Source organism: Nomascus leucogenys, chromosome 8, assembly GCF_006542625.1.
Source record: "Nomascus leucogenys isolate Asia chromosome 8, Asia_NLE_v1, whole genome shotgun sequence".
Classification (NCBI taxonomy): domain Eukaryota; kingdom Metazoa; phylum Chordata; class Mammalia; order Primates; family Hylobatidae; genus Nomascus; species Nomascus leucogenys.
In genome coordinates this window covers 52437646-52581824 of record NC_044388.1, presented here as the reverse complement: position 1 = coordinate 52581824, position 144179 = coordinate 52437646, and the positions used below count along the sequence as shown (strand labels likewise).

The window sequence follows — 144179 nt, the reverse complement described above, 5'->3', positions numbered from 1 at the left end:
TTCCCATAATCCCCACGTCATGGGAGGGACTCAGTGGGAGGTAATTTAATCATGGGACAGTTTCCCACATGTTATTCTGATAATAGCGAGTAAGCTCTCATGTGATCTAATGGTTTTATAAGGGGCTTCCTCCTTCACTCAGCTCTCATTCTTCTCCTTCCTGCCAGGACGTGTTTGCTTTCTTTTCCACTATGATGGTAAATTTCCTGAGGCCTCCCCAGCCATGCTGAATTGTAAGTCAATTAAACCTCTTTTTTTTTTTTTTTTTTTTTTCATAAATTACCTAGTCTCAGGTACATCTTTATTAGCACTATGAGAAAAGACTAATACAAGGATGTTACATGTCATGGTGATGTTTTATCAGGCAGCACCTTTCCTATTTTTATCACCAGAAAACACAAAATAAGCACATTATTTCTATATGGGAACAAGTTATGCCTTGCCAGAAAATAGAAGTTATTTTTGTTCTGCCAAGTGCTTGATTTTTGCACAGAAATTCAGAAGAAAAAGCAGAGGTATAAAGATGATGCACAGAGAAGACAGTCACAGAGACACTGAGACAGAGAAAGTGGGCTTAGGGACATGTGATGTGTTGTAACAGACACTGAAAACCAGATTCTATTTCCATGACCCTTGGCACAGACATCACACCACTGACACTGGCACCAAGTCAGAATTGTAGCTGGCTGAAGGAAATATGTCAAAGGTCAGAGACGCATTATTGCAATCACATTAGAGGCACGTTAGAGCACAATTAGAGGCACATTAGAGTTATGGAAACTTATTTGAAGTCTTCCCACAATCCATTACAGTGGTACACCTCCAGGCCATATCACCCCCTCAATGGCATATAAACATAATTATCTGCTTATTGAATCTGAGTATACTGAAAGCTCTGTCCCACTGTTTATATTTAATCAATTTTCTGCAAAGATAATTATAAGAGTAGGAAGTGTGTGTGTGTGTGTGTTTTGCAGCAGCTGGAGGAGGAAGGTGCTAGGAATGGGATCTTCCAATGGTTCTAAAACGTGGCTGCACACTAGAATCATTTGGGAAAATTTTAAGAATCCCAATGTCCATGCTTTCTGGACTCAAACCAAGCTAGTCCGAATCTCCAAGATAGGGAGGGAGCAGTAGTGTTTAAAACTCCCTTGGAGATTTGCACGCATAGCCAAGGTTGTAAACAATTGTTTCCTCTCTGTCCCACTCATCTAACTTCTGGATCATCTCCAAAACTATAAAAGCATGCCTTACTATCTCCCATATTTTAAAATCTTCCTTTGATTGGGGTTGAGACTCGGGACTACAGATTGAGTTTCCTTAAATTCACCATGGTATAGATTATGTTCTTCTAACTGCTTATTTTATTTATTAATTCAGTTTTTTTAGAGATGAAGTCTCACTTTGTCACCCAAGCCTGAGTGTAATGGTGTAATCACAGCTCACTGCAGTCTCGAACTCCCACCTCAGCCTCCTGAGTAGCTAGAATCACAGGTGCGTTCCATCACGCACAGCTAATTTTTTAAAACAAATTTTTAGAGATGGGGTTTCACATCTTGTCCAGGCTGCTCTCAAACTCCTGGCCTCAAGCGATCCTCCCATCTCAGCCTCCCAAAATGCTGGGTTACAGACATGAGCCACCACACCCAGCCTATTTGTTTTAATATAATAGAGCAGTCAAATTAAAAAAAAAAAAAAAAGAAAAAAAAAAAAAAAGATTGGTTTCTAAAGGTAAGATGATTGGCCTAAAGCGGGAGTCATGGCTGAATCCTCTCCAGTTGTGTGGGTCCCATTCATTCTTTGCTTTGATGTACTATTGTCCAGTGTGCCCATCTCACCTCTCCAAAGAGGCTGCAAACTCCCTGAGGTGAGGTCACATCTGCCACCTGGGTCCTTCCCTCCACTTTGCATCATGTCTCATACACAGTGGGCACTCTATGGCCTTCTGATTTCTCTAGGATGTGTCACTCCCATTGAATAGCAACATTTAGAAACACTTTCAAAGTTTAATGTGCTTTCCTACTGCCTCAGTATATTTTTGTTCACATTTCTAACATAATCCTGACATAATTGCCTTCTCCACACAACCCTCTTGTGGTTTTCACCACACCTTACACCACAAACTCTACCTCTCCAGAATGTTCCCCCTTGGATTGGTTTCCATGGAAACCTGTCTCTGGGGGAGAAAAGTGTGTGTTTGCTGAAGGAAAACCATAAAGGCAGGTTGCCTCCTGGTGTAAAGAAGTCACCAAGGAAGATGGAGAGAGAGTTGAGGCAGAATTGCACCAACTCCAGTGGGAAGCTAATGCACTTCATGCCAGTTCAATCCTGTAGACACAGGGAGAGATTTGAAATCCCAACTCAAGGCAGAGGCAAATTAACAGGGTTGCCTTGTCACACTGAATTAAGCCTTCCAATTTAGAATACTCCTATTCCAGGTCACTCAGTCTTCAGTGGGTCAGGTGGGGGGCCGGGGGCGGTAGGAGGAGATTATACCGAGACTTGTCAGTGGAGAGTGAGCCAAGGTGGCCCCAAGCAAGGCATGGGGCCTACTACTTAGAACAATCAGAGGTTGGGATGCAGTCCCCAAACATGCCCACAAGGGGTCACAGTGATTCAAAATAAGGCTATTCCTCACCGCCTTCATGAGAAAAAACAAGAAACTGCCTTAGAGCTAGCAGTCTTCAAAGATACAAGGAGACTCTCAGAGAATCTCCTTGGTACATTAGAAAGCAAGCTATGAGAGGGGGTGCAGAGGCCGTGTGAGTAGGAGCCACAATTTAAGATGGAATGCCACAGATGTGTTACAGGTTTACTACACAGGAACAGGGATTGGTGGCAAACTTTTCAATAAGCCACTCCAGTTACATGAAGTTACTCTCCCTGTTTCCTCTGATCAATCATTTAATAAACACTCGCGAAGCTTCCACCTAACCATACACGTGCAATGTGCAAGATGCTGAGAAATAAAAGAAAATAAAGAATATTGGAGACCTCCCCTCCAGGAGCTCAAAATCTAAATGTGGAGATCGTCTTATAACCAAAGATAGTGATGGTTGTGGGATCACTCAGCTATCGAGGTGACCTATTTATCTGCACGAGTCCTCCTGAAGGGAACAATGACTTAGAGCACTAGTATGTACTGTCAAACAAGGGTCCACAAGAGATGTTCCTAATTTGGGGAAGTATCCTAGAAAAAAAACCACACGCTTGCCTTTAAGTGACGTCAAGGTTCATAAGCTTCACTGTGACACAATGTCTTGCGTTGGTCTCCCAAAGTTGTTATTTTTCTCCCAGCAATATTCCAATGGTCCACCAAGCAAGCTGGGACTTTGGACACCAAATCAGTTAAGCCTCATTTTTTACACCCTTTGTACCATGTAAGGCCTGAGCACTTTAGCAAGTTAGGAGGCTTAAGTTTAGAAATCAAAATTCAATTTAGTATGCATAAAATAGTCAACTGGAGTGGACCTCAAATAGGTTCTAAATCTGTAACACTCAAATTCCAAGTCCTGATTTTTATATATTTTATGTATTTATTATATTAAATTATATATTATATTAAAATTAACTGGATTTTAATATAATTGACTCTGCCTCTCTTTGACCCCTTGTTTTGCTTCCTCCTTCAACTGCCTTTTCTCCTCTCCCATTCCCACAGTAACTATGACCATTTGGTTTACTATATACAATATTTTTATTTATTTCATTTATTTATTTCCATTTATTATTGTACTGTTGATGTTACCAAAACTCCAGGGGTTTGGTCTAGGCCCTGCCTCTCGCTGCACAGAAAGCCAATCACTGAGATGCCAAGTATTGCCAAGGAAGAAGTCTTCAACCAGGTGCTGCAGCCAGGGAGATGGGAGCTCAGTCTCAAATCCGTCTCCTTGACTTACCAAAACTAGGGGTTTATAGAGCACGGAGGAAATTTAACAATGTGTAAGAAAACAGGAACTAGGGTGGGGCAAGTAGGTGTTTGGTGCAGTGATCTGCTGAGTTTCAGTTCTTTGATACTTCCCATAGGTCCTTTCCTGAGGAAGGAACTCATAAAACAGATACAAGTTTCAAGCTTTAACAGCAGAAGGGTGTTTCCATGTTTATCCCAAAACGACTGTCTATGGGACCATTGAGCCCATTTCATTGAGGAGATATTGCCATGGTGATACTGAAACACGTTTGTACCAAGATTTGGCTACAATAAACTTATAGGTTCTTAGCATGCCTTCTAGGGCCATTTCATCCATTTCTGAGATTCAGTAAATCCAAAGTGTGGTTGGGTATCCTTCTGTCTCCTGCATCTGTGTGTTCTACAGGTGAAGCAAAGCCAAATCTACTAGATTTGAGGACTTAGCAATACATAGTTTAGGGGAAGAACCTTTTGAAGATTTTTGTTGTTGCCATGAACCTGCTTGCCCAACATATTCCTGAAGGCTTCCCATCTAGCCATGAGATTGGCATGGAGGGATAGTTCTGGAAGTGACGTTAGGTGGTGTTATCCAAATTTCCTTCAATTTAACTGTTGAGAAATTCCATCTCATAGGAATCAGCTATAAGCAGGGGCTGCACAAATGAAAGAATATATTGACTAGTGTAGGAACTCTAAGTTCTTGCCACCTGAGTCTTAGAAGAGTTGCACTTATTAATTTCGAAGGAAAGTCTGGCCCTCACCAAATCACCCCATTGGTAATAACTGGAGGAAAAAAGAGCAAGAAAGTAATGATAAAGATAACAGCAGAACTCTCATTTGGCCAGTCATACTTATTGAAGGCCTGCTCTATGCCAGGCACTGGGTAGGTACTGGAGGCCACAGAATTGTCACTTTGGGCTGATAAGAAAGCAGAAAGTCAAGAACTGTACAGCAAGAACATTTTTAAGACTGCAGAGGCAAGGCAAAATGAGAACCCAGAATAAATGGAAGATAAAAAAGGGCTTAGAGAAGCTGGATCTCCCTGGAGAGTGGTGCCACGGGTAACTCTGAGTATGTCCAGATGGCCTGAGGAAATGGGAGACAAGTGGATAATTCTAACTCAGTGTGGCCAGTGCTATTTATAGAGGCAGGAACAGGGTGGTGTGTGAGCACAAAGAAGAGAAGTTATTCCCTCATCCTCAGGGAGAAGATAGCAAGAAAGTCATGAGTTTTGCATTTAACAGTGATGGCCCCTGATGGCCATGTGGAACCCCAGGAGGCAGATGAGACTTGCTCAGAAAGTTGCACAGATACTGCTTGTGGCACCATGGGTTCTGTCAATGGCCTACAGAGGTTCTCAGGTGAAGGCAAACCTACCGTTTCAAACTCTTATAAAAATTGCTGTTGGACGTCCAGGAAAATAGTGTTCACAGGCAAGAAGCACAGGTTTAAAGAGGAAAATCCACATGCAAACATGGCCTAAAAAGTATTTAACTCCTGGGTCTCTGCCACCACCTTTCAATTATCTGAAAAGGAATCCTTTGCTCTTTAATTACAGTGCTTTGGAGTCCACAGGGCTTTCCAAAATAGTTACTTCATGTGGTTGGAATCAGGGCCCTTCCTTGGAATAAAAGTGTAATTTAAAACACTAGGAACAGGAAAGGGAGCTAGGAGAGCCACGGGGCCCCCAGTTCTGCACCCTTAAGCACTCGCTTCTGTGCTTGCTACAGAAGAGTTCAAGTAGGGGATCCATGACCTCTCTACAGAGGAAACTCGAAGGGGCAATGCTGGCCAGTTTGCTGTTTAGATTTAAATAACACATAACATTGTAACCAAGAGCCTTCCCAGGAAAAAGTAAATGAAAATCATTTTTTTAAAAGTCTGAAAATGGCCAGGCACAGTGGCTCACAACTGTGAGGCAGAGGCGGGAGGATCCCTTGAGCACAGGAGTTCAAGACCAGCCTAGGCAGTATAGTGAGACCTCATCTCTACAAAAAAAATTTAAAAATTAGCCAGGTGTGGTGGTATGTGCCTGTAGTCTTGGCTACTTGGAACGCTGAGGTAGGAGGATCGCTTGAGCTTAGGAGGTTGAGGCTGTAGTGAGCTGAGACAGTACCACTGCACTTGAGCCTGGGTGACAGAGAGAGAAAGAGAGAGACGCCGTCTCAAAAAAAAAAAAAAGTCCGAAAGCAACTATGGGAAAGCAAGGTACATGAACAGATTCTCCAGCAAAATGTGCAAAAGAGAAAAAAATAAGCAGAATGGGAGAGAGAGGGAGGGAGGGAGGGAGGGAAGGAAGGAAGGAAGGAAGGAAGGAAGGAAGGAAAGAAGGGAGGGAGGGAGGGAGGGAGGGAGGGAGGGGCGAGGGAAGGAGGGAGGAGGGGGGGAGGGAGGGAAGGAGGGAGGGTGAAACTGAAGTTAACTTTGCACACATATATAAAATAAGTAAAACCCATATGTCTATGTCAAGAATAATGTTTATTGCAGATTAACAACAACATAGCCACCTATAAAAAACAGTTAACAGAAAAGCTTAAGACTGATTCTGTCAAAGATTTACCACACAGTTTGGAGTCACAGCTCATTCTATACTCTCTGTAGCCTAACTAAGCTACACTCAGGGCAGAGAAAGATCACATGGTAGAGCTCAGAAACAACTGAAAGCAAAAATCAGACAGAATCAGAGTTCTTAATGGATAAGCTATTTCCAATATGCTCAAAACTTGACCAAATGATGTATTAGATGGTTCTTCTTGACCTTTAATTTTTCTGGCCTTCACTGTATCAGGCCCCCTCCCTGATATTAATACCACCTTCTGTAATTGTATGGTCACTTCTTTTTTTACATTTTTCACCTCTATTGTAGTAATGTGCAGTTCTCTCACAGACAGAAATACGAAGTACTAAGATAAGAAACCTATGTGAAGGCTATTTTCCTGGTTTTGCTTGCTTGGGACTTTAGCATTTTTAACTATAATTGTTGAGGTAGTGTCTGTAGGATCCAGACATTACATATAATGATTATCATAGCAATTAAAAAAAAAACTCAAGACTTTAAGTAGACTATAAAAGTATTAGTTGACAATGATTACACTTACAACTATCGTAAGAATTATATTCATTCAATATGATTATAAGAAATATACAGGGAGCTCTGAAATGAATTTTTAATCCCTCCAAAGGAACTAGAGATAATTATCTGAGCGACTTCCGAGGGTTTATCTCCCACATTGTTCCCCCATGCTCTGATCTGAAGAATGACTGATCAGAAAGTTCTAGGCCACATTGCTTCAGTGAGGTATAGCAGTGGAAGGTGAAGGGAACATATAACCTTTCAGACTGATAGAAAAGTAGAAAAATACACGAAATTAACTAATTATGAAATCAACTAAGTAGATTGTGAAATCAACACATAGTTCCTCAGTTTGCTACAGTAGAAGCACAACTTTTTCTGCAAGGTGCAATAAAACCCAAGAAGGACCCTAAGGGGCACCATGTAAATAACAACCGATTATCTGCACTCTTTTCCTTCTCCAGTTTTGTTTCATTTTTTTCATGATGGACCTGTTTGTGTGATAGTTAAGCAAGGAGCTAAAGACCACAGCGTGAAGGAAAATCCACATTATCTCAAGTGAAGCCTGTCTAAAGTCACAGGAGGAAAATGATGCTGTGCTGAGTGTGAGGGTAAGGGACGAGGTGACATGAATCTAGGGGCAGGAGCCAGGAGAATCAAAACAAGGGCAGAATGCTAAGGCTAAGATGTGACAGCACACAGCAGGAGACAAAGTTCAGGATCACTGGAGGATTTTGGAGGTCTGTTCTTATGTCAACCTGCTATGTGACACTTTAAAAAGCTGAATGACTTCAATGACTTTAAAAAGCTGAATGCCTCAGGCCAGGCTTGGTGGCTCATGCATGTAATCCCAGCACTTTGAGAGACTGAGGTGGGAAGATTATTTAACATCAGGAGTTTGAGACCAGCCTGGGCAACAGAATGAGACCCCATCTCTACAAAAAATTTCAAAATTAGCCGGGCATGGTAGCATGTGCCAGTAGTCTCAGCTATTTGGGAAGCTGAGACAGGAGGATTGCTTGAGCTTGGGAGTTTGAGGTGGCAGTGAGCTATGACTACATCACTACATTCCAGCCTGGGGACATTAAAAAAAAATGCTGAGTGCCTCAAAGGCAGACAAATAGAACAATGGAACAGAATAGAGATTATTTGGGAGGTGTAGGGAAGTGAGACAGGGAGGGAGTAGCCTGTAAAGGGTGAAATAGCTGAGCCAGCTACAACAATGGGCTATGGAACTATTTCCCATGGGAAAACTGGGAAAAGGTCTAAATCTTGTCTTAGAATTACCCCACCTGAGGAGGCGGGAGCTGTGATTTCATGAGCCAACCCTTTTTTGGCTTTTGTTATGAGCTGTTCCCACGGGATACTGAATCCCAGCACTTTTAGCCTCTGTGGTTCTATAAAAGTCCTCGGGCACAGAGCTAAAATAATGGCAGTTGGAAGTCATCAGGAACACAATGATAAGGTAGACTACATGTATGTTACATTTGGTATATGAAAGTGGTAACCCTACAAACAAGTAAGAAAAACAATGGACTCTTCAATAAATGATGTTGAGACAAATGACCACCCATACGGCAAAAGATAAAATTAGTTCCCTATCTCACACCATATGCAAAAATGAAGTCCAGGTGGATTAAAGAGCTAGATGAAAAAAAAAGAAAGAAAATATGTAAAAAAAATTATGGGCAAATATCTTTGTGACCTCCAGATATGGAAGGGTTTCTTAAAGGATGAAGATCACAAACAATAAAGAAAAACTACATATTGGGACTTTGGAAGATGGCCAAATAGGAACAGCTCCAGTCTACAGCTCCCAGCATGAGCGACGCAGAAGACAGGTTATTTCTGCATTTCCAACTGAGGTACTGGGTTCATCTCACTGGGGATTGCCAGACAGTAGTTGCAGGACAGTGGGTGCAGCATACGGTGCGTGAGCCGAAGCAGGGCGAGGCATTGGCTCACCCAGGAAGTGCAAAGGGGTCAGGGAATTCCCTTTCCTAGTCAAAGAAAGGGGGGACAGACAGCACCTGGAAAATTGAGTCACTCCCACTCTAATACTGCGCTTTTCCAACAGGCTTAACAAATGGCACACCAGGAGATTATATCCTGCACCTGGCTCAGAGGGTCCTATGACCATGGAGCCTCTCTCATTGCTAGCACAGCAGTCTGAGATCAAACTGCAAGGCGGCAGCCAGGCTGTGGGAGGGGCACCCGCCACTGCCGAGGCTTGAGTAGGTAAACAAAACAGCCGGGAAGCTCAAACTGGGTGGAGCCCACCACAGCTCAAGGAGGCCTGCCTGCCTCTGTAGGCTCCACCTCTGGGGGCAGGGCACAGACAAACAAAAGGCAGCAGTAACCTCTGTAGACTTAAATGTCCCTGTCTGACAGCTTTGAAGAGAGTAGTCGTTCTCCTGGCACGCAGCTTGAGATCTGAGAATGGGCAGACTGCCTCCTCAAGTAGGTCCCTGAACCCCGCATAGCCTAACTGGGAGGCATCCCCCAGTAGGGGCGGACTGACACCTCACACTGGCGGGTACTCCTCTGAGATAAAACTTCCAGAGGAATGATCAGGCAGCAGCATTTGCGGTTCACCAACATCCGCTGTTCTGCAGCCACCACTGCTGATACCCAGGCAAACAGGGTCTGCAGTGGACCTCCAGCAAACTCCAACAGACCTGCAGCTGAGGGTCCTGAATGTTAGAAGGAAAACTAACAAACAGAAAGGACATCCACACCAAAAACCCATCTGTACATCACCATCATCAAAGACCAAAGGTAGATAAAACCACAAAGATGGGGAAAAAACAGAGCAGAAAAACTGGAAACTCTAAAAATCAGAGCACCTCTACTCCTCCAAAGGAACGCAGCTCCTCACCAGCAAAGGAACAAATGACTTTGACGACTTGAGAGAAGAAGGCTTCAGAAGATCAAACTACTCCAAGCTAAAGGAGGAAGTTCGAACCAATGGCAAAGAAGTTAAAAACCTTGAAAAAAAAATTAAACGAATGACTAACTAGAACAACCAATGCAGAGACGTCCTTAAAGAACCTGATGGAGCTGAAAACCACGGCATGAGAACTACGTGACAAATGCAGAAGACTCAGTAGACGCTGCGATCAACTGGAAGAAAGGGTATCAGTGATGGAAGATGAAATGAATGAAATGAAGCGAAAAGAGAAGTTTAGAGAAAAAAGAATAAAAAGAAACGAACAAATCCTCCAAGAAATATAGGACTATGTGAAAAGACCAAATCTACGTCTGATTGGTGTACCTGAAAGTGACAGGGAGAATGGAACCAAGTTGGAAAACACTCTTCACGATATTATCCAGGAGAACTATCCCAATCTAGCAAGGCAGGCCAACATTCAAATTCAGGAAATAGAGAGAACGCCACAAAGATACTCCTTGAGAAGAGCAACTCCAAGACACATAATTGTCAGATTCACCAAAGTTGAAATGAAGGGAAAAATGTTAAGGGCAGCCAGGGAGAAAGGTCAGGTTACCCACAAAGGGCCATCAAACTAACAGCTGATCTCTCAGCAGAAACTCTACAAGCCAGAAGAGAGTGGGGGCCAATATTCAACATTCTTAAAGAAAAGAATTTTCAACTCAGAATTTCATATCCAGCCAAACTAAGCTTCATAAGTGAAGGAGAAATAAAATACTTTACAGACAAGCAAATGGTGAGAGATTTTGTCACCACCAGACCTGCCTAAAAGAGCTCCTGAAGGAAGCACTAAACATGGAAAGAACAACCGGTACCAGCCACTGCAAAACATGCCAAATTGTAAGGAACATCAAGACTAGGAAGAAACTGCATCAACTAACGAGCAAAATAACCAGCTAACATCATAATGACAGGATCAAATTCACACATAACAATATTAACCTTAAATGTAAATGGGCTAAATGCTCCAATTAAAAGACACAGACTGGCAAATTGGATAAAGAGTCAAGACCCATCAGTGTGCTGTATTCAGGAAACCCATCTCACATGCAGAGACACATATAGGCTCAAAATAAAGAGATGGAGGAAGATCAACCAAGCAAATGGAAAACAAAAAAAAGGCACGGGTTGCAATCCTAGTCTCAGATAAAACAGAATTTAAACCAACAAAGATCAAAAGAGACAAAGAGGGCCATTACATAATGGTAAAGAGATCAATTCAACAAGAAGAGCTAATTATCCTAAATATATATGCACCCAATACAGGAGCACCCAGATGCATAAAGCAAGTCCTTAGTGACCTACAAAGAGACTTGGACTCCCACATAATAAAAATGGGAGACTTTAACACCCCACTGTAAACATTAGACAGATCAACAAGACAGAAAGTTAACAAGGATATCCAGGAATTGAACTCAGCTCTGCACCAAGCAGACCTAATAGACATCTACAGAACTCTCCACCCCAAATCAACAGAATATACATTCTTTTCAGCACCACACCACACCTATTCCAAAACTGACCACATAGTTGGAAGTAAAGCACTACTCAGCAAATGTAAAAGAACAGAAATTATAACAAACTGTCTCTCAGATCACAGTGCAATCAAACTAGAACTCAGGATTAAGAAACTCACTCAAAACCACTCAACTACATGGAAACTGAACAACCTGCTCCTGAATGACTACTGGATACATGACGAAATGAAGGCAGAAATAAAGATGTTCTTTGAAACCAACGAGAACGAAGACACAACATACCAGAATCTCTGGGACACATTCAAAGCAGTGTGTAGAGGGAAATTTATAGCACTAAATGCCCACAAGAGAAAGCAGGAAAGATCTAAAATTGACACCCTAACATCACAATTAAAAGAACTAGAGAAGCAAGAGCAAACACACTCAAAAGCCAGCAGAAGGCAAGAAATAACTAAGATCAGAGCAGAACTGAAGGAAATAGAGACACAAAAACCCTTCAAAAAATCAATGAATCCAGGAGCTGGTTTGTTGAAAAGATCAACAAAACAGATAGAATGCTAGCAAGACTAATAAAGAAGAAAAGAGAGAAGAATCAAATAGATGCCATAAAAAATGACAAAGGGGATATCACCACCAATCCCACAGAAATACAAACTACCATCAGAGAATACTATAAACGCCTCTACACAAATAAACTAGAAAATCTAGAAGAAATGGATAAATTCCTCGACACATACACCCTCTCAAGACTAAACCAGGAAGAAGTCGAATCTCTGAATAGACCAATAACAGGCTCTGAAATTGAGGCAATAATTAATAGCTTACCAACCAAAAAAAGTCCAGGACCAGACGGATTCACAGCCGAATTCTACCAGAGGTACAAGGAGGAACTGGTACCATTCCTTCTGAAACTATTCCAATCAATAGAAAAAGAGGGAATCCTCCCTAACTCATTCTATGAGGCCAGCATCATCCTGATACCAAAGCCTGGCAGAGACACAACAAAAAAAGAGAATTTCAGGCCAATATCCTTGATGAACATTGATGCAAAAATCCTCAATAAAATACTGGCAAACCAAACCCAGCAGCACATCAAAAAGCTTATCCACCATGATCAAGTGGGCTTCATCCCTGGGATGCAAGGCTGGTTCAACATATGAAAATCAATAAACGTAATCCAGCATATAAACAGAACCAAAGACAAAAACCACATGATTATCTCAATAGATGCAGAAAAGGCCTTTGACAAAATTCAACAATGCTTCATGCTAAAAACTCTCAATAAATTAGGTATTGATGGGACATATGTCAAAATAATAAGGGCTATCTATGACAAACCCACAGCCAATATCATACTGAATGGACAAAAAGTGGAAGCATTCCCTTTGAAAACTGGCACAAGACAGGGATGCCCTCTCTCACCACTCCTATTCAACACAGTGTTGGAAGTTCTGGCCAGGGCAATCAGGCAGGAGAAGGAAATAAAAGGCATTCAGTTAGGAAAAGAGGAAGTCAAATTGTCCCTGTTTGCAGATGACATGATTGTATATCTAGAAAACCCCATCGTCTCAGCCCAAAATCTCCTTAAGCTGATAAGCAACTTTAGCAAAGTCTCAGGATACAAAATCAATGTACAAAAATCACAAGCATTCTTATACACCAATAACAGACAAACAGAGAGCCAAATCATGAGTGAACTCCTATTCACAATTGCTTCAAAGAGAATAAAATACCTAGGAATCTAACTTACAAGGGATGTGAAGGACCACTTTAAGGAGAACTAGAAACCACTGCTCAATGAAATAAAAGAGGATACAAACAAATGGAAGAACATTCCGTGCTCATGGGTAGGAAGAATCAATATCGTGAAAATGGCCATACTGCCCAAGGTAATTTTTAGATTCAATGCCATCCCCATCAAGCTACCAATGATTTTCTTCACAGAATTGGAAAAAACTACTTTAAAGTTCACATGGAACCAAAAAAGAGCCTGCATTGCCAAGTCAATCCTAAGCCAAAAGAACAAAGCTGGAGGCATCACACTACCTGACTTCAAACTATACTACAAGGCTACAGTAACCAAAACAGCATGGTACTGGTACCAAAACAGAGATATAGACCAATGGAACAGAACAGAGCCCTCAGAAATAATGCCACATATCTATAACTATCTCATCTTTGACAAACCTGACAAAAACAAGCAATGGGGGAAAGGATTCCCTATTTAATAAATGGTGGTGGGAAAACTGGCTAGCCATATGTAGAAAGCTGAAACTGGATCCCTTCCTTACACCTTATACAAAAATTAATTCAAGATGGATTAAAGACTTACATGTTAGACCTGAAACCATAAAAACCCTAGAAGAAAACATAGGCAATACCATTCAGGACATAGGCATGGGCGAGGACTTCATGTCTAAAACACCAAAAGCAATGGCAACAAAAGCCAAAATTGACAAATGGGATCTAAGTAAACTAAGGAGCTTCTGCACAGCAAAAGAAACTACCATCAGAGTGAACAGGCAACCTGCAGAATGGGAGAAAAATTTTGCAATCTACTCATCTGACAAAGGGCTAATATCCAGAATCTACAATGAACTCAAACAAATTTACAAGAAAAAACAAACAACCCCATCAAAAAGTGGGCAAAGGATATGAACAGACACTTCTGAAAAGAAGACATTTATGCAGCCAAAAAACACATGAAAAAATGCTCATCATCACTGGCCATCAGAGAAATGCAAATCAAAACCACAATGAGATACCATCTCACACCAGTTAGAATGGCCATCATTAAAAAGTCAGGAAACAACAGGTGCTGGAGAGGATGTGGAGAAATAGGAACACTTTTACACTGTTGGTGGGACTGTAAACTAGTTCAACCACTATGGAAGTCAGTGTGGCGATTCCTCAGGGATCTAGAACTAGAAATACCATTTGACCCAGCCATCCCATTATTGGGTATACCCAAAGGATTATAAATCATGCTGCTATAAAGACACATGCACACGTATGTTTATTGCGGCACTATTCACAATAGCAGACTTGGAACCAACCCAAATGTCCAACAACGACAGACTGGATTAAGAAAATGTGGCACATATACACCATGGAATACTATGCAGCCATAAAAAATGATGAGTTCATGTCCTTTGTAGGGACATGGATGAAGCTGGAAACCATCATTCTCAGCAAACTATTGCAAGGACAAAAAACCAAACACCGCATGTTCTCACTGATAGCTGGGAGTTGAACAATGAGAACACATGGACACAGGAAGGGGAACATCACACACTGGGGACTGTTGTGGGGTAGGGGGAGGGGGGAGGGATAGCATTAGGAGATATACCTAATGCTAAATGACGAGTTAACGGGTGCAGCACACCAACATGGCACATGTATACATATGTAACAAACCTGCATGTTGTGCACATGTACCCTAAAACTTAAAGTATAATAAAAAAAATGGTTAAATGGGCATGAAAAAATAGTTTGACAGAATGAATAATACCTAGTATTTGATAGCACAGCAGTGTGATTATAGTCAAAATAATTTAACTGTACATTTAAACATAAATAGAAGAGTATAAATGGATGGTTTGTAACACAAAGGATAAATGCTTGATGTGATGGATACTCCATTTTCCATGATGTGATTATTACGCGTTGCATGCCTGTATCAAAACATCTCATGTACCCCAGAAATATAAATACCTACTATGTACCCACAAATATTAAAAATTTTTAAATTAAGATGATAAATTTAATGTTATGTGTTTTTACCACAATAAATACATATAATAAAGGAATCATAAGCAGCCTGAAAAAAATCAACCTACAGGTTTAATGAAGTTATTGGCAGCCAACAAATATGATAAAAGACTAATATCTAGAATATACAGTTATCCTTTTAGTTGATAAGAAGAAGGCAATGAGCCAGGTGGTAAATGTGCAAAGGATATAAACAAGATTCATGGAGAAAATCAGTGTCTAATAATTACATTTTTTAAATGTTCCACTTCAGTAAAACTCAGGGAAATGAAAATTAAAATGACAATAAAATAACATGGCACACCTATCCGATGGGCAGAAATTAATGTCTGATAACATAAAGCATTAGCAAGAATGTGGAGAAGTGAACATTTCCATATATGGCTGGTGGGAGAGTGAATGGAAACAACTACTCTGGAAAGTAGTTTCGCAGTAGCCAGTGAGGTGAAGATCAACAGTGAAGTCAAGAGGCTCTGTAACTGAGCAATTCCACTTCTAAAGAAACATCCTAGGGAAACTCTTAAACACGTAATAAAGGAGACATCCAAGAGGACGTCCATTGCTGTGCATAACAGAAAAGGAAGGAGAAAAAGAGGTAGAAAGTAGGGGGGAAGAAAGGATCTAAATGTCTATGAGTAGGAGGAATACATACATAAACCAAAACATAATTTATCTATTCATACTCATGGAGGAATAGATAAATAAACCACATTGAATTATATGAGAAATACTGTTCAGCAATTAAAATGACTGAGGTAGTTATATGTATATGAACATGATTAAGTCTCAAATGCGTATTGAGTGAAAAATTGTAATTTGCAAAGTATATTTAGATTATATATCATTATATCATTTATTTAAATTTTTTTAAACAAATCAAACAAATGGTGTAATTGTTTATGGATACAAAAGAGCCAAAACAATGTTTAGAAATGTTTTAATGCTTCTTAAAAGGATCTAAAAATGTGGCAAAAAATATACTTTTAACATCAGTGGTGGGTATATGAGGGGACTTCAGAAAGTTCACGGAAAAAATGAAATTAAAAGATTAAAAACTTAAAAAATACCACTTATTTTCAGTATAAGCTCCATCAAGGTCAAGACACTTTTGTAAGTGATGGTATCAGCCATTTAGTTCCTCCCTAAAGAACCGAGGGTCCTGGGAATGTAGCCATGTCAATGCAGTCTTTCTTACATTATTAACTGAAGAAAAATAGGTGCCTTTTAAAACTTTTAAGATTAGGAAACAAAAAGAAGTCAGAAGGACCGAAATAAAGACTGCAGGGTGGACGCCTAATGACTTCCTATTAAAACTCTCACAAAATTGCCCTTGTTTGATGAAAGGAATGAGCAGGAGCGTTGTCATGTTGGAGAAGGACTCTCTGGTAAAGCTTTCCTGGGCATTTTTCTGCTAAAGCTTTGGCTTTTTCAAAACACTCTCAAAATAAGTAGATGTTATCATTTTTTGCCCTCCAGAAAATAAATAAACAAAATTCCTTGTGCATCCAAAAACACTTTTGCCACAGCCTTTGCTCTGACTGGTCTGCTTTTACTTTGGCTGGAGCACTTCCTCCTCCTGGCAGCCATTGCTTTGACTGTGCCTTGTCCTCAGGATTGACATGAAACCTATGTTTCATTTCCTGTTCTAATTCTTTGAAGGAATGCTTCAGGATCTTGATCCCACTAATTTAAAATTTCTATTGAAAGCTCTTCTCTTGTTTGCAACTGATCTAAGTGCAATGGTTTTGGCATCCATCAAGTGGAAAGTTTGCTCACCCTTTAATTTTTCAGTCTTAATTGTGTAAGCTGAACTAATTGAGATGTCTATGGCATTGGCTATTGTTTCTGCCATTAAATTCCCTTCATAACTTGATGTAGATGGTCTGCTGCTGTGACCTTCATCTTCAACATTCTCATCCCTTCTTGAAATGGGTTGTCTGTTTGTAAACTGCTGACTTCTTTGGGGCATTATCTTCATTATGATTGTCTTAAATCATCAGTGATTTCACTATTCTTCCACTCAAGCTTCACCATAAATTTGATGTTTGGTCTTGCATCAATTTTAGCAGAATTCATATTGCTCTGATAGGTGCTATTTTCAAACTGATGTCTTATTCTTTTTAGTGCCTCAAACTAGATCCTGTTCAGACATGTTACAATAAGTTAGTGTCAGTTTATTTTGGTGCAAAACAATTTTGAAATCCATGCATAGTTTTTTCATAATACTCATTTTCCATGAACCTTCTGTAGACCCTTCATATAAGTGTCTATTATTTTTGTGTTTTTGGAGGTGTCTGAAATATTTCATAGTTTAAAATGCAAAAGATAAAGTATTGGTAAGTTATAAGCAGCAGCTATGAAGTCTAGAGCAGTCTATCATAGTGGTCTACGGTGTTAATTACCCACAAAAATGTCACCATTATTGTCAGTTATGAAGGTCCCTGGTACGCATGTCTAAAACCTTGCCAAAGATCATTCTTTATCCCCAAAAGCAGATCAGTGTAAATCAGGTTTATTTGCCAAGCTTGGAAAAAGCTAATCTTGTGATTTATAAAATTATTAATAAGTAGCCAAATGATAACAGCTAAGATGACTCCTCTTAGCAATTATTATACATATAATTATATATTACATTCGTTCCTCAGTATCCATGGGTTATTGGTTCTAGGACTCCTGCGGATACTAAAATACATGAATGCTCAGGTTCCTGATAGAAAATGGTATCATATTTGCATAAAACCTTTGCATACAACCTATGCAATCCTCCTACATACTTTAAATCATCTCCTATATTAGTTTTAAGATCTAATAGAATCTAAATGCTTTGTAAATAGTTGTTATACTGTATTCTTTAGGAGATAAGAAAAAAAGGGACAATAAAAAAAGTCTGTACATGTTCAGTAGAGACTCAACCACCCTTTTTTGTTTTTGTTTTTGTTTTCTTTTTTAAAATGGAGTCTCACTCTGTCACCCAGGCTGGAATGCAGTGGTGCAATCTCGGCTCACTGCCTACCTCCCGGGCTCAAGTGGTTCTCCCATCTTAGCCTCCTGAGTAGCTGGAACTACAGATGTGCACCACCGTGCCTGGCTAATTTTTGTATTTTTAGTACAGACGGGGTTTTGTCATGTTGCCCAGGCTGGTCTCAAACTCCTGGACTCAAGCAATCCACCTGCCTTGGCCTCCCAAAGTGCTAAGATGATAGGTGCGAGCCACCGTGCCTGGCCTTCTACTTAAAAAAATAACACTTTCAATCCACATTAGTTTAATTTTTTTTAACAAAGTGTCTTTTTTTGACAGACAAATACAACTAATACAAAACGAGATCACTTTTTCCCTTTGATTCCAGTGATAACAAGCTGCTAAAGAAAAAATATATATATTTTTGGAGAGGGTGAGATTTTAGCAGAGGGTGAGATGTGAGCAGATACTGAGGTCAGAGAGACCAACAGATCTCCAGGACAGCAACTTCATGAAGGCTAGAACCTTTACGATCCTCCCCAAAGCAGAGTTCAGGGATGTCCAAGGGGAAGTGTTGGGATTTTTCCTTGATAAGGATTTGTTTTATCTTCCCTGGAAGAGGAACAAGGCCTAGAGATCAGGATGAGTATTAGTTCTGAGGCTGCAACCTCTTTATCTTACTGAAGAAGAGGAAAGCCTTCTCTCCCTGCTCCAGCCTGTTGCCACAGGGTGACCTCAGAAAGAAAAGCAGCTGTTTTGGCCACAGAGAGGCATTCCTGCTGCAGCCTTAACTATGGCCTGGCTGGGTCATGGCAGTGGCACTAGTGCCTCCCTGAGGCAGTAAGGGGCAAGGCTGGAGAGTGAGGGCAGGGGGACTGCTGCTGTCTGAGGGCTCTCTGAAGAGAGGGTGGTGGTGGGAAGGGATGCCCTTACCCTCAGAGAGCTATCAGCACCAAGAGATGAGTGGAAAAGGCGTCTCTCATCTCTTGGTGCTGACAGCTCTGGGGGAAGATGAGGGGCCCCCTGATGTTATTCTCCCCTGGAGACTAAGAACAGAGGTATCTGGGGTACAAGCAAGAAGCAGAGGAGAATGAATGGTGGGAACTGGCAGAGAGAAACAAGTAGAACCTCTGGTTTTCTTCTATGAATAAAAACCTCAAGTTACTGCCATGAGACCAAGAGGTTAAGCTTAGAATGCAGCAACATCCAACAGCCTACACAAGCAGTCATCCCCATGGTGGGTCCCATATAACAACTCATTACCGGTCCTTTTGAGAGGTGACAGCGTGCTGGCAGCCCTCGCTGGCTCTCAGTGCCTCCTCGGCCCCGGCGCTCATTCTGGCCGCACTTGAGGAGCCCTTCAGCCCACCACTGCACGTGGGAGCCCTGCTCTGGGCTGGCCGAGGCTGGAGCCTACTCCCTTGGCTTGCAGGAACGTGTGGAGGGAGAGGCACGGGCAGGAACCGGGGCCGCGCATGGCGCTTGCGGGCCAGCTAGAGTTCAGGGTGGGCGTGGGCTTGGCGGGCCCCGCACTTGGAGCGGCCAGCCTGCCCCGGGCAGTGAGGGGCTTAGCACCTGGGCCAGCAGCTGCGGAGAGTGCGCTGGGTCCCCCAGCAGTGCCGGCCCACCAGCGCTGTGCTCGATTTCTCGCCTGGCCTTAGTTGCCTCCCCACGGGGCAGAGCTTGGGACCTGCAGCCTGCCATGCCTGAGCCTCCCCGCCCTCCTGCGGTGGGCTCCTGCACGACCCGAGCCTCCCCAACAAGCACTGCTCCCTGCTCCACGACACCCAGTCCCATCGACCGCCCAAAGGCTGAAGAGTGCGAGCACATGGCACAGGACTGGCAGGCAGCCCCACCTGCAGCCCTGGTGCGAGATCCACTGGGTGAAGCCAGCTGTGCTCCTGAGTCTAGCGGAGACTTGGAGAACCTTTATGTCTAGCTAAGGGATTGTGAATGCACCAATCAGCACTCTGTATCTAGCTCAAGATTTGTAAATGCACCAATCAGCACTCTGTGTCTAGCTCAGGGTTTGTAAATATACCAATCGACACTGTATCTAACTAATCTAGTGGGGAAGTGGAGAACTTTTGTGTCTAGCTCAGGGATTGTAAATGCACTAATCAGTGCCCTGTCAAAATGGACCAATCAGCAAGATGTGGGTGGGGCCACATAAGAAAACAAAAGCAGGCTGCCCAAGCCAGCAGTGGCAACCCGCTTGAATCCCCTATCCATGCTGTGGAAGCTTTGTTCTTTCATTCTTTGCAATAAATCTTGCTACTGCTCACTCTTTGGGGCCACACTGCCTTTAAGAGCTGAAACACTCACCACAAAGGTCTGCAGTTTCACTCCTGAGCCAGCAAGACCACAAACCCACTGGGGGGAACGAACAACTCCAGACACACTGCCTTAAGAGCTGTAACACTCACCGTGAAGGTCTGCAGCTTCACTCCTGAGCCAGTGAGACCACAAACTCACCAGAAGGAAGAAACTCCGAACACATCTGAACATCAAAGGAACAAACCCCGGACACGCCACCTTTAAGAACTGTGACACTCACCGCGAGGGTCCGTGGCTTCATTCTTGAAGTCAGTGAGACCAAGAACCCACCAATTCTGGACACATTTTCAGCTTCTCTCGTACTGACAGCGATGAAGAGAGCCAGCCTTCCTCCCCGGGGCTGCTGATGCCAAGCTCAGTCCACTCCATGGATTCATTAAAAACAGCAGGAAAGAGCTTTCCTCACTTCCCTGCATCTTGGCACAAAATATCTTCCCACAGTCTCCATCAGAGCATTCCACCTGCGAAAGCCTTAATCTCTCTGAAGCCTCTCTCTATACCCAGATCTTACACCCAGTGCATTCCTCTTTGGGGTTCCAAACCACAGACCCAGGACTCCAACACTTTCATAAAGGTGAACGTAAACATTCCATTTTCCCAAGTGTGTATGTGTGGGGGAGGGGAGTATCTAGGAGCTGCAGCGAAGTGGTAGAACCTCCACCCCAGGGCCCAGGAGCCTCACTGTGAGGATGAGCTTCATGGTCAGCCCTCCACTCACTCTTCCCTCTTCTCTTCATTCTCTCCTGGCACACTGGTCTTCCAGAAGAGGGGAGGCAGGGTTCCTTGTTCTCGGGGTGCAGCCCAACAGGTGCAGGGCTGAGGAGGCCACAGCTCTGTGGGCACCTGGCAAACGGTGAGACCAAGGGAGACGACAGGCCTTAGAAGAGAGCACACTGATTTGCAAGTGGCTCTGGGAGGTCAGTGGCAGCAGCCACCACAGTGCCCACCTGCATGGGCATGCTGGCTGTCCCCAAACTTGGTCCTCCAGCTCAGGATCTTATAGGAGCAGTCCTCCCCACAACAACCAGACATGCTAGGGGAAGAGTCATCAATTTCAAACTGCAGGCTTCTCTGAAGAATTGGTAGGCGCCACGATTGTGCCTGAACACCATTAACATAACCTCCATCATCTGTGTCCTGTTAGCCATGAGCAGCAGTCTCTGTAGGAAATTCCCCCAGGCCTTTCCACTGCACCTTGCTTCCCACATAGGACTTCATCTCCTGCACTCCACATCAAACTGGAAGTGAGAAAACGCAATAGGAGGGAAATGCATTCTCCAGCGACCAGGTACCAGGCTGGGTGATTACCGTTTCTCCCGTTTCTCTCTGTCCTTCCAGCCCCACTTCCTCTGCTCATACATGGTCCGCCCATCAGTTTTGGTCAGGTGGAAGGCCCAATCCATGATGGCTGGCTCCAGTCCAGACCCTGGCCTACACTCAGTACAGACATTCAACCCGGTTTTGATCAGATTTCCTGAACAGCAGGAAAGCCTCCAGAGGGTCTCCAGGCCTGCTGATGGCGTCCCCTTTGGCAAAAACGGCATCCATGACTGCTGGCTCCTCCAACCACTTCTGTTTCTTCTCCTTGGCTTTGCTCGACTTTCTCCCCACAGCCGCGACGGCGACGCTCAGCTCCTCCCTCAATCATTTGCTGGCAGGCACTCGCGACCTGCGGCTGTGGCTGCGGCGAAGACAAAATGGCGGGGTCCTGCACTGCGCATGTGCCTCCCGGGCTCGGCGGCCCCCTTCCCACTGCGCCCTGGCACCCACTCGCGCCCCCTCGCGGGCCACGTTGGTTAAATTAATGAATGCAGGATACAGAGGGCCTGTGGATATAGAGGGCCGACTGGATGTACACGTTTATTATATAATTTTGTTTGTAAATTATATTATGATTTAATTCTATTTATAACCTTATAATTTTTTGTTTTACAAGCCTATAGAATTATATATAATTACTGTAGTTTATCTTTATCTCTATTTCACGGAGAGGTAAATGATGACCAGGGAGTTACAAAGCTTCGTAAGTTTCTCGTGAGTACCAGGGAGCAGAGCCGGGATCTAAACCAGTCTGCCTTTTTTCTGAAGCCAGAGTCCTCTTCTTTACACCAAGCTACTCTATAGAAAGAGCATTCTCAGGCCAGGCGCAGTGGTTCACACCTGTAATCCCAGCACTTTGGGAGGCCAAGACGGGTGGGTCACCTGAGGCCAGGAGTTGGAGACCAGCCTGACCAACGTGGTGAAACTCCGTCTTTACTAAAAATACAAAAATTAGCCGGGAGTGGTGGCCTGCGCCTGCAATCCCAGCTATTCAGGAGGTAGAAGTAGGAGAATCGCTTGAACCCAGGAGGTGGAGGTTGCAGTGAACTAGGATCGCACCACTGCACTCCAGCCTGAGCGACAGACTCCGTCTTACCAAAAAAAAAAAGCAAAATAAAAATGTAGGAAGAGCATTCTTAGAGCAGCTCAGTTCCAACTTTCAACCTCAATTTTTTATCACGTTATGTTTTTTATTTAGGGAATGTGTATTGAAGAAAAAATAACAGAGTCTAGCTAAAGAGATGAAGAGCTCATGAGGGCGTGTCTCAATTTAAACAAGAGTAGCATTGGCAATTGTTGTCCTTATCAGCGGCCAACAAGGCACAATTGGAACGGTGCTGCTCCTGACTACCTCTACTCCACCCTAGGCTTAGGGGCTGGAGTCACCCAAGCCCTCAGGGTAAGAAAAGTCCGATTTAGAACCTAGGACCTGACAACAGGGAACATTTAAACCCTCAGTTCCTACCTTAATCTTATCCCTTCTTCTCCCTCATGACACCATTTTTGTTCCCTAACAACTCAGGGCTTTTCCAAACTCTGAGGCCATTCCTACCCCAAGCAGAATTTGGAAGCTTTTTTCCAACACCATGGTATTCAACAACAAGCCCACTTTGCTGCCACCACAGCCCAGCACATGTTCCCAAAGCCTGAAAGCTGTCTTGTTTGTGATTGAGACCCTGCCAGGCACCCTGGGGCCTGACGGCTTTTATCTGGGGTACCTCATCTGCTCATAGGTCCTACTGGGTGCTGCTCATGAGCCAGATTTGGACAAGAACATTTTAGGTTTTATTCTGGGTTTTTATTCCTACTTACAAGGTGTCAAAGAACAAACTTTCAACAAATTGAGATTAAAAGATCTAACAGACAATTATTAGTGATGCACGAACCAGGCAGCATTCAGCCCACAAAATGGAAGGGAGCTCCACTGAGCTGAGCAGAGAGGGCAGGCTTCATAGGCAGAAAAGGCTGGAGAAAGCCGAAACAAGGAACATAAGGTGGACTTGCCATTTCAAAGTTACTTTCCTTACAGAGAGTCTTGTTGGCTTAGTGAGATTTGGCTATCATCTCTCTCCTGATTTCTGAAAAGATCAGACTTTACAAGTAAACAGCTTAGCATTTGGTTTGGTGATGTGGAATCATAGTATGAGTAACTCTATTTTGGGTAGGTCTGCTGGGACCTAGAGCAGGAATTCAGTCCAAAGCAATGGCCTCCCATAAACTTTATTTAACAGAGCTCTGTGATGTTGAGCAAGTTACTTCTCTGGACCACAGCTTCCTCATTTGGGAATGCAGACTGTAATGCTAGCTACCTCCTAGGCTTATTGTGAGGAGTAAATACATAGGGATGGAAAGTGCATATCAACACAATGCCTGTCACTGAAGGACTCATCAGGTGTTAGCTGTTGTTAGACTATAGCTATTGTGAATATCAGGCTTCCCCTCTGTGTTGTCTGGGCTTCTGAATATCACCTTCTCCTGAGTTTCCCATTGTCCTGTTTGTCCCCCTGCAAGGCCCTTTACCATACTGGGTGAGAACCCCCAGGATACCTCTTCTCTGTCTCCATGCTCTTCAATTGCTGTTTTATTTCTACAGCTGGATTTTTTTTCCCCAGGACCTCAGCTGCTGAAGTCCTCTCAGTACCTGCAGTATCCCAGAGGGCAAAGACAGGGCCAAATACTGCATTCTGGATTCTCTTCATCGTTGTCCCCCTGCAAGTGGAGAGGTATCCAGGCTGGGCCTTGTCCTAAGATATGATGAAACTGAATTCTTCCAGCAAGCATGTGAGCTTAGAAGAGAACACCATGAGCCACACAAGAATGCATACTGGCCAACACCCTGTGCAAAGATCCAGAGAAGCTGTGCTCAGACTCCTGACTCATGAAAATAGTGAATTTATAAATGTATATTGTTTTAAGATGCTAAATTTGTGGTGATTTGTTACATGGCAATAGAAAACTAATAGAGATAAAACTTGATATTTGAAGTGCATCACATAATGAAATTAGTAGATGAGAATCTCTCTAGAAACAAGTAAAATTTTGAGTTAAAATGAGAGATTGGACATATAATTCCTCCTCCTTCCAAAATCCCAGGAAATGAATAGTTAAAGAAAATTTAATCTTACAAGATAAGAACAACAAGCAGAGATGCCTTGAAATAGGGGCTGATTCTTCCTCACTCCCTTTGTTATATAACTGAACTTCCTCACACTTGAGGAGCAGTACATTTCCCTGCTCCTTGACTTTCAGCTCAGCCATGTGGTTTGCTTTAGCCAATGAGTTATAGGTAGATGTGATGTGACCAGAGGCTAAAAACTCATAACTGATCTTGACACCACCTTTGCAAAATTATGACTGAGACAACGAAAGAGATCTAACTTTACCAACTCCATCTTCTTCTAACCTGCAAGTTGTGCTTGTTCATTCTGGGTGTAGGCTGAACTAACTTTGGGAGAAACTTAGTTTGTATTTTAAAACAAAGATGATAACAGCCCTTTCCCAAAACAGACCTTCTTCTTGCCTGGGGACTCGATTGCCTTTGTAGGACTGACAGTAGCCACAAGATTAGAAATTATGATTTAGGAATCATGCAGCTGGAGGCTACAAGATTCTGACCCTCCCTAAATTGCTCCTAAGATCAATGCTTGAGATATTTTGCAGACCCTGCACTTGATGGCACCACCCAGATCAATAAACTGGCTCATCTGATCTTGTGGCCCCTTACCCAGGAACTGACTCATCACAAGAAGACAGCTTCAACTCCCTATGATTTCATCTCTGACCAATCAGCACTCCTGGCTCACCAGCTTCCCACACACCCACCAAGTTGTCCTTAAAAACTCTGCTCCCCGAATGCTCAGGGAGACAAATTTGAGTAATAACAAAACTCCATTCTCCCACACAGCCGGCTCTGTGTGAATAACTCTTTCTCTATTGCAATTCCCCTGTCTTGATAAATTGGCTCAGTCTAGGCAGCAGGCAAGGTGAGCCCACTGGGCAGTTACAATCTTGCCTTTTATGTTTCTACCATCACTATGTGAAGAGCTGCACTGGCTAGCATTCTGGTCCAAGTGGAATGGGAAAGACATTGAGTAGGTCTGGGCACCCTGCTGCTTAGAATACATCCCAGCTAAGCTCAACATGGATTAAATGACCCCAAGTTAATGTGCAAACATCTGAGAGAAAATAAATGATTGTTTTCTTAAGCCACCAAAATTTGCAGTTGTTATTCAGTAACACTGTGAAAAAGGTGACTAATAGAAGAGAAGAAACAACAGTAAAAAAAAATTCAGACATGTAAAAGCAGATGGTAACGTCCACTTTCATTTCTGACAGTATAGCATATCAAAACTAATGCCGGTTCTAGAACTGAAACATAAAACATCTAAAATTAAAAATGTAATAGGTGGTTTTGAAAGCAGAGACAAGGATTATTGAATTGGAAGATAGGTTAACAGAAAATATCCAAATTGAAGCAGATAAAGAAAAAAACAAAAATATAGGTAAAAGTATATGTGAAACACAAGCAGTCTAAAATTAGTGTAAAGGGAGTTCCAAAAAAAGAGGAAAAAGTGGATGAGCAGAAATAAGATTTGAAAATAAATTTTCAAAACCGACAAAAAAAATCAAAACTCAGATTTAAGAAGTTCAGGAACCCCAAGCAGGATAAAGTCAAAGAAAATTGCACATAAATACATCAAGATAAAACAGCTAACAACCAAAGATAAAGAGAAAAATCTAAACAACTGCTGAGGATGGAGGTAGAGGGTGCTGGGAAACACATTACCTTCAAAACCCCAACAATAAGACTGAAAGCTTACTTCTCAACAGAAATGCAGGAAGCAGGGAAAGATATTTGGAATAGTTTTTCCAAAATATTTGGAATAGTTTCTCTAAAATATTCCAAAGGAATATTTTTGAAGTATTTTAAAAGAAAATATTTGCCAAGCTACAATTCCAAACTCAACAAAAAATATCCTTTAAAAATAAAGCAAAATAAACAATCACCTGCTGGCCTGTACTAAAAAAAACACTGAAGGGAATTCTTCAGAAAAATGGTATCAGACAGAAATGAAAAAATGCAGGTAGGAATGAAGAGCACCAAATAATGTATATGTATTTAAAATACAAATGAATATTGACCCTACAAAACAAGAGTAATTATGTCTTTGAAGTTGCAAATACAGGTTGAGTATTTCTTTTTCAATATGCTTGGGACCAGAAGTGTTTTGGTCCATATTTGGGATTTGTTTTTTTGGGTTTTGGAATATTTGTGTATACATAATGAGATATCTTTTATTTTCCCACAGTTCTGGAGGCTGGAAGTCCAAGATTAAGGGGTCAGTGGGGTTGGTTTCTTCTGAGCCCTCTCTACCTGGCTTGCAGAGGACTGTCTTCTCATTGAGCTCTCACATGTTCTTTACTCTGCACATGCACATCCCTGGTTCCTCTTGCTCTTCTTATAAGGACACCAGTTCTGTTGGATTAGGGCTCCGCCATCATGACCTTACTTAACCTTAATAACCTTTTTAAAGGCCCTGTCTCAAAATACAGCCACATTGTGGGTCAAGGCTTCAAATATGAATTTTGAGGGGATGCAATTTAGTCTATAACATTTATCTAGAATTAAAAATTCAAGGCAAGAAAAGTCATTAGAGAGGAAAAAAATAAGTGGAGTTAAGATATACCAAAGTTCCAGCATTATCAGAGAAGTTGAAAATATACTCAACTGTAGTTAGTCATGAATGTTTACTGTAACTTCTAGCATAACTTCTAAAAGAAGATGTATAACTAACAGAAAATAGTATTTAAAAAATCAATTCACTTAAAGCAAGAAAAAAACAAAACAGCTGAGTCAAATACAAAGAAAATATTAGATGGCAGAAATAAATCTGAATATATCTGTATTGAGTTAAATATTTCAGTTAAAAGATTAAAATAATCAGACTAGATTAAAAGTTAAAAGAACTACATACTGTTTTCAAGAGTGCCTTATAGTTATGTTATAATCAAAGTCCACTTTAAAGCAAGAAATACCACAAGAAATGAGTAGGATCATAATATAATGAAGAAGTGCTCAGATCACCATGAAGATATCACGTCTACCAATTCTAAATCATATGCATCCAATAACATAGCTTCAAAATACATAAAGAAGAAATTGGTGAAACCAAAAAAAAAATACACAAATGCAAATTCATGAAACTAAAAATGAAATAAATAAAACTAATCAAAAAAGTAGGATATTTTGATATAGTCTCTGAAACTAGTAGAACATGCAGACAAAAATAAAATCAGTAAAAATGTAGATGCTCTAAACAACACAATTAACATGACCAGATTGGCACATACAGAATACTATGTCCAACAATGGCAGAATACAATGAAATGAAAACTCCAGAAAATTCATCAGTGAAGTCTTCCAGACTAATTAGGAAGAAGTAATGCCAAGCAAATACAAACTCTTTAATATTGCATATATTTATGGAAAAAGATTAACCTGGGCCACTACCTCACACCATACACAAAATCAGGCCCAGGGAGAATTTTTTAAAATCTGAGTAAATCTAAATCTGAGAGGTAACACAAATACAGCTTCTTAAAAATAAGGAGATATCTTCATGATCCTTGAGTAGACAAAGACTTATTAAATAAGACATTTTTAAAAATCATCCCTAAAGGAAAAGATTAATGAATTGGAAAAGTGAAGAATTTGTGTACATTGTGAAAAAGCATGTCATCAAAAGGCAGAAAAATATTTACAATGATGTATCTGATTAAAAAATTTTTACCTAGAAAAAATAATTATTAGTAAGAAAATGACAGATAAGCCAATAGAAAAATGGACAGAAACTTAAATAGGCACTTTCTGAATAAGATATACAAATGACCAGAAACATTTATTATCATAAGTCATCAAGAGATGCAAATTAAAATCACAATGAAATACCAGTATGCACCCAATTAGAATGGCTCATATTTTAAAACCAACAATATCAAGTACTGGTGAGGATGTGGGGCCAATGTAACTGCCAGTAGGAGCATAAATTGGTGCAGTTACTTTGGAAAACTGGCAGTATCAACTAAAACTGGAAAAACCCATCCCCTAAGACCCAGAAATCCCCTTTCTATATATCCACCCAACAGAAATGCACACACATACACCAAAAGACATAAACATTAATGTTCACAACAGCATTACCTGTACAACAAGAAAGAAAGGCATGAGATCCAGAAAAACAGAAATACAGCACAGGACAAAGATAAGGGAATTCCAAGAATTAAAGCAAACAGAAATCCCAGGATAAGAGCGGCCCAGGGATCCCAGGAAGCAGGCAGCACAGGGAGGAGAATGGAAGCTTCCAAGGGAGTGCCTTCGGGGAAAAAAAATGTGATTGATGGATTCCCTGATGCAAGTCAGCTCCAGGAAACTTACACTGTGGGCTGTGAGATGTGTGCAAAGAACGAGCAATGAGCACAAAGAAAACTAACTAAAGACATGGGCCATTGTTACTTTCAGGAAAAGAAAAAGAAGGAAATGTCACACTCCAACCTGCAGCTGTGAAGATTATTTGTATATGTATATTAATATTCTGAATATTGCCTCCAACAATTTGGAATGACTACGTTGGGAGGATAGGGAAAGGGATTCAGAGATGGAGACATTGTAAGAAAGCTAAATCTTCATTTGCTACAATAAGAAGTCAGTAGATAATGTCTACATTTTGGAAATAATTAGATGTGTAAGGGCCAGAGAGACAGATAAAAGAATTGAAAGTGCTTGTCCTTAGAGTGGAAATGTGGAGGGGGTGGGGAAGGCAGAGATGGAACCATTGCATTTTACAAAAGCCTGTTAGAACTATTTGAGTTTTTACAATTCTGTGCTCATATTACTTTGATAAAATAAAAATCAAGTAACTAAACAATGAGTGAAATGAGAAAAATGTCTAAAAGAACATAAACCAAAATAGTAACAGTGTCTCTAAGTAATGTGATTATGAGTCATTAGTTTTCTTTCTTTTTTCTCCTCTGATTTTTCTACAATGAACATTTTTAACAGTTAAAAGATCCAGTTTATTATTAAGCAGAATATTTTATTTATCTGAGGTCATAATTGTTTTCTGTGAACTCCCGAGGGAACTGTTACAGGTTGCTCAGCAATGAAATCAGAGCTCAGGAAGCTCCAAGCTGGGGCCTGGCAGAAGTGACACTGCTAGGCCAGAACAGGGCAACGAGTGATCCAAGCAGTGTCCATAAGGGCAGGCCAGGCGCTCATTTCCCAAGTGGTCAGTGTACAAGTCTGATGGGGAGGCATGGGCACAGAGTGCGGGTGGGCACATGTGGCAGCTGGGCAGAGTCTGGGCACCTAGAAGCCCAGCAGCAGACAATCACATTTCACATACACAAGAGGCTCTGCCTTTCAGGCTGTAGACGCCCATGCAGGATCTGGTTTCAGGGAGCATCACTTAAGCTGGAAAACCTGCATGTCTGCTTAGGGGCTTACATAGCTGCCTGTTCATGTTTGTGCTGCCTGAGCCAACCAATAGACTGTGACCTATGTCAACCGATCAGAACTCAGCAAGTGTTGACCAATCATAACTCACCAAACATCAACCGGTCAGAACTAAGCAAGTTTGAATCCTTTATTTGATTAAATGGACCTGAGTGGAACCTGGATGGTATCTTTCACTATAAAAGAAAAACCTTCCCTTTGCTCTCTTACCAGGAGAAACTAGATGGTTAGGCAAGCAACCTGTCTGCCCTGAATGAGTTCAGAAAAAGCCAACATGGGAAACTGGGGGATCTCTCTAAGGTCCAAACTCTGGGATTCCTGGCAGTGAGAGACTTGGGGGTGACTCAGGGAGCCCAGGCATTGCAACCAAGCCCCTGGGAACTATGGCCAGAGTCGTCAATTCATTATACCCTGTGTTAGTTCCTACAGCTGCTGTAACAAAGTACCACAAACGGAGCATATAAACAACAGCAATTTACTGTCTCACCGTTCTGGAGGCTAGAAGTTCAAGATCAAGGTGTCAGAAGAGCCATGCTCCCTCTGAAGGTGCTACAGATGGAAATGTTGCAGGCACCTCTCCTAGCTTCTGGTAGTTCCTTGGCTTGTCGCAGCATAACTGCAATCTTCACGTGATTGCTCGCTCGCTCACTCTCTGTCTCTCTCCGTCTCTCTCTTTCTCTCTGTCTCTCTGTCTCTCTTTCTCTCTTTCTCCCTCTGTGTGTGTGTGTGTGTGTGTGTGTGTGTGTGTGTGTGTGTGTTTCTGTCTGTCTGTCTTCAAGTCCAAATTTCACTTTCTCATAAGAACACCTGTCATATTTGGATAATGGCCCACCCTATTTCACTATGACCTTATTTTAACTTTATTAATCACATTAATGAAGTAACCCTATATTTACAGTAACCCTATATTCAGACAAGGTCACATTCTGAGGTCATGGGGGTTAGGACTTCAATATATAAATTTGGGGAGGTGGGACACAATGCAACCCATAATACAGTCCCAGAGGGATACAGGTATTAGAGTTTGGATTCAGCCTCAACCGGAAAGTGGGGCATACCAGTGGATCCAATTTCAAGGAGCTGAGGAAAACCGTGGCAGAATAAAAGAGCAAAGCCATATACCACCCTTCGGTGCATATATGAGAATGAATGAATGTATAGTATTACCCATTTGACTTCAGGTGTGACATGGAAGTATGAAACAGTAGGATGACACAAAGGAGTTGTCATTAGCATCACTGCTGTGCTCATCATCAAAATCACAGCCAACAATTGCCAAGCACTTACCTAAATGAACTATTTTACATGACTCGACACAGCTAATCCTCAACTTGGACCAATGGACAGGTATGACTTTTATCCTGTGAACAAAAGTTCTCGAGAGAGAATTTAGAGGAAAGAGACTTTATTCCAGTAACAGTTGGCAAACTGAAGAGACACAGCCTTCAGTGTAAAATGAAGGTACGTTCCAGAGAGCAAAGGGAAGGTTTTTCTTTTACAGTGAAAGATCCCATCCAGGTTCCACTCAGGTCCACTTAGTCAAATAAAGGATTCAAACTTGCTTAGTTCTGATTGGTCAACACTTGCTGAGTTCTGATTGGTTGACATAGGTCACAGTCTATTGGTTGGCTCAGGTAGCACAAACATGAACAGGCAGCTATGAAAGCCCCTAAGTTAAGCAGATATGCAGGTTTTCCAGGAACTCCAAGTATGTGTGTGACCTCTAATAAGCAAATGACCACTTGGCTCTTTTGAAATTAGGCTATTAGCCACTCAGGATTCATCTGAGGGATTGGCTCTTTCAAGGTTCACACGCCCCCCCCGCCCTTCCCGTTTATCAAAACCTGTCAGCAGACAGCACTGATGATTGATTAGGTTGGTTGCATCCCATCATCGTGCTAGAGTGGCTGGCAACCTGTTCCAGATTCTTCTAGTCCCGTGCAGAGATCCTTTGACAAGGCAATGACCAACTGAGCAACTAGAGCCATTTACTTATGAGAGGCACTCAGGCACCTGTTAAATATGGATTAACATCTCTTGGCTTAAGCTGGCTTCCGTTTCCAGCTGGAATGAGTCTAAAGTCTCAAGGTCTTGGGTCAGCACGATCCTGGTGAGGGTCTCATGCAGGCATCTGTTAAAGCAGGCTAGAATGATTTTAAAGAGGAGCCAAATGCTTAGCCCAAGGAGATTCATTACGATTTGTAGGGCAGAACACAGAAGGAATCCTATATGAGAAGAAGCCGGCTGAAAATATCTGGAAATTGGAATTCTAATCCAGCAAGCCCAGCCAGGAGGCTTTCTGAAGGTGTCCTTTTCAGACAGCCAGCTGTAGGATTTGGCCAACTTTGGATCTCAGATGCTTCTAATTCAACCTGAATGGAAGTATTTACCCAGGTGCAACAGGAAGGGTTAGTGACAGCATAAACACCACCACATGCAACGAGGAGACAGTCTAATGCAATGTGGTTGTGCAGGATCACATGGGCAAGGGAATCTAGAAATCTCTGTTGTCCCCTGATGGTACAGGCAGTGGAGTGGGCAATTCCGCTAACCGTGCAGGAAAGGTTTCTGATCCTATATTCATTCCAAGCAGGGCCTAGCCCAAACCAGGACCCCAGAATCCTTTCCCATTTAGATCCTTCACTAGAGTTAAGCCCACCAGGTAATCACATCCTTGAGAGTATCCACAGCTATCATCTTTATAATCTGAGGGGCTATCACCAGCACAGTCATCAGTTATGGTAGAGCTCTTTTGGCCCTGGGATGTAGATTCTATATTCCCTGAGTTAGAGACTTAATAATGGTGACAGGAGCAATGACTTGACCCAGAAAGCAAATGCCTGCGTTTTCTCGGGACCCGAGGCAGGGGTAGAAAAAATCTTTTTGGCTGACATAGCTTCAGCCAAAAACACAGCCTGAAGGGGCACATAATTATCCTGAGAGGTTATGAAAATTCAAGGAGCTGTTTACAGGCAAGAGACGGTATGTGGTCAAACCAAGTACCTGTCTTAGGTAATGACAGAGTGGTATGATCCAACCGGCAGATTTGGGGAGCCATGGAGAAGGCTCTTAAGCTTTCCTTGGTATATTCTGCAGAGAGGAGTCTTCCTAAGTGTTCTGTTTCTATGGGATTTTGCAAGATGTAGAGTAGAGCGGGTGGTGAGTATTCGGAAGAAGGGGAGGAAATGCAAGGTAGGGTAATAGGAAGGTATTTATGGGATATACCAGTGAGCAGAAAACAAAGATGAACCTCAGGAGCATGAATATGCACCCAATAGGCAACAGTGAGTGGATCAAACAGGAGTACCAAGCAACTGAGCACATTAGGGAAGCCGGTCACTGGGGTGATTATAGGATTCCTGTTTCCTCCAATGAATACGGCAGGGGGAAAGGTGACGTATCCAACACTCAGTTAGGTTGCCTGCAGAGGCAAGGATTGGGATTGCTGTATCTAGGCATTATCATCCCGTGAGTAGGAAGAACTGGCAAGCAGAGTCGAGAAAGAAAGGAAAAGGAAGAAGTACAGCATGGTGTAGAAAAAGGGGATTATAAAGAGTCCAGCAAGGCAGTGAGTCCCATGGTGTGTCTAAATAGTGGAATATATGGAACTACCCCACAGTGGCATAAGACACCAAGGATGCATAAGATTCTCAAAGCTATGATAATTAAAATAATTGCAAAGTAAACATAAGGACTAGGCATGTTAGCTGAAGATAAGGAAGAGGTTACACAGCCTGCTCTGGTACCTTGGGAGAAAGCAGTCTACCTCAGATGTTGTCTTCTTCTTGTCCCGGTGGCTCTAGTTTGATTAACTTGAGCTTGATATCAGTGACCAGTTGGGAGGTTCACTTGGTAGAAGGATCAAGAGCCTTCTTTTTAAATGAGAAATATGGATCCATGACTCAATGCCCTGTAATTTAGCAGCACACAGGTTGGTTAAAAGTACCTGATAGGGTCCCCTTCCCGTGAGGCTAGAGGGAATTCTTAACTTGGTGTCTTTTCCATGAATTTCCTTGATGAAGCAGCAAATTTTTGGACTGTAACTGATTATAAATAGCTTTTTTAGAGGAATAAAAGTAAAACCATAATTGTCAGTGGATTACGTAAGACTTAGAATAGCCATAGTTAAAGATGCAATTGAGAAAGAAATTTGATTATTTCTGTGACATACAAGTTAATAATAATCAAAATCATGACTGATCGTACATATCATAACAGATCAGAATCTTAGGAATCACACATAATTTTGGAACATATATTAATAATACATTACATAAATATAACTTAAAAGAAATTAAACACTATTTCTTGTTTGATAATGCTTCCCACACGACTTGCCCAATAAGCCTAATCATTTAATATCTCTACAAGATGAAAAACACATTATTTGATGCTCTCCAGGGGCCCTACTGGAAAATCCTAAAGTTAATTTTAGATCAAAAATACTTAATTTAGAATCTTGTTCCTGGGGGAAACCCACCAAATATGTAAAAAGGTTCAAAATACTTGATCAAAACAGAATCACAGGTCACTACTAAATAGTAGTTATTCATTTAACCAGAGTGATAATAAAAAGACTTAAAAAGCAATAAAGAATGTTACATGGATATAAAAACTCTAACCTTTTAAAGCTCAGTTTTCTTTTTTTTTTTTTTTTCAAGACAGAGTTTCAGAGTTTCATTCTTGTAGCCCAGGCCGGAGTGCAATGGCATGATCTCGGCTCACTGCAACCTCCGCCTCCCAGGTTCAAGCGATTCTCCCGCTGAGCTCAGCCTCCAAAATAGCTGGAACTACAGGCACATGCCACCATGCCCAGCTAATTTTTGTATTTTTAGTAGAGATGGGGTTTCGCCGTTGTTGACCAGGCTGGTCTCGAACTCCTGACCTCAGGTGATCCACCCGCCTTGGCCTCCTAAAGTGCTGGGATTACAGGCGTGACCCACCATGCCTGGCCAGTTTTCTTTTTTTTAGAGACAGGGTCTCGATCTGTCACCCAGGCTGGAGTACAGTGGTATGTTCACTGAAGCCTCAAACTCCTAGGCTCAAGTGATCCTCTTGCCTCAGCCTCCCAAGTAGCTATTAGTTTTCCTAAGTAACCAAAAATTCAATAAAGATAACGTGAAACACAAGAAATTATCTTAGTAAACATAGAGTCTTTGTTTTCTAGGTCAGTTACCTAAAAGGTAAAGAAAATACCTCCTGTAGGTTTTTTAGATAAACTGAAAGTTGACCTGGTACTTGAATTTAATCAGACACAGGAAGAGCGTGTCCAGGGTTATGAATGTACTCATATTATAGAGGGATGTAAACAAGAAAACTAGTACCTTGAGCAGGGAAACTCATGGCTCTTAGTAACAGCATGGGAAGTTTCCTGGTTACATGGAACAACTCAGACACATCAAGAAAACCCAACAATACAGAATCAAGTTACGCTGAAGGTAACATTGTTTCTCTAGACCTTCAAGGTAAACGTTTCAGCATCAGGCCATAACAGCAGTTAGAATTGGAGAAAAAAGTTACAGTAGCTGAAGAAAAGGTGGAAGAAAAAAGACATTACCTGAGCCAAGCAAAAAGATAGACCTTTTCAAGGTTAGAAAGAAGAGCTGTATTTCTTTTTTTTTTTTTTTTTTTTTTTTTGAGACGGAGTCTTACTCTGTCGCCCAGGCTGAAGTGCAACGGCGCGATCTCGCCTCACTACAACCTCCACCTCCCAGGTTCAAGCGATTCTCCTGCCTCAGCCTCCTGAGTAGCTGGGATTACAGGCGCCTACCACCACACCCAGCTAATTTTTGTATTTTTAGTAGAGGCGGGATTTCACTGTGTTGGCCAGGCTGGTCTCGAACTCCTGACCTCAGGTGATTGGCCTGCCTCAGTCTCCCAAAGTGCTGGGATTACAGGTGTGAGCCACCACGTCCAGCCGAAGAGCTACATTTCTAACCTGAAACTAGAGAAGTTAGATAGATCTCAGGAAGAAATGTGGCAAAAATAGAAACTGTTGTAGTTCAGAGGGTGGCTATTAAAAAACAGATTTCAGAATTAAAAATCAAAGCCTCTTGCAATTTTTTTTTTTTTGAGATGGGGTCTTGCTCCGTTGCCCAGGCTGGAGTGCAGTGGCATGATTTTGGCTCACTGCAACCTCCGCCTCCCGGGTTCAAGCAATTCTCCTGCCTCAGCCTCTGGGTAGCTGGGATTACAGGTGCACACCACCATGCCTGGCTAATTTTTGTATTTTTAGTAGAGATAGGGTTTCACCAATTGGTCAGGCTGGTCTAGAACTCCTGACCTCATGATCTGCCCTCCTCAGCCTCCCAAAGTGCTGGGATTACAGGCCTGAGCCACAGCTCCCAGCCTTAATGTATTCACTCTTAACAATTTGGAAAATTCCATGAGACATTAGACAATTCTAGCCATCATCTCAAGTTAAATTTTCTATTAACCATTTTTATATTACTTGTCTGTTAGGCACATATCATGAAAGCAAGAATCTTAATGTTAAATACATGCATATTTTGCTGATAACTCAGAAGATCTGGTTACTTTTATTAAACAGTATTAAACTAGTGTTAGTTGCCAAAAGTTGACTAAAGTCACATGAACTTAAAAAGCATTTGGGCTTATTTACTTAATTTATGAATACTCACATTTATTTAAAAGTCAATTTGGGGCCAGGAGCGGTAGCTCAACAAAAACAAATGAACAAACGAACGAAGTCAACTTGGTATTATGTAGACAGTATATGAACAGACATGCATACACCTGTATACATAAAAATATATACAGACACAAATACGGATTGTATGGCTTTAATTTTAAAATTTTAGCCACGTGTCAGGTGTAACTTACTTGTTTAAAAGGACAGTTGGATTCAAACTGTGTCTCTGTAAATGGAACAGGTTAAAATTTATGTCTCACATGGCCAAAGCCCTTACTGAGTTTTAGAGAAAACGGGGTAGCAATTTACATGTCAAATAACTGAGAGAATCTAAGCTTTGTCAAGAAGGAGTTTGAGTGTGTTAGAGGAGGATTACAATGGGTGCCAAGATAACATAAAATTATAGGAATTTATCACAGGATTTTATGAGGAAAAATAAAGATGAGCCTAGACAAAATGTAGAAATCTTTTCAAAATAATCAGCTGAAGGCCAAAAAAATCATATCCTGGAGACCAATTTAGTTATGTGATTTCTAACTCAGTCTCCATTTTCTAACTGTACTGCTGAGCTCAGGGCTGCCAACTCAAGCATTATCCCCCCACTTCAAGAGAAGGAAAGGTGGGCTTGATAGGCTTCTAAGGAGTTCCTTTCCAGGGGGTGTATTGTATGGGAGCCAATGGAACACATGAAAATCAGTGATGGTCAGTCAGGACCCCCCAGTTGGAGGGATAGAGATTTAGGAACCATCACAGGTTGGTTGGCTCCTGCAACCATCCAGATGAGTTCAGAACTCTAGCAGGGACACTCCAGAGTATCAGGGTTAAGGACAGAGTGGCTCAATGTCAACTAGAGCTCTATTCCCAGAATGTCCCTGGAGCATCCCTTGTCCTGCTTGAGGGTAGAGGGCCAGGGGCTTTATCAAGATTTAATCGCAGCCATCATTTGTATTTAGGGCAATCCTTTTTAAAATGTCTGGAACATCTTCTGAAAACACACTTTTTAAAAAAATTTTGGTTTTGAAGAATGGGCATGTTTGAGGTGTCCCTTGCTAATTGTTGTAACTGAAGGACCATTAACTTAGCAGCCTTCTCTTGACAGTCTAATGCTCAAGTAGCCCTAGATTCTTTATTCTTTTCTAAAGTTTTGGATAATGAATTGGCCAAAGAGCCTATTTCATAAGGTTACTTTACAGCCCAATTAAGGTCATGCTGTTTTACCGGGGTACTGAGGGCTTCAGAAAGACCAGCCACACACACAAAAAATGGAATTAAATAAATTGAGTGTTTCATCATTTAAATATTTGATCTCCAAATTTTGTTGGAAAGTCTGTTCAAATTTATCAAAATAATCAAGGACGGTCTCATCCTTTTTTTGTGTATAATACTGTATGGCTTTCCAGTTTATCTGATGGGGAAAAAATAGGGGAATGGCTTTTAGTAATTTGATATCCTGTTTGTGTGCCTTATCAAATCCTTGGGCACCTGTCCGCTTAAAGTCCTCAAAGAGTCTTTCCCATTCAGCAGCTAACAGCTGATCAAGCTTGATAAGCCCTGATGGTTAGGCTACAATGTTACTCAAATTCAAGGAAGTTAGTCTTCAAGGGACTAGGGAGATGTTTTACTAAGGCCAAAAGTTCTCACATGGACTAAGGAGCGTGGAATTTGCCAACTTCTACTCCCCATGTCTGGGCCTTAAAAGGGGCTGCGTCTGGAGGAGGTGGAAATGTCAGAAGAGAAAAAGAGGAATTCAGAAAGTGTGAAAGAGGAAAGAGGGAGTGAAAGATAAAGTAGAGGGCTTGTAAAAGATGCAGAAGACAGGCAAGGTGACAAGAGAGGTGAGCCAGCAGAAGAAGGGTCTTAGAGAGCTTTTTCTGCAGCTTTAGTTTCAGTCTCCCAAGTGCTAGTCTCCTTTTAATTCATTAAGATGTTTGCCTAATTTGGAATTGCTTTCTTTAAGGGAAGCATAGCTCTTGATTTTATTCAAAACTTTAAAAGTACCAACTGCAAAAGGCTTTTCATTATCTCTGGGAAGTTCAGTATTTTTTTGTTCTAATTGTGAGCACAGATAGGCAAGTTTTGGAATTCCAAAAGAACCCCACCTTGGCCAACAAAGTTTTTAGATCATCCCAGGTAATTTTTATCCAGAGACCTAGCCAATTACAACTCTCTGGACCATAATTTTTGCTCATAAAGCCAGTTGGAGCGCCAGAGGGCAGCTGATCATCAGGGAAACACAGACATCACCGGTTACCCATTACGCTAACCCAATGAAGGCATCCCTCTAGTGCACCTTAGAGTGTCCTCACAAAACCTGATGGAACAGCTGGGTCTGAAACCTTATGAAGAGGCCACCTCTGCAAACCAGATGGAGAGGCCCCCGCTTCCTGGGGAGGTCTCTTTCAGGATCCAGATGAAGAGGACTGGCTGAGGAGGTTAAATAAAGGCTCTGAGGCTTAGATCAAAAGTGTGGGAGGAGAAGTGCAAGGTGGTTCACACCTGTCATCCCAGCACTTTGGGAGGCCAAGGCAGGTAGATCACCTGAGGTCAGGAGTTCGAGACCAGCCTGACCAACATGGCGAAACCCTATCTCTACTAAAAATACAAGTTAGCTGGGCATGGTGGCGCATGCCTGTAATCCCAGCTACTTTGGAGGCTGAGCACAAGAATCACTTGAACCTAGGAGGGAGAGGTTGCAGTGAGCCAAGAACGTGCCACTGCACTCCAGCCTGGGAGACAAAAGTGAAACTCCATCTCAAAAAAAAAAAAAAAAAAAAAAAGGCGTGGGAGGTCTGAATTCAAGAGGGCTTACCTGAGGCTTCCTGGCATCTCTGAGAAGACAACTGAACTCAAAGGACCCTTGCAGAGCCCAATGTGTTGGTTCAGGACAGCATCAGGAGAAGAATGGGTGTTGCTTGAATTCCACTTCTGATTCCAAAGAATGTGAATGAAACTTCTCTGAAAAGGAATGTAGAGGAAAGAGACTTTATTCCAGTAAAAGTTTTCATACCAAAGAGACACAGATTTCATGTAAAATGAAAGTGCAGTCCAGAGAACAATGGGAAATTTGACTTTTATAGAGGAAGTTCCGACCCAGGTTCTCACTCAAGTCCACATATACACACGAAACATTTAAATTTGCTTAGTTATGATTGTTTGACGTTTACTGAGCTCTGATCGGTTAATGTAGGTCACAAACCACTGGTTGGTTCAGGCAACAAAAATAGGAACAGGCAACTATGAAAGTCCCAAAGTTATGCAGACATGCAGGTTTTTGTGGAACTCAGAACACGTATGTGACCTCTAGTCAGCAAGTTTTGGTCACTTGGCTCTCACTGAATTTAGGCCCAGTCACCCAGTCAGGATTCATCTTGAAGGATTGGCTCTTTCAAGGTTTACAATCCCCCATTTCATAAATGAGGAAACTGAGACTCAGAAAGATTGAGTAGTTTTGTCAATCTCCCAGTGATTAATGACATAACACAGGATTGTTCTCTGTCTGTCTGGCTCTAAAGCCTGTGCTTACCACAGCCACTCTGCTTGTGTGGACTCCCATTGAAGTAAATGGCTGCCTGGATCTCTGAAAGAAGAAGCGACATTGAATGGAGGCCGTGCTGGGATTGGTTGTGGATGTCTTCCATGGACAGGAATGTAGGAAGTTGGGGTGTGTGTGCTGTGTCTATGCCACACAGTGGAAAGAGCTCTAGACAAGAACTCCAGAGAGCTTGGCTCTAGACCTGACTTTCAGTTTATGGACTACAGGTGCCACTCATCTGTGTATCAATGGCCTCACTCACTAAACAAAAAAGAAAAAAAAGATGATTTCAAATTTCCCTTTTGCCCTAAAATTCTATGGCTTTTATATAGCTATTTTATTTATTTATTTATTTAATGAGACAATGTCTCACTCTGTTGCCCAGGCTGTAGCACAGTGGCACATTCTGGGCTCACTGCAACCTCTTCCCCTCAGGCTCAAGCAATCCTCCTGCCTCAGCCTCCTAATTTCTATGAGTACAGGCACACACCACCGACAAAGCTAATTATTTAAGGTTTTTGTAGAGACAAGGTCTCACTATATTGCCCAGGCTGGTCTTGAACACCTGGGCTCAAGCCATCCTCCTGCCTTGGCTTCTCGGAGTGTGGGGATTACAGGCATGAGACACATGGCTGGGTCTGTGGCTTTTATAATGAAAATGATTGAATTACTCCTCCTTTCTACTGAGAAACAATTTATAAATGTATTAAATTTACATATAGGTGCATAGCTGTACATAAAAGGAAAAGAGATTTTTATAGAAAAAAAAAACAAATATTTCTATCTGAACAGGATGACCTAGAGAAGTTGCATGATGTCTTTCTCAAAAAATGTTTAAGTTTATAAGAGAAATACCTGTTTGCCTGTTAACAAGAGCCTTCTGGATGACCAGGATTCAGAATCATGTGGATGACAGGTGTTCTTGGGTAAGAGCTCTGGAGCGCTCATCAATAGCCCACGGGCACTTACGAATGAATTCCACCATCATTCATTGTTCAGTTTGGGGATGAGTGAGCCTAGGTGGGAGGCCATTTGAATTCATCCAAACCAGACTGTATCCTTCATTTCACAGGGGTGCTGAAAGGATTAATAACTGTCTAGAAATGTAACATTTGTAAAGTATTTTGTAATCCTTGAAGAAAAGACACCGGATATATGTGAGATCATTGGCAGAGCCTGAAATAACAGCATTGTTTTCCCTCTCTCTTTCAGAACCTGCCAATAAACTCTCTTTTTATATAAATGCTGTCACGCTGCTGTGAAGAAATTTCAAAGAAAAGCCATGGGAACTTCTCCCACCTTTTCCCCCCGTGATTCACCGTAGTTCTCAAAACAACTGTTTTATGTCTGAAATGTTCAGAGCTTGAGAACTCGAGGCAGAATTTGACTGTATCTTTCCTTTTGGAAGTTGGCACACAGGCTACTCAGCAGGCACCTTCTGGTCCAAAACTCCCCAAGAGAAAAGAACAGGCTGCTTCTTTCCTTGCCCCTCCTACACACTCTGCTCTGCCCAAAGGGCTGCTTCTCCAGACCCCATCTGGGGACAGGCGAATCCAGGCAATGCATGAGTTGAGTGGGTAAGAGTCGGAAATGGGGTTGGGAGACAGCTCTGCCCACTCAGGATCAGCCCCTTATTCAGAGTGGTTAAGAGCACATCCTGAAGAGATTAGCCCTAATAAACGTTAAAAAATATTGCAATCCCTCAGTCATTAAAACAATGTGCTATTGGCATGGATCAAAGGATTATGATGTGGAACAGTCAAAACAATTTTATCAAGAAAGAACGAAGTTAGAGGACTCACTCTACCTAATTTAAAGCCCTATTATAAATATACAATAATCAAGACATTGTAGTTTTAATATACAGACAGACAAACTCATGACTAGAACAGAGGATCTCAGAAATAGATTAAGATATATATGGTTAGTTGACTTTGACAATAGTATCAAGGAAATTCAATGGGGAAAGAATAGTCTTTTCAGCAAATGGTGCTAGAACAATGAGATAGTCATATGCAAAAGAATCAACCTTTACCTGATACCGTATGCAAAAATTAACTGGAAATGGAGCATCAACCCATTTGTACACCTAAACGTCAGAGTTAAAACTATAACATTTCTAGAAGAAAACAGAAGAGAAAATCTTACTGACCTTGGTTTTGGCAAAGGTTTCTTAAATGGAAACAACAAGCACAAAGTATGAAACAGAAAACAAGTTTGACGTCATCAAAGCTAAAATGTTTGCCCTTCTAAAGGATATGAATATAAAAGTAAAAAAGTAAGACAGAGATTGTGAGAAAATATTTACAAAACATATGCATCAAAGGACTTGTATCTAGATTATATAAAGAGCCCTTACAATTCAATAAGAATTCAAATAAATAAATAAGAAAAAATACTCAAAAAATTTGAACATACACCTCAACAAAGTAGATTGACTGATGGCAAATAAACACATTAAAAACATGATCATTATCCAAAGTCATTAGGCAAGTGCATATTAAAACTACAATAAGATGCCACTTTACTCCCACTAGAATGGATAAAAGACTAACCATGCTAAGTGCTGGCAAAGAGATGGGCAACTAAAGTTCTTATACACTGTTGGTGAGAATGTAAAATGGTACAACCACTTTGGAAGACAGTTTTTTTCTTAAAAGATGAAGCATACACATACCATATAGCCCAGCCATTCAACCCATGCACAAGTATACATGAATGTTCATAGCAACTTTATTTGTAATAACAGCCAAAACTGAAAACAACCCAAATGTTCATCAACAGATGGATGAACACACAGCAGTATAGTATCCATAAATGAGTATTACTCAACAGTAAAAAGAAATAAATTATTGATACATGTAAAAATATGGTGGAATCTCAAAATCATAATGCTGAGTGAAAGAAGCCAAACAAAAGAGGCTACATGCTGTATTATTTCACTTATATAAAATTTTAGAGGCCAGGCACGGTGGCTCATGCCTATAATCCCAGCATTTTTGAAGGCCGAGACTGGAGCGTCACTTGAGGACAGGAGTTTGAGACCAGTCTAGCCAAAATGGTAAAACCCCATCTCTACTAAAATACAAAAATTAGCCGGGCATGGTGGAACACACTTGTAGTTCCAGCTGCTCGGGCAGCTGAGGCACGAGAATCACTTGAACCTGGAAGGTCGAGGCTGCAGTGAGCCGAGATTGCGCCACTGCACTCAAGCCTGGGTGACACAGTGAGATTCTGTCTCAAAAAGGAAAAAAAAAAAATTAGAAAATGCCAACTCATCTAAAGTGATAGAAAGCTGACCAGTAGTTGCTTGAGGAGGGAAGATTCCCAGCAGGAATGAGAAAACCTTTGGGGGTGATGGATGTGTTCATTATCTTGGTTGTGGTGATGGTTTCACAGGTGTTTACAGAAATAAACATCACTGAATTGTACAATTTAAATATGTAGTTTATTGTATGTCAATGTCATTCAGTCTTTTAAAATGCTGTCTTGATCCAGTTTTTGGGGTGTTTTTGTTTGTTTTTTGTTTTTTTGAGACAGTGCCAGGCTGGAGTGCAGTGGCGCGATCTCGGCTCACCTCCACCTCCTGGGTTCAAGCGATTCTCCTGCCTCAGTCTCCCAAATACCTGGGACTACAGGCATGTGCCACCACGTCAAGCTAATTTTTGTATTTTTAGGAGAGATGGGGTTTCACCATGTTGTCCAGGATGGTCTCAATCTCTTGACCTCGTCATCCACCTGCCTCGGCCTCCCAAAGTGTTGGAATTACAGGCATGAGCCACCATGCCTGGCCCTTGATCCAGTTTTTAGGCCCTAGCTAGAGGCCTGTCATTTCCCTTTCTTAAGCAGCTAATTTAATTCCACACCCCAACCAACTCCCTTAATGGGCTCTCATACTCCAGGCCAGTATTCCTCTTCCCTAATTAACCCAAGGCTGAGTACCAGACAACCTAGGACAGCCCATATGCCACAGAACCCTGAAATTATTCCAACTGCTCAATCTTAAGTGTGCCAGCCCCGCCTCACCTGTTCCTTCCTGCAGAAACCACAATAAGGGTGCTTGCTCACAGCCCCCCTCCCTCTGCCTTCTGACCCACCCCAGTGCTTCCCTCAGGCAGCCCTCCTGTGCTCATACAAACCTGTAACACTTACTATTTCCTTTCCCATAAGCTGTGTCTGGCATCATACCTCATCCAAGGTAGTTTGGTTGAAACAGTCCCTTGTACTTCCATGAAGCTGCTTAAAAACAAAGGTACAACCAGCTCTCCCTATCCTTGGGTTGTGCATTTTCAGGTTGTGCATCTGCAGGTTCCACCAACCTCAGATCAAAAATATTCAAAGAATAAAAATAATACAACACTAAAAAATGATGCAGGGGGGGCATGGTGGCCCACGCCTGTAATCCCGGCAATTTGAGAGGCTGAGGCGGGCAGATCACATGAGGTCAGGAGTTCAAGACCAGCCTTGCCAAAATGGTGAAACTCTATCACTACTGAAAATACAAAAATTAGCCGGGCGTGGTGGCAGGTGCCTGCATTCCCAGCTACTCAGGAGGCTAGGGCAGGAGAATCACTTGAACCAGGAGGCAGAGGTTGCGGTGAGCCAAAATCGTGCCATTGCTCTCCAGACTGGGTGAAAAAGCAAGGCTCTGTCTCAAAAAAAAAGCAAATAGAAAACAATACTTCCATAGCATTTACATTGTATTAAGTTATAGGTAATCTAGAGGTGAATGCGAGATAAGAGAGGATGCACACAGGTTATCTGCACATGCAACATCATTTTATATCAGGGACTTGAGCATCAGCAGATACTGCTATCCTGAAGGTCCTGGGAACAATCCCCTCTGGACACCCAGGGATGACTCTAAAAAAAACAGGAATGTAAAGATGATATGAATCTATTGCCATCATTTTACAAAGGAGAAGGAAAAGGAACGGAGAAAGCCATCTTCCTGCCCCTGTCATCAACTCATCAGCTGTATAAGCGGGAGAATCTTTTAACTGGAAGTGTCTGAACTTTACTGGATGAGAGGAGGAGTGAGTGGGGGAAATGTAGGCTTTGGGGAATAGAAAACATCTCTTTGCAAAGAAAATGACAGCAACGAACCCCAGAACAAATAGAAGAGAACTGGTATGTGAAGAGGCGACCCGTGGCAAACACCCGCGTATGAATAAATGGCAGTGATGACAGGTGGAGCAGCAGAATCAATTCCGAGGCCAGCTAGCGGGAGCCCACACAGACAGCACGCAGGGATCCCAGACAAGCCTGGCAGGGCCCCTCCGACCAGAGGAGGCTTTTCCCTTAGGGTAGGCTTGGGCAGCCAGATTGTCTCAGATAATGACGGTCTTGGCGAGCAAAGGACAGCAAATGCGTGGATGTTGAGCAGGGCCACAGGTGACTCGCCACACACCCACCACAGCAGTGGAGACACAGCATGCTCTGTCTGAACCCTCCCACTCCCAGTGGCCATTCAAAGCAGTCCCTTTTCTTCTTGTCCCCAACACCCTCATGCGTCATTTCCCAGAGGCTGTCTTCTCACCTGCAGATTTTGCCCATTGACTTGTGCAGCAGCCCAGCCCTGCCTCGGGGGTGGAAGATCGCAGGGCACAGAGGCCTCGGGAAAATTCTGCCCACCTGCCACACAGCACTTTTTTCAATGCCAGCTCACACAGCACTTTTCAATGCCAGCTCACAGAGGCTGAGCAGCGCTGCTCTGTCCATCTACCCTTTCCTACCTGTGAGACAGGCCCTGGAGGGTTCCTGCTCATTCCTCCAAAAATCAATGCTTCAAAAACCAATTTACCAAATGACCAAATTCACAAAAGCACTGATTCATTAAAAGCCGGTTTGCTGAGTTGTTGAGTGGGACTCCCAACTGCTGATTGGGACTCAGCAGGCCAAGGCCGGGGCTCCTCACAGGGTTGGTGCCAAAGCCACAAAGTAACGAACAGAGATTTGGCCTTGGGCATCCACCCATTCATTCTCCCTGGATAACTCTGCTAAAGGCCTGTGGATTGAGTTGGCTTCTGGTCCAAGGATTTGGGGACCCTCGGTCCCCACTGCTGCCCTCTCAGCCTCTTTCCCAGGAGCAGTGTCTCCCGAATGGCTCTGATGTTATTTGTAGCAGCCCCACTGGTTTCCGGGTTGGAGGTCCAGGCTGCTCATAACCGAGGGTGAGCAGGCACAAAGCCTCCAAGTGCAGTCTAACCTGCAGAGATGCAGGCAGTCACCTGCTATTCTTGACAGATAAACCCCAGGACACATAGGCTTATCCACTGCAATGAAGGCAGCTTCTCCAGCTGCCTCTGGCCTTTTATGCTCCTGCACCCTCTACACTCCAGTCTCAATATTGCAAGAGCTAAGCCTGTCTCTAATTTAAATAATAATTTTGAAATATGCCCTTATCTGTACTGGAAACATATTCTATAGATTTTCTCATGGCCTGCTTGGAAGACTGTCCCTTTCCCTTGGAAATTAGAAGGGATTTTGTCACTTGGAGCCATGATGTCTAGATTTCACCAATATAGAACTATCAGGCTTCCTGCAGCCAGAGCTAATGGAGACCGATTTTCTTTCAACCCGATTCAGGCTGCAGACCCTTGGTGAGGATGAGCTCACACTGTCTGTCCCACCTCCTTTAAGGCTTCTGTGGAGACTTTTGGAATCTGTTTTACTGACTTTTTTCATGGTGATCATTCATTATTCAGCATTTCAGCATTATGCAGCTTTTTATAACCTATTCTAGCACCAGCATTTCATTAATTCCAGGACTGATTCCATTTGAGAGACACCCAGGCTGTTTCAGCTGCCTCTGTTTCCCTCCAGCTGCTGTCTTCCAGCCTTGCTGCTCAGTGCTGCTGAGGGCCATCACCCAAGAGGAGACCTTCCTGCTTTCCTGTAGCAGGCCCCTGGTTTCCGGGTTGGAGGTCAAGGCGGCTGACAACCAAGGGGTGAATGAGCACAAAGCCTGCATTTGCACTCTAGCCTGAGAAGAGTCCAGCCTGGGCTCCTCCCACCTCAGAAAAGTGAGAGCTGACTCTATATTTAAAAAGCATGTCATCAAAAATAGCTTGTCTCTGCTCTCTCCTCCAAATATCTTACAGCAGGAAAAGAATGAACTTGGCCGTGTACTGGAATCAGATAAGACTGCCCACAGCCTAAAAGTGTTGAGGAAAATACAGGGCAAGTTGCTTGGTCAGGATCTCTGTTATTCCTCATTTTATCCATTAAGGTGCTTTTCCAGAAAACCTTTCCAAGCAGTGAGAAACCTTTTAATGTTTTCCTACAAGAGACTGAAAAGGAACAGGGGTGTCCATGGCCACATGCTTCCACCTAGGTGAATGTCACCACTGAAAACCTGTCGGCTTGGCACTTTGAGATGAGTGTCTTGAAGACCTGCTGTTTCCCTGACCCTTGTAGTGTCCCTGAGAGGCTTGGAGTGGGAGGGCAAAGTTCAATGACAACTAGCATCGATACTGGTATTGAAATTAGACTGGGCGTCATTCCCACCATCAGGACTGGGACCGCTGCCTTTGTTGAACTTTGTCACTGACTAGGACTCGGGGCTGAGCTCTAGCTTGGAGAGTAAGTGCTCTTTCCGGGATGCCTGGGGAAAAAATATCAAAACATTGACTAATCTAAGCCTCATTTTTCCCAGATCACGCCCGCCTTGGGACAATCAAGGACTTGGATGACAATCCCACTAGGGTTTGTCCCCAGCAGCCACCTAGACGCCCCCATCCCTTGCCTTATACTAACCCACAGTTGGGAACCTGAAATGTTTCTCCTTTCAGCTATTTTTGCATTTCACTTTTCAGAAGTTTTATTATCATTCCTTCTGCCTAGGGCCTGGTGGGCCTCTGCTATTCCTAAAAATCAAGAAGAATTCCTTTAAATCATTACAGGCCTTCCAGCCAATGAGTGCCATCTGGCTGGTCTTTGAGTAACTCCTTCCCTTGATTGAGCCCTCTTGTGGCTCAGGGGGCCCTTCAAGTTTTCAGCTTGGACACAAAAAGGCAAAACACACTTCAGAGAGTAGTCATATACAGTTGGCTCTCTGTATCTGTAGGTTCCACATCCATAAATTCAACCAACCACAGTTAGAAAATATGCAGAAAAAAATGTTTTCACAAAGTACCAAAAAGCAAAACTTGAATTTGCTGCACGCCGAGTACTCCACTGAATCCACAAAAATGAAGTAATGTGTAGGGATTGTATTCGGTATTATAAATAAGCTAGAAAGGATTTAAAATACGTGGGAGAATTACATGGGTTATATGCAAATACTATGCCATTTTTTATCAGAGACTTGAGCATCCACAGATTTTGGTATCCATGAGGTGGTCCTGGAACCAATCCCCAATGGATACCAAGGGATGCCTGTACTAGGAAGAATGTAAGCAGGTCATTAACGGCTATACAAGAGAAACAGGTCGACGCTAAGAACTGAGTTAATAGCAGACAGCTCTGATCTGAAGGAGGCCGATGTACTAATCCAAGGCCAAGGGCAGGCTGAGAACAGAGGTGACAGGGCTCAAGAAGATGGAAGGGCAGAGAAGGAGGTTCCTACTGAGTGGTCAGTGCATGGACTGAAGGAAAGGCACAGGTGTCTGACCCAGCATCTAATAGCCCGTCCTCTGATGGTCTTTATGTAATCTAGCCTGCATGATTATTGCTTCTAATATTCTTAATATTCTCAACATGCTCTCATAGTTCAGATTTCTAAATCCATCTGCTTACAAACCTCAAGCATTATTCCTTAAAACAATTCCTCTGTAATGCAGCCTAGTTTTCTAAGTAAGGGAGCTTGTCCTCCAGCACTTACTGATTCGTGGCAAGTGACGCCCTAGGGATGAGGACTCTACATTTATCTAAATGTTTTTTGGTTATGGATGACAGAAATCCCACAAAGAATAGCTTAAGCCAGCTGGGCGCAATGGCTCACGCCTGTAATCCCAGCACTTTGGGAGGCCGAGGCGGGCGGATCACAAGGTCAGGAGATTGAGACGATCTTGGCTAACACGGTGAAACCCCGTCTCTACTAAAAATACAAAAATTTAGCCGGGCGTGGTGGCGGGCGCCTGTAATCCCAGCACTCAGGAGGCTGAGGCAGGAGAATGGCATGAACCCGGGAGGTGGAGCTTGCAGTGAGCCAAGATCACGCCACTGCAGTCCAGCCTGGGCGACAGAGCAAGACTCCGTCTCAAAAAAAAAAAAAAAAAAAAAAAAAGAATTTTAGCTTAAGCCATTTCTCAGGAATTTAGTTATTTACTATAAATTCTTTATAGTAATGATTACGAGTTTGCCAGGTATGGTGGCTCACACCTGTAATCCCAGCACTTTGGGAGACTGGGGCCAGGAGTTTGAGACGTGCCTGGACAACCTGATGAAACCCCATCTCTACTAAAATTACAAAATTAGCCAGGCGTGGTGGCGCATGCCTGTAATCCCAACTACTTGGGAGGCTGAGGCACAAGAAACACTTGAACCCAGCAGGTGGAGGTTGCAGTGAGCCAAGATTGCGCCACTGTACTCCAGCCTGGGCAACAGGATGAGACTTTCTCTCAAAAAAGAAAAAAAATTATTGGAAGGTATTAGAATGCATTGTGGGATCCAGGGAAGGGTGGACCAGCAAGTTGTGAGAAAAACGGGGATGTGTTTGGGTCTCAGGGATAACCAGAGTCAGGGTCTAGATCTCCCCAGGACTCCTCATCTCTATCTGTGACTCTCTTCAGAAGCCTGCACTCTCCCTCTCTGCAGGACAGCTTTCTCCAAAAGCAAGAAACATGAAGGCCAACTCGTGAATCTCACATTTTATTGCTCTTACTGCCAGAAAGAAACTCTCTGTTTAACTAATAATTCAAAGCATTCTGAGGGAAGATTCTCCAGGCTCAGGGTGGCAGTGTGCCAACCCGAACGCTCACTTTTGGCCACTTAGCCCACCCATAACACCAGTTATATGTGGGGGCAGGGGAGAGCATGCCATGAATGCAGCAGCTCCCAGGAACACCACGGAGTAGAAGCACGACCCGTGTTCCCAGGAGAAGCAGAGAAGCCGGGTGTCTTGTAACACAGATGTCCAGAACCTTCAGAAAATCCTTCTTCACCTGGATAATGCCCATTTTCCCCAAAGCTCTTCTCAGGTAACACCTCCAGAAAACTTTCTCTGACCCCAGTGGCTCAGGTACCCTACCTGCATGCCCTGAGCACCCAGCACAGGCACCTATCTCTAGCCTTTATTTTTGATCCCCCTCCTCACCTGTGCCATCCTGGAGAAAGCAACTGTGGCTGTGCATCTTGGCATTTCTAAGACATAATCCAGTGCCTGTCCCATGACATGCTTTCAATGAACATTTCTTAAAACATGCATCAAAGAAACATTGAAAAATATGAGATAATACCATGGAAAGAGGCTACAGACCCACTCTATGAGTCCGTTCTCCATTGCTATAAAGACATACCTGAGCCTGGGTGATTTATGAAGAAAAGAGGTTTAACTGGCTCACGGTTCCACAGGCTGCACAGGAAGCATGGCTGGGGAGGCCTCTGAAAGCTTTCAATCACGGCGGAAGGCGAAGGGAAAGGAGGCCACGTCTTACATGGCGGGAGCAGGAGGCAGACAGCGAAAGCAGGAGGTGCTACGCTCTTTTAAAACAACCAGATCTTGTGAGAACTCACTACCAAGAGAACAGCAAGAGGGAGTTCTGCCCCCATGATCCCATCACCTCCTACCAGGCTCCTCTTCCAACATCAGGAATTCCCATTCGACATGAGATTTGGGCGGGGACACAAATCCAAACCTTATCACCCTCCAAGTGTAAAGTGGCTGGCGGGCCACTGGGTGCAGAAGACGAAGCATGTGAGGAAGTCCTGGGCAGCATCGCACACCAGCCCAGAGCAACCCAGGGTACTCACAGAGGCACCAAAACAGGCTGAGTTTGTTCAGTTTATGTTGTTTAAAGAAGAGAATGTCTATTTTCAAGATTTTCATTAAAATTGTTTTAAAATTTTATATTCCATAATTTCCTTCTGGAGGAAGGAAGCTGCGATCTCTGGATTGTCTTCTATGTTTATTTTGAATGAGGGAATGCGACAAGCATTTATCACATGCCAATTATGAGGCAGGAGTGGTGCTGGGTGCCAGCACCATCAGGACGTTCACAGCTCTCAGACACCAGCGATCAAATCAGAATCACACTGTCAGTGCTTTGGTAGAAGCACCCAAAGGGACTGTGAGAGCAGAGGAGAGAGAATTCTCAATCAGGCTGGGGCATCTGGAATCTTTCAGAAGCTGCATTGTGGAGGGTGAGAGGTGTGTTGATTTGGGTTTTTTTATTACAGCACAGAATCTGGCTCTGGCGAACTCAGGCAAGACGGAACCACATTTGAAAGAATCTATGAAGACAGACTCAGCAAAGGTCACAGCAAATCAAGGGATGTATCTGGCTAGCAAGGATTCACAGGTAACCCAGCTGGAGCTGCAGAGCTGACTGAATGAGCTCCTCGCACTTCGTGTCTTTCCTTATGTCACTTCAGTCACATTTCCAAATCCTGAGATGAGGATCCAGGGGCCTGGGCTGAATGACACGCCTTTCCTTTGGCCAGGAGAGGACAGAGGGTGTTACTGACACCCCCACAGTGTGGCACAGGATGGTGGAGAGAAATGTTCCCTGCAGAATAAGGAGAAAGAGACGCTGATAGGAAAATAAGAGATGATCAGTAAACTGAAAATTAGTTAAGTGAGGAGGTAGGGAAGAACATTGCGATTTTATGGAAATACAGTTGCTTATATGATTGGAGCAAAAGCCTAGTGTCAGAGAGCCAGAAGAGTTAGCAAGATGAGTAGGCAGGGGTTGACCTCAAAGAACTTCCTGGGCCAGGCCACAGTTTATACCCTCTCCTGACAGACTGGAGAACCACTGGGAGGTTTGAGGCAGGAAAGAGACGTAATGAGATTTGCATTTTTAAAAGATCCCTGGCAGAGATGGAACTGGATGGGAGGAGGTTGAGCTACTGGAAGCCGCTTCAGGATCTAGGGGTACAAGGTGAGCTCTTTTCTGGACACGTTGAGTCTGGTCTGAGGTTTTTTTTTTTGAGATGGAGTCTTGCTCTGTCACCCAGGCTGGAGTGCAGTGGCGCGATCTCGGCTCATTGCAACCTCCGCCTCCCGGGTTCACGCCATTCTCCTGCCTCAGCCTCCGGAGTAGCTGGGACTACAGGTGCCTACCACCATGCCTGGCTAATTTTTTGTATTTTTAGTGGAGATGGAGTTTCACCGTGTTAGCCAGGATGGTCTCAATCTCCCGACCTTGTGATCTGCCTGCCTCAGCCTCTCAAAGTGCTGGGATTACAGGCATGAGCCACCGTGCCCGGCGAGTCTGAGGTTCTTATGAGGCTTCCCAGAGTCTTAATAATCCAAATCCTACCCACTCCCAATTATAAATAACAGCAAAAAATAATAAACAATATTATTCCCTAATTCATTTACTCATCAAGCATTCAGTGACCACCTATAATGTACAGGTGTTGGGAATATAGCACATAACAATTTCTCTCTGTAAGGACTCACAATCCAGCGCAGGTAAGTGAACACAGGAACACAGTATGATAATGTTCTGCTATAGAAAGAGACTGAAGTAAATTTCCTCTTTTGCTATGAGACTTAGGTGGAAAGAAAGAGTAGTGATGATTTTAAATATTATGATAGCCCCAAAGTCATTCTCTTGCATTCCCAAAACTGACATACTCAACTCTTCAAATGTCTTTAATTTTTACATTATGAAAACATAAAATTATCCAAAAAATTCTTCCTCCACAATTCCTTTTAGTTTCCACTAAATAGTATATTTATATTCACACATGAAGATATATTACACTGCTGAACGCCAAGTAACTGAGGAGAGGTTGCAAATAGCTGAAGTAAACAGCAAATTGATTAAACCATAAGGTGACAGGAAGTTCAGACGTTGCACAAACCATGATCGCTCTCACGACCGACACCAGCGCAGCCCTGGGAGCACATCCTAAGTCGGCAATCTGGAAACTCCCCCGTGGCCACCTGTTCCCCTTGCTGTTCTCAGTCCCAGGCTCTGGACTTCATATTCACAGGCACACACATACATCCCTGCAGACATCTGTTTTCCAGAAATGGTGGTGCCAAAAACCTCCTGGGAAAAGTGCTGAGAAAATTCCTCTATCCATGAGCTGTGAAGAGCAGAAAGCAAACGGGAGGGGAAGGCCCTTCCAGTTGCCCCGCTCTTGCCCGATGGATGGCTGCCGTCCACCTGAGGGCACTCATTTCAATGACAGCCGCTAACATCTTCCAATGCTTCCCTGGTGTCTTGCTGTGACAGTTAATTTTCTGTGTTAACGTGGCTAGGCTGCATTGTCCAAACATTTGGTCAAATGGTATTCTGGATGTTTCTGGGGTTTTTTTCAATGAGATTAATATTTAGATGAGTAGATGTTGAGTAAAGCAAATGACCCTTCATAGTATGGGTGGGCATCATCCAATCAGTTGAAGGTCTTAATAGAATACAGACTGACTTCACCTGAGCAGAAAGGAATTCTGCCAGCAGCCGGCCTTTGAACTCAACCTGCAACTCTTCCTTGAGTCTCCAATGTGCCAGCCCACTTCCATCTTGCAGATTTTGGACTTACCAAGCCTCCAAGATTTTATGGGTCAGTTACTTAAATCTGTCTGTCTGTCTGTCTGTCTGTCTCTCTCTCTCTCTCTCTCTCTCTGCATCTCTCTATCTTGTTGGTTCTGTTTCTCTAGAGAACTCTGACTAATATACTTGGCTCATCTTCAGCTGTGTGTCCAGATGTTTTGCCCCCAAGACCTGTAGTCAGCCTCTAGGGCCTCAATCCCAGCATGGTTTCTGCACCTGCCATGCCATGGTGTGGAAGGAAAGGTGAGAAGAAGGTGGGCTGCAATGGCACAACAGTGTTGGGCAGGAAACCTCATGCTCAGGGCTTATGTGAGCCTTTCTGCCCCTGATGCCCTCCTCAACCCATCGATGAGAATGTGAGGCTTCCAATTGTGCTGCATTTAATTTGAAAGAGTGGCAGAGCGAGACTGTACCAGAAAGTTCCCATTGAACCCTGGCCATCGACGCAGCCCCTATAAGGGGTCAAGAGCGTGTCAGCCCCTCGCCTCTCTGCATTCATCAGCATTGGTTGAGTACATGCTGTGACTGACTGGTGTTGGTACAATGGGCACAGAGATTAATAAGACACAGCCACTGCCCCCAGGGAGCCAGAATTTCATGTCCCTTTTCTTTTATTCTTCCACAAATCTGGAAACATCATCCAGACATCAGAATTTCAAGATTTTTTTTTTAATCCTTTCAGAAACCACTTAAAGGGAAAACCTACTGATCACCTACTGAATTTTGACAGCCCCTAACATCCAGGTGACTATACCCAGGGGCATAACGGAGTTCAAGTGCTAAGGAACCACAGGCATTTTAAAGATAAATTTAGCAGCATTTTTAGGCACTGCTGTTAAGCCTGTCTGTTCTACTCCCTGAATTGGGGGCATAGCTTTTAGGTTCTTGAAAGTGAGGCTACATCCATTACAAGTCAGATTCTTAAAAAGGGATATGCATAAGAGTTTATAGAGTTTTAAAATATATATGCTTTTAAATTGTAGTCAAAATAGAGCACTCGGAGGTAATTACAGGCATCCTTTAGAAGAAGTAAACGTGGTTCAAAACTTCTTTCCCAGGAGGCTGTGTAGTTGTATTCACATTGTCGTCACTAGGTAGCAGCAGAGGGACTTCTGTGACTTTCAACCATTGACTTTGGAAGGGATGGGGGAGGGGAGGCAGCTGACTCAGACTTCATTTTGGTGTAGGTGAGTGTGCGGCTTTTTCTCTGGGCAGCAACTATGTCAAACCACCGTAGTATCTATTAACGTCAAATAAGAATCCCCACGGTATAGAATTGATTTTAATACATCATTATCAGTATGTGGCCAACAGGGAAATTTGCTAGATCTCAGATGTACTTTGTCCCTATTGTGTGGCCTTTCCTTGGTGGTCCTGAATAGTGAGAGAATCTAGTTTTAAAGCTGGTACTTTTGTGAATGTGTACTTTCATAGCTCCATGTCTCAGGCGCCCCTAGAGTATTCACTTAGAATATTAAGTGAATAATATAGAATACCCCCAGGAGTATTCACTTCTCTCTTCTCAGGCTGCCTTGGTGCAGACAAATATATTGTCCCCCACTTCCTGCCTTGTGCCCCAAGAAGTCTTACTAAAACAATGCATATGGAAACAGCAGAATGTGACTCTGTTCTCTGTGTCTGGAAATGAATGGATCAATCCCCAGTTAGGGATACTGTAGCGATGTTTCCTGGATTGAGAAAGACGAATATTGAATTAGAAGGTGACCAAAGTTCCTTCTAACTCTAGGATTCCATTACTTATAAACACATGGCAATTACAATAAACCAGCGTTCCACAGTACCTCCCAATGAGCCCGCTTTGGGGATACCCTCCTTAAGACACGTTCAGATCATGCAGTAGCTACAGTTTATACCACTCAGCCTTGAGCCAGAGGAGCTGCTCCACCAGCCCCTTCCTCTGTTTCCCGCCCCTGCATGGGCCCTTCCTCCACAGCCTTTATCACTGCATGGTCTTACATCTACTCGGGTGCTTGTTGCATCAATGTCTACCTCCTATCCTTCACCGAAAGCCACAAAGGACCGAGACTAGGTCTGTCTGTGCTCAGCACTGTATCCCCAACACTTCACAGAGTAGGAGCATAATCGTTGAATGAATGACCGCGTGCCAGTCCCCCTCTGGCCCATCGCTTTTCAGGATGCAAACCATCTGCAGACCTGGGCATCTTCATGTCCATTTCTCAGTTCAGTGAGCTGGTCCTGGCTCAACCTGGTGCTCACAGGAGAGCTTGAGAACTCTAGAGAAGCAGATGATTGGCCCTCTGAGTAAGGTTCCTTCCAGCAAAGTTAACACTGTTCGACCTGCCAGAACAAAGACTTGACTTGAACTGTTCCATCACATTGTAACTCCAGGGCCTTGAGCTGCCCCTCCCATTCAGAAGAGAGTTCTTTATGTCTGCAATAGACCCACATACCTCTCCATCTTTCATTAGAACCATCAGAACACTGCCACTTTTGTTCGGCTTCCAAAATTCCCAAAATGGGTGATTTTGCCCCCAAAGGACTCACATATCAGTGTAGCCCTAGTGGGAAGCAGGACAAAGGGCGTCTCCCAGGCATATCAGACAGCATAGAGGGAAAGGATGCCAACACAGAGTTAGGATGTGACCTGATGTGACCTAATATGACCCTTGACAGGTTCTTACTTCACATGTTGGCTTTAGTTTCTTCCTCTGTAAAAACAGAAGGTTTGGTCAGATAGCATCTCAAGTCTCTTCCACTCCCGAAAATCTGTAATTATGCTTGGGTCATGTGGCTCAAGGGCAACTACCCCATCCCAGGTGAAGGTATCCCATTTCTAGACACACTAGTTTGAGGCCTGCTTTAGCAGATATATTTCAATCCCCAAAGAAACTATAAAATGATAGGAGCTTTTCCCTAGATTTTCTAACCTTCTCCTTAACACATTATGGCTGAATCTCTTACAAATGTTTCTCGACAGATCATAGTGAAATTACTTCTCAAGAATGATAACAATCAAATGGAACTTTGTCATGTTTTAACATTCATTATTTTGAGTTTCCTCAAGGATTTCCAAAGGCTTACATGATTATGGCACAATGGATAAGTTTTCTGGGGCCCGATTTTAGCAGCAGATGCTACACTGAGCCATTCGGCCAATCGATGGGCCTGCCCACCTCCAGTCTCCACAGGGGGAGGCAGCCCTGTTTTTCTCTGCTTCCCTTGGCATACTCAGCAACCAACATGAAGTGACAAAAGTTTCACTTCTTTAATGAAAACAGCACCCAAAGAGAGCCTAGTGTTTATGCTGGTGATGAAAGTTGAAAGAAAGTGAATAGCTGTAAGAAAATGACAGTTCTTCCACAAAGTGGAAGTTTTAGCTAATTATGGCATGGTAGTAGCTCTAGTCTTTTAAGGGACAGAGAGTGTGTGGGAAATCCCTCAGTATTTTTTTTCTCTCCTTTTTCTCCATTCTCTGGTACCCCAACCCTCAGGCAAGCTCACAGCAGGCTCGGTGCAGCAGTGAAAGAGGCCAGCAACGGGAATCTGCAGGAGCTACAACTCTGAGGGAGAGAAACCTTGCTCTCAGTTCGGAAGAACTGCAGCTCCAAGAAGGTGCCACAAACACTGTTGCCTCTCTCTCTTCCTCTCTCTCTCCCAGCACTGCTGTAAGGCAGTCACAGAAGTGGGTAGTTACTGGCTGGACAACCATAAAATAAAGCTTCAGGGAACCAGAGGTGCTAAGGAGAGAGTAGAGAGACAAGAGTTTGGGAAAGCATACAGCATTATCCCCAGAGAAGTAAAAAAAAAAAACAAAAAACCCATAAATAAATAAATAAAATGAGAGCGTCTGGGAAAGGAACTCCATAAAGAGGTCTATGAACTCCTGGCTAAGCCCTGGCCTGAGCATGTATAAATCTGATCCTAAGTGGCATTCAAAAGACTTTGAGGACTGAGCTTAAGAGACAGGTCTCCCCAGGTTCCAGACTGACCTCTTGGGTAAGGAGCACCCACAGGGGGCACCCACTTGGGAATGATCTGAGTAGCATTGAAAGGCTTTGAAAATTGAACTAACATTGGAATTGCAGCTCAGAGAAGGTGGGTTGAAATGTGAGGCCTGAACTTAACCAGGTCAAGTGCCTGCCAAAACAAAAATGTCAACATCTTCCGTAGGATTTAAACAAGACCTGAAGTCTTATACATAATAATTAAAATGTTCAGGGTACACTCAAATAGTATTCAGCATATAAAGAACCATGAAAACCTCAACATGTATGGGAAAAGTCAATCAACAGATGCCAGTGCCATGATGACACCAACGTTGGAAGCATCCCACATAGCTTTTAAAATGCTTGTATGAGGCTGGGTGCCGTGGCTCACGCCTGTAATCCCAGCACTTTGGGAGGCCGAGGCGGGCAGATCACGAGGTCAGGAGATCAAGACCATCCTGGCTAACACGGTGAAACCCCGTCTCTACTAAAAATACGAAAAAAAAAAAAAATCAGCCAGGCACAGTGGTGGGTGCCTGTAGTCCCAGCTACTCTGGAGGCTGAGGTAGGAGAATGGTGTGAACCAGAGAGGCGGAGCTTGCAGTGAGCCGAGATAGCGCCACTGCACTCCAGCCTGGGCCAAAGAGCGAGACTCTGTCTCAAAAAAAAAAAAAAAAAATGCTTGTATGAGCAATCTTGAACACTCTTGAAGAAAAAGCAAAAATACAAGGTATCATTAAAGAAACAGAAGACATACAGGACAAAAATTAGAAATTTTAGAGTTGAAAGTACAATAACCAATATTAAAAAAACAACACATTAGATGGGTTCAATACCACAAAGGATGTGACACAGGAAACAGTGAACTTGAAGATACGTCAAAAAAAGAGGGAAAAAAGGTTGAAAAAAATCTAGTAGAGCTTCAGGTACATAAAAGACAATAATAAAAGGTCTAATGTTTGTGTCGCTGGAGTTTTAGAGGACAAGAGAAAGAGTGCAGTGCTGAAAAAACGTTTGAAAAAACAATGGCTGAAGACTTCCCAAGTTTGGCAAAGGACATAACCTACAGATTTAAAAAGCTGAGTGAACTTTTAACCAGATAAATACAAATAAAATTATGCACAGATGCATTACAATGAAATTGTTGAAAAATAAAAAGAATGAAAAAAGTTTTAAAGCAGCCACAGAAAAACAGTGCATTGCCAATAGAGGATTTTCAATTTGAATAACTATAGATTTTTCATCAGAAACTGTGGAGACCACAAGGAAGTAGAACAACATTTTAGAGTAGAGAAAGAAAGAAGGAAGGAAGGGAGGGAGGGAGGGAGGAAGGAAGGAAGGAAGGAAGGAAGGAAGGAAGGAAGGAAGAAGGAAGGAGGGAGGAGGGAGGGAGGGAGAGAGGAAGGAACTATAAACTCAGAATTCTGTGAAATAAATACATTCTTAGATGAAGGAAAACTAAGAGAATTCATGACCAGTGTACCTACTTAAGAGATTTGCTGGACAAGTTCTTCAGGCTGAAAGGAAATGATTCAAGAAGAAATCTCAGAACTTCAGAAATGGTAAGTATCTGGGTAAATATAATAGGCTGTTCTTCTCTTTTTGAGTACTTTAAAACATATCTGATGTTTGAAAGCACAGGGTATAACATTGTCTGACGGAGTTTTCAATATGTGCAGATGTAATACATAAACGAGAAAGGAAACCTAGTGGTAAGTTTTACACATTCCAATTAAAGTGGTAAAATGCTGATTATAAATTGCCATTAAAATATTAAGTTTGTATTTTTTTAAATCCCTAGAGCAACCACTAAAATTTTATACAAAAAGATATGGTTAAAATCAAAATAAATTCAGATGGAATGCTAAAATAAAAAAAAAGAAAGTTCAAATAATACAAAAGGCAGGAAAGAGAAGACAGACAGGAAGAAAACACAAATAATAAAATGGAAGACCTAAATTCAAAAATATAATTACATTAAATGTAAATGGTCTAAACAACATCTAGTTTTTACCTCAACTTTGATCTCCCTTTAACGAATCCTAACTAAAAGATTTTGGAGACTTCCAGAAACCACTGGACCATACTTTTAGAATCACTGCATTTGAATTTTTATCATTTAAAAATAACTGAAAGTGTTGAAAATGGTTGGCTCTGGAGAGTTGGCATTGTGATGGCTTTAGGGAGAGGTCTGAAAATGAACTAATTTTTTGTTTAATCTACATGATCTGACATAGACTGCAGTACATAAGCTAATGTCTTTTACTACCATATAGTTTTCAACTATTTCTCTAGCATGGTGGTGGGCACCTGTAATCTCACCTACTTGGGAGGCTGAGGCAGGAGAATCGCTTGAACCCATGGGGCAGAGGTTGCAATGAGCCAAGATCATGCCATTGCACTCCAGCCTGGGCAACAAGAATGAAACACCATCTTAAAAAAAAAAAAAAAAAAAAAGAAAGAAAAGAAAAAGAAAAACATCAAACTTAAAACTTAATCTGCACTATAGACCAAATGGATCTAATAGATATTCACAAAACATTTCATCAAACAGCTGCAGAATACACATTCTTTTTCTCAGCACATAGATCATTTTCAAGGATAGACCATATGTTAGGTCACAAAACAAGTTTTAAAACATTCAAAAAATTGAAATCATATCAAGCATCTTATCTGACCACGAATGAAAAAACTGGAAATTAGTAACAAGAGGAATTTTGGAAACCATTCAAAAACATGGAAATGCAACAATATGCTCCTGAATGATAATGGAAACACAACATACCAAAACCTACTGGATACAGCGAGAGCAGTATTAAGAGGGCAGTTTATAGACATAAGTGCCTACATCAAAAAAGAGCAAAAACTTCAAATAATCTAATGATACATCTTGAAGAGTTAGAAAAGCAAGAGCAAACCAAATCCAAAATTAGTAGAAAAGAAGTAATAAAGATCAGAGTAGAAATAAAGAAAATACAAAAGATCAATGAAACAAAAAGTTGGGTTTTTGAAAAGTTAAACAAAATTGACAAACCTTTAGCCAGAGTAAGAAAAAAGAGAGAAGATGCAAATTAATAAAATCAGAAATGAAAAAGGAGATAATACAAATGATACTGCAGAAATTCAAAGGATCATTGGTAGCTACTGTGAGCAACCGTATGCCAGTAAATTGGAAAGCCTAGAAGAAATGGACAAACTTCTAGACACATACAACCTACCAAGATTGAACCAGGAAGAAGTATAAAACATGACCAGACCAATAACAAGTAACAAGATTGAAGCCATAATAAAAAGTCTTCCAGTCAAGAAAAGCCTGGAACACATGGCTTCACTGCTGAATTCTACCAAATATTTAAAGAACTAATACCAATCTTACTCAAACTCTTCCAAAAATAGAGGAGCAGGGAATACCTCCAAACTCATTCTTTGAAGCCAGTATTGCCCTGATACCAAAACCAGACAAAGACACATCAGAAAAAAGAAAACTACAGGCCAATAGCTCTGATTAGTATTGATGCAAAAATTCTTAAAAAAAAATACTAGCAAACGAAATTCAACAATACATTAGAAATATCATTCACCATGACCAAGTAAGATTTATCCCTGGGATGCAAAAATGGTCCAACATATGCAAATCAATGTGATACATCATATCAACAGAGTGAAAGATAAAAACAATAATCACTCCAATTGATGCTGAAAAAATATCTGATAAAATTCAATATCCCTTCATGATAAAAAAAAACTCCAAAAACTGGGTATAGAAGGAACATACCTCAACATAATAAAAGTCATATATGTCACACACATTGCTAGTGTCATTCTGAATGGGAGAAAAAATAAAAGCCTTTCCTCTAAGATCTGGAACACGACAAGGATGCCCACTTTCACCACTGTTATTCGACATAGTACTGGAAGTCCTAGCTAGACCAATCAGACAAGAGAAAGAAGTAAGAGGCGTCCAAATTGGAATGGAAGAAGTCAAATTATCCATGTTTGCAGGTGATATGATTTTGCATTTGGAAAATCCTAAAGACTACACATACAAAAAAACTATTAGAACTGATAAACAAATTCAACAAAGTTGCAGGATATAAAATCGACATACAAAAATCAGTACCATATCTATATCTCCACTATGAACAATGTGAAAATTTAAAAAGTAATACCATTTACAATAGCCACAAATAAAAGTAAATACCTAGGAATTAACAAAAGAAGTGAAAGATCTCTACAATAAAAATCATAAAACACTGATGAAAGAAACTGAAAAAGGCACCAAAAAATGAAAAGATATTCCATGTTCATGGACTGGAAGAATCAATATTGTTAAAATGTCCATACTACCAAAGTGATCTACAGATCCCATGCAATGCCTATCAAAATACCAATACCATTCTTTACAGAAATAGAAAAAATAATCCTAAAATGTATATGGAACCACAAAAGCCAAAGTTATCCTGAGAAAAAAGAACAAAACTGGAGGAATCACATTACCTGACTTCAAATTACACTACACAGCTATAGTAACCAAAACAGCATAGTACTGGCACAAAAACAGACACACAGACCAATGGAACAGAATAGAGACCCCAGAAACAAATCCATTCATCTACAGTGAACTCATTTTTAATAAAATGGAGATCATTATGTCAGGTAAAATAAGCCAGGCACAGAAAGACAAACATCGCATGTTCTCACTTATTTGTGGGAGCTAAAAATCAAAACAACTGAACTCATGGATATAGAGAGTAGAAGGATGGTTACCAGAGGCGGGGAAGGGTAGTAGGGGGCTGACAGGGAGGTGGGGATGATTACTGGGTACAAAAAGAAGTTCTTAGAAAGAATGAATAAGACCTACTATTGACAGCATGACAGAGTGACTACAGTCAACAATAACTTAATTGTACATTTTAAAATAACTAAGAGTATAACTGGATTGTTTATAGCATAAAGGGTAAATGCTTGAAGGGCTGAATACCCCATTCCCCATGATGTGATTATTTCACTTTGCATGCCTGTATCAAAATGTCTTCAGTATCCCATAAATATATACACCTACTATGCACCCAGAAAAATAAAAAATGATTAAAAAAATAAGTATTGGATTGCCAGGCACAGTGACTCACGCCTGTAATCCCAGTACTCTGGGAGGCCGAGGTGGGCAAATCACGAGGTCAGGAGATCGAGACCATCCTGGCTAACATGGTAAAACCCAATGTCTACTAAAAATACAAAAAAGTAGCCAGGCGTGGTAGCACACGCCTGTAGTCCCAGCTACTCGGGAGGCTGAGGCAGGAGAATCGCTTGAACTAGGGAGGCGGAGGTTGCAGTGAGCTGAGATCATGCCACTGCACTCCAGCCTGGGTGACAGAGCGAAACTCCATCTCAAATAAATGAATAAATAAATAAAATAACTATTGGCAAGTCTGTGGAGAAATTAGACCTTTTGTGCACTGTTGGTAGGAATGGTGCAGCCACTAAGGAAAATATCATGGCAGGTCTTCAAAAAATTAAAAATAGAGTTACCATATAATTCAGCAACTCCACTTTTGAGTATATACCTCCCCAAATTGAAAACTAGGAGTCAAAGAAGTATTTGTACACCTATATTCATAGTAGCATTTTTCACAATAGTCAAAATGTGGAAGCAACCCAAGTGTCCATCAGCAGATGAACAGATAAACAAAATGTGGTATATATATATACATATATATATATATATAACCAAATATTATCTAGCCTTAAGAAAGATTGAAATTCTAACACATACTATGATATAAATGAACCTTGAAGACACACTAAGTGAAATAAGCCAGTCACAAAAAGACAAATACTGTATGATTCTACTTATATAAGATACCTAGAAAAGTCAAATTTATAGAAACAGGAATAGAATGGTTTAATATTAAGAAATATATTAGTTTTATGCAAGGCATCAGTAAAAAATAGAATATTTTCATTAACACCAAGAAAGTATTCAATAAAATCCATCATCCATTCCTGTTGAAAATCGTTCAAAAATTAGAACCAGAGCAACAATGCGTTAATATGAAAAGGCTCTCTCTCCCAAACCAAAAACCAACATCACATTTAAAACCCTAGAGGATATCCTCTATAACAATTACTAATTTATATTTTGGAAATTGTAGCCAACACAAAAATATATGAAACAAATAAGAGTTATATTTATAGTAAGAAAAAGAAAGTATATATCATTGTTTGTAGGCAATATTTCTAGTGATCTAAAAGCATATTCTACAGTTTACAGAGAACCCTTCTTTCTCTTCATCTTCACTCCTCCCACCTTGATTCAAGTTCATCTTTTACCTGAACATGTATCACCCTTAATTACTCTTTCTTGCCTTAATCCACTTTACAATATTGCAGCCAGTTCGGACTTTTAAAGACATCTTTCTGCAGACAGTTATCCAGGTGACCTTGAGTCAACCCAGTTCTTCTCCCTTTCTCATTTGTAGTTTTCAAGAATAAGTAGAAAACGTGCTGGGAATGCAATGTCCTGAGATAGGGAGAGGCTGGTCACAACAGCCTGGCCTTTATTCTAGTCCCCTCCAGAAACAGGATGTCTTCAGTGCTTTGGCCCAGTGACCCCCCAGGACTCCTGAGTGTAAAACACAGAGTGGGTTGCTTTCTGGGATCCCTCACCTGCAGTGCAAGTGGAGGACGTACAGGCAAGCCTCCATCTGCCCAGGGCAGCTTTCCTGAGCCTGGAGGGACCAGCTTACAACGGACCTTAGGCTTCCGTTGTTCCTGGCTACCTTTCTGTGAGTAATAAACCCACTTCATGTAACCTGATGTGTGGGTGGGTGATAAGTTGATAACCAGTGTGTAGTGAATCTGCTCACACGTTCCACTTTAAATTCCCAGTAACTTCTTTGTTCTTAGAATGAAATCCAAACTCTGAACATACCCATAAGGTTTTAAATGAGCTGGCCATTTTCTATATAATATTTAATACCTGAAATTCTTTTATGCATTTGTCCACCTATTACTTTTGCCATCCTCCACTGGAATGAGAACTCCATAGAAGCAAAGCATTTATGTATCTGGTTCACCCCCATCTCCTTAGTGCCCAGGACAGGCCTGGTACATAGTAACCACTCAATAAGCACCTCTTGGAGACATAAAAGAATGAATTTCAATTATGAGCGTCGATAATTTATTAAACAAAGTAAAAATTTTTCTGGGAAAGTTTCATGGGAAAAGGCTTTATCACAGCACTCAATAGCCAAAAATTTCAACGTGAAATTAATGAAAAGAAATGAAATTACCCAGAACACAATGGAATATTTTAAAATGGGTTTGAGATCAGCAATTGGTACTTAATATGAGTTTCTGAAAGTATGACAGCAACAGAAAAGTTGATCTTAGCTTCTGAAAGTTAATAAAGCTGAGTACAAAGTTTAAGAGATTACTGCCTAGAAATCCACAATTAATCAAATTAACTCCACCTACATTAAATAGACTTGTGGCCTTAGGCATATCTGCCATTACTTTATTTAAGTTAGGAAGGAATTTATTGCTTTTCAGTATGCAGGGTCAGTGACAGAAAAGCTGAAACATCCATGGATCATCTCATGTTTTTACCCTATTTCTTTTGAATGAATAAGTAGATATTGCCAATTTGCCACTTCTATAGTTTGGATACGGTTTGTTTGGCCCCTCCAAATCTCATGTTGAAATGTGATCCTCAGTGTTAAAGGGGGGTCCTAATGGGAGGTGTATGGATCATGGGGGCAGACTCTTCATGAAGAAATGGAGGATGGGGGTAGTAGGTATCAGTGAGTTCTTACTCTATTAGCTCCCAAGATAACTGGACGTTAAAAAGAGCCTGGCACCTCCCACCTCTCTCTCTTGATTTCCCTCTTGGAAATGATCTCTGCACAAGTCAGCTCCCCTTTCCCTTCCACCAGGAATGGAAGCAGCCTGAGCTGCTCACCAGAAGCCGATGCTGGTGCCATGCTTCTTGCATAGCCTGCAGAACCATAAGCCAAATAAACCTCTTTTCTTTATAAACTACCAGCTACATGTATTCTTTTATAGCAACAAAAACAGACTGCAACACCAGCCTTGCTAAACGCTGCCAATACCTTAATGAAGTAGGTGATCGCAGCAGAAAAATGGCAGATCATTTTATATAATCATGTTATATTATTTGTCTTAATCTCACGTGATTAACAGCAGCGGTAATATATTAATTCCATCTGGCCTGGGTACCTGTGGAGTCACTGTAAGGCACGTAATTAGATTTATAAGGGCTGTCTGCAATTATAATTTGGCTTAAAACATTTGGAGATATGAAATGTGCACTACATTTCTGCTCCATGAAATTCTACAGATGCTTTAGAATGAAAACAGTTATTCAAGAGAATAATCACATTGTATTATTATAATAGAGTGTTACATTGGCTGGATTGAACCTGTGATTTTTCTGCAATTTTTCTATCGTGAATGCACTTACTACAATTTAATTCAGCTTGCCCAGCATGATCAAAGATACTGTTGGAGGAGGGGAATCAGCAAGGATCCTTGCCTAGCTGGGGACTCAAGACATGACTTTGACATGATATTGTCAATTGCAGGCCACAGCAGTGAGGGTGGGGAAGTCCAATGGCCAAGTGGAGTCCCAAGGCAGATGCACTGGAGGCATAAAAAAATCCAACGGGTCAAGTGCAAGAGACCAAATGCATAGGGGTCAGTAATTTAAAGCAGTCATTATGACCTTCCTCTATGAGGTGAACGTAAGCACTTCCAAATTTAAAAGAAAGACATGAGTAGTCAGCAGAGAAACTATTAAAAAAAGCCAAATAGAAATTTGAGAATTGAAAAATAGAATACCTGAAATTTAAAAATACACTAAGTGGGCTCAATAGCAGAACTGAGATGAGAGAGAATAATGTCAGTGAATTTAAAGATAGATCAGTAAAAATTGCCTATCTGTAAAACAAAGAGAAAAAGGACTAGAAGTAGGTAAGTAGCCACGGGAGCCTGTGGGACAATCTCAATATCACTGGAGTCCCTGAACAAGAGATGAAAGATATCAGGACAGACAAAATATTTGACGAAACAATGGACAAAAATTCCTCAAATATGGCAAAAGACATAAATTCATAGATTCAAGAAGTCTAGAAAAACCAAACAAAATAAACTCAAAGAAAACCATGCTAACACACATCAAAATTAAACTGCCAAAAACCAAAGATAAAGAAAAATATCTAGAAAGCAGCCATAGCAAAATGATATATTTTGCATAGGAGAGCAACAACTCAAATACTACAGATACTAGTGAATACTAATGATTCCTCATCAGAAACCACAAAGGAGGCAGTGGAGCAAAATCCTTAAAGTGCTGAAAGAAAAAAAAAATGTCAACTCAGAATTCTATATTTAGTGAAAATATCCTTCAGGAATGAATGTAAAATAAGGATATTCTCAGATGAAGAAAAACAAAGAGAATTCATTGCCAATATATCTAAGAAAAATTCCTAAAGGAAGCTAATGTGGAAGACAAATGTTCCTAGAAGAAAACTTGAAACTTCAGGAATTAATAAAAAACAGTAGAAATGATAAATACCTAGTCAAATAATACTTTTCTTTTTTTAAGTTATTGAAACTATGTATGAAGTTTGAAGGCAAAAATTGTAACACTGTTTGGGAGGGTGTCAATGTATCCAAATGTAATACAAATGACAACTACAACATAAAGAGGGAAAGAAAACTCTATGGTTGCCAGTCTTCAACATTTTACTTGAAGTTGTTAAATATTAAATCCAGATAAACTAAGAGTATGTGTGTATATATATATACATATATATACATATATATACACATATATACATATATACACACACACACTATATATGTATATGTGTGTGTATATATAATATCATAATATTATGTACATATATTCTTTGGAACAACCACTGGAAAAATATATAAAGAGATTGATATGGTTTGGCTCTGTGTCCCCACCCAAATCTCATGTTGAACTGTAATCCCCATGTGTTGAAGATGGGGCCCAGTGGGAGGTGATTGGATCATGAGGGCAGACATTTACTTTGCTGTTCTTGTGATAGTGAATTAGTTCTCTTGAGCTCTGGTTGTTTAAAAGTGTGTAGTGCTTCCCCCTTCATTCTCTCTCTCCTGTTCTGCCATGTGAAGATGTGCCAACTTCTCCTTCACCTTCTGCCATAATTGTAAGTTTCCCAAGGCCTACCCAGCCATGTTTCCTCTACAACCTGCAGAACCATAGTCAAGTAAACCTCTTTTCTTTATAAATTCCCCAGTCCCAGGTAGATTGTTGGTTTGGGTTTCTTGTTGTTGTTTTGTTTTGTTTTGTTTTACAGAGTCTTGCTCTGTCTCCCAGGCTGGAATGCAGTGCCACAATCTCGGCTCAACCTCTGCCTCCTGGGCCCAAGCAATCCTCCACCTCAGTCTCCTGAGTAGGTGGGAGTACAGGCATGTACCACCATGTCTAGCTAATTTTTTTGTATTTTTTGTAGAGATGGGGTTTCACCACGTTGCCCAGGCTGGTCTCAAACTCCTGAGCTCCAGCGATCCACCTGCCTCAGCCTCCCAGAGTGCTGGGATTACAGTTCAGGTAGTTCTTTATAGCAACGTGAGAATGGACTAATACAGACATAAACCCAAAAACAAACAACAACAACAACAAAAAATAAACAAACAAACAAAACACCCCAATGGATAAGTTAAAATGGAATACTAAAAATAATTCAAAGATGGTAAGGAATGAGAAGAGAAGAGCAAAAACAAACAGAAAAATAACAAAATAGGAGGTCTACATCTAATTATATCAATAATCACATTAAATGTAAATGGTCTAAATATATCATTTAAAAAACAAAGATTGTCAGATTGGATTTTTAAAAAAACAAACAACTATATGTTGTCTACAAGAAACCCACTTTAAATATAATGATACACATATATTAAAAGTCAAAGAATAAAAACAGATAAACCAGGCAAGCACTAATCAAAAGAAAGCTGTGTTGTCTACATTAATATAAAAAATAGACTTCATATAAAGGAAAATTACCAGGGATAAAAAGGGACAGTACAAAATAATAAAGGTCAATTCATCAAGAAGACATACAGTCATCAGTTTGTATCCACCTAACAACAGAGCTCCAAAATGCATGAAGCAAAAACTGATTGAACTGAATAGAGAAATAGTCACATTTACAATTACATATGGCGACATCAACACTCCTCTCTCAGTAATTTATGGAACAAGGAGACACAAAATCAGTAAGTGACAATGAATGATAGGATGCACATTCTTTTGACAACACATGGAATGTTCACCACGATAGGCCACATACTACTGGATATAAAACTAACAAATATAAAAGAACTGAATTCATACAAAGAATGTTCTTGGAATAAAGTGGAATTAAACTAGAAATAAGAGAAAGATCATGAAAAATCCCCAAATACAGCCAGGCACAGTGGCTCATGCCTGTAATCCCAGCACTTTGGGAGGCCAAGGCAGGTGGATCACCTGACATCAGGAGTTTAAGACCAGCCTGGCCAACATGGTGAAACCCCATCTCTATTAAAAATACAAAAAAAAATAGGCATGGTGGTGCATGCCTGTAGTCCCAACTACTCCGGAGGCTGAGGCTAGAGAATCACTTGAACTCTGAGGCTAGAGAATCACTTGAACCCAGGAGGCAGAGGCTACAGTGAGCTGAGATCATGCCACTGCACTTCAGCCTAGGAGAGAGAGCAAGACTCCATCTCAAAAAAAAAAAAAAAAGATAAATTAATAAAGTTTACAAATAAATTTTAGCAAGTAGGCAAACTCTCAAATACACAAACTGCAAAAAATAAGGATTGACTATGTCTTTCTAATCTTATTTAAAGTCAAGCTGCTGATTTATGGATGGAATTTTAAATTGAATTCTTTCTTATACAGAACAGAGAAGGCAGGAGCACCTTTGCTGAGTCAATAAGGATTCCATCTGCCTACGAACCATGGATGCCATTCTTGAACATTCTTCTCAGCCCTTAAATGCATGTAAATTATATAACATTGTCTTGAATACATATAATTGTCTTTGTGGCTCTCTGTGGTTGACTAAATTGTAGGTATTGTTCTTATGTATTCATTAGGACAGGTAAATTAATTTAAGCTGTGGTGTAAACAAGAAAAAATGGAATGACTCCAGAAAAAACAGCCATTTCTTATACAGTGTATCTATCAGTTCCAATCATTTTCAGACGGACAGTCCTCCAAAAATGATTTTTTTTTGCTACAGAAGGATAGTTGAAAAGTAATCCTCAAGTACAAGGTCAGGTTAATGCTTGTGCAAAATACAGAAAGAGTAGAAAAAAGAGCCCTCAATGAATGAACAAATCACACAGGTGTAAAGCACTTAGAGAGCGGTGATAACATGAGCCAAACGTTTACTTTTGAAATGACTTTCTTCTCTAAATTATAATGATGGGAAATAAGAAAAACACTCCAAAGCAGGTAATATTCCAGCATGTTATTTTTAATATCTCTGACATATAAGATTGTGTAGGAAGGTGATACAAAGCCTAGCTAGGAAGAAGAAAAGAGGGTTAATTTTGTAAAGGAGGCATAATAATGCCACAGGTTTAATTTATCTCAAGCAATGTCATCCAACTAAAGCAGGAAACAATTATGATACAGAACATTGAACGTGGACTAATCATTTTAATGACTAATGAAAAAAGCTACAATAGATTTTTCACCCAGAAATTCATAGAGTTAAATAACACCATCGTTGCCTTCGTACCACCTTTTCCAGTTCATCTCGGCACAGGAACTTGGCAATCGTCAAAGTCCTTTACCTTTAGCTGCCACTCACTGAAAAAGCAACATTTCAAACCACAAAAACACTCATGTTAACACCTTCTGACAACTTAATAAAAAGGTAGCAACTGACTCACAACCTATTATCGAATGTGGAAAAGCATGCTCTAGAAGGAAACTTTCAACAGCTCATCCATCATCCAACAAACCTTCACAGAGTACAGTATTTTCTGCCAAGCAGTGTGTCCAGAAATGAGAAATGGGGTTGAATATAGGGGATAATTCTTCCCAGGATATGCCCCTTGTAATAAAAGATTACTAATCAGACATAAAACACAGTGACATGGGGGCCAGAAGAAGGAAACGCCCAGGAGACTGTAGGAGCTCAGGACAGGACTAACCAGTGGGTGGGTCAGAGGAGATTCCTGGATATGCCAGTGCCTGGAATGAGAGAACCTGGAAACTCAGAGAAACTGAAATGGGAAGTTAACGTGTGGGGCTGGAAAGAGGTGCCTGAGACAGTAGGCAAGGGCAAATCTTGGGGCCTTATTTGCCAGTGCTAAGCAGCTTGGGTTTGTTTAGCAGGCAAAGGGGACTCACTGAGAGATTTTCAGTCAAGGGGAGAGATCGGGGAGAATCGTATGGAGTGTAAGATTTAAAATTTAGGGAGACCAGCCTGGAAGCAGGGAGAGAATGGATTGCAGAGGTGGGACTAAATTAGCAAAACTGGGAAGTGGCTGCTACAGGAATCCAGGTAACAGTAATCTCAAAATCAATGAGGGCATGAATTAAGACCATGTAGAGGGATATGAGATGAGGGGGGAAATTAAAAAAATATATTTAGGAGACAGAACCACTAGTATGTGATGAATGATAGATGTGAGGTGTCAGTGAGGTAAGGGAATCAAAGACTCTTCCAGATTTCTGGCTTGCACTGTTAATTGGGACAGTGTATCAGAATTGTTCCTCAAGACTGAATGTGACAGACTTTGTATATGCTGTAACAACAGTATCTGATGATGTAAATATTGGAAATAAAAATTATCATGACTGACAGAGTCATCATGTAACATTCTACTCTGATGTAATCTACTCTGTGATCTTAAAAAAGAAACATTCACTCTACCACTCAGCACAACACTGTGAAGTTGATGTGCTGACCCCAAGGAGTCATTACAGCCAGAGACAACACCTCCTGGGCACCTGCTAAGAGAGTCTGAGATTCTCTGAACCCAAAGAACATCAACGGCCTCCTAGGCAGCATCAGTCCCTTGCAATAAATAAGACAGGATCTAACCAGACTGGAGGACCCCCTCCCCAAGATTTTCATAAGCTCCAGGGGAAGCTGGTTATATAACAGGGAGAAGATTGGAGCTTTAAAGAGGTCTTGACTGAGTTTCTGCCTTTCCTACTCTTACCCAGAATCATTACACCCTGAAGATATATCTGGAGTCCAGGATTTCACTGAGAACGGGATAGCTGGGCATGCCAATTGTATCTTCAATGGCTCTCTGCTTGCTCTCAGCACGGAATCCAAACTCCTTAGCACAGATACAACGATCTTCAAGCTCAGGTGAAGCATCTACCAAAATCACAATGGTTCCCTTTTGCTGCAACTGGCCCTCCCACCCACAGGGCCATGGCAGCCATGTTTACAAGGCATGGTCTGGACACCTCTTAACAGTTTAGTAAACCAAATATGGACCCAAGATGACCCTCTGCCAGGAATGTCTGTGTCTTTAACTATCTCCTTTTTCTCAAATGCTGGATATAACGGGGCTTTAGTAAATGACAGCTGGTAGATATGCAAATGATTTCTCCAATAGGAAAAACATTCCTCCCGAGGTTATGGTTTTATTGCTCTATGGGATATTAACCAGTTTTGTTTCTAACTTTGCAATCTATTCCAGCATTCTTTTTTTTTACATTGATTATATTAAACTAGTCTTTTAACTTCTTCTTTAGCACCCTGTTGGTTCCCTAATTAATGAGCTAAGTAAATCTTTGACACATGCTCTTTCTAAATTTTTAAAATTATACTTTGAAAAAGATAAGCTAATTTCCCACACCCCACTCTTTTCTGTGGTAGGTATAAGCCTGAGAGTAGTTTGCTTGCATTGCAAAAGGTTTCACCATCAAAATATGCTTACCAGTACCAGATTTTAAAAATATTTCCATGACAGCTGTTTCATCTTCTGTCATAGAAATGAATGAGTCTTGTATTATCTGCAATATCTGATTACTGCATTTCCATTACCTCTGAGGTAACCTAACAGCCTTGGAGAGAGTCAAGGTCTCTGAGAGAGGCAGCTCAGCCTACCAACTACCACTTTGTAATATATGGAGAGGCCAGGCGTGGTGGCTCACACCTGTAATCCCAACACTTTGGGAAGCCGAGGCGGATGGATCACCTGAGGTCAGGAGTTTGAGACCAGTCTGACCAACAAGGTGAAACCCCATCTCTACTAAATACAAAAAAATTAGCCGGGCCTGGTGGCGCATGCTTGTAATCCCAGCTACTCGGGAGCCCGAGACAGGAGAATCACTTGAACCTGGGAGGTGGAGGGTGCAGTGAGCCGAGATTGCACCATTGCACTCCAGCCTACGCAACAAGAGGGAAAACTCCATGTCAAAAAAAAAAAAAAAAAAAAAAAAAACGAACAAAAAAAAAACTCTGGAGAAAGGCTTTCGGATAAGCCCAAATTGTTCTATTTGACTTTTGCTGTTGCCCCATCTACACTATGACCCAGATCTACCTGATGAAACTTAATGATAAAGTTACTTGAGACTTGGACTCTGCCCACCTGCAAGCCTCACGTCTTTGGGGAATTCATCTGATTAATCTTTCTGGGTCTGTTTCCACATCAGCTCAACAAGGAAATACCATTTTCCTTACAGGGTTGTCGAAAGACTTACAATTAGCCTGGCTCACTATAGGTAGTCCACAAGTGTCAGCTACATAAATTTAAAACGCCTAGGCACGCTTAGATAGGACAACTTGGGCACAGAATTTAGAGCGGTGGTTTTGTTTTGTTCTGTTTTGTTTATTTGGTTCTCTGGGAGCTGGACAAGGTGACACATCCAAGGCCCTTCCAACTCTTAAGAATTCTTCCTCAAAGAAAATACTTTGCAAATGCCTCAGCAGAACTCAAAAATATCCACAAACTCTTAACTGACAATAAAAACTTGGGTACTCCAAAAATCACTTCTGATCCCCAGGCGTCCTACGAGGTCTGCAAACCTTCGATTTGGGGGTGCATGACCTAGCTGCTTTTAAGCATACGCCCTCAATTGTTACCCCACCTCCCGGCTCACGGCTGGCCCTCGGGATGCAGCGACCCCTCCTCGCCAGGCTCCGCAGGACTCCGGGCAGGGCGCTCAGTGCTCCGGCAGCCGCAGGGTTCGCAGAGCTGAGGTCCGCCCGAGAGAGCAGCCGCGCCTCCAGCTCGCAGCTCCTCGGAGCCAGGCCGGGGACCATCTGTGCCCCGCCCCACACGCCGCGCAGGTCCTCCCAGGATCACCGTCCCCGCGCCCCGAACCCGGCGCACTTCCTCCACTCCCGGTGATACCCAGCCTCGCTCCGGCCCCGCCCCCGCACCTCAGCCCCGACTGCTAACCGCCTAGAGCTCTGGTCCCGCCCACGCACCGACCCCCGGCCCCACCCCCGAGACCCCGCAGCCCCAGAGGAGCCCACTGGCTAGCGATGGCGAAAGCGGCCTGGCTACGTTCTCAGCCTGGCCCCGCCCCAACCCTGGTCCCGCCCATGCCCCAGGCTCTTGCCTGGGCTCTGCTCTCGGCCCCGCCCCTCCCCCGAGCCCCGGCCCCACCCCCGAGCCCTCGCAGCCCCGGAGCCTAGGCCCCGCCCCCGAGCCCCGGCCCCACCCCCGAGGCCCCGCAGCCCGAGAGCCTAGGCCCCGCCCCCGAGCCCCCGCAGCCCGAGAGCCTAGGCCCCGCCCCCGAGCCCCGGCCCCACCCCCGAGCCTCCGCAGCCCGAGCCTAGGCCCCGCCCCCGAGCCCCGGCCCCACCCCCGAGCCTCCGCAGCCCGAGCCTAGGCCCCGCCCCCGAGCCCCGGCAGCTCCAGAGCCACCCACGGGCTGGCGATGGCGTACTTGTCCTGGAGAGTGGCGTAGCCGTGGTGTCCGAGGTAAGCTTGGAGCCCCGGCCGCCCGGCCCAAGGTCGCCCGCAGGATACCGCTGTCCAGGCGAAGGTCGCCGCCCTTGGAAGACCCTCCTTCCCTATTGTCTAGGTGGCAACAGGATTTTGCTTTGCTGGTTTTCCGGTGAGGTAGTGCTAAAAAGGGACCACCTCACACGCGCGCCCTCCTGCACCGCTGGGCCCAGAGTGGTCAGGATGGGCGCGTCGGGAGGTCAGGGCTATGGGTCTCCGTCCGCAGTCCCCAAGGTCTCCGCCTGCGTCCGCGCACGCTCCCATCCTCCTAGGGCCCGACTCCGGGCTGGTGAGCCGCTCAGCTGGGCACGGTGGTTCCCCGAGCACCCGGGCCTGCACTTCCCAGCCGGGCTGCTTCTGGGGTGCAAAGCGTCGCTTGCTAAAAGCGAGGTAAACGCAAGCCGTTATCCCTCGTGTGGACTTAACACTCTTTGCTTTTTGGAGAACACGTATGCTATAAAGTGAAATGGCCGGGTACACAGTAACGGCTAAGAAGCACGCTCCACCCGGGAACCCCGCACGAATCTGTGTATAGGGAACAAAACCGAAACAGGGTGGTGGCCTTGAAGTGGTAGAATTATGAGTGATTTTCCCGACTTTACGTATTTTCTTAAATGGTCGTGTTTTTGCTATTTGTTTTTAAAACTCACGCTTTATTTAAAAATAAATTTGTTCCACATTTTGTGGAAACTTGTACATTTCGGCTTTCTGTGGACATTTAAAATTTTTCTTTCGTTTTCTACTTGGAATTTGCCATATAAGATGCAGTTTTTCCCTTTACAGAAAATCATTTTAATATAAAACTTACTGTAGGCTGATCTTATTGAATCAGTTACTAATAGTCCAAAGTTTGAACCTAGAGTTCATTGTACCATTTTCGAGTTACATAACTGTGTTTGTATGTTAGGTTTGGGCTTTGTAACCTGTATTATTTTAATTATCTTTGATGCCATTAACTCTACTATTCAGGGTCATCGTCATGAACATCCATTTTTAGCTTGTGGCCTGAGTCCTGTGCATTGAAGTTTGCCACCCCACCCCCGCTCACTATGTGTGCTTAAAAACGTGCTGATCACCCCGCGGTGGTTGCTGTTTCTGCTGTGTTCCTGGCTGGTGGTTAAACATCCCCATAGAAAGGGGCACGCCTGCTAAGCCCCCTTCACTGACTCCCTTCCACTGCAGGTAGATTCCCTCCCATCTGCTGAGAAGGCTGTGGCTGTATCTGGAATGCCGGCAACTGCTTGTATGTTCTTTTGAATATTTCTTGTATGTTCACATCCATTCTCCCCTCCTTCCACCTGTGTGTATGTTGGAACACCAGTTTTGCCAGCAAAAAGGCCAGAATTTTTTTTTTATATAGCTTATGGCTTATCAGTGAATGCAGAGGCTGTTTCAGGACTTTGGGACACTTCACTAAATTCTGTGCACTTTAGCCTTTTGGTCTCCTGCTGTCCACTGTCTTGCATGCGCTTCACTTCTTGCCTTTGGCAAAATTTACATGGTCATTCCTATTCTGGCTGCTTTTATCTTTAGTTGCTTACAGATAGCTCTCTGGATGGTTATTTTTCCTTTTATTTAAAGTTACTACCGTTAGCTTCTGTATTGACTTATTATCTTGGAATCCTTAGAGCCAATTATTTGCAGCCAGTTTGCTGAGGCAAGTATAAAGAAAATATCTATAGACAAACATGGCATTTTGGTATGTATGGGCTGGGAACAATTAGAAATCAGGCTGCAGACACCTATGTTTATTGCGGCACTATTCACAATAGCAAAGACTTGGAACCAACCCAAATATCCAACAACGATAGACTGGATTAAGAAAATGTGGCACATATACACCATGGAATACTATGCAGCCATAAAAAATGATGCGTTCATGTCCTTTGTAGGGACATGGATGAAACTGGAAACCATCATTCTCAGCAAACTATCGCAAGGACAAAAAACCAAACACTGCGTGTTCTCACTCATGGGTGGGAATTGAACAATGAGAACTCATGGACACAGGAAGGGGAACATCACATTCCGGGGACTGTTGTGGGGTGGGGGGAGGGGGGAGGGACAGCATTAGGAGATATACCTAATGCTAAATGACGAGTTAATGGGTGCAGCACACCAACATGGCACATGTATACATATGTAACAAACCTGCACATTGTGCACATGTACCCTAAAACTTAAAGTATAATAATAATAAAATTAAAAAAAAAAAAAGAAATCAGGCTGCAGAAATGTGAGGGTTGGGAACAAAGAGAAATCAGTCTGCCTAATTGTAGTTTTCTGCAGGTCACTAGTTTCCCGGTAGTTCAGCTGCACATGAATAGAACAGCAATGAGAGCCAGTCAGAAGGACTTTGAAGATGCAATGAATCAAGTGAAACTCTTGAAGAAGGATCCAGGAAACGAAGTGAAGCTAAAACTCTACGCACTATATAAGCAGGTAAATGCCTACGGTCGAATATTATTTAAAGAATTTTGGGCAAAAGACTTCTTAAATAGATACACTGTGTGTTTACTAAAATGTAGCCTTAATATTTTGGGTTTGTCTTGCTCCTTATTCTCTGAAAAGTATATATATACACAGACACACACACACACATATACACACACACACACATATATATATATATATGCCAGTTTTTTATATTAGACCTTGAAATACTATTAAGGCACAAAGTGCCTCAGTGTCACGCCAGAGTAAAAGAGACGAGATATATAATATTCACATTTGTAGACCTTACTTAGCTCTTGATTAGAATAAATCAATTGAAAAAGGTATTTTTAAGACAATTGAGGAAGTTTTGAATAAGGACAGAGTGTTAGAAGATACCTAGAAATCATTGTTAATGGTATCAAGGTTATATAAGAAAATGTTGATATTTTTAAGAAATGCGTACTAAGGATATAGGGGTGAAATAGCATGGACAGTTGAAGTTCTCTAAGCACAGAAAGAAAAGGATAGATGAGGCCAGGCATGGTCGCTCACGCCTGTAATCCCAGCACTTTGGGAGGCCGAGGCAGGCAGATCTCTTAAGGTCAGGAGTTTGAGACCAGCCTGGCCAACGTGGTGAAACCTCATCTCTACTAAAAATACAAAAATTAGCTGGACTGGTGACACACACCTGTAATCCCAGCTACTTGGGAAGCTGAGGCAGGAGAATCGCTTGAACCTGTGAGGTGCAGGTTGCAATGAGCCAAGATTGCGCCACTGCACTCCAGCCTGAGTGACAGAGCGAGACTCTGTCCTAAAAGGAAAGGAAAGAAACAGAGAGAGATGAAGCAAGCAAGGCAGTTTGATAATTGTTGAACCTGGATGATGGGTATTGGGAATTCATTATAGTATTCTACTTTGGTATGTTTGGAAATTTTTATAACAAAATTTAAAAACTAAAGCTTTTAAGTTTCAATGCCAAAGACTTCCCTGGCATGTCTGCCTCTCTGGGCTCCTGTGTTATCTATTTTTCTGTTCTGTGATGGGTATGAGCTTCTCTTTCATATGGGTGTGTATAGTAAAAAATTTAACCTTGCCCCAAAAGAGGTGTGGCTTTGCCCTCAGCTTCTGGGAAGTGAGTCTCTAATGCCTAATAGGAGTGTCTTTATTTGCCTGGATTGTCTTAACGATGTGATTTAGGGCGGGGGCTTCAGGTTATACAGTCATGCACAGGTGATGGAGCCCCACTAAAAACTCTGGACACTGAGACTGGATGAGCTGAGCATCTCTGGTTGGCAGGCCTCCCTGTGTGCTGTCACATCAATTCTGGTAGAGGTGCCCTATGCTGACTCCATGGGGAAAGGACAGTGGAAACTCCACATTTGCTACTGCCCCAGACTCCATCCTGTGTGTGTCCTCCCTTGGATGATTCTAATCTCTGTCCTTTCCCTTAATAAACTATTAATTGTGCGTTTAACAGCTTGCAGTGAGTTCTGGGTGTCTTTCTAGCAAATTGTCGCACCTGAGGGTGGTCTTGGGAGCCCTCCAGCCTTGCAGTTGGTGTTAGCATTGAGGACAGTCAGGAGACAAGGGCAAGCCCTTATCCTGTGGACTGTGTTCCCTCTAACTTCTAGGTTGGCCAACTCTTGCCAGATGACACTATCTCTGTCTAAAGAAATTCATAACCTCCTTTACTGCCTTTTTCTTTTTTTTTTTTTTTGCTTTTGTTTTGTTTTTTTGAGACAGAGTTTTGCTCTGTCATGCAGGGTAGAGTGCAGTGGCACCATCTCAGCTCACTGCAACCTCCACCTCCCGGGTTCAGGCAATCCTTCTGCCTCAGCCTCCCGAGTAGCTGGAATTACAGGAACCCACCACCATGCCTGGCTAATTTTTGTATTTTTAGTAGAGATGGGGTTTTACCATATTGGTCAGGCTGGTCTCGAACTCCTGACCTCAGGTGATCCACCCACCTCAGCCTCCCAAAGTGTCGGGATTACAGGTGTGAGCCACCCCACCTGGCCTATTTTTCAAAGACTCTTTCTTCTTTCCTCTTTTAGCTAACTGTATTATAAAATTTTAAAAATTTTACGTGGAATTTTAAATTGCTATTTCCGAAAAGTAGCTGAGTGGGTTATTTTATTCATCTCAAAACACCCACTCCACCTAGCCTCAAAAATAAAATTTAATTCCTTTTTGCTTTTTACTTACATGTTCTTAAGTTTCCTAAGAACCAGTAGTTCTGACAGCCCCACCCTAGCCCCTCAGCTACCATTTTGTCACCCAGGTACCAAAAGTCCACCACTGAATTAGTGGTGTTTTTTTTGTACCTTTAGATGGGCTTTTGGAATATCCTGTGGGTTTTCAAGTATTTGTTGACTGGTTCCTTTTAAAGATTGTTTGCTTGAATAGTTTGATTGTTTGTGGAAAATATGATTACCGATATAAAACTAATGAACCATTAGGTTTTTTTAGAAAGCACTTCCCCAAAACCTTTATCCTGCATTATTTTCATAGACAGGCAGTTATAATTTGTTTCCAGTCTTTTTTCTGTTTTTCATGCATTTTCGGCAACAATATCAAAGAGGCTGGAGGGGAAAATTCAGATCAATTTACATACCCTGTGAAAGGATTTGGGGGAGGCATTCATGGACTTATGGATTTTATGGATCTTAAATATTTAGGGGTCTAGTTTACATAGACATTTGAACATATTGCCCCTCTCCTTTTCACAGGCCACTGAAGGAACTTGTAACATGCCCAAACCGGGTGTATTTGACTTGATCAACAAGGCCAAATGGGATGCATGGAATGCCCTTGGCAGCCTGCCCAAGGTGAATTTACTAGTTACTGTGCTTTTATTTGCTGTACTTCTTAGAAGTTCGGTGCCTCTCAGTAAGCCATTATAAATGGAGTCTTCGAGATCTTGATGTGCTTCTATTCTTTCTTCACTGCAAGGTGTTAGTTATTAGCACAGTAACTTTCTCAAAGTGCTTATTCATTGACCATGGGCTGAGGTTGTTTGTCATCGTCCGTTCAGGAAGCTGCCAGGCAGAACTATGTGGATTTGGTGTCCAGTTTGAGTCCTTCATTGGAATCCTCTAGTCAGGTGGAGCCTGGAACAGACAGGAAATCAACTGGGTTTGAAACTCTGGTGGTGACGTCCGAAGATGGCATCACAAAGATCATGTTCAACCGGCCCACAAGGAAAAATGCCATAAACACTGAGGTAACGTTACCTGCCCACGGAGTCTGTCCCGGTTTCCTTTCTTCTTCCGTGTGTTTCACGCAAAAGCTGTAGAGTTTCAGCATCATTCCTATTTTAAGATATCTCTTGTTTGATTTGTGCAGCAAGGTTGGTAATTGTGGCTACTTCATACAACAGGGTTGAGCATTCATTGTTTAGAGTTTGTGAACTTCAGGTAGGTTCTGATATACCCAGAAGGCACTGTGATTTTCCTAATAATGGAGGCAGAAATAAGTGAGTATAAATGAAACATGTTGCTTCGAGAGGATTTGCGTAGAAGCCATCTAAGGTTGGTGTAGACTGCTCCCAGAAGTATGTTCGTGTCACTTAGACGTGAAAGTAAGTCTTTCTGCTTGCATGGGGGCTTCATTTTTTATGAGCATAGGGAGAAAGGAGAGAAGGACTTCATCTTAAACAAATTGTAACCCAGCTCTGCTTTAAAGTAGCTGCTTCACTCGGCAACTTTAGTCTTTGAATCTCTCACTGAACTAGAATGCTAGTAAAATAACCACTTTAGCCCCTTCTCCTTGAAAAAAATTATAGGGAATTAATTGGATGCTTGGTGCTCAACTGGGACTAAAATTTGAGAGGACTATGACCATTGGGTCAATAATCTCCATTGTGGCAGAAAGAGCATACTCACTTTAAAATCATCTTCAGAATTTCATGAAGTAGGATATGTGTCATTCAACTAATAAAGCATTTAATGCTCAAACTTTATTTCCACTTTCCCCTGACTCATTTCTCTACAAGTGTGATAATAATAGCTACTCTGTACAGAGTATCTAATGAGTGCCAGCACTCTCCACACAGAAGTTTATTTAATTCTCACAAGGAGCCTACTGTTATCATTACTTAACAATAAAATAGATTAAGAAGTAACTTGCTCAAGTTCACATAACAAATAAGCAGCAAAACCTAAATTGAAACCCTGATAGCCAGTCGTGGTGGCTCACCCCTGTAATCCCAGCACTTTGGGAGGCCAAGGTGGGCAGATCACTTGAGGTCAGGAGTTCAAGAGCAGCCTGGCTAACATGGTGAAACTCCATCTCTACTAAAGGTACAAAAAATTAGCTGGGCATGGTGGTGCGCACCTATAGTCCCAGCTACTCAGGAGGCTGGGGCAGGAGAATCTTTTGAACCGGGGAGGTGGAGGTTGAGCCGAGATCATGCTATTGCACTCTAGCCTGGGCCTAGCAGTGAGACTCCATCTCCCCAAAAAAAAAAAGAAAGAAAGAAACCCTGATAATCCATCTCCTAATCCTGGTCTCACCAGTCGCCCTGCTGTGTGGTGTTATCATAACTATAATAATGATGGAATGAGTTCCTTATCACTTCCCTCAGGAGAAATGCTTAAATGCTTATTCATGAACAGTCATCCCTTGGTGTCCGATGGGGATTGGTTCCAGGACCTCCATATGGACACCAAAATCTGCGGAACCTGAAGTCCCCCATAAAAAGCCATAATATTTGCATATAACCTCTATATACACTCCCATATACTTTAAATCATCTCTGGAGTAAGTATAATACTGAATACAATGTAAATGCTATATTAAATAGTTGTTATACTGTATTGTTTAGGGACTAATGATAAGAGAAAAAGCCTGTACATGTTCAGTATAGACACAGAATTCTTTCCAGATATTTTTGATCTGTGATTGGTTGAACCCATGGATGTGGAACCCATGGATACAGAGGGCCAGCTGTTTTATGTCAAGTCCATGTGTCTTTTCCAGTGTATTTGTATCTATAAGTATCAGCCCTCTTCATCATTTCTTTCCCACACTGAAATCTCATCTAAGGTTGAAATTGCACCTGTTTTAAATGCATTAAAAGCTATATAGCTGCATGTCCAAGATTTTCAGAAATGTTGCTGATTTAAAATTTTGAGGCACCTTCCTTGAATACCGTTACAGTGTCTTGAAAATTCCAGCCTTTTGGCAGTCACTAACACTTCCCAGACTGCCAGGGGCTTCCTTGAGGTCACAACAGAGACGCTGCTTTGTAGAAAGTTTTCTCTGACCACCTCCCACTCTGCCCACACTAGATAAGCCTCAGTACCTCCTCTGAGTTCCCTGCTACTTCGTACTTTCCACCCCCCTCCTCATTTGAACATGTTCATTCCAAATTGAACATGTTAAGTCCTCTGTTAATTCCAAAAGCTCAAGGACTGTTTCTTTCTTGTTCCCTTTTGGAAAAAAAGTGGTTTATAGCCGGCACTCCTGCCATAGCACCAGGCACATAATGTGCACCAAGTAATTGTGAAAGGAACAAAAATTCTTTCAATTATATTGGTCCACCTTTTTGGTTATAAAATACAACCAAAATAAATGTTAGGCACTTTGCTGAGAGCTGGCTTGCCCTGACATTTGGTGAGTCCATTGATTGATGATTCCTGTTTTCAGAGTTCTTTTCTTTTCCTTGTCTTCCCATTACACAGATGTATCATGAAATTATGCATGCACTTAAAGCTGCCAGCAAGGATGACTCAATCATCACTGTTTTAACAGGTAAGACATTTTCTCAGGCATCCTAATTACATTTCTATTTTGAGGGGCCTCTTCATAGATAGGAAATTGAGTTAAAAAGCTCTAAGACCCAGGCCGGGCCCGGTGGCTCACGCTTGTAATCCCAGCACTTTGGGAGGCCAAGGTGGGCAGATCACGAGGTCAGGAGATCGAGACCACGGTGAAACCCGTCTCTACTAAAAATACAAAAAAAATTAGCCGGGCGTGGTGGCGGGTGCCTGTAGTCCCAGCTACTCCGGAGGCTGAGGCAGGAGAATGGCGTGAACCCGGGAGGCAGAGCTTGCAGTGAGCCGAGATTGCGCCACTGCACTCCAGCCTGGGTGACAGAGCAAGACTCCGTCTCAAAAAAAAAAAAAAAAAAAAAAGCTCTAAGACCTGGAGGCCGAGGCAGGCGGCTCCCGAGGTCAGGAGTTCGAGATGAGCCTGATTAACATGGTGAAACCCCATCTCTGCTAAAAATACAAAAATTAGCTGGGCGTGGTGGCACACACTTGTAATCCCAGCTACTCAGGAGGCTGAGGCAGGAGAATCACTTGAACCTGGAAGGCAGAGGTTGCAGTGAGCCAAGGTCACGCCACTGCACTCCAGCCTGGACAGAGTGAGACTCTGTCTCAAAAAAAAACAAAAAAACAGCTCTAAAGCTCTTTACCAGTACTGTCATACTCTGATTTACAAATATACAAAAAATGTTTAAAAAAACACAGATATCCACTCCTTCGCAATTACCCAACATAAATTAAGACACATATGTCCACGAAAAGACTTTCACAGGAGCAGTCATGGTAACCTGATCTATAACTGCCAAAACCAGTAAACAACTCATGTTCAAAAACACATGGACGAATAAACAAATTGTTGACTATTTGTACAATGGAATACTCAGCTATAAAATGGAATAAATGATATACACAAGAATATGGATGCATCTTTAAAACACAGTTCAGCAAAATAAAGACAGGAGTGTACATACTGTATGAGTCCATTTGTACAAAGTTCTACAGTAGGCAAAAGTTCTTGTCTATGGAAATTGAAGTCAGAAAGTGATTGCCTTGGAGCAGGTGGGACGGGACAGCTAGGAAGGAGCCTACGGGAAACTTCTGGGGTGATGGAGATGTTCTGTATGTTGTTTTGGATGGTGATCTCGTGGGTATTTAAAATTATTAAAACTCATCTAAATGAACATTTAAAAACTGGTTGTTTCATTGCATATAAATTATACTTGAATTAAACACACACTCAGAAACACACTTTCAATGGCTCTTAGAATAAAGGAAAAATTTCCTCATGGGATATACAAAGCACCATCAGGTCTATTCTGCCAGTCCTCAACCTGCACCGACTTCCCCCTGGCTTTCTCTGAGTCAGCTACAGTGGCTCTTATTTCATCTACACTGGGGATAACCTCTCCAAAGAGCCTTTGCACAGGCTGTTCCTTTGTGTAAACTGTTCTTCCCAGCCCTTTTTTTCTAGCCAACCTGGCCTCTGCCTCAGATCTCAATTCAGTTGTCCCTTCCTTAGGAAAGTTCTTTCCTGAACTCCCTGATTAGACCAACCCTCCTGGTACATACCCTCATTTCATGATGCACCTCTCCTCTATTTCAACAGTAGCATTAGCTACGTTTATCTGTGTGTTTTTATAGATCAGTGTCCAGCGTACTCACTAGTTTGTAAGTTAGGGCAGGAACCATCGCCGGTTCTCCAATGGATTTCCCGTGCCTAACCGTGGAGTTTGGCATGCAGTAGATACTCAAGAATTACAGGATGAATGAATGAGGGATCTGTTGATTTTCTTACTTATAGGAAATGGTGACTATTACAGTAGTGGGAACGATCTGACTAACTTCACTGATATTCCCCCTGGTGGAGTAGAGGAGAAAGTTAAAAATAGTGCCATTTTACTGAGGTAAGAGTAACTACCTTTGTCTGATCCCAGAGGGCCCGTTCTTAGTCATCAAAGTGGTATTTAGTTGAGCAAAAGTGCAATATCTACTTCTGTATGTCAGTGCAGTTAATTGTGACTTTGGACAAGCATATTTCTCTAACCTGCCTCCATCCACAGGTGGGCATTCATTCTTTCTCTTTGACCTCTGTTACCTGTTCATCCTGCTGGACTCATGAGATTTGACTGGAAAACATAAAAGTGAGCTATAGTTGTAAACAAAATTATCTTGCATTGAGGCCGAGGAATTTAGCAAATTCTCATCCAGCCAGAGGAATGGGAGATTTCCTTGAATGCTGAAAGTAGGAGACTTGGAGGAGTCTTGTAAAACACAGGAGGAGGTCACGAAGGCTTTCCTCTTTATTCCTGCCAAATCTGTAATTCCCACTTGCTGTGACATTGCAGTTTGTGCTCAGTCACCCAACCTAATCTCTGAGATTGCAGCTGGTTTACAGCCCTGAACTCACTGTCCAGAATACAAGATTCAAACCAGGGTTGACCTGTAGGTCTCACTGGTTGGTCTTCCATCCACTGCCATTCAGACGGATGCCCTGGATGAATCTGGTGTGGAAAACCAGGGAAGTGGCAGGACAGGGAGGTACTGCCGGTGGTGGCTGTGGAAATACCCAGCCTGACAGAAGGCTTTATCTCAGAGTCAGACTGTCTTGCCCATGCTTCAGTCATGCTGCTTTGGCACATTTAATGATTTTGTGTTTCCATTTCTGTAGGGAATTTGTGGGCTGTTTTATAGATTTTCCTAAGCCTCTGATTGCAGTGGTCAATGGTCCAGCTGTGGGCATCTCCGTCACCCTCCTTGGGCTATTTGATGCCGTGTATGCATCTGACAGGGTAAGTCAGCTCCCAGAAAGCAAGAGGTCAGGCAAGCAGTGCGAGACGAGAGCCTTTGAATCCTCCTTCAGTGTTGCCAGTCATAAGCAGGTTACATGTTGTTTGTGGTAGAATTAACTGAATTTAGATTTTTCCCAAAGCATTAGTCTAATTTGACTGATTTTATTTTTCCTTCATTATTAACTTGCATTTTGTTGTGAACATTGTTCCAACTCTGACCAGTTCCTAATCAAATTCCACAATAGGTATTCAGTTTTCATGTTATTCTGAAATATTCAGGAGACACTTGAAAATTCGTTATGGGAGGGAGGAATAGCATCTTTGCAGGTTGTGCAAGGGATTATTTGATCCTTTTTACTGAGTAAATGGATTTAGAATTTTAGAACGAGAAGGAACTGTGAGCATTATCTACTCTCACTCCCTCCTTTGCAGATAAGAAAACTGAAGCTCTGAGAAGTTCCTTGCCCAGAACACAATTCAGCCTTGTGTTCACCATTGCAATATATAGATTTCAGTTTTTATTTTTACTATAGTAGTAATATATATGTCATAGTGGAAAATAAATTTTTGAAAGATATGAAAAAGTACCAAGAAAAGCTACAAGGTAAAAATCACTCCTTATCTTGCCACCTAGAGATAACCAGTCCTAACGTTTGGGTTATTAACTTATCTTGTTTAACCAGTCCCTGACTGCTGGAACCCTAGGCTGTTTCCAATTTTTATCATTACAAGCACCTAATAACCACCTTTAGGGTATCAGATTGTCAAGTGACTTATGCTTATGTGATGGTAAAATGTGCTGATGTTTACCGCCTTCTAGGAAACACATGGTTTTTACCACTGAAGAGATTTCTAGTTTTGTTCAGAGGTATTTTCCCCACTGATAGACAGGACCATATAATAGCATCCTTAATTCTTTGAATTTTCTTTTGCTGGATTCCATTGAACCAGATTGGATGTATTGACAGACCTAATTCTTATGAATAATTTTCCCGCAAAAATAGCAAATGAGATTCTAGGTGCCAGGCTGCCCAGCCTTTGTAGGTGGAGGTTTCTGTTCAAAGGCAGAAATCAATGTCTTTGTTCACAGTCTATGTATTAGATGACTGATTAGTCATTGACCTGCTTTTAACAGGGACTGGGTCAATAGTTCCTGACCTAAAATTGGGGATCTCATTCTTTAATATTTGGAGGGCAAATATTGTATTTGAATCTTGTTCTGATTCTCCCACTGAATTGAAAATTACTTTCAATATACATCATCCTTATTTTTTTTTTTAAGAGATGGGAGTCTCACTCTGTCACCCAAGCTGGAATGCAGTGGCACGATCTTGGCTCACTGCAACCACCACCTCCCGGGTTCAAGCGATTCTCTCACTCAGCCTCCCGAGTAGCTGGGATTACAGGTGCGTGCCACCACATCCAGCTAATTATTTTGTATTTTTAGTAGGGACAGGGTTTCACTGTGTTGGCCAGGCTGGTCTCGAACTCCTGACCTCAAGTGATTCGCCTGTGTTGGCCTCCTGAAGTGCTAGGAGTACAGGTGTGAGCCACTGAGCCTGGCCTACGTCAACCTTTTAAAAATTTTGATGACTTCCGTCTTATGATATAAATTGTAATAAATGTTGAAATCAGAGAACATATATACATAATATATATAAAACATATCTATTCTGTATATATTATAATATATATATATTGCATATATATATTAAATGCTAAAAAATTTGGCCAAAAGTAAAATTTATTTGTCAAATAGTGTCTGCTGATAAAAGTTTACCCAACCAAATAAATCAAGCATCATTTAAAATAAAGGAAATTGAGGTGGGCACTTCACCTGAGGTCAGGAGTTCAAGACCAGCCTGGCCAACATGGTGAAACACCATCTCTACTAAAAATATAAAAATTAGCCGGGCTTGGTGGCAGGTGTCTGTAATCCCAGCTACATTGGAGGCTGAGGTAGGAGAATTGCTTGAACCCAGGAGGTAGAGGTTGCAGTGAGCCAAGATCGTACCACTGCACTCCAGCCTAGGTGACAGAGCGAGACTCCGTCTCAAAAAAATATATAAGTAAAAAATAAATAAAATAAAGGAAATATGCTAAAGGAAAAGGCTGTAGAAAAAAATTGTTTTATAGGATTTACCATTATTGGCTTCAAGAATAAATATCATATTAAATGATGGGTTAATATTTAACCCATATAACCAAAATATTAATCAGTACATTTTATCTATTTTGTACTGTGGGCAGTGGTTAATAATGCCTATTAGCTCTGTCAGCAAATGATACATTTCCTGTATGAGTTAAGAAAAAGGTAGAAATCATAACAATAATAAATCTTCTAGTGGTCACTGTTTAGGCACTCTGTTAACATGCATTATATATATTATAAATATATGCATACACACACACATATTCACGTAATGTACAGAGTAGCCCTGTGAAAGAAGGACTTGGCCAGGCGCAGTGGCTCACGCCTGTAATCCCGGCACTTTGGGAGGCCAGGGCAAGTGGATGACCTGAGGTCGGGAGTTTGAGACCAGCCTGGCCAATGTGGTGAAACCCCTTCTCTACTAAAAATACAAAAATTAGCCAGGCGTGGTGGCAGGCGCCTGTAGTCCCAGCTACTTGGTAGGCTGAGGCAAGAGAAGGCTGGGCAACAGAGTGAGACCCTGTCTATAAAAACACATTCTCCTCCAATGTGGCAAAAATAATTTTTACAATCTAGGCTGCGCATGGTGGCTCATGCCTGTAATCTCAGCACTTTGGGAGGCCAAGGCAGGTGGATCACTTGAGGTCAGGAATCTGAGACCAGCCTGGCCAACATGGTGAAGCCCTGTCTCTACTAAAAATACAAAAGGGAGCTGGGTGTGGTGGTGCACGCCTATAATCCCAACTGCTCAGGAGGCTGAGGCAGGAGAATCACTTGAACCCGGGAGGCAGAGGTTGTGGTGAGTTGAGATTGCGCCACTGCACTCAAGGCTGGGCAACCGAGCAAGACTCCATCTCAAAAAAAAAAAAAAAAAACGGAAAGAAGGATTGGTTCCCATTTTACAAATGAGAAAACTGTGGTACAGAGAGGGTAAGAAACTTTCCCAACGTCACCAAGTAGTCTGACGCCAGAGCCTAAACCCTTAACTCCATCTGCTGCTCTCTTTCTGAAAATAAGCATTTTAAATGCTGCTTATTGGCAACTTTGCATGTACCTGTTTGTGTCCCTTTAGCTGTTGTTGGCAGTTTTCTCAGTTTCCTGCTTATATTCCTTAGGCTGTGTCTTCTGGGTACATTTTTTTGAATAAGTTTTCTTTTGGATAAAAGAAGATACATGACATTAACAGAAACTTTTTAAAATATTTTGATTATTTTTATGTATATGCTGCATACATTATAGATTTATATCTTCTAACAGTTATGCATTAAAAATAACACCGTGTCTGATTATAGGAAATGAAATCTAAATATTCTTTTACATATTATGAATTTTAAATTAACATTCTTTCATAATTTATTCATCAAGAAACACAAAAATATGTCTTAAATGTAAAAAAAAAAACAAAACTAAAAATGACTATGTACTAAATAACCAATGTTGAATTAATTCCAGTAGTTAAAGCCAATCAAAAAAACCACTGGGGCAAAATCAAGACAAATGACAGATTGAGGAAACAATTTTTCAACTCATGTAACAAAAGCTGATCTCTCTACGATATTTTTTAAAGTTTGTCTATAAAGCGATAGATCAACAAGCTAAAATAAAAATGGGCAATGGTGAGGAATGAATAGGTCAGACAAAATGAAATATAAAGGGCTATTAAAACCATATGAGAGAAACCACTGAGAAAATGAAAAGATAAGCCACAGACCAGGAGAAAAGATTTGCCTGATGCTCTAATAAAAGACTTGCAACCCGAATGTGTATCTTACAAGTATATAATAGGAAGGTAAATGGCCTAACTTAAAAAACAGTGGACAAAATATCTTAACAGTTGCTTCACCAAAGAAAATATACATATGTCTAATAAGTACATGGTAAGAGACTTAATACCATTAATGGTTAGGGACATGTAAATTAAAACCACAGTGAGACCCCACTGCACACCTACTAGCATGGTTAAAATGAAAAAGACTTTTAATAGCTAGGTTTAGCGAGGATGTGGAGCAATTGGAACTTTCATACATTGCTGGTGGGAATGTCAAATGGTACAACCACTCTAGAAAACAGTCTAGCAGCTTCTAAGCTAAACATACATTTACCACACAGCCCAGCCATTCCACCACTTAGGTATTTACCTGTGATAATTGAAAACACATTCACCCAATGACCTTTACACAAGTGTTCCTAACTACCTTTTTGTTAAAATTATCTGAACATTTTTATTTTTAAATTTTTTTTCAGTTTCATTGAGGTATAATTGACAAATAAGAATTGTACAGTCAGGTGCTGCATAACAACATTTTAGTCAGTGACAGACTGCATGTAAAACGGTGGTCCCCTAAGATTATAACGCCATATTTTACTATACTTTTTCTTTTTTTTTTTTTTTTTTTTTCCGCTCTGTCACCCAGGCTGGAGTGCAGTGGCATGATCTCGGCTCACTGCAGCCTCCTCCTCCCAGGTTCAAGCAATTCTTGTGCCTCAGCCTCCAGAGTAGCTGGGATTCCAGGTGCACACCACCACACCAGGCTAATTTTTGTATTTTTAGTAGAGACGGGGTTTCACTACGTTGGCCAGGCTGGTCTCGAATTCCTGACCTCAGGTGATTTGCCCACCTCTGCCTCCCAAAGTGCTGGGATTACAGGCGTGAGCCACCACACCCGGCCTCCTTTTTCTATATTTGATATCTTTAGATACACAAATGCCATTTGTTATAACTGCCTAGAGTATTAAGTATAGTAACATGCTGTCCAAGTTGGTAGCCTGGAAGCAGTAAGCTATACCATATAGCTAGGTGTGCAGTAGGCTGTAGCATCCAAGTATATGTATGTATACTCCATGATACTGGCACAATGACAAAATTGCCTAATTATGCATTTCTCAGAACATATCCCCATTGTTAAGCAACACACGACTATATATATATATTTTTTTATATATGCTTTTATTTTTCCGTGATTACAAACACAACTGAATATCAAATGCACAAAGTAAGAATTATACAGGGAAAAAAAATCAGATACGTTCATATATATATCACCTTTTCAAGGCTATTTCCATCCAGAATAACCTTGGTTTGCCAGGGCCAATAGAAAGAAGTCACAAAATCGCCTTTAGTCAAATTTCTGTGTTTGCTTTCTTCTATAATTCCAATACCTCCACCATCAACGACTTGAGATAGCTGCCAAGGTGTTATATAATCAGTGCCAGTGTCTTCATTCATTCTACAACGAAGGCTGTAACTTCACACTTGGAAGGTTGCACAGCAGCCGGGCAGAGGGGCTCCTCACTTCCCAGATGGGGCGGCCGGGCAGAGGGGCTCCTCATTTCCCAGACGGGGCGGGCGGGCAGAGGCACTCCTCACTTCCCAGATGGGGTGGCCGGGCAGAGGCGCTCCTCACATCCCAGACGATGGGCAGCCGGGCAGAGACGCTCCTCACGTCCCAGACGATGGGCAGCCGGGCAAAGGCGCTCCTCACTTCCCAGATGGGGCGGCCGGGCAGAGGCGCTCCTCACTTCCCAGATGGGGCAGCCGGGCAGCGACGCTCCTCACTTCCCAGATGGGGTGGCCGGGCAGAGGCGCTCCTCACATCCCAGACAGGGCGGCCAGGCAGAGACGCTCCTCACTTCCTAGACGGGGTGGCAGCAGCCGGGCAGAGGCTGTAATCCTAGCACTTTGGGAGGCCGAGGCGGGTGGATCACCTGAGGTCAGAAGTTTGAAACCAACCTGGCCAACAGGGCGAAACCCTGTCTCTACTAAAAATACAAAAACTAGCCAGGCATGGCAGCGCATGCCTGTAATCCTAGCTGCTGGGGAGGCTGAGGCAGGAGAATCGCTTGAACCCAAGGGGTGGAGGTTGCAGTGAGCCGAGATCGCGCCACTTCACTGCAGCCTGGGCAAAAGAGCGAAACTCTGTCTCAAAAAAAAAAAAAAAAAATCACGCATGAAAAGATGGTTTTCTTTTCTCTTCTGCCCCTGCAGGCAACATTTCATACACCATTTAGTCACCTAGGCCAAAGTCCGGAAGGATGCTCCTCATACACTTTTCCAAAGATAATGAGCCCAGCCAAGGTAACTTTTGGAATGTTTAAAAATAAAATTTTATGAGTCATCTCAAGAAAGAAGGAAGAGTAATCTCATATACTCTCCCCTCTTTCCCTTGGTAATATGGACAAAAGAGAAGCTAATTATTTGCTCTTCAACTCTAAGAGTTTTACCAATGGAGGAATCAGGCTATGGGAAGTATCTGCTATGCCAGAAAATTAGAAATTCTCTCTGCAACTCCCAGAACAGGGATCTTCCTCTTCAGCTGGCTGCTTAGTGCTAGCTGCATTGCAAGCAGCACAGCACCTCAGCCTTGCAGCTGTGTGGCATTAGTCGCTTGAAGGACCAGGGCTGTGCCAGCCTCCCTTGGTCCCCTGAGTTTGGAGGCCACTCGGTTCCTTTATGGATGACCAGTATCTCCTAAGGAGAGACGTGATGATGTCTTCACTTTCAGAGTTACAGTAAGTACCAACAGATGGGAGGTTTTGTGGGGGCTCACGGCTGCCAGAGCCACCCCCAGTCACAGCAGCCCTTCCATCAGCCTGCCCACGGGTGTATTCTCTCCCAGGCTGGCTAAGTGGCTGCTCAGGTCTTCCACTGTGTTTCCCAGTTGCCCACGCCCTGTGGCATGACTCGAAGGGGATTGTGACAAGACTAGAAGCTGAGTTATAGGAAAAGGCTTAGCAAATATTGCTTCAAGATCTCAAAGTGGGGCAGTGGGAATTGAGCCTGTTCTCATTGCCTATTAGGATTTTGTTAAAAACGTGTATATGTATGTTTTTACTCTCATTACGCTATCACATACTCTGAATTGAACTTGGGAAGGGGGCAGAACTGACTCTACAAGTCTTAGAGCATTTGGCTATTAGAACATTCCTTGGTTGGGTGCAGTGGCTCACCCCTGTAATCCCAGCACTTTGGGAGGCCAAGGCTGGTGGATCACTTGAGATCAGGAGTTCAAGACCAGCCTGGCCAACATAGTGAAACCCTGTCTCTACTAAAAATACAAAAATTAGCCGGGGCATGGTGGCGGGCACCTGTGATCCCAGCTACTCGAGAGGCTGAGGCAGGAGAGTCATTTGAACCCAGGAGGCGGAGGTTACAGTGAGCCAAGATCGTGCCTCTGCACTCCAGCCTGGGCAACAGAGTGAGACTGTCTCAAAAAAAAGAAGAGCATTCCTTTTCTGGAAAAGAAGTTGCAAATGTAGAGAGGATATCCACTTAATGTCCTCAGTTTTTTCGGAAGCTAACTATAAGTCTTTGCTTTCCTTTAGTCAAATAGAATTAATTTGAGTACCAATGCAGGTAAAGAAAACTCTCAGAGCCAGATCACTGGGTAGAGTTTCCAGAGAATGGAATTTTGAAAGTTTTTAAAGGTTGACCCAATGACCGTGATTTTTCTCTCCTTTTTTCCTCTTTAAAATAATAGTTTATAGTGTATAAAATGGAAAATCATAGCTGCTGTGGGTTATAGAATCAAGCATCTGCTTCAGATCATTTCTGCCCTGAACCCCATGATCTTGCCCCTCCAACAACGACACAGAACCAGCAGCCCTTACAGACCTTCCCAGGAGCCTGTCTCAGCACACAGTTTGCAAACCATTGCCTATTGAGGTCATCAGCTTCTCCCTTACCGAGAAACACCAGCAACCTCAAAAGACCATGAGTAAATCTCTCTAAGCCTCCTGAAAGCAGTTAACCGAAGCCTTGTTTTATCAAGTTAGTATCTTAACCTTGCTTCTTGCTTTTCATTTCAGGCAACAGAGATGCTTATTTTTGGAAAGAAGTTAACAGCAGGAGAGGCATGTGCTCAAGGACTTGTTACTGAAGTTTTCCCTGAGAGCACTTTCCAGAAAGAAGTCTGGACCAGGCTGAAGGCGTTTGCAAAGCTTCCCCCAAATGTTAGTGTCCATCTTTTACTTCTAAGAACCTTGAAGATGATTTCCTAAGGGAAAAATTTATTTGCCTTCAGGGAATAAGTCATAAAAAACACAAGACACATCTTTAGTTACCTCTAAGCACATCTAAATTTGGAATTAAAAAATAACTGTAGTAATGTCGGAAATACAGTACTGATTTTTACAAAACTTATCAAATAGACCTTCCATTTGTGTGTGGGGACAGAGGGGCAATTCTGTATGGGGATTACTTGAGCAGGATGCTAGGTAGTATTTGCTGAGCACTTTTACTTTGGAATCCAGGTGAGAAGCGTGGATTAGCTACTTTAAGAGTCTTATTGTGTAGCACTTTTGTTTTTGTATGTGGTAGTGAGTGACTGATTGCTTTTATATTCTTGCTATTCAACATGTAGTCCTAGAACCAGAAGCTTGAGCAGCTACCTGAGGCTTTTTGGAAATGTATTATCACAGGCCTGCCCCACACCTACTGAAGTGATTTAGATGCACACCGAATTCTGAGAAGCACTGTCTTATATTACACATGCAGCTTAAGATTTAACAGCATTAGGGCCAAGAACGGTGGCTCACGCCTGTAGTCTCAGTACTTTGGGAGGCCAAGAAGGGCAGATCACCTGAGGTCAGGAGTTCAAGAACAGCCTGGCCAACATGGCAAAACCACATCTGTATTTAAAAAATACAAAAATTAGCCAGGCGTGGTGGTGGGCACCTGTAATCCCAGCTACTCTGGATGCTGAGGCAGGGAGAATTGCTTGAACCAGGGAGGCAGAGGTTGCAATGAGCCAAGATCGCACCACTGCACTCCAGCCTGGGCGACAGAGTGAGACTGTGTCTCAGAAAAAAAAAAAAAAAAAAGATTGAACAGGATTTATTAAATGAACATGGGAGAAACAAGAACCAGAATCATAGAATAATCTCACTCCTATTAGATTAGCTCTTTTTTTTTTCTTTTTGAGACAGAGTCTCACTCTTGTCACTCAAGCTGGAGTGCAATGGTGCAATCTCGGCTCACTGCAACCTCCGCCTCCCAGGTTCAAGCAATTCTCTTGACTCAGCCTCCTGAGTAGCTGTGATCACAGGCATGTACCACCACAACCAGCTAATTTTTGTATTTTTAGTAGAGGTGGGGTTTCACCATGTTGGCCAGGCTGGTCTTGAACTCCTGACCTCAACTCATCTGCCTGCCTCGGCCTCCCCAAGTGCTGGGATTACAGGCATGAGCCACCACGTCCAGCCTAGATCAACTCTTAACCTTATTGTTGGTTTTGTTTTTCCAGGCCGTGAGAATTTCAAAAGAGGTAATCAGGAAGAGAGAGAGAGAAAAACTACACGCTGTTAATGCTGAAGAATGCAGTGTCCTTCAGGGAAGATGGCTATCAGATGAATGCACGAATGCTGTGGTGAACTTCTTATCCAGAAAATCAAAACTGTGATGACCACTACAGCAGAGTAAAGCATGTCCAAGGAAGGATGTGCTGTTACCTCTGATTTCCAGTACTGGAACTAAATAAGCTTCATTGTGCCTTTTGTAGTGCTAGAATATCAATTACAATGATGATATTTCACTACAGCCCTGATGAATAACAAGTTTTGTAAAACAAGCTTAAGAATTCACGTAGGTGTTTGGTAGTAGAGAGTCTTACGTCTTTTGACATGAATCGTTGTTGCCAGGAACACTGGAACATGGTGCCTGGAGTCCTACTTTGAAAAGCACTCACAGCATTACAGGCTGAAGTCATGTCTGTGAATGCCACTATAGCACTTTGATGTCCACAAACAGTGACTGACTGAATTGGGCCAAATGCTGACAGCCTAGAGATCACTGACTTGAGGTCTTCAGTGGGTTGCATGTTCTTTTTCAGCCATCTAGCAAGGGAGTAAAATGGAAGGAATAGTATTACTAGAAAACAAATAAGAATCTTAGTTGGGTTTTTTTGCACAATTTAATAAAGAGGCATGAAGGGAAAACTGGGTCATTTCATTGGAAAGCAATGCTCTGTATCAGTAATTGTTTTCTTATTTGTTAGAGTCCCATTCTTGTTTAATGTGGTACTTTATGAAGGGCATACCTGCAAGCTGCCTTGATTGTCCTTGCAACATCCTGTTTTGATTCATAGCTATCACTTGACAAGGACTGAGGGTGTAATTCCAAGGGCTACAGAAGAGGATGGGATATTTTGCTTTTCTTAGTCTTCCTTTTGACCTTTCCTTCAAGGTCAAAGTTAGCTAAGTCACCAAATCTCTTAACTTTTTAGTTCTAAATTTTTTATTCCAGTAATTGTAATCCAAGATGTTCAGTTTTATAGAAAATATAAGAATAGAAATAAGCATTAGTTTCAATTGAGCAGTTACTAGTGCTTACTGCCCATTATCATATTTTATCCACCAAAAACAATGCCAAAAATTAAAAATGAGGTAGGTCTGTTGCTACTACCCATTTTCAAGTAGGCATCCCGAGGCACGGAGATTAAACTAGCTTCTCCAGAGTCAAACTCCCAGTAAATGTCAAAATGAAGATAAAAATCCAGGCAGAGTTCTCATTCCACAATGGCAGCACAAGCCAACTACTGCCCATTCCTCCCACAAATTACAACTAAAATCTCTAGAAGAAATATGAAAAAGAACTACCTGAGCATGCTGAAATTAATCAAAAGCAGGTGGATTGTGAAAGGGTGTCAAAATACAGAGAAGCAACTGCACAAGCATAAGTTTCCCAGATTACAAGAAATAAACACAATTGCTGGAATCTATCTCCTGAGCATGGTATTAGAAGTAATGGCAAAAACTGCACTTACTTTTGCACCAACCTAATACTTCTGCCTCCGAGGCACACCCCTATTGTGGAGCAGCGCTGTGGTGACCATGGAGTGGCCAGCCAAATAGAAGTTGAGGAAAACAAAAACACCTTGAAAAGGAAAAGGGCCCTCTGGGGATTAAAGAGGGAAAGCAAGAAGAGAATCCCAGAGCCAGAGAAAGAAGCTCTAATTCTGCGTATGAACCTAGATAAGTCTGATTCATAAGTGAGACAGACTCAAACCAGCACAGCAAAGGCTTTGCGAAGTGTACTGGGATTTTAACCACCACCCACAGAAGATCAAGACAGCTTGTAGTCTGAACCTAACCAGATTGATTTCTTGCTAAAACAAAAACAGCATTTTCCAGATGATTGTAACATGATCCCCAAAAACATGACTTCCATCCAATGCCACAATATAGTAAATATAGTAAATATCCAGGATCCATATGACATAATATTGGATCCATCCATACAATAGAATATCTAAGGCCCTAAGAAGAAGCTGTCATATGGATCCAGGATCCATATGACATAATATTTACAAAATTATGTGACAAAAACAAACAAACATGGAAATGTGAACACTTGGGTGAAATAGACAATCTGCACATGTCAATCCTGAGATGACCTGGACTTTGGAATTGTCACACACAGTCTTTAGTTCTTATTACTACATCCCATGAGGTCAAGAAAAATACACTAGAAATGATTTTAAAATATGTGAATTTTCAAAAGAGAAATGTTGAAAAGAAAACCAAAGAACTAAAAATGTAAAAAATAAAAATTCACTGAAGAGACTCACTAGATGCAAACTAGATGAAAAAGGAAGGAGTCAATGAACCTTGAAGATATATCAATAGAATTTAATATGAAGAACAGAGATAAGGAAATACAAGGAAAAAATGAATAAACAGTGATATCAGCAAGATAACAGAAGAGGAAGTTCTAGGTCCTCATACTCCCATGGAAATGTCAAATACAGACTGACTAAAATAACTTTATGAGTTCTGGAAACTAGTTAAATATCTCCAGCAAACAAGCGAATGCCCAATCAAGAAAGTCACCTTAAAAATGGTAGGAATTGGCCAGGCGCGGTGGCTCACACCTGTAATCCCAGCACTTTGAGAGGCCAAGGCGGGCGGATCACGAGGTCAGGAGTCCGAGACCAGCCTGGTCAACATGGTGAAACCCCGTCTCTACTAAAAATACAAAAAATTAGCCGGGTGTGGTGGCACATGCCTGTAGTCCTAGCTACTCGGGAGGCTGAGGCAGAAGAATCGCTTGAACCTGGGAGGTGGAGGTTGCTGTGAGCCAAGATTGTGCTACTATACTCCAGCCTGGGTGACAGAGTGAGACTCCATCTCAAAAAAAAAAAAAAAAAAGTAGGAATTTTTGTAATATTTGCTCTTGCCCACTTCCCTGTGTGGTGCAATCAGAAGCAATTGGCCCAATGCCCTGTTCCTTCCCTCAGGACAGAAGGAGCAGAGTGAAACTTGTTGCAACATCCTGGCCTGTCTGTGGGCTGCCTACAAAACTGGTGTCTGTAATGGCCAACTCAGATATCAGACAGGAAACAGAAAATAGTTTTGATTTCAGGCTGGAAGCCACAGAAGGCAGTGGTGAGCAATACAGCACATGAAAACTACACAGGGATTGCTGCCCTGTGGACTTCTGAGGACAGGAGATTACAGAGGAATACAATAGAATACCTAAGGCCCTAAGAAAAAGCTACAGTGAGACTCTTTAGGAAATGAAGACCTTTAAAATTACCTGTGATGGGGACGGGGAGCACACACACATTCACAGGAAGGAAACATGCCTAGAAAAGACCTGAGAAGACCTGGACTAATCTCAGATTAGTGAAGATCTCATGGGCTCACAAATCAGCGAGGTCTTACATACCAGTCTGCAAAGACTGGGAGAGTGGCCATATTTTTTTTAAATACCCAGTTTTCAAAAAAAGATCATAAGGCATGCAAAGAACCAGGGAAAGATGGCCCATTCAAACGAACAAAACACATCTCCAGAAACAGTTCTGGATGAAACACAGGCATCAGGCTTACTAGACTTTAAAACAACTGCCAGCCAGGTGCGATGGCTCATGCCTGTAATCCCAGCACTTTGGGAGGCCAAGGCAGTCAGATCACTTGAGGCCAGGAGTTTGAGACTAGCCTGGCCAACACAGTGAAACCCCATCTCTACTAAAAATACAAAAAAATTAGCAGGGCATGGTGCTGCACACCTGTAATCCCAGCTACTCAGGAGGCTGAGGCATGAGAATCACTGGAACCCAGGAGGTAGAGGTTGCAGTGAGCCAAGATCACATGACTGCGCTCCAGCCTGAGCAACAGAGTGAGACTCTGTCTCAAAACAACAACAACAAACAACAACAACAAAACCCACAACTGTCAAATATACTCCCAGAACTGTAGAAAAACATGAACAAAGAACAAAGGAAAGTCAAGAAAACATATGAACAAAATGAGAATATCAACAAAGAAATTATAAAAAAAAAATTATTGAGCTGAAAAGTATAATAACTGATTTGAAAATTTTATTAGAGAAGTTCAACAGCAAACTCAAATAAGTAGAAGAAAGAACAGGCAAATTTGAAAACAGCTCATTTAAAATTATTGAATTTGAGAAGCATACAGCAGAAAAAGTGAACAGAGGCTTAGGGACTTATGAGATGCCATTATGCTGACCAATATATGCATAATGGGAGTCCCAGAAGGAGGCGAGAAAAATGAGAAGAGAGACTATTTGAATAAATAATAGCTGAAAACCTGCCAAATATGAGGAAAGACATGGATATACAAATCCAAGCTCAATGGTCTCCAAGTAGGACAAACCTGAAGAGACCCATACGAAGACACATAATCAAAGTTGGCCAAAGTGCAAGATAAAGAGAATCTTGGAAGGCATCAAGAGAAAAGTGACTGTGTACAAGAGATCTGCAATAAGACTATTAGAGTATTATTTCAGCAAGAACCTTGGAGACTAGAGGCAGTGGGGTGATATATTTAACGTGCTGAAAATTAAAAAAAAAATTGTCAAATTAGAGTTCTATACCTGGTAAAATGTTTCTTCAAAAATGAGGGAGAAATTAAGACATTCCCATAAAAACAAAAGCTGAGGGAATTTATTATTACTACACCTGTCGTACAAGAAATGTTAAAGGAAGTCCTTCAGTTTGAAATGAAATAATGCTAGATAGTAACTGGAAAACATATGAAAATATAAAGTTCTCCAGTAAAGGTAAATATATGAACAAATATAAAAACAGTATTAATGTAATTTTGGTTTATAACTCCACTTTTGATTTTCTACAGGATTTAAGAGACAACTGCATAAAATAATTATGAATCTATGTTAATGAATATATAATATTAAACAGTATAATTTGTGATATCAATAACATAAGGGGACAAAAGCTTTAAGGAAGTAGAGTTTTTATATGCAATTGAAGTTAAGTTGGTATCAATTAAGATAGATCATCATAACTCTAGGATGTTATATGTAATGCCCATGGTAAACACCAAGAAAATATACGCAAGCAGAAGTGAGAAAGGAATCAAAGTATGCCATTACAACAACTTCAAACATAAAGGAAGGAAGGCAGTAATCAAGGAAATGAGGGAGAAAAAAGCTGTAAGGGACACAGAAAACAACAAAATGGCAAAACTAATTGCTTTCTTTTTAGCAATTACTTTAAATGTAATTGGATTGAAAACATATCAAAAATCATAAGTTGGCAGAGTGGATATAAAACCAGGATCAACTATATACTGTCTAAAGGAGTCTCACTTTAGATCTAAGGATATGAGTAGGGTGAAAGTGGAAGGATTAAAAAGATATTCCATGCCAATAGTAATAAAAAGAGAGCAGAAATGGCTATACTAATTGACAAAATAGACTTTAAGTCAAAAACTGTTAAATAGAGGCAAAGACAGCTATAATATAATGCTAAAAGGCTCAATTTACCAAGAAGATATGACAATTATAAACATATGCACTAAATATTAGAGCTCCAAAATATATGAAGCAAACATTGACAGAATTGAAGAATAAATGGCTCTACAATAATAGTAGAAAACTTCAATACCTCCACTTTCTTCAGTGGATAGAGAACCAGGCAGAAGGTCATAGGGGAATATAGGACTTAAAAAACACTATCGATCCACTGGACCCAACAGACACATACAGTACACTGCACTTAATGACAACAGAATATGTATTTTTTAAGTGCACATGGAGCATTTTCCATATGTTAAGCCACAGGACATCTTAATAGATTTAAAAATTGAAATACAAAATATCATTTCTGATCACAATGAAATGAAACGAAGTTAACAGCAAAAACCTGGACAATTCACAAGTATGTAGAAATTAACACCTTTTTAAATAACCAATGGGTCAAGAAAAATCACAAAGAAAAAATTTAAAACATCTTGACACAAATGAAAACACGACAAACCAAAACTTATGGGAGGATCTGAAAGCAGTGCTAAAATGGAAATTTGCAGCTGCAAACACATTAAGAAAAAAGAAAGATTTTGAATAAACAGCCTAGATTTACGCCATAAGAAACTAGAAAACGAACAAACTAAAACCAAACTAGCAGAAAGAAGGAAAAAATAAAGATTAAAGATAAATAAATACTAGCAATGAACATTCCAAAAAGGAAATTGAGAAAAACCATTCAATTTATAATAACATCAAAAATAACCACATTTAGGAATGAGTTTATCCAATGAGGCATAATACTTAGTGAAAACTATAAAACATTACTGAAATAAGTTACAGAAGACATAAATAAATGGGAAGACTTCACATGTTCATGGATTAAAAGACTTAGTATTATTGAGATATTAATACAACCCAAGGTGATTTGCAGATTTAATGTAATTCTATCAAGGTCCCAACAATGTGTTTGCAGATATGTAAAATGTATTCTAAAATGCATATGGAATCTTAAGGGACCCCAAATAGGCATAATTACCATACGATCCCACAATTCCACTTCTGGGTATGTCTTAGTCCATTTTTGTTGCTATGATAGAATACCATAAACTGAGAAATTTATAAAGAAAATATATGTATTTGGCTCATGGTTCTGGAGCCTGGGAATCCAACTGTGAGGCCACATCTGGTAAGGGTCTTCTTGCTGCATCAGATCATGGCAAAAGGCATAGCATGTCAAGGAACCATACATGTGAAAGAGAGAAAAAGGAGATTGACCTTCTGACATACTAACCCACTCCCACAATAATGGCATTAATCCACTCATGAGAGCAGAACCCTCATGACCTAATCATACCTTAAAGGTTTCATGTTGCAATACATCGCATGGCAATTAAATTTCTTTTTTTTTTTTGCCATGAAAAGATGGTTTTATTCCATGGAAATATTCACAACAGAGAACACTATCTTTAAATGAAGGATTTACCATTAAGAAATCAACATGTGCACAAAAAGAGTAAAAATTACCAAAAAATTAAAGATTTTGTGGGACAATTCACATGTTCAAAATTTACGAATGATTTAAACTGTGCAAGTACAAATGCCTTTCCTATTATAATAGCCCCTATACAGGTTGCACTAGTCCACGTCAAGGAACTCGCCTGCTACGGAAGCAAATCCTGCTTTTAGAAAAACAAACAGTAGCTTGAAAAGAACAGTTAGTCCTTACAAGAAAGTCTTAAACTTTGCCCTCTGTGGCTGTTAACCAAAAAACCATAAGCATTTCAGGCTTTGTACAGAAGACAAACATAACCAGATCACATTTCCTCCTCATTGCTAACCTTTAAAATAAAAATAGCACTAGATTTTAAAACTACTTCATGTAGTCTGTCAGTACTGAACAACGTCACATTATATAAATAACCCTGTAACGAGATTCAGTATCTAAACTTTATGGTTTACTAGCTGCAAAGGTAATACACTATATGTCAGCTGTGTAACAGTGGTGACTTGATCTTATGAAGGCAGTAACTTTCACACAATTGTCATTCAGCTTTAGTATAACTGGTAGTATGATTCAAATAACACTGGGAAAAAGTTATTAAAGCCATCACACGGCTTCTAAAATATTGCTTAAAATTCAATAATACACAAACCATTTCACGTTCTTTCTCCCCTCAAAACAGTAAAGAACCAAATTAATGAAGATTCAGTGGTACAGATAACCCCCCACCTGCATCATCTCCCTATTACAACACCACTAAGAACTTAGTTAAGATACAAGTCATTAACAGAATCACAAATGCGAGGCAGGACACCATGAGCAACAGGAGCACTAACAACGATCATATTTACAAGTATAAGCATACAGAAATTCCATTTTACAAGTAAAAGTGCACATAGATCATTACAAAGTTTCACTAAATTTTATCAGGTTCAAACAAAAGCATCACGTGGAAACAGATTATCATTGTAATTACCAAACATGATTGTCATAACCCCAAATAAAAAGACAATTGGGGGAGGTCCATAAAACTTCTCAGAAAAACACTGAGGAAATTAAAATGGACTTGGACATGTCTTTAGTTTGATGCGTAAATGTGAAGATGCACCACTGTCTATGGTAGAGCTCTAACAGCCACCTACCGAGGTTACATCGGCAGCTGCAGCGGTGCTGCAGAGTTAAAGGAGGGTGCCCTGAGCTGACACATGAAGCCCTTTGTGGGATACTGTAGTGGTAGTGTTGGCAATCAACAGATTTTATTCACAAACAAAATCTGTTTTATTCACCTAAGAGCTAGACCAGGAGATTTATTTTGCAACTCTCTTTAAATCTATTTAAACAGATTATGTGCTACGTGCTTATTTTCTTCCTTTAGGAAACCAAAGTTAAGAAAAGGAAAGAAAATGAAAATGATGTTATTATTTTACCAAGTTATCCAACTACTATTTTTCTTCCTGGAAACTGTAGCTACAAATTCAAACTTCTAGAAGAGACCACTCTTTGGGGAGTTGGCTTTCCATAGCATTTCAGAGCAGTTTCACTTATTCAAATCCACTAGAGTCACTGTGTTGTCTGAAGCAAAGGGGACAGAGAGCATAACTATCCATGAATTCCTGCCCAATAAATCAAATTCTATTTGTAAGGCAGAAAAACACAAATCCTTCACAGACTTCAGCGGGACATAAAGCAAAAGGCATCAATTAAGCTTCACACCAACGTTACTCAAACAGTAAAGTGACATGGCAATTAAATTTCAACATGAGTTTTGGAGAAGACATTTAAACCATAGCAGAGTATATACCACAAATAATTGACTAGCAGAGACTTGAAAAGATATTTGTATACAAAGCATTATTCACAAGATAGAGAAGTAAAAACAACCCAAGTGTCCATCAACAGATGAATGGATCAACAAAATGTAGTCTATACATAGAATGAAATATTATCAGCCTTAAAAAAGAATAAAATTCTGATACACGCTACAACATGGATGAACCTTGAAGACATTATGCCAAGTGAAATAAGCCAGACACAAAAGGACAAATATTGTATGATTCAATAGGCAAATTCGTAGAGTCAGAAAATAGAATAATGGTTACCAGGTGCTGAGAAGATAAAGGGGTAGAAAATTATTGTTTAAAGGAGAAACAGTTTCATTATGGGATGATGAAAATGTTCTGGAGAAGGACAGTGATGATGGTTGCATAACAATGGGAATGTACTTAATGCCACTAACTTAATTACACTTCAGCACTTAAAATAGTAAATCTTATGTTATGCACATTTTACTATAAGAAATATTTTTAAAAAGCAATGCAATTCGCCATATTAATAGAATAAAAGAAACATTATTAATAGATACAAAGAAAGCATTTGACAAAATTCTACATTCATGTGTGATAAAAACAAACTAGAAACAGTAGGGAACTTTCTTAAACTTATAAAAGGAATCTGCAAAAACCTAGAGTAAACAAAACACTGAATTGTTTTTTCTCTGAGATTGAGAAAAAAAATGAAAGATGTCTGCTTTTACCACATCTGTTCAACATCGTGCTGAAAATCTTAGTCATTGCAATAAGGCAAAGAAAGGAAATACAAGAAAAAGAATGAAAAAGAAGATGTAAAAATGTTTCTCTATTTGCAGATAATATGACTATTTACATAAAAAAAAACCCAAGGAATTATATGACCCAGCAATCCCACTTCTGGGTATTTATCCAAAAGAATTGAAATCAAAATCTTGAAGAGACATTAACACCTCTATATTCATTGCAGCACCATTCCCAATAGCCAAAGAATGGGAAAAATGTAAATGTTCATTGACAGAGAAGGGGACAAAGAAAATGTGGTATATACATACAATGAAGTACTAGTCAGCCTTTTAAAAGACAGAAATTCTGTAATATGTGACAATGTAGATGCACCTTTAGGACATGCTAAGTGAAATAAGCCAGTCACAGAAATAATGCATGATTCCATTTATATGAGGCATCTAAAACAGTCAAATTCATAGAATCAAAGAGTGTAATGATGGTTACATCCCAGGGCCTTGTGGGAGGGGGAAATGGGAATTAATAATCAACAGGCTTAAAGTTTCAGGCAATCAAGATGAATCAGCTCTAAATACTTGCTTACAACACTGTTCACAATAATGTATTGCATGCTTAAAAATTGTTGAGAGGTTTTTTAAGACTTCATGTAAAGTGTTCTTATCACAATAAAAGAGAAATCCCAGGGAATCTAAAAAATAGCTACTAGAACTAATAAATTAATGTACAAGTTTGTAGTATATCACAATAATTAACAAAAATCAATTGTATCCTTATATTTAATATTTTTCATTTACAGTGGTGCTATAAACTATAAAATACCTAGTTTTGAGGCTCAGAAAACGATACTCTAGAGTACGGCACTTTGGCACGCTGAATGCTTTGAATTAAATGAAAGCCCTTAGACTCTGCCTCCAAACCAAGGTCTCTCTAACCTTCCCTTGTTTCCTCCCACAAGTGCAGGAAGGGGCTCTCTCTGAAGTTCCCGTATCTGACTGAGGGAAGTTATTCTCAGAGAAAAACAATTGCCTTTAATATTCTGTCTGAACTCTCATTAACCAGGAAAGATTAATCACCAAAGATAAAATAAAGGTTGTCACCACACCCCCCTAGACAGACTTTTCCTGTACTCTTCTGAGGGCCATTCTGAGGGACTTTATCTGCATAAGGCAAACTTTGTTCATGGTGCAGTTCCACCCCTCACCTTCCCATAACTTGTTGCCATCTCTCCCAGAGCTCAGAGGGACTTTGTCCCAGGATATTGTCTCTTGTTTAGGCCCAGTCATCTCCCCTAAATATAATTTACTTTTCCTCTAAAATTCCTTACATCCCTCACCTTCCTCTCCCCTATGAAGCGGGTATTTAATTGTCAATCACCTGGCCCTTCTTTGAATTTTCATACCTTGTGTGACTCTCATGCACTTGCACCTTAATAAATCTGTATGCCTTTTCTCCTGTTAATCTGTCTGTTGTCAAGTTTAGCAGATGCCTTTCATCAACCTTCAGAGGGAAAAAGGAAAGCTCCTTTTACCCCTGTTCTAGTAATAAATATAACAAAAAATATCCACGACTTCTTCACTGAAAACTACAAAACATTGTTAGGAGACATTAAAGAAGACCCAACCAAAGGGCAAATATATCCTGTCCATGTTGAAAGTCTCAGTGTTACTAAGATGGAAGTTCTCCCCTATTGATCTTGATTCAACTCAATCCCAAACAAATTCTAGTAGTCTTTTTGTAGAAACTAACAAATTGCTTCTAAATTTTTCGGCAATACAAAGAACCTAAAATAATCAAAGCAATTTTTAAAGCAGAAGATCAAAGTCAGATGCCTAACACTACCTTATTTCAGGACTTGGCCACAATAAGAAAGTCTTGTTTGGGCAAAGACATATAGATAAATGGAGCAAAACAGGGTCCAGAAATACACTCAAATATATGTGGAAATTCATTTTTTATGAATGTGCCAAAACAGGCCGGGTACAGTGGCTCATGCCTGTAATCTCAGCACTTTGAGAGGCCAAGGTGGGTGGATCACTTAAGGTCAGGAGTTTGAGACCAGCCCGGCCAACATGGTGAAACCGTCTTTACTAAAAATACAAAAATTAGTTAGGTGTCATGGTAGGCACCTGTAAACCCACCTATCCTGGAGGCTGAAGCAGAAGAATTGCTTGAACCTGGGAGGCAGAGGTTGCAGTGAGTCAAGATCGCACCACTACACTCCAGCCTGGGTGACAGAGCAAGACTCCGTCTCAAAAAAAAAAAAAAAGTGCCAAAACAATTCAATAGGGAAAGGAAAATCTTTTCAACACATGCCAATGGGTCAACCAGATAGCCAAATAGAAAAAAGAAATTAACATCAAACCAATGAATATCAAACCCTATACAAAAATAAAGTAAAATGGCCTACCAACCTACATTTTTCTTTTTTTTTTTTTTTTTTTTTTTTTTTTTTGAGACAGAGTCTTGCTCTGTCGCCCAGGTTGGAGTGCGGTGCGGCGATCTCGGCTCACTTCAAGCTCCGCTCCTGGGTTCACGCCATTCTCCTGCCACAGCCTCCTGAGTAGCTGGGACTACAGGCGCCCGCCATCACACCCGGCTAATTTTTTGTATTTTTAGTAGAGACGGGATTTCACTGTGTTAGCCAGGATGGTCTCGATCTTCTGACCTTGTGATCCACCCGCCTCGGCCTCCCAAAGTGCTGGGATTACAGGCGTGAGCCACCACACGCAGCCTACCGACCTAAATTTAAAGCTTAAAACTACAAAACTTCAGTAAGGAAATATAGGAGCAAGTCTTTGCAACTTTGGACTTCTCAAAGGATTCTTAGAATATAAAACGCAAAAACTGTAAAAGAAAAAAATTGATGAATTGGGAATGTAAAACCTTTGTTCTTCTGTGTTATCATGAAATAATGAAAGGTAAGCTACTATCTGGGAAAAAATATTTGCAATGCTTTTATCAAAGAATTTTGTATTGAAAATATGAAAAGAACTCTCACAACTTAATAAGGTGAAGAAAATTTAAAGCAAGCAGAAGAAGTAAACCAGTCACATCACAGAAAGTGTTTGAGACATCTTTTCCAGTAGGGGCATGGAATGATGCTCCCCAGACCAGAACATACATGCGTCCCTTCCATTGAAATCAGCAGGGATGTGTGAAAGTCAGCAGGTGTAGGAAGTGTCAGCAAGTATTTGCCAAGACCTGCCTCTAAATTGCAGAGGGATGACACATGCCCTGAGCAGTCCAGTCACCTCCATTCACACATAAAATCCAGTGCCACGTCCCCAGAAGGAGCCTCCACACCATGTGCCAGGTCTTTTTCTCCAAACCTGTCTCAGTTCCCTTGTACCCAGGCACCCAAGCATTGTTTTCCTGCCTTTCCATGTAGATGGGCTTGCGGCTACTGCTTCAGGATTTCTGGCCCCACTTCTGGGAGGATCACTCTAGCCCAGGTGACAGAGCAAGACTCCATCTCAAAAAAAAAAAAAGAAAAGAAAAGAAAAATGGCCAGGCATGGTGGCTCACACCAGTAATCCCAACACTTTGTGAGGCTGAGGTGGGAGGATCACCCAAGGTCAGGAGTTTGAGAGCAGCCTGGCTAACATGGTGAAACTCCATCTCTACTAAAATACAAAAATTAGCTGGGTGTGGTGGTGCATGCCTGTAATCTCAGCTACTCAGGAGGCCGAGGCAGGAGAATCGCTTGAACCTGGGAGCCAGAGGTTGCAGTGAGTCAAGATTGTGCCAATGCACTCCAGCCTGGGCGACAAGAGAGAGACTCCATCTCAAAAAAAAAAGAAAAAGAAAACATTAAACATTTTTCTTAAATGCTTACACAGCACACAAGTGGAGTAGCAAATCAACACAGACACTATAACATGGTAAGTACAATAAAAGATGAATCTCCATCTCTACTAAAAATACAAAAATTAGCTGGGTGTGGTGGTGCATGCCTGTAATCCTAGCTACTTGGGAGGCCGAGGCAGGAGAATCGCTTGAACCTGGGAGCCAGAGGTTGCAGTGAGCCAAGATTGTGCCATTGCACTCCAGCCTGGGCGACAAGAGAGAGACTCCATCTCAAAAAAAGAATAAGAAAACATTAAACATTTTTCTTAAATGCTTACACAGCACACAAGTGGAATAGCAAATTAACACAGACACTATAACATGGTAAGTACAATAAAAGATGAATTTCAGTATAGAGGAGGAGTGGCCCTAAGTCAGGATAAATTGCAAATGTCTATGGCAGAGAGGTGGGCAAAATAAAGCCCACTGACTACGAGCCCCCGTCTTCAGTTGCTACCACATTGATGCAACAAAAACATTATGGAATCTAAACTAAAGTTCTCATATGGAACAAACAGCCCTCTTCTGTTCAAATACTGCTTTTGTCACACTTATCAAGAGAAAAAAAATTAAGCCCTAGAGTCCATATAAATGTGGCATATTGAGCCAGTAAGTACAGTTGACAAGTAATTATAATTTACATGCAGTATCCAGTAGGGATTTACAGTACTATGGAGCTGGGGGCTGGAATCCTGCCAGGTTCACCAACAGGGCTAAGACACCACCATCTGCAGCTCTAGACTTAGAATATCTGTTCACCAGCATGGTCCCGGGACTCCTGGCTTCTGTGCCTGCTGATCTGTTTACATAGCATAGCACTGAAGGAACTTTGTCAAAGCCAGCAGGCCTCATGTATGGCCTGCCTGTTTCGTGGCCCTAAAACTGCTATTGCCATGTGAGAGAGAGGCCTTATCCCTCTCTGTGCTAGCAGGGATACACAGCAGAAACCGAGCAAATGTTTGCCAGGGCAGGTTCAAGGTTAGGACCTACAGTTGCCTCAATCTAACATGTGAAAATACTGTACAATGCATTCAAATAGTACTTCATACTTGTCAAAACTCAATTTCGCAGTCATTTTTCTACCAGTGTCACAACTCTATCTGATACAACATGAGGTATTAGCAGCACCATTTTACAGGTGGTCAAGGGCACACGAATCAGTAGTGTTCAATAGCTCTTAGACAAAAACAAAGCTATTCTTCTATTAAATTGACAAAGCTATTCTTTTATTAAATTGACAAAGCTATTCTTCTATTAAATTGACATAATAATTGCACATATTTATGGGATACAGTGTGATGTTTTGATGCATGTTTACAATGTGTAATGATCAAATAAAGGCAATGAGCATGTCATCACCTCAAACAATTTTCATTTCTTTGTGTTGGGAACATTCAAGATGCCCTCTTCTAGCTATTTGAAAACAAACAAAAAATTATTGTTGGCTATAACCACCCTACAGTGTTATAGAACACCAGAACTTATTCCTCCTGTCTAGCTGTACTTTTGTATCCGGTAACCAACCTCTGGCTATCCATCCCTCCCCATCACCCTTCCCAACCTCTGGCAACCACTATTCAACTCTACTTCTGTGAGATGAGCGTTTTTAGCTTCCACATATGAATGAGAGCATGCAGTATTCTTCTTCACTTCCTCTCACTACCCCCACTACCCTTCCCAGCCTCTAGAAACCATTCTTCTACTCTCTACCTCCATGAATACAATTGTTTTAATTTTTAGCATCCACAAATGAGTGAGAACCGTGTGAAGTTTGTCTTTCTGTGCCTTGTTTATTTCACTTAATATAATGTCCTCTAGGCTCATCCATGTTGCCTCGTATGACATGATTTTATTCTTTTTTATGCTAAAAAGTATTCTCTTGTGTATATACACCACATTTTTAATTCATTCATCTGTTGATGGAAACCTAGGTTGGTTGCATATCTTGGCTGTTGTGAATAGTGCTGCAATACACATGGGAGGGCGGAGAGCTCTTTGACATACTGATTTACTTTCCTTTGGGTTCATACCTAGTAGTGGGATTGCTGGGTCATATGGTAGTTCTAGTTTTAAGGACAAAGCTATTATTGATGATTCTTAATAATAGTCAGCCTTGCTTTGGCTAAAGAATGAATTCTCTCAAGGGTGTCAGTTAAGTCACAAAGAATTAAGAATGATACACTTATCAAATGACGATATTTACCATGTTACCAGGTAATAGGGGAAGAATCATTAATGACAGGAAGCATCATCAGAACTAGAACAGTTAATTCAGCAGATCCTTCAGGAATCTGGAGTCACAGCAACCAAGACAAGGTTCATGATTGATTGACTGCAAAACGGGCCTAATCCCCCCACCTTTCCTGAACCCAAGCCCCCTGCAACATGACTTTGCAGCTTCTTCCACTGAGGCGAAGCCTGTTTCTCCACCTCTTGAATCCCTGCCCAATACTGTTTTCCCACTTCCACTTTGATGCAACACCACTCCCAGGAAACTTTTTGCATTCTTATTTCTATCTCAGCACTTGAGACTCCAACTTGTAACACTAGAAATACAAAAATAAATAAGATAGGCTGACAGCCCCTGCTTTTAAGGAAAGCAAATAAATGTTTGTAAAATAAAATGTTAAAAAAAAAGTATCATTTCCTATGTTCTGATACTCTAGCTATATTTTCAGAAACCAAACTAGGATATAAAGATCTACAACTTCATATGAAGAAATCAGGACCTAAAATTGAGGTGTATAAACTTTCTATGGTTGTGAAACTTGAATTTTTAAAAATAGGTCTTGTGTTATTCTGTCTTCACATTGCTATAAAGAACTACATGAGACTGGGTAATTTATGAAGAAAAGAGGTTTAACTGAATCATAGATCCACAGGCTTAACAGGAAGCATGATTGGGAAGCCTCAGGAAACTTACAATCAGGGCAGAAAGCAAAGGGGAAGCCAGGCACATCTTATCGTGGTGGAGCAGGAGACAGAGAGAGAGCGAGGGGGGAAGTGCCACACTTTAAAACCAACAGATCTCTTGAGAACTCACCCACTATCATGAGAACAGCAAGGAGGAAATCTGTCCCCATGATCCAATCACCTCCCACCAGGCCCCTCCTCCAACAAGTGGGGATTACGATTCGAAATGGGATTTGGTTCAGGACAGAGCCAAATCATATCAGGCTTCCAAAGCATGGTCAAATAATCTTTACTTGAGTAATCAGATATCATCACTTAATATAACATGTACCTACTTCAGGACAAAAATATAGTGTCTTTGCATTGTCCAGAAAATGCCATGGTTCCATTGACCAACTTCTTTTATAATATATCTTTGCCTTCTTTGGCTACAAATATTTAAATCAAATTGGCAAATTATGCCACTGAGGACACTGAAAAAAAATGTAGACAAGGACTCTATTTCACCAGGGCAATGATCCCAGGGGAAGCTTCCAGTTCAGGCAAATTCATGAGCTGGAACTCTCTCCCGGTTATGTTACCTTCAAATCAGAAATGATCCCGTCTTTGTAGCAACATCTACATTCATCCTGTCAGCATAGCAAAATTGCCAGCCCGGCAAAATTGCTTGAATACTTACTATGTACAAAGTGTAGGCATCATTGCAATATATGCAGCAATACGAAAGAAACAAATGTAGAACAGGCACGGTGGCTCACGCCTGTCATCCCAGCACTTTGGGAGGCCAAGCAGGTGTATCACCTGAGGTCACGAGTTTGAGATTAGCCTGGCCAACATGGCAAACCCCCGTTTCTACTAAAAAAAAAAAAAAAAAAAAAAAAAAAAATTAGCCAGGTGTGGTGGCATGTGCCTGTAATCCCAGCTACTTGGGAGGCTGAGGCACGAGAATCACTGGAACCCGGGAGGCAGAGGTTGCAGTGAGCTGAGATAGCACCACTGCACACCAGCCTGGGTGACAGTGCGAGACTCCGTCTCAAAAAAAAAAAAAAGAAGAAAAGAAACAAATATAGAAACACCATTTATCTGGCATAAGCAGGGACGGAAGTGCACCAGGAAAGATAATTTGCCAAGGAAACAAAGCTTATGCCTTTGAGCACCAGAATCCAACCACTTCCACATCCCCACTGTTACCGCCTGGGCCACCATCCCTTACCCGCAGAGCTGTAAAATCTCCCAACTGCTCTCCTCCACCCATGCATTCTTTAGGAGGCCAGAGAGGATTTGAGTCAAATCATGTCACTCCTCTTGTTAAGACTGTCCAGTGGTGCTCCAGTTCTCTCCATGTAAAGTCTGGCAGACCAGGGATAAAGCCAAAGATCCACCACATCCTGCTATGGTATCCTAGCCCCTGGTCATGCCAACGGTGGGCATGAAAAACCAAGCCGCTTCCCAACTTATGCAGCCAAAAAGGCCCACAGCTCAGTGGTTGGGTTTCTCTCCAAGAATCCCACTCTGTTCTTGCTAGATTTCTGCTCACTATTCTAGACTGGCCATGGAAGACCCACACTCCTGCTCCCATCTCCATGAGTTTACTCCCAATGAGGGCTCTTCTAGCAGCTTGGGGGTGGGTATAAAAATGGGGCCCATGTGCTTTTATATAGAACAGTGCTTATTATTTTTTAGCTAAGGCATATAGAGATTTTGTGATCACCCTGTATATCTCTAAATATATTCACATAAGGCAGAAATTAGAGTCTACCTGACAACTACGGTGGACATTGGAGGCTCTTTCGTGTTTCTCTTCAACAAGTGACATTTCTTCCACCCTTCAGTTACATTGCTGATGATTTTTCTTTTCCACAGGGGCATTCTGTTCGGTTTTGGGGTCAGATTAATCTCTTTTGGCAACTGATGTCTTGCTAAGATTCTCTCTAAGCCAGAGAGTTCAGGATTCTCACCTGGTAATAGAATAAGCATTAATACATTCCATGTTCCTCTCCATCTTTGCATAGCAACAGTAACAAGGCACTGATTTGAGAAAACATATATATGCAGCTTAATAATTCCTATTGGGCCGGGCGCGGTGGCTCACGCCTGTAATCCCAGCACTTTGGGAAGCCGAGGCGGGCGGATCAGAAAGTCAGGTTCCGATCGAGACCATCCTGGCTAACACAGTGAAACCCCATCTCTACTAAAAATACAAAAAATTAGCCAGGCGTGGTGGCAGGCACCTGTAGTCCCAGCTACTCGGGAGGCTGAGGCAGGAGAATGGTGTGAACCCGGGAGGCAGAGCTTGCAGTGAGCAGAGATCACGCCACTGCACTCCAGCCTGGGCAACACAGCGAGACTATGTCTCAAAAAAAAAAAAAAAAAAAAAGAATGAACAAACAAGCAGGCATGCTGGGACCACACAAATAGAGTTGGTTACGTGTGTATGATTCTCAAACTAATGGCAAGTTACCATACAATTATTATTATTGTGATTCTCATTTTCCCTTTAATTGCATGCTTAATTGGAGATGCACATTTTGAAGCCTCCCAGAAGAAATAGGGTGAATGTTAACATTATTGTCAGGCCGCATAACTTGGGGCCCCGTTTTATTGGTGATTTTGCCTGAGCAAGGATTACAACAGAGGATTGAACTTAAAACAACAGCATGCTCTGTCAGTTAGAATGTGGGAGTGTCACTTACTGTTCTTTTTGGTTCCACAAAATTCATTTCTGGCCAGAAATGAACTGTTTTTTCTTGCTCTGTTATAAGCATGTCTATTTTCAGCTATGCCAGTGGGAAATGCCTTCCTTCTTTTGGGTGTTCCAATAACTGAGACTTGAGGTTTGGACTGTTGCGGCCTACTGTAGGAACTCTGGATGGCCAGTGGTATCAGTTACAACCGCATGGTAGAGCCACTTGGAGAAGACGAAGTCAATACCAGAGGGGTTTAGATCCTGTGTTATCAGAAATGGAACGGCATCCCTCCCTGGTCAGCCAGCACCTTCATGAGAGCTCCAGGATGGAGTGCAGTGGTGCAATCATAGCTCACTCCAGCCTCGACCTCCTGGGCTCAAGCGATCTCTGACCTCAGCCTCCTCAGCAGCTGGGACTACAGGCATGCACCACCACACTCGGCTAATTTTTGTTATTTTTCGCGGAGATGAGGGTCTCACTTTGTTGCCTAGGCTGATCTCATTCCTAGCCTCAAGTGATCCTCCTGCCTCAGCCTCCCAAAGTTAACTTTATATTTAAAATACAAAATAAAAACCTGGGTTTTTTTTTTTTTAATTATGGATGTTTAGTTCTTTTTCTTTCTTTCTTCATGTAATGATTTCTGGGTAACCAATATAGTGTAATATAGGCAAAGCATCCTGCAGGTGAAGAGGGGATTGACAGGAAAAGGAACAAAACCTATTTTTAAGGTCAAAAGAAATTTATTCTAGAAGGAAGGCTTTAGACCCAGCAGCAGCAAGACGGCAGTATCCATTTTCTAATTCTTGGTCTGACGGATGAAAGTCAGAGCAATAGGGTCATGTCTTCAGGATGCATATGCAAGGAAATCACTGTATGTTTGGAAATGGCATCTTGGCAATGGAGCACATTTTTAGGGATGATTTTAAGGCCTCAAAGGCCAATGTGCTCCCAGTGACTGGACTCAGCCTGAGGCCAGCACCCTGAAGGCACAAACTCAGAACTCTGAGGAGTCATTTCTTACCCGTTAATGCTGTTCACCTCAGCTGCATGAACCTCCTTAAACTGGCTTCCAACCATAGCAAAGAGTCACTGCACCCAAATACCTCTGAAACAAAGGCACCCCACTGCTGCTTGGCAGTTGTACATGGCAGGAATTACCAGTTGCTAAACGTGTATCGACGTCTATCGCCATCTACATTGGGAGGCTACAGAGACAAAATCTAAATCAACATAGAATGAGAATGCCTCTAGAAAATCAAAATCCATTTCTCCAACTTCACATAAATAATTACTGCATTTTCAATGTTAATGTTGCATTTTAATTACAAAAGTAAAAGGTTTCCATTGGAATAATTAAAATGAAACAACTCAGCGCAGTCTACACAGCAAAAAGGGAAAGTTTTGCTTCATTTTCCCTCTTCAAGCTCTATCCTTTCTCCAGAGGGAGCCACTGTCCTGAATTTCCTAAGTCTCCTTCAAAACTCTTTTCTATGCATTTATATACACATATATATGTACAAATGTATAGTTTTCTTTTGACATATATGGATCCATATTGTGTATCTTCCTTTGCAGCCTATTAAAACTCTATAATACGTATTGTAGATATGTTAATGTCAACCTTCTTTTTAATAGTATTCCACTATATGGATATATGCCTTCGTTTAATTATTCTGCTACTGAATGTCATAGGTTGTTTAAATTTTTGACTATTATAAACAATGCTTCAGTGCACGGCCATATTTACCCATCTTTGGGCTCAGGTACAAGTTATGTCTGTAGGATAATAACTAGAAGTGGAATTGCTAAGTTGAAGGACATGTACATGTATCAGGATGTGAAAATATACATTTTTCTGTTGTCTGTTTTGTCCAAGGCCCCAAAGTCTGAGAAAACTCGAGTAGGTGCCAGACACCTATGCATTCACAGCATCCCTATCAATATGTGAAAAAACGGAGCATTCATTCAGGATTCTTTAAGGCACCTGAGGATTTCTCTAGGCACAGATTTGGGGCAGTGCTGTGTACTATGTCATTCCCCTCCCCACCCTTGGCTTTAAGCGGACTTTAGAGAAGTACCTGAGGAATGGGACTATGTCTCCTAACACTGGTGCGTCAGTCTCCTCGGGCCGTCCTAACAGTACCACAAAGTGGGTCACTTAAAACAACAAATTTATTGTCTCACAATTCAGGAGGCTGGAAGTCAGAAACCAAGATGTCAGCAAGGCCATGCTGAAACCTTGAGGGGAGAATCTTTCTTTGTCTCTTCCTAGTTTCTGGTGTTTGCCCGCAATCCTTGGTATTCCTTGACTACGGATGCATCACTCCCATCTCTGTCTCTACTGTCACAAGGCCATCATCTCCTGCGTGTCTCTTTCTTCTTATAAGGACACCAGTCATACTGGATGAAGAACCCTCTCTACACATATTATGACCTCACCTAAGTTTAATTAATTACATCTGCACCCTGTAAAGATCCTATTTCCAAATCTAGTCACATTCTGGGGTACTGGGAGTTGGGACTTCAATATATCTTGTTGAGGGACAATATATGTTGTTGAGGCAAAATCACCAATATATATCCATATATTTTGTTGAGCCTATAACACCTGGAAACACAATGGTGAGTGGCTGGGATCACAGCTGCCTGTGGCCACAGAGAAAAGAGGGCAGTGTTGGAAGCCAACTGTGCTTTCATCAACTGGGTGAAGGTATGGGGAGCAAGGGCACAGATTTTCCATGAGCTAAATGTAAACCCCAGCCGGACTTGGTGGTTCATGCCTGTAATCTCAGCACTTTGGGAAGCTGAGGTGGGTAGACCACTTGAGGTCAGGAGTTTGAGACCAGCCTGGCCAAAATGGCAAAACCCTGTCTCTACTACAATACAAAAATTAGCCAGGTGTGATGGCATGTGCCTGTAATCCCAGCTACTCGGGAGGCTGACGCAGGAGAATCACTTGAACCTGGGAGGTGGAGGTTGCAGTGAGCCGAGATAGCACCAATTGACCCTTGAATAAAATGGAGCTTATGGACACTGAGCCCTGCTCAGTTGAAAATAAACATATAAGTTTCTTTTGTTAAAGAGTCTTGGCCAGGCTCGGTGGCTCACGCCTGTAATCCCAGCACTTTGGGAAGCCAAGGCGGGTGGATCACAAGGTCAAGAGATCGAGACCATTTTGGCCAACATGGTGAAACCCTGTCTCTACCAAAAATACAAAAAGCCGAGCATGGTGGCGCATGCCTATAATCCCAGCTATTTGAAAGGCTGAGACAGGAGAATCGCTTGAACGCGGGAGTGGAGGTTACAGTGAGCCAAGATCACGCCATTGCACTCCAGCCTGGGCAACAAGTGCAAAACTCTGTCGCCAAAAAAAAAAGTCTTGCTATGTTGCCCAGGCTGGTCTCGAACTCCTGGGCTCAAGCAATGCTCCTGCCACAGCCTTCCGAGTAGTTGAGCGTGGTAGTCTAGCACCTGTACCATGCCACTACACCCAGCTACTTTTTTGACTTTTGATTCACTCAAAACTTTTACTAATAGCCTACTGTTGGCCAGAAGCCTTACTGTTAACATAAACAGTTAACACATATTGTATATGTCATGTGTATTATATATCACATTCTTAGAGTAAAGTAAGCAAAAAAATGTTATTAAGAAAATCATGGCCAGGTGCAATGGCTCATGCCTGTAATCCCAGCACTTTGGGAGGCCAAGGCAGGTGGATTGCTTGAGGTCAGGAGTTCAAGAATAGCTGACCAACATGGTGAAGCCCCATCTCTGCTAAAACTACAAAAATTAACCGGGTGTGGTAGCGAGTGCCTGTAATCCCAACTACTCGGGAGGCTGAGATGGAGAATCACTTGAAACTGGGAGGTGGAGGTTGCAGTGAGCCAAGATAGCACCACTGCACTCCAGCCTGGGAGACAGAGCGAGACTCTGTCTCAAAAAAATAAAGAAAAATAAAAAAAGAAAATCATAAGGAAGAGAAATACATTGACAGCACTGTATTTATCAGTACTATAATTTTACACCATCTGTTTACAAGAAATATCATCTGTCTGAAGTGGCAGGCAACTATTCAATATACAGTACGTATCAAGCAACTCAACTTTTTCTTGTAACATCACGACTTTTCTCTGCTTCTTGGGAGTACTTCTAGCATCACTAATGGCACTTTTTGTGGGTCCCATGGTGTTATTCAAGTTTTATGGTATTGCACTAAACACAAAAAATACATGAGAACTGTGAAATCACTTTACTGTGATATGCAATTTACTAGAGAGATGAGCTGCTCACACAGAGATGATTAGCATCACATGGCATTTTAAGTGGATATTCACACCACTTGAGCTCACAGCAAGAGCAACGGGAGGTGGCTATGAAATTACTACAGCACTACAGTATTACTACAGTTATGATTTAATACTGCATCTTTTTTTTTTTTTTTTGAGGTGGAGTTTTGCTTTTGTTGCCCAAGCTGGAGCGTAATGGCATGATCTCAGTTCACTGCAGTCTCTGCCTCCTGTGTTCAAAAGATTCTCCTGCCTCAGCCTACTGAGTAGCTGGGATTACAGGTGCCAGCCACCATGCCTGGATACTTTTTGTATTTTTAGTAGAGACAGGGTTTCAACATGTTGGCCAGGCTGGTCTTGAACTCCTGACCTCAGATGATCTACCTCCTTGGACTCCCAAAGTGCTGGGATTACAGGTGTGAGCCACCACTCCCGGCCTAATACTGCATCTTTATTCTCATTTACATTTCCCTTGACTGTGAATGGCACCAAGTATAGTCTGTAAGTGTTTCTGTAAGGTTTTATAAATTTTAACTTTTCCTAATAGGTTTGTGTACATTTTATGGTACTAAATGATAAATTAGACATATATACATATATTCTAGGCATTCATGACATCTCTTTTTCTTTTTCTGAGTCCCAGTTTGTCACCCAGGCTGGAGTGCAGTGGCACAATCTCAGCTCGCTGCAACCTCCACCTCCCAGGTTCAAGCAATTCTCCGGCCTCAGTCTCCCAAGTAGCTGGGATTACAGGCATGTACCACCACATCCGCCTAATTTTGTATTTTTAGTAAAGACAGGGTTTCACCATGTTGGTCAGACTGGTCTCGAACTCCTTACCTCAAATGATCCACCCGCCTCAGCCTCCCAAAGTGCTGGAATTACAGGCATGAGCCACCACGCCCACCACCCTAACTTGTTCTTAATTTTTTGTTATTTCTGGACTATATGATTGGTCAACAAATTTTTTCAAATTGTGGCAAATCTTCAAAAAAAATTCCAATATATTTATTGAAAAAAATCCACCTATTGTTGCGGGATCAGAAGGACCAGAGAGAGACCTTGGGGTGTATACAGGAGGATATCTGTATTATTGAGTGCACTTAGACCCAGCAGACTTAACGTCCAAAGACTGGGCACAGAACAGACAGTACTTGACTTTTATACATACTTCATAAAAGGTGGTAGGCTAGCTTGAAGCAAGCGTATAATGGCATGAAAGCAGGGATACAGAGGCAGGATAAACACGGTTAATTAAGTTGTAACAGGTTCATAACTCAGGATTACACATGACCATTGCTAGGCAACCCAGATGTCTGTAATCTAGATTTTGCCTATGCACGGGCTTATCCTATAACCTTCAGTATGGCACCCAGGTGGCCATAACTCAAGCCTGTTCAGAGGCTCATGACCTTCCCTCTACTGCTTAGATAAAACAGAATACTTTTAAGTTACTAGTTACAGAGAACAGAAATCTATAAACTTATTCCATAAAACAAAGGAAAATTTGTTTTTCTTCTCGCTATGTTGAGGGAGTGCTGGGAGAGTTTCCAGAGCACAGTAGATAGTATTATTAAGACTTTTTCTGCATCTGGGCTGTGCCTGTCACTCCCTCTGGGACAAGTCAGCCTGATCCAGGAAAGTTTATTTCTTTAATTAGTTTTATTTTTCTTTAATTTTCTGCCACACCACAAATAGACTTGCACAGTTCAAATGAGTTGTTCAAGGGTCAGCTGTAGTCATTTGGAGTCTACTTGAATATAGGAGGATTTCAGGAGCATTTCCGTCAAAAGATGATGCAATTTGTTTCAATCGGATGGAAGTGAACCTTACAAAAGCTGCATAAGGTGGTGCTATGGTCTGAATGTTTATGTCCCTCAAAATTCATGTTAAATCCTAGCCCCCAAGGTGATGGCATTACATAGTGGGGTTGGCCTTTAAGAGGTGAGCAGGTCCTGGGAGCAGTGCCTTAGAAACTAGGCCTGAGAGAGATACCCCCCACCCACCCTTTCTGTAGGCAGAATTGGTGGGTTCTTGGTCTCACTGACTTCAAGAATGAAGCTGCGGACACTCCCAGTGAGTGTTACAGTTCTTAAAGGCGGCGTGTCTAGAGTTTGTGCTTTCTGACGTTCAGATGTGTTCGTAGTTTCTTCCTTCTGGTGGGTTCGCGGTCTCCCTGACTCAGGAGTGAAACTGCAGACCTTCACGGTGAGTGTTACAGTTCTTAAGGTGGCACATCTGGAGTTGTTATTTCCTCCCGGTGGGTTTATCGCCTCACTGGTTTTAGGAGTGAAGCTGCAGACCTTCACAGCGTTACAGGTCATAAAGTCACTGCAGATCCAAAGAGTAACCAACAGCAAGATTTATTGCAAACAGCAAAACAACAAAGCTTCCACAGTGTGGAAAAGGACCCCATCAGGTTGCCATGGCTTGCTCAAGCAGCCTGCTTTTATTATCTTATCTGGCCCCACCCACATCCAGCTAATTGGTCCATTTTACAGAGAACCAATTGGTCTGTTTTACAGAGAGCTGATTGGTCTGTTTTGACAAGGTGCTGATTGGTGCGTTTACAATCCCTGAGCTAGACACAAAAGTTCTCCAAGTCCCCACTAGATTAACTAGATACAGAGTGTCGATTGGTGTATTTACAAACCCTGAGCTAGACACAGAGTACTGATTGGTGCATTTACAAACCTTGAGCTAGATACAGAGTGCCAATTGGTGCATTCACAATCCCTTAGCTAGACATAAAGGTTCTCCAAGTCCCCACCAGAGTAGCTAGATACAGTGCCGATTGGTGCATTCACAAACTCTGAGCTAGACACAGGGTGCTGATTGGTGTGTTTACAAACCTTGAGCTAGATACAGAGTGCTGATTGGTGTGTTTACAATCCCTTAGCTAGACATAAAGATTCTCCAAGTCCCCACCAGACTCAGGAGCCCAGCTGGCTTCACCCAGTGGATCCCGCACCAGGGCCGCAGGTGGAGCTGCCTGCCAGTCCCGTACCATGCGCCCGCACTCCTCAGCCCTTGGGCAGTCCATGGGACTGGGTGCGGTGGAGCAGGGGGCGGCGCTTGTCAGGGAGGCTCCGGCTGCGCAGGAGCCCACGGCGAGGCGGGGAGGCTCAGGCATGGCGGGTTGCAGGTCCCCAGCCCTGCCCTGTAGGGAGGCAGCTAAGGCCCGGCAAGAAATCGAGCACAGGAGCTGCTGGCCCAGGTGCTAAGCCCCTCACTCCCGGAGCGGTGGGGCTGGCCTGCTGCTCCCAGTGTGGGACCTGCTGAGCCCACGCCCACCTGGAACTGGCGCTGGCCCACAAGCGCCGTGTGCAGCCCAGGTTCCCGTCCGCGCCTCTCCCTCCACACCTCCCCACAAGCTGAGGGAGCCGGCTCCAGCCTTGGCCAGCCCAGAAAGGGGCTCCCACAGTGCAGCGGTGGGCTGAAGGGCTCCTCAAGCGTGGCCAGAGTGGGCGCCAAGGACGAGGAGGCGCCGAGAGTGAGCGATGGCTGCAAGGGCTGCCAGCACTCTGTCACCTCTCACTTCCACTATGTGAGGACACAGCAAGAAAGTGCTATCTATGAACCAGAAAGTTTTCTCCAGACATGGTATCTGCCTTGATTTTAGACTTCCCAGCCTCCAGAACTATGAGAAATAAATTTTTCTGTTTATAAGCTACCCAGTCTATAGTATTTGTTGTTTTTGTTTTTCTGAGACGGAGTCTCGCTCTTGTCGCCCAGGCTGGAGTGTAATGGCACGATCTTGGCTCACTGCAACCTCCACTTCCCAGGTTCAAGCGATTGTCCTGGCTCAGCCTCCCAAGTAGCTGGGATTACAGGCACCCATCACCACGCCCCGCTGATTTTTCTATTTTTAGTAGAGATGGGGGTTTCATCTTATTGGCCAGGCTGGTCTCAAACTCCTGACCTCAGATCCGCCCGCTTCAGCCTCCAAAGTGCTGGGATTACAGGCGTGAGCCACCGCGCCTGGCCTCAGTCTACGGTATTTTGTTATAGCAGCCCAAACAGACTAAGGCACCTGAAGAGAAGAAATCTCAGCAGGAGGCCGTGAAAACTGTCAGCCTGGGAAACAGCCAAAGAACCCACACAAACACCCCCAGGAGACAGTCTGCCTTTTTTTTTGGAGACAGAGTCTCACTCTGTCGCCAGGCTGGAGTACAGTGGTGCGATCTCGACTCACTGCAACCTCCACCTCCTGGGTTCAAGGGATTCTCCCGCCTCAACCTCCTGAATAGCTGAAATTACAGGTACCTGCCATCATGCCTGGCTACTTTTTGTAGACATGGGGTTTCACTATGTTGGTCAGGCTGGTCTTGAACTCCTGACTTCAGGTGATCCACCTGTCTTGGCCTCCCAAAGTGCTGGGATTACAGGTGTGAGCCACTGCGCCTGGCTTCGGAATTGCCTCTTAATCTCTGTGGCAGCTGCTATTTTGTTTTCTAAGTTCATGAGCAGAGGTGGCTGCCTCTATCTTTGTCCTCCACTTAAGCAGGAACAATTCAGGAAGCAGACTCCACCCAATGCTGCAAATCGGCCCCGTTATCATTGACCCTGACAGAATTTCAGCAGTGGCAGGCCACTCCAAACTGCAAAAGTACAGGTTGCTTGTAATCACCAGGAGGAAAGAAAATATCCAGCTTCTTCCTGGTGCAATCATGGCCATAGGAGGAAGGAATAGTAGGAAACAGAGCAAAGGAACAAAGTTCAAAATCTGACTTTCCACTTGGAAGTTCTCTCACTAATCTTAAAATCAAATATAAAGCTTAAATTGTAAATTTAGCGGCATTTCCCTCTCAGTACCCTTTCCATTTTCCCACAGGTAAGCTTTGCCTAAATAAGAGGGTCAGGCCTGGCCGTGCATGGTGGCTCACGCCTGTAATCCCAGCACTTTGGGAGGCCAAGGCAGGCATATCATGAGGTCAGGAGATAGAGACCATCCTGGCTAACACAGTGGAACCCTGTCTCTACTAAAAATACAAACAAATTAGCCGGGTGTGGTGGCGGGTGCCTGTAGTCCCAGCTACTGGGGAGGCTGAGGCAGGAGAATGGCATGATACTGGGAGGCGGGGCTTGCAGTGAGCTGAGATCGTGCCACCGCACTCCAGCCTGGGCGACAGAGCCAGACTTCATCTCAAAAAAAAAAAAAAAAAAAAGAGGGTCATGCCTAACTTGGCTCACAAAAGACTATTTATGCAAAAGGAACATGAAGAAGCAATGGATAATCAGCACATGAGTAAATTCCAGAATAAGCCCATGGATGGGGACATGTGTCTAGAGGACCGATCACACCTACAACGTACAGAACAAGTTCTGGCCGGGTGCAGGGGATCCCACCTGGAATTCCAGCACTTTGGAGGCAAAGGCGGGTGGATCACTTGAGCTTGGGAGTTCGAGACCAGCCTAGGCAACGTGGGGATGTGGGGGGTGGGGGGGCATCTCTACCAAAAATTTAAAAAGTAGACATTGTAGTGACAATGCACCTGTTGTCCCAGCTACTGGGGAGGTCGAGGTGGGAGGATCGCATGAGCCAGGTGAGCTATGATTATTGCACTCCTGCACTCCAGCCTGGGGGATAAAGCGAGAGCCCCGTCTCAAAAAATAATAAAAATAAACTAAGTAAAATAAAGAGTAAAAGTTCTTACTTGTGTCATAAAGTAGAGGCAGTTTGTATCAAGATAAAGTGTATGCTTACTGAAAAGAACTCATACCCACCCTCTACCCACATACATTTTTTCTTGTCCTCTTCACTCTTGTAGGAATAAAGTGTCTCCATCAGGTGATTAGGAAGCAGCTTGTGGAGGTTGGACAGCATCTCAAAGGTGTGGCACAAAACTTCTGGCTGGGCATAGTTTTTCGGCTTCTTGCACTTGTCAAGGAGTGAAAATTTCATCACGCTGGAGCTGCTGCTGGCTGTTGTCATGATGCTGGTTGTATCACAGAGAAGAACAAACTGAGAACATGAGGAGTGGAGGGGTGTGCAGTTGTTCTCCTGGGAAGCTTTCCTCCATCTCCAAGATGAAGTGGAACCGGCTTTCTGATCTCTTATTGCCTGGCATTCTGAGAGTCACAATGGCCCAGGTATTGGTCCGGAACCCTGCGTGTTCATCCTACATTTTCAGAGCAGAGAAAACCAGCCCATTGAAAATAGCCTGCCAAGTCATTCGGGGATTTGTGGCAGAAACTCCAGTCTTGTGTCTGGACATGGACCATTTCTGGGGAAAACTGAGAGCTTTGCTAAAAGGAAAAGGGGAAAGCGGGGGCGCACATATTCAGTGATATTTTCCCATCTGGTACTTTGTAGAAGCCTTGCTCCCAGTATGTACCTAATTAAGGCTCCACAGACCTACGAGGCCCCGAGAGAGTGGTTACATCAGTGCAGTCCCCAGCAGAACCGAGGAAAGAGCTTCATCGTCCAAAACTGAGGAAATGCCCAGATTAACACAGGTAAGAAGCCAAACTGCTTCTTACGTTCTTGTCCAAACCAATACCAAGAAAACAAAGTAAACAAATGCTCAACCGGCGCTTTCCCGGTAAGAAGCCATTCTTCATTGCAGACCAAAACGCAGAGAACAATAGAAGTATTAAATAATCCTAAATCACCACACTTGATAGCACAGTCCAGAGCAAGACAGAAGCTGCCAAGAACTACTGTCAGATTTGGAACAAAAATGCAAATAATAGAGTTTGTTACAGCTACTTTTAGATTTCAGCATGCTCTACCAGGAGCCAGGTTCCCCATAATTGCTCTACTCTTCATGAACCAGCTAGAGAACCACACTGCAGGCTGGTGAGAAGCAGAGAAGGCATGTGAGCCTAGCACGCTATGGCAAATCTGGGAGCGTGGGCCAGCTTTTCACCAACCTTAAAAACCTCTGGCCAAGACTATTAAAGCATCATGATTATACCATATGATACATTAGTGGCCAGAGCGGCAGATATAAAATTCCATTCATATATGCATATATATACATAGTTTTGTTTTTTTTTTTTGAGACAGAATTTTGCTCTTGTTGCCCAGGCAGGAGTGTAATGGCGTGATCTCAGCTCACCGCAACCTCTGCCTCTCTGGTTCAAGCGATTCTCCTGCCTTGGCCTCCTGAGTAGCTGGGAGTACAGGCATGCGCCACCACGCCCAGCTAATTTTGTATTTTTAGTAGAGACAAGGTTTCTCCATGTTGGTCAGGCTGGTCTTGAACTCCCGACCTCAGGTGAGCCGCCCACCTCGGCCTCCCAAAGTGCTGGGTTTACAGGTGTGAGCCACCTCGCCCGGCTTTCTTTCTTTTCTCTTTTTTCCTTTTTTTCCCTTCCTTCCCTTCCTTCTTTTCTTTTTTCTTTCTTTTTGAGACAGAATTTTGCTCTGTGGCCCAGGCTGCAGTGCAGCTCACTGTAGCCTCGACCTCCTGGGCTCAAGCAATCCTCCCACCTCAGCCTCACAAGTGCATCACTACGCCCAGCTAATTTTTGTTATTTTTCTTTTGTAGAGACAGGGTCTCGCTATGTTGCCCTGGCTGGTCTCAAACTCCTGACCTCAAGCAATCCTCTCACCTCAGCCTCCCAGAGTGCTGTGAGTACAAGTGCAAGCCGCTATGTCTGGCCTATTCCTTTTCTTAACTTTCAACTTGCAAACTCAAAAAGTAAAACTTAAAAAAAAAATAATTTAAATGCAAGTACAGCTGGGCGCGGTGGCTCACGCTTGTAATCCCAGCACTTTGGGAGGCCGAGGCGGGCGGATCATGAGGTCAGGAGATCGAGACCACGGTGAAACCCTGTCTCTACTAAAAATACAAAAAAATTAGCCGGGCGTGGTGGCGGGCGCCTGTAGTCCCAGCTACTCGGAGAGGCTGAGGCAGGAGAATGGCGTGAACCCGGGAGGCAGAGCTTGCAGTGAGCCGAGATCGCGCCACTGCACTCCAGCCTGGGCGACAGAGCGAGACCCTGTCTCAAAAAAAAAAAAAAAAAAAAAAAATGCAAGTACATATTTAAAATATGTTATATAAGAAGATCCACTTGAATTCAATGTGATTCTCATAATTTTACAGGTGTTTTTGGTGGGGAGAAGAGGGTAGAATATTCTGGCAGCCGGAAGACATATCCCCGGCATCTTTCTTCCAAGCAAAGTTGAGTGCATTCCTCTAAACCTTCATTTATATAAATAGTAAAGAACAAACCATGTTTTAAGCCATTCAACGTGCCAAGGAAGTGATCTACCAAAACGTAATTCTTTACACTTCATGTAAATTGACTCATATGTTCTTAGTCATTGCTCTCTATAGCAGCTGATGGAATGTTTATAGTTATCTGATGCATGCTGACCTTGGTTGAAATCTGAAGTAGGTCACAATTATTAAATTTTGTTTTTAAATAAACTATGAGATGGATATATATTTTTACATATTTTATATATATATATATTTTACAATGAATAACACTTCTAGGAATCAATCTTATTCATTTTCTCTAATTATAGTGTGATTAAAGAACACTGTTTAGGATGGGAGAGACCCGTCATGAATGACGCCTAGCAAATATTCTGCTGCTAACCAGCTGTGTGATCTTGATCTGAGCCAATCAGGTCTCAGCCCATGGTGCTAATATTCTTGGATGGAACAAATGCTTTCATTTTGTATTTTGTTTTGTATTCCTCTTATTTCCAATTCTATTATTCAGTGGCTAATATATTTACCTTTTCAAAACTGGGCTTCTAACATATTATTTTCTCCCAAGTTTTTTCTTGTTGTGATGAGAGCTGCTATGCCGGGCCAGCAGCCCACGTAGGTGCTAGCAGTGCATTATTAACTAAATTGATCCACAGCGCAGCAGCTGCATGAATCTGGGTTGTTTTTCTAGTTAGGCTGATCTTTCATTCATGACTTTTAGGTAAACGCAATTCCTTTTTCTGTTCCTAAGAGGGTTTCTGTGTCTCCTGAATACCTTCTTCTTCCCCCTCGCCATGGTGGGTGTGACAAGATCAGCTTGCTTCCAGAAGGCAAGGTGTTCAGTAATGTTCAAAGAGAGAAGATTATCTCCAAGTTTCTTAAGGAAAACATTCTAAAGAAAGTGTTCCGTTCACAACAGATGAGGTGGGAGGGGTCTGACGACCAGAAAGGGACTTCTAGTTACACCTTTCCTGGCACCAGAAAGTAAATTCTGACACTGAAACTTTAACCAAAATTTAAAGTGAATTTGTGATATAAGGCTAGGAAAACAGAGTTACAGAGTATAGGTGTCTGAAAAATAGAAAGGCTTATGAAGCAATTCAAATTGCAGAAATCAAGTCAAATCAAAATAAAGGAGAAAATATATGATTGAGAATTTATTCAGAAGCACTAGCCGCAACATATGCAGATGTGAAATCCAGTGACTGATGTGTTTATTTTGCTTCTTTTTGGAACTATGTTAATATACATCACTATCACACGTTCCAGGAATAAATCGTTTTTAAACAATATTTCTTATCTATTTGCAACAAAACAATGGCTTCCCAAATAGGACATTGCTATGGGAGCAGAGTGTTAAAGGTTAATTTTTAAAACTTCAAATTAGAAATATTTGCATATATATTTCTTAAAAAGGAATTATACAAACACAAGAAAGTATATTTAAGATGAATGCTCATAGAATTCTAAATCAGGATAAATTAGCCACTACTGAAAGACAAAGCAGTTCTCAAAAAGGAAAAACAAAAATAAGACCAGATCACTAAACCATATGCTAAATACAAATTGCCCATAATTGAAATGAAATGTTTCCCACTGACTTAGCATCTTGAGAACAAAAATGCATATTATTAATTAGAAAATAATGTCCTAACTTTCAGAAAATGTTAATAATTATATTGAAAAGATTCTGCTGTAGGCTGGGCACAGTGGCTCACAGCTGTAATCCTAGCACTTTGAGAGGCTGACACGGGTGGACCACCTGAGGTCAGGAGTTTGAGACCAGCCTGACCAATATGGTGAAACCCCGTCTCTACTACAAATACAAAAAAAACTAGCTAGGCATGGTTGCATGCGCCTGTAGTCCCAGCAACTTGGGAGGCTGAGACAGGAGAAGTACCTGAACCCGGGAGGCGGAGGCTGCAGTGAGCTGAGATTGCACCATTGCACTCCACCCTGGGCAACAAGGTGGGACTCTGTCTCAAAAAAAAAAAAAAGAAAAGAAAAAAAAAGAAAAGAAAGAAAGGAAAGAAAAAGATTCTGCTGTACGTGACCAGCCATGACCTTGGCAATTCTAAAGGGAAAAACAAAGGAAGATGAGGACAAATGCATGGGTAATATAAAAAGGTGAAAGATACTGAAGGAGGTAGACTGAAATAGAAGCCTTTTCCCTCCAGAATAATTAGAAACTAAGTAATGTTGCTACTGACATATCTTTGCATAATTCAGGACAATGAAAAGGAATGTTATCTCAAGGTGCTTTCCAAAGTAGTTACGTGGTAGTCAGTGTCATCGCCTTTGTTATAGGAGGAGAAACTGAGGTGGGCAGCAAGCTGTGCTTACTGGACTACTAAGTGACTGGCTCAAGGCTTGCCTTTGTTTCCTTAGCCTGCCTCCCTTGTAATTAACGTTAAGAGCTTGCTAAATGCCTGAAATAGCATCTGTCTCATCCTACAGTGTTTATGAAACAATGGTTTCACCCAGGATCAGCTAAAGAGGTGCAGATTTAAAGTAAGGCAAGCTGAGGCTACCACTAAAATCTGAATCCTGGGCATGGCCATGAGATGGCTGGAGGTGTAGGGGCCAAGGGCTTGGCCCTCTGAAGATTTGCTGAAAAATCAAAATTAGCCAAGCATGGTGGCATGCGCCTGTAGTCCCAGCAACTTGGGAGGCTGAGACAGGAGAAGTACTCAAGTACAAAAGGCATAGTAATTGGGAGATCGAGACCATCCTGGCTAACACGGTGACACCCCATCTCTACTAAAAAATACAAAAAAATTAGCTGGGCGTGGTGGCGGGCGCCTGTAGTCCCAGCTACTCGGAGAGGCTGAGGCAGGAGAATGGCGTGAACCCGGGAGGCGGAGCTTGCAGTGAGCCGAGATCGCGCCACTGCACTCAAGCCTGGGCAGCAGAGCGAGACTCCGTCTCAAAAAAAAAAAAAAAAGAATTTGGGTTTCCTTCTTCAGGCATTAGGAGGCAGTTGAGCAGGTCTGTATTTTATATGGAAAACAGCCGAAGGAGGAGAGGGCCTAGAAAGGAAACCTCCACGGAGCCTGCAAGGAATGAGGCCTGCACAAATCTTGTTCATTCACTGACATCGATTGTGCTTCTACGACGGTGCTTCTGCTATGTGCCCAGCACAGTTTTAAAGGGTTGGGGATACAGAAATGAACTAGACAGGCGAGGCCCCGGCCCACATGGAGTTTGATATTCTACTGGGGTGAGACAGACGATACAAAAACAAACAAGTGAACAGCAAGATTACGAGGAGTACAAAGAAGTAAATAAAAACGGGGTGTCAGGAAATAGAGTAAGGTAGGTGGTAGGTGGGAAGCGCTTCTTTAAAGGGAAGGTCTTTCTGAGGAGAAAATGGAAATGCAGAGGAAAGAGTGAGGAGTCAGGGATCAAAGAACCTGAGAAACCCTTGACATTGTGTTCAACATGTGGTATATAAGTGCATTTTTATGGGGAGATTCTCAGAGGCATGGCCGTGATCTCATCCCCCCAATGATGTTTAGTATTCATTTGCTGTACTTACAAATATAATTAATTTTGTTTTAAATTTTTCTCTATATCAAAAGGTGGGGGAGATAGCCATGTACATATATCAACTAGATATAGAGATATTCTTCCCCCACCCCTCCACTTATTTCATGGAGCTGTAATAAGAGATATGCATTTAGGGGTACAAAATTGGGCTCTGTGATTTAAATGTATCCTCTACATGAAAAAAGAAAAAAATCATCTTTTGTTTTTCCTATTGAAAGGCCGACGACGGGCCTCAAACTGACCGGATGGGCTTGGTGTCAACAAGGATGCCTCTTCTTCTATGTTACAGACATAACTTCACATGTATCAATGCGTATATATTTTAGCTTAGTCTGGACTACGTACCGGGCGGTGCTCCTGGCTTGATGTGAGCAGGCGGTGGGAGTGGAGGCGGGTGGGCCAGGCCCCGGGGCCCAGAGGCCTGCTGGCCATCTCGCGGAGAGCTCAGCCTGGAGAGGCCCGGGGAAGGCCCGGGGAGGGTCAAGGAAGCCCGAGGAGGCCCAGGAAGGCCCAAGAAGGTCGAGGACGCCTGGGGGAAAGTCCGCGAAGGCCCGAGAAGGCCCGGGAGCTCAGGCTTTCCCGCGAGGCCCCGGGGCGGCCCCTCCAGGCCAGGATGGCCGAGTGGGCTGCGCAGCCCCGGAGCGGGGGGCACCGCGCGGGGCGCAGGGACAAGGCCCGAGGCTTGTTGTCCTCCCCTGGCGGCGTCGTGCGTCCCGCGGGCCCGGCGGCCGGGTGACCCCCGAGAGGCTCCGCGCCTGGGCGGCCGGCGGCGACCCCGCAGCCCGCGAATACCGGTGGACCTTGTGGAACGCGGGGCCTCCCCCGGGCGCCCCCGCTCTCTGGTAGTTGCCGGGAGACCCGGCCGGTGGGGAAGCCCGCGGAGCCGCAGCCCCGGCCCCGGCAGGTCTCTCTGGGCCCCGCCTGGGCCCTGGGCCCGACTCCCACTCCTGCGGCGGCCCCCGGGCTTCGCAGGCCCTGCACTGCCGACCCTGCTGCGCTCGAGGCCGCCAGCAGCCGGCCGCCCTCTTTGTCCCCCAGCTGCAGGAAGCAGAGGCAGAGGGGCCGCCCTCCAAGCCGTCAGCCACGCACGCGGAGGCGCTCGGGCCTCTGGGCGGCGCGCTGGGAGAGGACGCCGGGGAGGACACGTGGGCCTTCGGCGCGGTGGGGTAACAGCCCCGACCCCGGGGGATCCCGCAGCCCCCTCCTGCTACCCCTGGAACTGGGCTCCCCACCCAGTCCTGCCACAGCTCAGGAGGAAAATGGGATTCCTCTTCACGGGGGCCTTGCAGATCTCTTGAGACACGCGCCTTCACACACTCTGGCCCCTAAAGCCCCTGTCCCCCAACTCGCAGTCCCCAAGGCGTCCTTTGTCCCCAGGGCCGTCCTTCAAGTGCGGTGGCCTTTTCCAGGAGCTGGATGCCCTCCTCCTTGACACACACCTGGTGGCCCCAGGCAGCGCCACCTGCTCAGCAACCGCCTTTCTCCTGCATTCAGACCCGGTGTCTGGCATGCAGACACCCGGTGGACCAATACCGGTGTTGGCTGAAAACCTACCGAAACTAAATCTCCTATTTCTTCATACACTTTTCTGTAGGAGACAATCAATTGTAAACGATTAGCAGATAGACCGATTACTTCGGTGGCTTTAATTTGTGATTCTTGGCTGGGCACAGTGGATCACGCCTGTAATCCCAGCACTTTGGGAGGCTGAGGCGGGTGGATCACGAAGTCAGGAGTTCAAGACCAGCCTGGCCAACATGGTGAAACCCCATATCTACTAAAAATATAAAAATTAGCTGGGCGTAGTGGTGCTCACCTGTAATCCCAGCTGCTCAGGGGGCTTACGCAGGAGAATCGCTGGAACCCGGGAGGCGGAGGTTGCAGTGAGCCGAGATTGCGCCACTGCACTCCAGTCTGGGCAACAGAGCCAGACTCTGTCTCAAGAAAAAAAAATAAATGTGATTCTTTCCAGATAGGCATACCTTAATCCAGTGACTGTTTTGCTTGTTACCTTAGAGTTCTCTAATTCTTTTACCTTAAACGGCAGTGGGTTAAAACCTTTTAGGTACCTTGATTGATTGGTGCGGAAAATATTGTTTGGTCCTGGGGGCATTTTCTTGTCTCCGAAATATGCACGGGGTGCTTGCCTGGCCTAGTTGTAAGGGTTCAACCCTGCTTTCAAACGGAGCAATTGTTTTGAATGATTAAAAGAAGACTTTGTGCCCCTGTTTTCTAAGTTCTGGATAATTCACGATAGTTTGTTCCAATGTGTATTTCATTTTCTTAGCTGATATTTGCTTTCTCACCTCTGATCTCAATTTCCTAATCTTCTGTTCTGAGATCTGCCAGTTTGCTGTTGTCTGTGCTCCTTTTGAGTCAGGCTTGCCCCTTGTTTCTGGTTGGTTTCGTACTGTCAACCCCCACCCTGCTCTCCTAGCCCCTCTCTTCTGCTTTCTAAGCATTCTCTTACCTCCTTTAGGTGGGAAATCAAAACTCTCACTTTCTTTCTTTTTTATAAATGTTGACCCTTACCCATAAATGTGCCTGTCCCACAATCTGTATAGGATTTTAAGGAAACAGAGCAACAGCTACAACAAAATGGGGAGAAGAAATGAGAACTGTGGTAACAGCCTACGTGTGTCAAACATCTCTCAGGAGGTATGGCAGGTGCTGTTGAACTTGAGTGTTTAGGCAGCGGCTCCTGTTGCTAAGACATAACTCCCATGGAGTTTTCATGCAGTGATGCCCTTGCTGCTTTTGCATCGTGGGCAGTTTATCCTGTGTTTTCCTTTTGGCACATTTGGAACAGCAAATGGAAATTTTCTATTTCTTTTAACAAAGGGAAAATTAGCCAGCTCTTCTCCAAATGTCAAACATTTCTAATTGCAATTTGGCTTTGTTAAAGGTGCTGCCTTGTTATCAACAAGGCAGTGCTCACTTCTTTTGTTTTCACACACACACCCTTTGTGAAAAATATTGGTAAGGCAGGTGGGATATCACAAAGCATAATCAAGTCCCAATTCCTAAGAAATTTGCAAACTGTCAGACTTCATGTTTAGTTAATGAGCCTTCTTTACCAGTTGATCAATTTGGTTATGTTAAATTTTTTTTGTTGTTTTTGGTTTTTTGGTTGTTTGTTTGTTTGTTTTGGAGACGAGACTTAGTCTTCCTCTGTCTCCCAGGCTGGAGTGCTGTGGCACGAGCTCGGCTCACTGCAACCTCCACCTCCCAGGTTCAAGCCATTCTCCTGCCTCAGCCTCCTGAGTAGCTGGGACTACACGCATGTGCCACCATGCCTGGCTAATTTTTGTATTTTTAGTAGAGACATTTTGGCCAGGCTGGTCTCGAACTCCTGACCTCAAGTGATCCACCTGCCTTGGCTCCCCAAAGTGCTGAGATTACAGGTGTGAGCTACCATGCCTGGCCTGGCTACATTAATTTTATTTTATAATTGCAACAACACAGTTTTATCAACTGAGGGTATTTGTCTCACATGTGCATTTCATACAAGAGTACCAGGATTATATAGCTGAAAAAAGCTTAAAAATCCACCAGACATCGTAAAAAGGTTTGAAGGGGCACATCTCACGCATGAACATAAAAACTCAGTCATCATGCTGTGAACTACAAAAGGATCTTTAAAATACAAATAACCGGGCCTCACCCTCATTCTTGTTTTTTTTTCTTTTTTTTGAGATGGAGTCTCACTCTGTCACCCAGGTTGGAGTGCAGTGGTGCTATCACGGCTCACTGCAACTTCTGCCTCTCGGGTTCAAGCGATTCTCTTGCCTCAGCCTCCCCAGTAGCTGGGATTACAGGCGCCCACCACCACGCCCAGCTAATTTTTGTATTTTTAAAAAGTAGAAGTGGGGTTTCGATATGTTGGCCAGGCTGGTCTAGAACTCCTGACTTGAGGTGATCTGCCCACCTCGGTCTCCCAAAATGCTGGGATTACTGCCACTTGAGCCACCGCGCCGGCCCTCACCCTCATTCTTTAAAATCAGGATTTGTAGTATTTTTTTGCAACTATTATTTTTAAAAAGCTCCCCAGGTGGTTCTCATGTAGAGATTAGCCCTTGTACGTACCATGCCAGAGAGCAGAGAATTAATTTTATTAATTATATTTTTCATAAGTCTATAGAGAAAGATAATCTGCAGCCTCCCTTCCAATGTTCAACTACCCTTCCTATCAGGAGATATCTCTTTGTGGATAAATTAAATCCTCATGCTGTATTGAAGCTTATTTCTCTCTGTTCCTCCTTAGTGAAGAGATTGTATCTGATAATACCTAACATTTCATTTGCTTAGAGTTTAATTTACAATGCTTTTTTGAGACAGAAAACAACTGGGTTCATTCCTAAAAAGTTACTTTCTTATAAACGAATCATCTCTTCACTTTCTGTTTTCCAGAATAAATTGTTATAATCTTCTACACACCTCCCACATTTTCCCCCAGAGCACTCTGCATAATGTCTGGAACATAAATACTCAGTTGTTATTAGTACATTTCCCTTTTTATTTTTGGCTTTTTTTTTTTTTTTTTTTTTTTGAGACAGAGTCTCGCTCTGTCGCCCAGGCTGGAGTGCAGTGGCGCAATCTCGGCTCACTGCAAGCTCCGCCTCCCGGGTTCTCGCCATTCTCCTGCCTCAGCCTCTCCGAGTAGCTGGGACTACAGGCGCCCGCCACCACGCCTGGCTAATTTTTTTTTTGTATTTTTAGTAGAGACGGGGTTTCACCATGGTCTCGATCTCCTGACCTCGTGATCCGCCCGCCTCAGTCTCCCAAAGTGCTGGGATTACAAGCGTGAGCCACCGTGCCCGGCCTTTATTTTTGGCTTTCTTTTGAATATTTCCTAAGTGTTTCTCCACATCTGGAAGCCAGAATGAGTAGTGGGGCTGGTTAGTGTTGAATATAATATGAGGGTTAGAGACTTCCTGTGGTTGATGGAAAGATTTTTACAGGCTTTTATTTTTTTAATTTTGTGTATTTATTTATGTATTTATTTTGAGACAGAGTCTCACTCTGTGGCCCAGGCTGGAGTGCAGTGGCGTGATTGCAGCTCAGTGCAACCTCCACCTCCTGGGTTCAAGCGATTCACCTGCCTCAGCCTCCCAAGTAGCTGGGATTACAGGTGTGTGCCACCACACCCAGCTGATTTTTGTATTTTTATTGGAGACAGGGTTTCACCATGTTGGCCAGGCTGGTCTCAAACTCCAGACCTCAGGTGATCCTGACCTGCCCTGGCCTCCCAAAGTGCTGGGATTACAGGCATAAGCCACCACACCCGGCCTTTTATAGACTTTTAGATCTGATACTCAGCTATAGAAAGTTTGATTAATGCACCATTGTGTTCCAGAGGCACACTGAACAGGACATTTTATTAAATTTTAAAAATCAATTTTGAAAACCTGTGTTATTATATTTAACAAAATGTGAATGAAACCACAAATTATTGTAAAATCCTTTCTAATTCCTCAACAATAGGTGTTATCAAGCTGATAAGGGCTTGGTTACAATAAAATTGCTTTTTCCTCAAAGATGCTGATGAGTTCTTTATAATGAGGGGTGAGACTCATGAAGCTTTGTGCCTTTTGTCATACTTTACCCAAAGAACATGTGGAATTATTGAGCTTTTTATGTTTTCTTAATGTTAAGTTTATCCTAAAACAAATATTGTTTTAGAACTTATCTCACTGGAATTTGGATTCAGAAGTACCTGTTCCTGAAAATAGAAACCTCCCAGCTGGAAGGGATGGAGCAGCAGGTGGTAAGAAATCCTAGATGTGTATACTTATACTGAAAGAATCACTCGTATTAAAAGGGGTCTGTTTTGAATGTAATCAGTTTTATGTAACTATTAATTGTCATTTTTTATACACATTTCAGGCAAAATGAACAAGGTAAGGATAAATGTTTGGTTTTAAAGTATTCATAAAACATACTATTTTAAAATTATAAGTATGTTCTTTTTTTTTTTTTTTGCTGGTAATGTACTACAAGAAGTAGAATTTATTCCAAGAATACAAAGATTTTTGTACATCAGAAAATTAACAGAACTTTTCTAATTAGAAAAAAATTTTAAACTACATTATTATATGTTGAAAAAGTATTTTATAAAATGGTACAACAATTAAAAACATCATTAAGGCCAGGTGTGGTGGCTCATGCCTGTAATCCCGGCACTTTGGGAGGCCGAGGTGGGCGGATCACAAGGTCAGCAGTTTGAGACCAGCCTGGCCAATATGGTGAAACCCTGTCTCTACAAAAAAAAAATTTTTATGGCTGATAAGTATGTTCTTTAAAAAAAATTTTCTTCCTGAAAGTTCAACTTTAAATTTCATTTCTGTAGAGTTCTTCACACAAATCAAAGTCAAATATTTTACAGAGTTTCAAATTGGTTATTAAATGAATATTTTGTCATATTAAGTATTTTTCAGTATAACAATTCTATAAATGAAAATTGAGTATAGTATTTTTTAGTCATTGCCAAACGGGAAGTAGTCCTGTCCTTTAAAATGTCTTGAAGCAGGCTAGGTAGGTGCAGTGGCTCACGCCTGTAATCACAGCACTTTAGGAGGCTGAGGCAAGTGGATCACTTGAGGTCAGGAGTTTGAGACCAGCCTGGGCAATATGGTGAAACCCCATCTCTACCAAAAATACAAAAAAATTAGCCAGGCATAGTGGCACATGCCTGTAGTCCCAGCTACTCGAGAGGCTGAGCTCAGCAGGAGAATCGCTTGAGCCCAGGAAACGGAGGTTTCAGTGAGCCAAGATCGTGCCTTGGCAACAGAACGTGACCCTGTCTCAACAACAACAAAACGTCTTGAAGCAGTTGAAATGACTGATATCTTGTTCTGAAGTAGTGGAAAATTAATCTTTTTGTTTATCCTTTTTGACCAAAACATAAAACATTTAACTGCAAAATAAAGACAAGCTTAATGATATTCAAGTCTTATTAGTTGACAGTTTAGCTGGTATTTATAATAAATAGGTTATACTAATTTCTGCTGAAATCAGTAAAAACAAATGATTTCTTTGTATATAAACAAAGTGTCATTCAATTTTACCATATATTCCTTGATCAGAACAAGAACTATACATTGTTAGAACAAGAATAGGGAACAGAGATATGTTTAAAAGTTTTCTGCTGCCTTATAGAACTATTTGGAAATTCCAGTGGAGCAACTGATGCTAGAACCTAATTTGTTGGTGAATAGTCAAAAAAGTACACAGATGGGATTTTATTCATCATACCCTTAAAATAATATATTTTAAAAATATACACTTTGGGAGGCCGAGGCGGGCGGATCACGAGGTCAGAAGATCGAGACCATCCTGGCTAACACGGTGAAACCCCGTCTCTACTAAAAATACAAAAAATTAGCCAGGTGCGGTGGCAGGAGCCCGTAGTCCCAGCTACTCGGGAGGCTGAGGCAGGAGAATGGTGTGAACCCGGGAGGCAGAGCTTGCAGTGAGCCAAGATAGTGCCACTGCACTCCGGCCTGGGCAAAAGAGCGAGACTCCTTCTCAAAAAAAAAAAAAAAAAAAAAAAAAAAAAAAAAAAAAAAATATGTATATATATATATATGCAGCCACTAAACTATTACCCATTATTTTTCTGTCATCAGAATAGTAAACAAGGGATTTTTAAATTATGGAATTGTCCTCTTAATGAAGGAAGTACCATAGAGAAGAGGTAAGCAAATAGTTATGTTGTAACACCCTAAATTACTGAAATAAATTTAAATACACATGAGATAACTATCTGAAATACAAGGACCATGAACAACCAGAAGAAAATAGTATTCTGTGGGAATAGTGGGCAATTATAGAAATCCACCCTAAAACAGGAATTGGCTGCAGATACCACGAGACAATTAGAATAGGGAGGAGTCAAGAGTTGACTACGTTCTGACATGAAGGTTTTAGATGGATAAAGTATGGACTTCCCGTTGAAAGCAAAAGGAACTGTAATAGGAAAGTAGTATTGCATTCCAGGGACTATGTTAATTCCTTATACGTAGTAATTCATTTAACTCACAACCAACCATATAAGGAAGGTAGTTATCATCATCCCTGTTTTACAGATGAGGACACTGAGGCATGGTGAGAAGTTAAGTAACTTGCTCAAAGTCACACAATATTAATGAAAGGTAGAGCCAGGATATGAAAGTAGCCTGATTCAGGCTCATAGACATTATAGTATATCGCCTCTCAGACCTTACCTGAGGTTTTTTTGTTTTGTTTTTGTTTTTGTTTTTGTTTTTGAGACGGAGTTTTGCTCTTGTTGCCCAGGCTGGAGTGCAAAGATGTGATCTTGGCTCACCGCAACCTCTGCCTCCTGAGTTCAAGCAATTCTCCTGCCTCAGCCTCCCAAGTCACTGGGATTACAGGCATGGGCCACCACGCCCAGCTAATTTTGTATTTTTAGTAGAGACGGGGTTTCTCCATGTTGGTCAGGCTAGTCTCAAACTCCCGACCTCAGGTGATCCACCCACCTTGGCCTCCCAAAGTTCTGGGATTACAGGTGTGAGCCACCACGCCAGGCCACTTTTTTTTTTTTTTAAATATTTTTTAAGTTCTGGGATACATGTGCAGAACTTGCAGGTTTGTTACATAGGTATACACGTGCCATGGTGGTTTGCTGCACCCAACCTTACCTGAGTTTTAATTCTTTTTTGTGTGTGTGTGACAAAGTTTCATTCTTGTTGCCCAGGCTGGAGTGCAATGGCATGATCTGAGCTCACTGCAACCGCTGCCTCCCAGGTTCAAGCAATTCTTTGCCTCAGCTGCCCGAGTAGCTAGAATTACAGGCGCCCACCACCACGCCTAGCTAATTTTTGTATTTTGAGTAGAGACGGGGTTTACCATCTTGGCCAGGCTGGGCTTGAACTCCTGACCTCGTGATTCACCCACCTCAGCCTCCCAAAGTGCTGGGATTACAGGCGTGAGCCACCGCGCCTGGCCCCTGAATTTTAATTCTTATTTTTTGATTCTTAAACTTTATCATGCATTAGGACTAGCTAGAAGGCTTCTTAGAAACACAGGTTACTAGTATTTGGAAATGAATGCTTTTTGAGGTCTGCTTTGTGGAACTTTTACATAGTATCTTAGCTCATGGATCCTAAGTTTCCTGGCTCTTTTGTGTAGTTTAGCAGGATAGTGGTTCACTTGATATCAGCCACCTCCTAGTCAGAGAATTTTACCTCTGTGAGGCCTGGGATAAAGTTCACTTTATGTTAAAATTCAAGGGGGAAATAAAGTTCTATGGCAATTGTGGTGACTGATGACCTAAAGGAATATTGGTGCCGATGGGGATAAGAAAGGCTATTTTTATGAGAAAAAAACCTGAGCTGAGAAAAAGTATTTCGAGATAAGTGGTCAAATGAAGTGAACTGAATTTTATCACAGTAGCAGAGGAGCAAACAAATGGAGGCAGTAGAATGCAGGGCTTAGGACCAGGGGCATGGGAGTCCATCACATGGAGTCCAGCTCTCCCACTTCCTAGATGTGTGCCCTTAGCTACCCTACACCCCCGTTCCCTTATCTGCAAAAGGTGGAAAATAAAAGTGCCTATCTCATGAGGTTGTGAGGACTAAACAGAACAATGTGTTTGACAGGCATTTGCTGTTAATGTTGGGTAGGTTTAATAATGTTGCAGAGATGGAAGTTTGGTATCAATGAAAGATTTTTCTCCTCAATATACCATCAACAAGTAAAAAGAATAAAAGTAATGATAACTTAGTGTTTAACATTTTGCAAAGCATATTCATATAAATTCTCTTGCTTCTCAGACTACCTCCAAGGTAGGAATTATCATTTCCATTTTGCTCACTCGCTGGTAGCAAAGGGGTTCAAACCTAGGCCCTCCCTTTCCAGATTTCACACTCTTCATACTACATGTACGTGTCTATTAACAGTTGTAGATTTAAAGTGATTTTCCTGTGGTTTTTCAAAGGCAAAGCAGTATACCTAGTATTTAGCTAAATTAGTATTTTTTTCTTTTTCTTTTTTTTGCAACAGGGTCTCATTCTGTCACCCAGGCTGGGGTGTAGCAGTGCAGTCATGGCTTACTGCAGCCTCAACCTCTGAGGCTGAAGCAATCTTCCCAACTCAGCCTCCGGAGGAGCAGGGACTACAGGCGCATGCCTCCATGCCCAGCTAATTTTTTGTAGAGATGAATTTTGCCATGTTGCTCAGGCTGGTCTCAGAATCCCAGGCACAAGCAACCCACCTGCCTTGGCCTCCCAAAGTGTTGGGATTACAGGTGTGAGCCACTGTGCCTGGCCTCAGAAGTATTTTTCAAAACAGATTACTTTGTTATCTTTAATGTCAACTGGCTTAAAAAGACACAAGAGGATATCAAGACTATATGTCAACTAATGCATCAAATCTTTCAATCTCAGTATTTCTAGTTATCTTTAAAAAACAAAAACGAACTAGAAACTCAGTATTCTATGGCTTTTTTGTAGTTTTCATTTTAACATAATACCTAGAATTACTCCTAAAATAGAAGAGCATCATTGTATGAAAATTACTAGGGACTATATCTGGGATAATTTTTGATATTGTTTGCTTCCTTTTTTGTTACAGTAATTTTTAAAAACCACAGTGGCTAACATAGAAGGCTTTTTAAAGTAACCTAATTACATTCTTTGAGTTTCCTTTTATCTAATTCTGGATCAATAAACATTTCACTTTAATTTCAGTTTGAGTTAGATATCCTCATTTTCAAACATAATAATTGCATGTACACTATAGGCAAACATATAGTTAGCCACTTTTAACCTATTGTCTATTCACAGCCACAGTTAGCCATTTTAGGTATCATAATCTAGTCACCTGTGCTTGCACAAAGGGATGCCCAGTTAATATTGTAATCTATATTTTAAAAAATTTATGCAGTTGTATATTAGAGCATTTTTGGAAACTAACATATTTCTGTTACAGGTAGCTAGATACACATATGCCATTGGAAACTAAACATTAACCAATCTTTGATAAAGGGTACTTAACCGTATCATTTTAATAGCATTTTAATTCTAGTCAATAAACCATTCATTCATTAAATTATTTTTTAAAGGGAATTCAAAACATCTTCAGTGGAAACTGGCTTTAATGTAATCAATAATCCTATAAGGGTCTTCACTCTGAACCACCCATTAACAATTGCTTCAGTTGATAAGCAAGTTGATCCTTACCCTGGACTGCCAATGCCATTAGGTCTCTGCTGGCCCTATGCTGATGGAGACTTCTTTAAGAACAGAAATGAGATTCATATTAGTTCATGTTCAACTATAGAAAACAACAATGGTGAAACATTACGTGCTCCAAATTGGAATTTGAAACATGGAAACAGCAGTGTGGAAGAAAATTTAACAGATGAAAGTGATTTATCAGAAAATGAGAAAGCAAATGATACTTTACTCAGCCATTTTAAAAAGGTGGACCTGAACTTGAAGCCAGAAACAATAAAAAATGTTGAGGAACCTTTCACCGAGGAGCCAAATGAAGTATTTCCATATCCTGATTTTCTCCCTCCTCCTTTCAGTACTCTAGACTTGCACAGTTTAGCCCTCTCCAAATCTGACAATTGGAAAGCGACAGTGGAACCTGCAGAAACCTCTGTTGAACACTTGATAACTCGTTTACTGGAACTAGAACGATTACAACGCATGACTATTCAGAAAGAGAGGCCAAGACTACAAACGACTTTCTGTACTCCAGCAGGTACTGAACGACCCTCTTCCTCCAAAGCTACACCAAAAGTGAGACAGCCGAAACTTTGTGACTCTTTGAGTCTTCAGATACCTGGTGTAGATAAAAGTCAAGAAAAAAGTAAAAACAACTCTGGTTCTTGTAAGCTTGAGCAAAATGCTTTAAAACGGAATTGGAGCAATGCTGACAAATATAAATGGAATTCTAGACCACCGTCTCTAAAAAGTTCTTCCACCACAAAACAATTGATTGAAACTTATGATAAGAATCCCAAAAGTTCTATTTTAAATCCATGCCAAGAACTCTCATCCAAGCCTAGTATTGGCCAAACAACTCACTCACTGGTTAAAATGGTCTCCACAAGATGTCTGCCATCGAGGTCTCCAGTGCCGGTTTCACTTATACTTCTGTCTTTTCCCGAAAATCAGAAGGAAGAAATCAAGGCACCGAAGAGAAACTTTGGGAACAAAAACAAACTTTACCGACAAAATATAGTGTTGAATAGACCATTCTCTATTCAGAGGCTAAACTGTTTGTCGCCTTCCCTTATTGCTAAGTGCTGCTCACCCATTGAACAAAAATAACTCTTTTCTTTCATACATCTCAATGTGAACAGATCTATTCTAAGAAGCCCAACTAAGATGTGGTTAGTTATTCCAAGACACAGGTACTATTAACAGTCCCCAAAATCACCAAACAGTTGCTTGATGTGATATGGAGTGGAACTTGTGAAAAGCACCGTCTATATATAAACCCACAGGCTTCTATACTGACATATTTCACAATCTTTTACATGTTGTGTTTCAAATAAATGGTTCACTTAGTAGACCATTCTATTCAAAAGGCTATTCTTTTTTCAGTGATTGTTTTCCAGTATAATTCCATCAATAAATGGTATAATTGACTTATTGCAGCTGTAGTTCTTGTTATATAGTCATAAGAGTTGATTTTTTAAAGTCTTTCCCACTCTGCTATCATTTTTTTTTTTCCTGTGCCCTCATCTCCACAGATCTATCATTTTGACCTATCCTTTGGGCATTTACTTGGCCCTTAAAAGCTAAAGAAGTTGTTGTTCTGTTAAATTAATGTACAAGATCCTCTAGATCCTCCTAGCTCCTCCCAAATCTTTAGAAATTTTTTATGTCCCAGGCCTTTCTTTGTCATATACATGAAAGATAGTTCTCTTTGGGGCCCAACTACAGGCTTAGGCATGAAATAACCCTCTTCCACTCAGATCCAGTATTTTCTAAATGTTGAAGGAAAAATTGCGTGAGATCACTGTCCACAGAGCAGCCAAAATGTCATGTTACTAGAGTTTTTTCCAAGGCTCTGCACTGCTGGAAGTCTTAAGGCTGGTTAGTTGAAATTCATTCAGCCAACACATAACTCAACTAGTGAAAAAGGAAAACTACATGACTGACAAACTTTACTGCCCCTAAGAATCAAGGAAACAAATAGAGTCCTAGCTTCTATTGCAGGCCCTCTGAAACACAATCTTTGGAAGTGGGCCCCATGGACACACATTATAAACAAATATTCCAGGTGATTTTAATGCAGGTGGTTCTTGGATCACACTTTGACAGATGTAAGGGAAAGGACTGATGTAACATACATAAATCAGAGGTTCAGATATTTTGGAATATACTGTGTTTGGGTTTTAAGTGGATGGTTGGTGAATTCAAATTAATTTTCCTAAAAATTAAAAAAATACACGATTAAAACTTCAACCATTATCCAAAGGTACCAAATGAAAAGTAAAAGGCGGCTGGGCGTGGTGGCTCACGCCTGTAATCCCAGCACTTTGGGAAGCTGAGGCGGGTGGATCACGAGGTCAGGAGTTGGAGACCAGCCTGGCCAAGATGGTGAAACCCTGTCTCTACTAAAAATACAAAAATTAGCTGGGCGTGGTGGCGGGTGCCTGTAATCCCAGCTACTCTGGAGGCAGAGACAGAGA

General features: G+C 42.1%; 3 protein-coding genes, 1 long non-coding RNA gene and 2 pseudogenes across 8 annotated transcripts; 2 read left to right on the top strand and 4 right to left on the bottom strand.

Moving 5' to 3' along the window:
* Nucleotides 1-21028: 21028 nt before the first annotated feature.
* LOC100585754 lies at nt 21029-24497 on the bottom strand (annotated as a pseudogene).
* Nucleotides 24498-65616: 41119 nt separating this feature from the next.
* On the bottom strand, nt 65617-76933 carry LOC105740259. The gene is made up of 2 exons (XR_001116297.2): nt 75066-76933; nt 65617-66128 (listed from the first exon to the last, which is right to left on the bottom strand). It is a non-coding gene; the product is annotated as an uncharacterized LOC105740259 (long non-coding RNA).
* On the top strand, nt 75012-95850 carry ECI2 (enoyl-CoA delta isomerase 2). Of its 3 annotated transcripts, none has more exons than XM_012509061.2 (10): nt 75012-75100; nt 77404-77566; nt 80290-80388; nt 80595-80783; nt 83245-83314; nt 85133-85235; nt 86000-86120; nt 92258-92347; nt 94078-94221; nt 95514-95850. In XM_012509061.2, exons 2-10 carry the CDS (start codon nt 77444-77446, stop codon nt 95667-95669), a joined length of 1095 nt encoding a protein of 364 aa, XP_012364515.1. In that variant the 5' UTR covers nt 75012-75100; nt 77404-77443; the 3' UTR covers nt 95670-95850. The 3 variants fall into 3 exon arrangements, with proteins under 3 accessions (XP_012364515.1, XP_030673114.1, XP_003272267.1); XM_003272219.3 differs by having other exon boundaries at nt 75021-75100; nt 77414-77566; XM_030817254.1 differs by lacking the exon at nt 80290-80388.
* Nucleotides 80157-131299, bottom strand: C8H6orf201 (chromosome 8 C6orf201 homolog). Of its 3 annotated transcripts, XR_004031354.1 has the most exons (8): nt 130853-131299; nt 124530-124909; nt 113571-113769; nt 95880-96136; nt 89327-89424; nt 85250-86405; nt 80794-81013; nt 80157-80670 (listed from the first exon to the last, which is right to left on the bottom strand). XR_004031354.1 is itself a non-coding variant. In XM_030817257.1 (4 exons), exons 1-4 carry the CDS (start codon nt 124612-124614, stop codon nt 80973-80975), a joined length of 423 nt encoding a protein of 140 aa, XP_030673117.1. In that variant the 3' UTR covers nt 80794-80972. The 3 variants fall into 3 exon arrangements, 2 of the variants coding, with proteins under 2 accessions (XP_030673117.1, XP_030673115.1); XM_030817257.1 differs by lacking the exons at nt 80157-80670; nt 85250-86405; nt 95880-96136; nt 130853-131299 and having other exon boundaries at nt 124530-124614; XM_030817255.1 differs by lacking the exons at nt 80157-80670; nt 80794-81013; nt 95880-96136; nt 130853-131299 and having other exon boundaries at nt 85246-86386; nt 124530-124813.
* Nucleotides 131300-133105: 1806 nt separating this feature from the next.
* Nucleotides 133106-142809, top strand: FAM217A (family with sequence similarity 217 member A). The gene is made up of 6 exons (XM_030817253.1): nt 133106-133165; nt 136190-136274; nt 136394-136407; nt 137666-137736; nt 138132-138203; nt 141591-142809. The coding sequence occupies exons 1-6, from the start codon at nt 133106-133108 to the stop codon at nt 142807-142809; spliced, it is 1521 nt and encodes a 506-aa protein (XP_030673113.1).
* Nucleotides 134057-134143, bottom strand: LOC115836536 (annotated as a pseudogene).
* Nucleotides 142810-144179: the final 1370 nt, after the last annotated feature.

Excerpts from the sequence above, each read along its gene's own strand:
- ECI2 (XM_012509061.2), top strand. The coding sequence starts at position 77,444 with ATGAATAGAACAGCAATGAGAGCCAGTCAGAAGGACTTTGAAGATGCA. Across the intron at positions 85,236-85,999 it reads AATAGTGCCATTTTACTGAG|GGAATTTGTGGGCTGTTTTA; the intron begins GTAAGAGTAACT and ends CCATTTCTGTAG. Across the intron at positions 86,121-92,257 it reads CCGTGTATGCATCTGACAGG|GCAACATTTCATACACCATT; the intron begins GTAAGTCAGCTC and ends CTGCCCCTGCAG.
- C8H6orf201 (XM_030817255.1), bottom strand. The coding sequence starts at position 124,722 with ATGACAACAGCCAGCAGCAGCTCCAGCGTGATGAAATTTTCACTCCTT. Across the intron at positions 113,770-124,529 it reads TGAAGAGGACAAGAAAAAAT|GTGAGAATCCTGAACTCTCT; the intron begins GTATGTGGGTAG and ends TTCTATTACCAG. Across the intron at positions 89,425-113,570 it reads ATGTCCACCGTAGTTGTCAG|AAAACTTATTCAAAAAAATG; the intron begins GTAGACTCTAAT and ends TTTATCCAAAAG.
- FAM217A (XM_030817253.1), top strand. The coding sequence starts at position 133,106 with ATGGGGAGAAGAAATGAGAACTGTGGTAACAGCCTACGTGTGTCAAAC. Across the intron at positions 137,737-138,131 it reads GTGAATAGTCAAAAAAGTAC|TCAGAATAGTAAACAAGGGA; the intron begins ACAGATGGGATT and ends ATTTTTCTGTCA. Across the intron at positions 138,204-141,590 it reads GGAAGTACCATAGAGAAGAG|GGAATTCAAAACATCTTCAG; the intron begins GTAAGCAAATAG and ends TATTTTTTAAAG.